The sequence below is a fragment of the Ornithorhynchus anatinus genome, chromosome 5 (assembly GCF_004115215.2).
Source record: "Ornithorhynchus anatinus isolate Pmale09 chromosome 5, mOrnAna1.pri.v4, whole genome shotgun sequence".
Taxonomy (NCBI): domain Eukaryota; kingdom Metazoa; phylum Chordata; class Mammalia; order Monotremata; family Ornithorhynchidae; genus Ornithorhynchus; species Ornithorhynchus anatinus.
This window is the reverse complement of record NC_041732.1, coordinates 9853960-9998138: the sequence shown is the minus strand read 5'-3', so window position 1 is coordinate 9998138 and position 144179 is coordinate 9853960. Positions and strand designations below refer to the sequence as shown.

General features: G+C 43.8%; 1 protein-coding gene and 2 non-coding genes across 5 annotated transcripts; 1 reads left to right on the top strand and 2 right to left on the bottom strand.

The window, feature by feature from the left end:
- Positions 1–22611: 22611 nt before the first annotated feature.
- LOC114812399 lies at positions 22612–22749 on the bottom strand. Its single transcript, XR_003760053.1, has one exon. It is a non-coding gene; the product is annotated as a small nucleolar RNA SNORA7 (small nucleolar RNA).
- Positions 22750–27045: 4296 nt separating this feature from the next.
- On the top strand, positions 27046–129717 carry UACA (uveal autoantigen with coiled-coil domains and ankyrin repeats). Of its 3 annotated transcripts, none has more exons than XM_029065129.2 (18): positions 27047–27227; positions 72127–72260; positions 83693–83781; positions 85528–85592; positions 87834–87891; positions 90075–90145; positions 90251–90357; positions 93970–94148; positions 95050–95087; positions 99310–99399; positions 100265–100372; positions 107307–107339; positions 107970–108068; positions 111332–114073; positions 117329–117481; positions 124408–124473; positions 127998–128085; positions 128459–129717. In XM_029065129.2, the coding sequence occupies exons 1-17, from the start codon at positions 27141–27143 to the stop codon at positions 128067–128069; spliced, it is 4191 nt and encodes a 1396-aa protein (XP_028920962.1). In that variant the 5' UTR covers positions 27047–27140; the 3' UTR covers positions 128070–128085; positions 128459–129717. The 3 variants fall into 3 exon arrangements, with proteins under 3 accessions (XP_039768201.1, XP_028920962.1, XP_028920963.1); XM_029065130.2 differs by lacking the exon at positions 27047–27227 and adding an exon at positions 69781–69938; XM_039912267.1 differs by lacking the exon at positions 128459–129717 and having other exon boundaries at positions 27046–27227; positions 127998–128421.
- Positions 34941–35076, bottom strand: LOC114812365. Its single transcript, XR_003760021.1, has one exon. It is a non-coding gene; the product is annotated as a small nucleolar RNA SNORA7 (small nucleolar RNA).
- Positions 129718–144179: the final 14462 nt, after the last annotated feature.

The following is a 144179-nucleotide window of genomic DNA, read 5'->3' as shown; positions in this document are numbered from 1 at the left end:
GCCCCTACTGTGAGCCCTGAGGGGGCTGCTTACTTCCTACCCTCTGAAGTAGGCCCTGGGGGAGTGGAAGAAAAAAAAACATGCTCATACCATATCTCTCCTTTGACTCTTCCGGTCAGATTCCACAAGGAGGGGGGAACAGCAGGGGGACTGAGTTCTGGGAACTATCTGACCGAGAAGCAGCGCGGTCTGGTGAAAACAGCACAGGGCTGGAAGTCAGGATACCTGGTTTCTAATCCTGGTAAATTTGGGTAAATCACTTAGGTTCTCTGTGCCTCAGTTTCCTCATCCATAAAATGGGGATTCAATACCTGTTCTCCCTCCAACTAGGCTGTGAGCCCCACGTGATGTGTCTGACCCGGTTTCATGCATCTACCCCAGCACTTAACACAGAATAAGCTTTTCACCAATACCACAGTCATTAATAATAAAACATTTCCCCTGTTTAATTTTAGGGAAAGATGAAGCCAGTGTTTGATTCCCCTTTGTACCCTTGCATAACTTCTCCTGCAGTAACTGTGGGTGAAGTCTTCTCAACCAACTCTCCCTTCCGCAGCTCCTTCCCAGGGACTTCCCAGGGAATATATTCAAGGAGAGTTTTTCTGTTTAGCTTGTAAATTAATAAAAATAGAGATAATAATGATGGTATTTGTTAAGTGCTATGTGCCAGGCACTGTACAAAGTGCTGGAGTGGATACAAGCAAATCGAGTTGGACACAGTCCCTGTCCTGTGTGGGGCTCACAATCTCAATCCCCATTTTTCAGATGAGGTACCTGAGGCCAGAGAAGTGAAGTAACTTCTCCAAGGTCACAGAGCAGACAACTGGCAGAGCCAGGATTAGAACCCATGACCTTCTGACTCCCAGGCCCGTGCTCTGACCAGTAGGCCCCCGTCCCTTTCAAATTGCAATAGGGAGATTGTGTCCAATTCAGGAGCATCGGAGAGAGCTGATCCTTCCACTGCCCTGGTGAAGCAATGGAGAACAGTCCAATTCAAATGATTCAGAGGAAGAATGAGAAGTCCAAGAGGCAAATTTGGGACACTTTACAACCTATTTAGATTTTAAACGGCCAAAATCGTTTGTTTGGAAAGTGCAGAGCAGTCCACCCATGTCGTCCCAAGGAGTTGATTTTCAATTTCCCTATCAGCACTTTGCTGCTCTGCACCATAGGAGGCTGATTGCCTAGATGACCCAGACAGAATATGAGAAACAGCATTGCCTAGTGGATAGAGCATTGGCCTGGGAGTTAGAAGGACCTAGATTCTCATCCTGGCACTATCATTTGTCTGCTCTGTGACATTCTGGTTCTGTTATTTGTCTGCTTTGTGACCTTGGGCAAATCACTTCACTTCTCTGGGCCTCATCTGTAAAATGGAGGTGGAGGCTTTGAGCTCTAAATAGGACAGGGACTGTGTCCAACCTCATTTGCTTATATCCACCCCAGCGCTTAGAACAGTACCTAGCATATAGCACTTAAATACCACAATTATTATTATTATTATTCAGTTTCTTCCAGCCCCAGGACTCTCTATGGCACTGACAGAGGATCCCAGTCACTGCACGTCTGCTGAACTTTCTCCCCTGTTAATGACAGGAGTTGTTGTTTGTGCTTTGAGGAGTGTAGCCTTTCAGCATGGCTTAGTGGATAGAGGAAGGGTTTGGAAGTCAGAAGGTCGTGGGTTCTAATCCCGGCTCTGCCACTTGTCTGCTGTCTGACCTAGGACAAGTCATTTCACTGCTCTGTGCCTCAGTTTCCTCATCTGTAAAATGGGGATGAAGACTGTGAGTCCCATGTGGGACAGTGACTCTGTCCAACCCGATTTGCTTGTATACATCCCAGTGCTTAGTCCGTGCCTGGTACATAGTAAGCATTTAACAAATACCGTTATTGTTGTTATCACAGTACACCAAAGCAGTAGCCAGTGGCACCCTGGGTATCTTCAACCAAAGTCTTGTAGTTCCTGTCCCTCTGTTGAATCAACCGCTACCTCCATTACGTCATGCCATCAAATGCATTACAAAGTTGTTTCCCAAATGATAGTATGTCCCTCAAAGTTTCCAACCAAACTGCAAAAACCTAAAGCAAACACTCATTCACCAAACTCCAGAAAAGGCTGAAGAGTTATTGAGGGAGGTGTTTACCAAAGGCTGAACAGGACTATGGCAGAAGTTATTCTGGGAGATGAATATACACAGTATTCCTTTTACTTGTGTTTGCTTAGTCCAAGGTTAAAGGTGGTAAAAACGAGGCAGAGGTGGCAATCTCTTTCAAGTGCCAGAAAGCAGCATGAATAAAGCACTGGCCTGGGAGTCAGAAGAACCTGGGTTCTAATCCCAGCTTCACTCCTTCTCTGTTGTGTGACTGTGGGCAAGTCATTTCACTTTTCTGTGCCTCTGTTCTTCTTCAAATGCTGTCAAGTCATTTTCGACCCATAGCAACTCCATGGACACACCCTCCTCGGAAGGTTCTATCTTCTGCCATAAGGTCATTCTGGTATGTATATCCATAGAGTTTTCTTGGTAAAGGAACAGAAGTGATTTACCTTTGGCTTTTCTGATGCAGTAAAAACTCAAGTCTCTGCCATTGTCTTCAGTCAACGTTTTGATCACTTGATCATTTGCCTTTCACTCTTTCCCATACCGCTGCTGCCCAGCACAGTTGAATCGATTTTATCTGACGATTTGGCTTAAAGCTGTCCATTACGAATAGCCCTTTATGGCATAGTTCTAAGCTTCATCAGCAGACACAAACCCTCCTGCTACGCTAAGGTGTCGATTCACAGGAGAGTTACCTTATCTGTAAATTGGGAATTAAGACTGTGAGCCCCATCTGGGACAGGGACTATGTCCAGCCTGAGTAACTTGTATCTACCCCAGTGATTAGAACAGTGCTTAAAACATAGTAAGCACTTAACAAATACCATCATCATTATTATTTCAGTCTTTCTGGGTTTCTGGCCCAAATCTGACAGTTACTTTAATTAGCATCTATTGTTTGTTTTCCTCAGTAAACATGTCAAAAAGAGGAGAAAAATAATTTCCAATCCCTCTGGTCGAAGTAGAGTATGATTTTCTCAAAGACCGGCCAACTCCTTAGTAAATGTGGAGTTCACAGTCTCTGAGGATTTCAATGTCTAGACCACACAAATCCCAGTTTAGATTTTCTCACCTGGGGTCGACATGAGGAATTTGGGTTAGAGTTCATTACTAATTCAATTCAAACTGTCCATCAATAGAATTGACAGAGCATCCACTGTGTGCAGAGCACTGTGCTAAGCACTTGAGAAGTGCACTACAGATTTGTGAGGGGGTCATGATCCCTGCCTTTTGGGAACTTAATTCTGGGACATAATCAAATTTTTTTAAATTTTATTTTTTATTTGCCCCTCTAGACTGTAAGCTTGTTATGGGCAAGGAATACATCTACGAACTCTGTTGTGTTGTAATCTCCCAAGCGCTTAATACCATTACTATTATTATTATTATTGTTATTAATTACAATACTCTGCACATAGTAAGTGTTCAGTAAATACCACTGATTAATTGACTTGCCCAAAGTCATACAGCAGACAAGTGGTAGAGCTGGGTTTAGAACCCAGATCCTTTTGGTGCCCAGGCCCTGGTGCTATCCACTAGGCTATGCTGCTTTTGATAGTGGTATCTGGTCTCCCATATTTGCAGGGAAGAAAGTCCTGATTTTGGGAGTCTGGAAAATGGGATTCGGCATAGAGGGAGGAGACTAGAAGGGGAACAAGAGAACAAAGATGGCATTTCAGTTTTTCATTTGCACCCTCCACAGTTCCCATAAACTTCCTACAAAAGCCTGCAGCATGTGGTCTGTACTCGGGTTACTTGCCTCTGGCTTTCGATTCACACTTCAAAACATTCCCTCATTTACCAGGAATGCCAGCCCAGCTGCAGCAAACTTATGAAGCAGAGGCATTTTTACAGGGAACACTTAGATAATTCCAGTTATGTTTCTCTGCTCTGAAAAATTCCCTTTCCATTTCCAGGATGGTTCAAACCATATTCTGAGACCGTGACTTTGTCAGAGGCCTAGTAAGTAGGGAATGAATTTTCTCGCCTGACTTACTGTCTTTGCTCTTTCCTCTCCCTGCCTCACAGCACTTATATACAATCTGTAATTTTATTTATTTATATTTATATCTGTTTATGTTGATGTCTCTTCTCCCCTTCTGCCCCCCAGACTGTGAGTTTGTTGTGGGCAGGGAATGTCTCTCTTTATTGCTGTATTGTACTTTCCCAAGGGTTTAGTACAGTGCTCTGCACCCAGTAAGCACTCAATAAATGCAACTGAATGATTGAATGACTAAGAAATTTTCTTTTTTTATGGTATTGGTTAAGCATTTACTATGTGGCAGGCACTGTCCTAAATGCTGGGGTAGATACAAGCTATTCAGGTTGGAGACGGTCCCTGTCAGTCAGTCGACTGTATCTGTTGAACACTTACTGTATGTAGAGCGCTGTACTAAGCACTTGGGAGAGTACAATATAACAATATAACAGACACATTCCTTGCCCACAGTGAGCTTACAGTCTAGAGGGGAGACAGACATTAATATAAATAAATAAATAAATAAATTGTGGATAAGGACATAAGTGCTGTGGGGCTGGGAGTGGAGGGTGAATAAAAGGAACAAGTCAGGCTGACACAGAAGGGAGTGGAAACAGACATAGTCTCTGTCTTACAAGGGGCTCACAATCTTAGTCCCCTTTTAACAGAGGAGACAAGCGAGGCCCAGAGGAGTGAAGTGACTTGCCCACGGTCACCCAGCAGACAAGTGGCAAAGCCCAGATTAGAACCCAGGTCCTTCTGACTCCAAGGCCTGTGCTCTATCCACTAGGCCGTCCTGCTTCCCATGTCTTGGGTGTTTCCCCTGCCCTAGGGCACAATGCCAGTTCAGCCAGATGACCTACATAGGCAGAGAAGGGATTTAGAGACTGGAAGAGCCTGTCTGCTCTATAATCATTGGCTCTCCTATTTCTGGACATTCTGGAGAGGGAGACACTCCCGATTTATAGACCACTAACTAAGGCTTATTTTGGGCTTATCTGAATCCATGGCAATCACAATACCTTTTCTTGTCTTATGCTGTCGAGTCATCTCCGACCCATAGCGACTCCAAGGACACATCTCTCTCAAAACACCCCAACTCCATCTGCAGTCGTTCTGCTAGTAGATCCATAAAATTTTCTTGGTAAAAATACAGAAGTGGTTTGCCACTGCCTTCTTGCGCACAGTAAACTTGAGTCTCTGCCCTTGACTCTCTCCCATGTTGCTGCTGCCCAGCACAGGTGAGTTTTGACTCATAGCAGAATGCCTTCCACTCGCTGGCCACTGCCGAAGCTAGGAATGGAATAGATATGCCCTGTTTGACTTTCCCTCCCGTAGCCAAGACTGGAGGGTACTGGAAACTCTCCAGGTGCCATCCTGAGAGGGGCTTAAATACCTTACCATCAAAATAAACAAACACGCAAACAAAATTTGGTCATTGTAGATGGGATCCTTCCTAGTGATCCCACCAGAGAATCCTTTTGACGTTGGATTAGATTTTAAGCTTCATAAAGGCAGGGGTCTTGCCTTCTAACTCTAGTAGTAATGGTGATGAATGAGCATCCAGTGGGTCTATGGACTGTTCTGAGGCCTCGTAAAGTGACATGGCCTAGTGGATAGAGCACAAGCCTGGGAATCAGAAGGATTTGGTTCTAATTCCAGCTCTGCCACTTGTCTGCTGTGTGACCTTGGGCAAGACACTTCATTTCTCTGTACCTCAGTTACCTCATCTGCGAAATGGAGATTGAGACTCTGAGCCCCATGTGGGCCGGGGACTGGGTCCAACCCGATTATCTTGTATCTACCCCAGTGCTTAGATCAGTGCCTGGAACATAGTAAGCACTTAACCAAAGCCACAGTTATTATTATTATCACTCCCTGAAGCACTTAGCACAGGGTGCTGTACAAAATGGGCACTCAATCGATCAGGGGTATTTATTGAGCACTCACTGTGTGCACAGCACTGTACTAAGCACTTGGGAGAGTACAGTATAACCAAGTAGATAAACCCATTCCTTGCCCACAATGTCATTACAGTCTTAACTCTTGGCAGAGGAAATTGCCATCAATACAGGTTTAGATGCCTCCATAGAGATACTCTCACAACCCTGTTCCAGAATTTAGAAAGTTCCCTGGAGAATTGTTCACAGCCTGACTCTACGGTCATACAGATTCCCTTCCCCCCATCCTGTGGGATGTTGAACACAGAAACTCCAGTATAGCTATAGAGCAGGCTTGCAAATAGCCACTAGTTCATTCTCCCCAAGTGAGAAATATCTTCTGTCTTATTCCAAGCACTTATCCTATCCTGCTTTGATAACTACATCAGTCTCTTTGCTGACCCCCCGCCTCCTGTCTCTCCTCACTCCAGTCCATACTTCACTCTGCTCCCCGGATCATTTTTCTGCAAAAATGTTCAGTCCGTATTTCCCCACTCCTCAAGAACCTCCATGGTTGTCCGTCCACCTTTGGCATCAAAGAGAAACTCCTCACCAAGCACTTTAAACCATTCGATCACCCTGCCCCCTCCTAAATTCACTATGCCACTGTCCTACAACAAACCAGCCCGTACACTTCACTCCTCTAATGCTAACCTTCTCAGTGTATCTAGATCTCATCTATTTTTGCTGCTGACACCTCGCCCACATCCTGCTTCTGGCCTGGAATGCCCTCCCTCTTCATATTTGACAGATGACCACTCTCCTCACCTTCAAAGCCTTATTGAAGGCACATCTCCTCCAAGAGGCCTTCCCTGACTATGCCCTCTTTTCCTCTTCTCCCACTCTCTTCTGCGTCGCCCTTGCCCTTGGATTTGTATCCTTTATTTACCCCTCCCTCAGCCCCATTGCACTTATGTACATATCTGAAATTTATTTATATTAATGTCTCTCCCCCCCAGATTGTAAGCTCACTGTGGGCGGGGAGTGTAACTACCAACTCTGTTATATTGTACTATCCCAAGTGCTTAATTCAGTGCTCTGCACACAGTAATTGCTCAATAAATATGATCGATTATGTGGAAGTAGCAAAACTGACTGGCAGACTGAACAGATTTCCCATCCCGTTCAAAATGGCCCACGGTAAAGGAGCCTCATCAAATGTTTTAGAAATGGTGTGCTACATTTTATGCCCCTTTTTAACAACTTGAACCACTTTGACAATTTGATGATCTGATCCCTAGCACTTATTTGTGTGGAGAGGGTAGTGTAGAAATGATGCTTTATAATGCAGTCAAGAAGCACTGTGGCCTTGTGGAAAGAGCATGGGCCTGGGAGCCAGAAGGAACTGGGTTCTAATCCTGTCTCAGACAGTCTTCTGCTGTGCGATGTTGGGGAAGTCACTTCACTTCTCTGTGCCTCAGTTACCTCATCTGTCAAATGAGGATTGAGATTGTGAGCCCCACGTGGGACAGGGACTGTGTCCCACCTGATTAGCTCATATCTACCCCAGCTCTTAGTACAGTGCCTGGAACATAGTAAGCACTTAACAAATACCATTAAAATACATTGACAATTGGGCAATGAAAAGCAAAATGGCATCTCTTTATCTTGGGCTACCCTGCATCTCTTAGGGGAAAAGTGGACTGGTAAGAGTTTTCTGAGGGCTGATAAGTTAGTGGAGCTTATTTACAAGGCTGAATTAGATAAGGAAGGAGATGAACATAGAGCGATCCATGGCATATTTCCAGTTCTGATATTATAAATATCATGTCTGTGACTTGTTTTAATTTTAGGATGCAGACATCTGAGCCAAGTTCCTAACATGGGTAGGCATTAGTACACATATCAAAATTGGCTCCTTTATTTACACTCCGGCAGCCACCTGCTTTACTCTGACGCTTCGCCTCTCTTTCTTATGGGAGCCTGCTTTAAGACGGAAGGAAGATCTTCCTAGCCCAGATCCAAGTGAAGTGTCAGCACAAATTTCCATTTGTGTTTGTTAGTTTGGAGGTCAGAATTCAAATTCCCTGAGAATACGTGTTATCTTGCTGTATGTTGATGACATGGTATTGTCCACAGTGTAAGTAAGCTCCTTCAGAAATGTCTTGTTTTATGCTGTCTCGTTGTCTCCGACCCATAGTGACGCCATGGACACATCTCTCCCAGAACGCCCCACCTCCATCTGCAATCGATCTGATAGTGTAGCCATAGATTTTTCTTGGTAAAAATATGGAAGTGGTTTACCATTGCTTCCTTCTGTGCAGTAAACTTGAGTCTCCACCCTCGACTCTCTCCCATGCCGCTGTTGCCCAGCACAGGTGAGTTTTGATTTGTAGCAGATTGCCTGCCACTCGCTAGCCATTGCCCAAACCAGGAATGGAATCGTTATGCCTCTGCTTGACTCTTCCTCCTGAGTAGAGTACCAGAAACCCTCCAGGTGTGACCCTGAGAGGGGATTTCAGAAATGATAGGAACAGTTTCAATCATAGCAGTGAAAATCAGCACATGCCCAAATCATGCTTTGCCAAGTACAAATGTACAGAAAAGATGCCATCATCATCATCCAAAGATCTCTGGACATAAACATGGTGTTCTTTCAACCTTAATCATAGTTGAAATTCCACTGGGCTTTATTTAAATGCAATAACATATCAAAATCTAAGGAATGGATTTGACTCTCTTAGTAGGTTTAACACACCTATGCAATTTATCTTCATACAATTGCTATTTCATTTTTAAAATGGTAGTATTAATAATTATGGTATTTATAGTGCTATGTGCCAAGCACTGTGTAATGCACTGAGCTATATACAAGATCAGACCCAATACCTGTTCCACTCAGAGCTCATACTCTAAGAGGAGAGCAAAAAATTTAACTATTAATCAACCAGTACTATTTATTGGGCATCTACTGGGTTGCAGAGCATTGTTCTAAGCACTTGGGGAGTACACTTGAGTTAGATAACACTATTTCCTATCTCCTCTGCATCATACTTGCACTTGAATTTGTTCTCTACTCACCCCACTCTAAAGCCCATAGCATTTAGGTATATATCTACAGTTTATTTGTATTCATGTCCACCTTCCCCTCTAGACTGTAAAGTCTTAGAGGGCAGAGACCATGTCTACCAACTCTGTTGCAGTTTGTACTCACCCAAGCGCTTAGTACAGTGCTTTGCACACAGTAACTGTTCAGTAAATACCATTGATTGATTAACAGTGAGAAGTAGCGTGGCCTAGTAGAAAGAGCACAAGCCTGGGAATCAGAGGACCTGGTTCTAATCCCGGCTCTGCCAATTGCTTGCTGTGTGACCTTGGGCAAGCCACAACTTCTCTGTGCCTCAGTTTCCACAACTGGAAAGTGGGGATTAAATACCTGTTCTTCCTCCTACTTGCACTGTGAGCCCCATGCGGGACAGGGCCTGTGTCCCAACCTAATTAACTTGTGCCTACCCCAGTGATTATAGCAGTTTGATACTCTAAGTGATTAACAAATGCCCCCTGAAAACAACCAAAAAACAGTGCAAAAAAATTCCCACGTGCTTTCTGATGCTGAGGCTTTAAGATCCTCCTAGCCATTCTTCCCAGTTTACTTGTTTCTCTTTTCGTTCGTATAATTAGGTCATTAGCCTTGTTAAAACCTGGAAGTCTGTCACCCGGGATTTCAGAAAATAATAACCGTGCCCAGGGAAATAAGGAAGGACTGCGTAAGGGAAATAACCACTGAAGAACCCTCCCTGGATGCTGTCTTTGTTCTTGATCCAGTTTCCCTTTCGGATACTGACCCGCCACACCGCAGAAAGGATATTGGGAATTGTGATGTCCCTTCGCTCCTCAATCCCTCCACCCAGAGACGCCTAGAAGCCTCTTGGATTCAACTGAGTCTCTTGCCACTCTGTATTGCTTCTCTTGCACTCTTGCCCTGAAAGGGCATTGCCCATTTTTAGGGAGCGGAGGGGAGCTGATGGACTAATTACACCAGCCTCCTGTGAGGCAGACACTGCCTCACCCTTCAGTTTCATCTGCTTCCAATTGGGAAATTAAAAAATACAGGAAGTCTCAGGAGTTCCCCCTCTTTGATTTAGTCAGCAGGACTCTTTTTTTTTGCGGGGGGGGGGGCGGTGGTATGGTATATGTTAAGTGCTTACTATGTGCTAGGCACTAAGTGCTGGGGTAGATACTAGGTAATCAGGTTGGACACAGTCCCTGTACCTTATGGGCCTCACAGTCTTAATTCCCATTGTACAGATGATGTATCTGAAACTCAGAGAAGTAAAGTGACTTACCCAGAATCACCCAGCAGACAAGTGGTGGAGGTGGGATTAGGGCCCAGATACTTCTGACTCCCAGGCCCGGGGTCTATCCATTAGTTCAAGCTGATTCTCAAAAGCTAAACTGGAGACGTCAGGGATCAAACAGGGTGCCTCATACATGCAAATCATGGGCTTTATCACTGAAGGTACCCACCAAAGTTCCCAATTCCATTCCCATCTTTGCATTAGAAAGAAGAACCTGAAATTCTATCTAGAGTTTTCTCTCTTTTTAAAGGTGCAGGTCCTGAAAATGATGTGTGACCCCTGACTTTGGTCAAATGTCACCGGTGACGTTTTCAGGTTTGAAGATGCCATCCCTGACAGGTTTTCAACAGGCATACAGACACGTGGGTCCCTGCCATGTGCACGTGAAGGTTGTCTCTTTACCATGAGGTAGGGCTTGGACCTGCAGTGCCTTGGCACCATTTTCCTGTCTTTCACCACATATTGCATTCTTCTTGAAGCTTCTGTTCACTCACCTTACTTCTAATTGCTTCGTGCCAAACTCACCTGTCAGCTATTACTCCAATCCAAAACTACCCCCAAAACCTCTACCCCCAAATCTGCCCAACTATAGCTCTCCAGGTCTTCAGAGCCCTCCTCAAAGCCCACTTGCTCTGGGAAGTTTTCCTCGATTAATTCCCAGCAACCCAAGTCTCATCAACGTAACAACCACCTTTAGCACTTCTGTATCTGTACCAATCCTCAGCACATTTTAAATATATATATATATTTTATTATATATATATACACACATATATATTAAATTATCCATTTAATTATTCATTCTGATATCTTCCCCTGACATAGGGTGGCCTAGTGTTTTGTTTGTTTTTATATTTATTAAGTCATCCTCCTCACACTATTTTTTGGAAATATGTGCCCCCGCTAAAGGTCAGGAATGTGATTTCTGTCATTAGGAGCTCTCCCACTTGCCCCTACGTGGTCAGTGCCAGGGGTGGAGGTTGGCAATAGCCTTGCATGTCTGGGCAGGAGAAGCAGCGTGGACAAGTGGAAAGAGTGCAGGCCTGTGGGTCAAGGGACTTGGGTTCTAATCCTGTCTGTTGTGTGACTTTGGGCAAGTCACTTAACTTCTCTGTGCCTCAGTTCCCTCATCTGCAAAATGGGGATTCATTACCTGTTCTCCCTCCTACTAAGGCTATGAGCCCCATATGATGACTGATTATTTTGAATCCACCCCAGTGCTTAGTACAGTGCTTGGGACACAGTAAGCACTTAATAAATTCCACAATTATTACTATATTTACACACCTAAATGTACTATATCCTTGCTTTTCCTCCTGCTTCCACTATTTGCAAATCATTTTTGTCTCTCTGCCTCCCCAATTAGATTGTAAATTCCTTGAAGGCAGAGAATGTGTGTTTTATTTTTGCTGTTCTCTCTCAAACAGTTCTACAGAGCTCTGCACTCAGGAGGTGTTCAAGAAATACTACTAACTGATTTTTAAAAATGGTATTTAAGTGCTTACTATAAGCTAGGCACTGTACTAAGCTCTGGGATAGATACAAGCTAATCAGGTTGGACACAGTCCCTCACCCATATGGGGCTCACAGTCTTAATCCCTATTTTATAGATTAGGTAATTGAGCACAGATAAGTTAAGTAACTTTCCCAGGGCCACACAGCAGACAAGTAGTGGAATCAGGATTAGAACCCAGGTCCTCTGACTCCTGGGCCTGGGTTCTTTCCATTAAACTACACTGTTTCTCAGGGTACTAGAAACTCTATCGACAAGGAAAATATGAGTGGTATAGTTTAAGAATTTGAATTTCACATGTTTGCTTCATCTTACAAACTGAAGGCTGACCTGCTCAAAATCTGTCTTACATTGTGAAAAAATATATTTTTTTTAACCATCCTGGGAAGAAAGGGTCTCAGCAGGCTAAGTTGATTTTCATGAAGTTGTTCTGTAAGCTCTTCCTTATTTCCTCCTCCTCCCTTCCTCAGTCTCTGAAAGATGATCAAAGACAATCATTTTCTCCTGTGGCTTTCCAGTGTGGGTCCACTCTAATTTTAATTAGCATGAACAAATAGTGCTCACTATGTGATAAGAACTGAACTAAGCTCTGGAGTAGATATGAGATGATTGGTTCAGACAAGTTTCCTGTCCCATACTGGTCACACAATGTGAGGAGGAGGGAGAACAGGTACTTAACCCATTTTACAAATGAGGTACCTGAAGCATAGTGAAATGAAGTGACTTCCCCAGTCACACACAGGCAAGTGGTGAAGCCAGGATTAGAACCCAAATCCTTTGACTTCCAAGCTTGTTCCCTTTCCACTAGGCCACACTGCTTCCCCTGCTCTGCAGCTACTGAACTTGATGAAGCATTAATCTGGCAGCAGAAGCTCACTTGGAAACATTCCCATCCTAACGGGCTTGTGGTGTCTTAGTGAAGCCAATGTTTTGTTGTGGTTTTTTGCTAGTGGCAGCAGAAAAGATCTTCCACAAATTCTTCAATTCCGCCCACATTCTTGGTATCTAGTAATCACTGAAGTGATGGTTTTGATTTTATAATGATAGCTTATCTCAAGTGGAGGTTTTTGGTAAGCTCACTGGAGGAAGCAGTCTTTAAAAATTCTTTCTATCCCCATGGGTTATAAGCCATCGTTTTCCACTAGAGTTTCACAAATACAAACAGTCCACCAAATATGACTCTCCCTTCTTCTTAGACTGTGAGCCTCATATGGTTTAGGGACTTTGGCCCATCTATTTATCTTGTATCTTTCCCAGCATTTAACACTGTACTTGACAGAGAGTCACTGCTAATAAATGCCACAGTAATAATAATAATAAATTCCATTCCAAGAATATATGCAGATTACCATTGCATCTGATGGCAAGTAAGTGACTCAAAAAGCCATATCGGATGAACTCATGCAAGCTTCCTGTTGACAATACTTGTGCACACACCACAAAAGTATGAATGTGTTCAGCGTGGTTGGTCCTGAATACACATATGTGACCTTTTCTTTTATGGCATTTGTTAAAAACTTACTCAGTGCCAGACACTGTTCTAAATGCTAGGGTAGGTGCAAGTTAATCAGGTTGGGCACAGTCCATATCTCACTTTAGGCTCACAGTCTTCAGCCCATTTTACAGATGAGGTAACTGAGTCACAGAGAAGTGAAGCGACTTGCTCAGAGTCACACGGCAGACAAGTGGCAGAGCTGGGATTAGAACCCAGATTCTTCGGACTCCCAGTCATGTGCTCTGTCCACTAGACCACAGTGCTCCTAGGAGCCTTTTTGTAGCCACTGCGTTGTACTTCCAACAGGACCTTGAACCTAGACATCATCCATTGGTATTGAACACTGACCACACTATCTTTCACGGTATTCTAGAATTTAATATTGTTATCTGCCTTCATTTCCCTCTCCCCACTTGTACTCTTAGACTGTGCTCTCCTTGACTGTAAGCTCACTGTGAGCAGGGAATGTGTCGGTTTACTGCCGGGTGCAGTGCTCTGCACACAGTAAATGCTCAATAAATATTATTGAATGACTAGGCGCTGGGGTGGATACAAACATATCAGGTTGGACACAGTCCCTGTCCCACTTGGGGCTCACAGTCTCAAACCCTATTTGAGAGATGAGGTAACTGAAGCCCAGAGAAGTGAAGTGACTTGCCAAGGTCATCTAGCAGATATGTGGAGTAGCCAGGATTAGAACCCATGGCCTTCTGACTCCCAGGCCTGGGCTTTATCCAGGAAGTGTTTAACAAATACCACAAAAAAACCCACCCAACTCTTGCCCTCGCCCCCCACCCCCAATATCATTTAATTGAAATTTGAAAGGACTCCCACCCGGCAAAGAAAATTAAATGAATTTTATAGATAATTAAGATCAAGTGGGCAAAGGACCTGCGGTTAAGCTTCATGAACAGGTTGATATTGAAGTCTTTGTTATAATCTTTGGCACTTAATTCTTTGTGAATAAAAATGTGGAGGTTGGTTGTGATTGTGGGAGAAGCAATGTTTTACATGGAGAATGATATTCAGAACTGATATTTTATCCCTCTTTTACAGAGGCAGAAACTAGGCACCGAGAAGTTAAGAGGGAGTCCCTTAGGACTCAGTTCCGGGTCTTCTTCTATTCTCCATCTATACCCACTCCCTTGGAGAGCTCATTCACTGCCTTGGCTTCAACTACCTCCTCTATGTGAATAATTCTCAAATCTCTATCTCCAGCGCTGATCTCTAACGCTCTCTGCAGTCTCTCATTTCCTCCTGCATTCAGGTCATCTCTACTTGGATGTCCCGCCTCCACCTCAAATTTAACCTGTCCAAAACAGAACTTATCTTCCCACCCAAATCCTGTCCTCCCCGTGACTTTCCCATCATTGTAGATGACACCACCATCCTTCCTGTTGCACAAGCCTGTAAATTTGGCTTTATCTTTGACTCCTCTCTCTCATTCAATCCACATGTTCAATCTGTCACTAAATCCTGTCGGTTCAACCTTCGCGACATCGCTAAAATCCACCCTTTGCTCTCCATCCTAACAGCTACCATGTTAGTCCAAGCACTTATCCTAACTCACCTTAATTATGGTATCAGCCTCCTTGCCAAGCAGTGTACTGAGTGATGGGGAGATACAAGATAGGTTGGAAACAGTCCCTGCTCCACATGGAGCTCATGGTCTTACGGTGGGATGGAGAACAGCTATTGAATCCCCATTTTACAAATGAACAAACTGAGGCACAAAGAAGTGAAATGACTTATCCAAAGTCACCCAAGCAGGCAAGTGCAGAGCCAGGACTAGAATCTGCCTCCCAGGCTTGTGATCTTTCTGCTAGGCCACACTGCTTCCCAAGCATGTGCTAAGTTCTGGGATAGTATGAAAGAAACAAGCAACACATTCCCTCCTCACAGGAAGCTTTGACATAAAAGTGTCTTTGACACTGTGGACCAATCTCTTCTCCTTGAGTCGCGGTCAAGCCTTGGGTTTACAGACCCACTACTATCCAGGCTCTCTTCTTAACTCTCTGATGGCTCCTTCTCAGTTTTGTTCTCTTTCTCCTCTCCCACCTCTCAACCCTTAACTGTAGGTGTCCCCCAGGGCTCTGTCCTGGGACCTTTACTCTTCTCACTCAACATGGCTTCAGCTACCATTTCTAAGTGGACAACTCCACTCCCTAGGGATGACTCCCTAGCCCTGTCCTCTAGACTGTAAGCTTGTTGTGGGCAGGGACTGTTTATTGTTGTATCGTACTCTCCCAAGCACTTAGTAAGTGCTCTGCACCCAGTAAGTACTCAATAAATACGATTGATTGACTGACCGTCCTCTCATCTCGCTTCTAATTAATGGTATTGATTGAGCATTTACTGTGGGCAGACCACTGTACTAAGCACTTGTGAGAGGACAGTTAGCAGACACATTCCCTGTCCACAAAGACCTCCAATCCCAAGTCTCCTCTTGCTTCCACTTGGATGTCCCACTAGGATCTCCAATGGATAGAGCACGGGCCTCGTGGTCAGAAGGAACTGGTTTCTAATCCTGGCTCTGCCATGTGTCTACTGTGTGGCCTTGGGCAAGTCACTTAACTTCTCTGTGCCTCACTTATCTCATCTGTAAAATGGGGGTTAAGACTGTGAACCCCATGTGGGCTATGGACTGTGTCCAATCTTGAATATACCCCGACACTTAATACAGTGACTGGCACATAGTAAGTGCTTAACCAATACCATTAAAAAAAAAAAACCAAACAAACTAACAGGGCCTTTTGTATGACAGTTAGGATGACCAAAGTACAGCACATCCAACACCTGCCCCTGTGTAAACATAAGCTTTGAGCTTCAACTAGTTTCTATTTCAGGATTTAATCCACGGCTCACAAGAATCATAACATGAAATTGAATGTAGATAAGGATGAGAGTGGACATAATAACTGACAGTGTCATTTTTGTCTGCAATGTGTTTTCTGAGCATTTCCACTCCTGAACCAGGCAGCAAGTTTTCATTGTCTCTTCATGTTAAAGTGATCTTCGATTGACTCTTGATGCACAACTTTTATCTGGACAGCATATTAAAAAAATGGCAGTAATTCATATTGGATTTTCCTATGACCCAAACGTGAACTATAAATATGGTTTGACTTTTCAAAAAGCGTTGCATATTCAGGAGGGTGTTGCTTTTTGTCAGTGGTATTTGTTAAGGAAGAAAAGGATGGTATTTGTTAAGCACTTACTATATGTCAACTACCATACTAAGTACTGGGATAGATAAAAGAAAATTAGGTTGGACACAGTCTGTGACCCACAGTGGACTCATAGTCTTAATTCCCATTTCACAGGTGAGGTAACAAGCACAGAGAAGTGAAGTAACTTGCCCAAGGTCATACAGCAAACAAGTGGTGGAGAACCTTGGTCCTCTGACTTCCAGGCCCGGGCTTTTTCCAATAGGCCTCACTGCAAATCTTGTAGATCACTGAACTCAAGTAACATTTAATATGCTTAGATTCAACTGAAACTTTCAGTGGTACTTAAAAACAAATCTTTGGAAGTTAAGAGACTTGAATTCTAGTCCCAGTTATCTCAGCTGCCATGTGGCCTTGGGCTTAACCTTCCTGTGCCTCAGTTTCCTCATCTGTAAAATGGTACTTAAAATAACTCTCTTCTCCCTTCTTTTTAAACTATGATCTCCAAGTGGGACAGGCTCTTATGTCTGATCTGATTATTTTGTGTCTATTCCAGTGCTTAGCACTCGGCTTGAGCTACAGTCAGTGAATAATAATCTTATATCAAAATGACTGCTTAGCACAGTCCTTGACACACTGTAAGCACTGAACAATGATGGTATTTTAATAAAGATATTTGTTATGAGTTACTATGAGCCAGGTGCTGTTCTAAATACTGGGGTAGCTACAAGGTAATCCATCTGGACACAGGTTTTGTAAATCCCACACAGGGCTCACAGTCTTAATCCCCATTTTACAGATGGGGGAACTGGGGCAAAGAGAATAATAATAATAATAATAATGTTGGTATTTGTTAAGTGCTTACTATGTGCCGAGCACTGTTCTAAGCGCTGGGGTAGACATAGGGGAATCAGGTTGTCCCACGTGGGGCTCACAGTCTTAATCCCCATTTTACAGATGAGGGAACTGAGGCACAGAGAAGGTAAGTGACTTGCCCACAGTCACACAGCCGACAAGTGGCAGAGCTGGGATTCAAGTGACTTGCCCAAGGTCACACAGCAGACAAGTGGCAGAACTGGGATTAGAACCCAGGTCCTTCTGACTCCCAGGCCCTTGCTTTAACCACTAGACTATGCTCCTTCTCCAACGTTATCATCATCCTTGTGGCATAGTCGTTCCCCTCGCAGGATTGCACCTGGAGAGTTTCCAGTCCTCTACCAGTCTCGGCTATGGGAGGAAGAGTCAAGTAGAGGCATATCCATGCCATTCCTAGCTTGGGCAGTGGCTATCAGGTGGAAGGTAATCTGCTACAAGTCAAAACTCACCCAGCAGCGGCATGGCAGAGAGTCGAAGGCGGAGATTCAAGTTTGCTGCACAGAAGAAGGCAAAGGTAAACCGCTTCTACATTTTAACCAAGAAAACTCTATGGACACACTATCAGAACGATTACAGATGGAGGTGGGGAGTTCTGGGAGAGATGTGTCCATGGAGTCGTTACGGGTCGGAGACGACTTGGCAGCATAAGACAAGCCACAGTAGTTAGGGCTAAATGCAGAGTTGGGAGAATCCTATTATTAAGCACCTTGTATTATTCAGAGTGCTTTGTAATAATTCTAAATTGGTTATTCCTCACCATAACCCTGTAGTTACTCATCTTTAGGGTTAGACGTATTTTTTCAAAATTTAATGAACTCTCAATCTCTACGATGTAACAGCACTGGATGGCTTATTTGCATACACTTACCCTAATCTCATTTCAGGGATGAAGATGCCTTGGGAGAGCTACTGAATATAACATGTTGGAAGGATGAGATTTCTAGCTGGCCGCTGCTCTTCTAGAATTCCATGTTTTGATGCTCTATGAAGCTGAGTAAATTCATAAACTATGCTATATTCAAGTTCAAAGAAAGTGCTTTTAATTGTTGTTTGGATCTAGGGATAGCTTTGAAGTTTATGGGGGAATAACACCTCCAGCTTTCATCTTGGTCTGACCGATTAAAAAAAATTCTCTGAAGTCCTCCACAAGTTCACATTATAAAAGTAGTTTGTAATGCTCTCTATATTTTTAGCTTGTGGTGCGACAAGGATTCTTAAAACAGCAATGGGAGTAAATTAACATTCGAAAGTTTGTGTCTCCCAGAATCTTTTCTGATCTTTTGAAACTGCAACAAGATATATTAATGCACTGATAAACGAGAAGTCAAACAAATGCAAATAGTGTAGAAGTGATTATTCCATAACACAGTATACAGAAAAAAAGAGGGCTGGGGTGGAAAAGTAGATTTGGGGATCATCCCCACAGAGATGGTAGTTAAAGCTGTGGGAGTGAATGAGTTAATTATAATAATGGTATTTAAGTGTTTACATTATGTGCCAAGCACTGTACTAAGTGCTGAGTTCTCCAAGAGAGTTGCTAGAGAGGGAAATGAATTGAACCTGAACCATTGTACTCTCCCAAGCACTTAGTACAGTGCTCTACACACAGTAAGTGCTCAATAAATATCATTGATTGATTTATCCATGAATTTGAAACCTACTCTGAATGGTAAAATAATAATAAGTATGGTATTTGTTACATGTTGACTATGTGCCAGGCACTGTACTAAGCGCTGGGGTGGACACAAGCAAATTGGGTTGGACAGAGTCTCTGTCCCATGTGGGACTTACAGTCTCAATCCCCATTTTACAGATGAGGGGACTGAGGCACAGAAAAGTGTTGTGACTTGTCCAAGGTCGCACAGCAGACTAGGGGCAGAGTAGGATTTTAAATGTTTTGACTGCTCACTCCCGAGCTAATGTAGTTGGATCCTTAGGTCACAGATGATGTTGTTGGCAGAGAGACTGTCATAAATAATAATAACTGTGGTATTTGTTAAGCACTTACTATGTTCCAAGCACTGTTCTAAAAGATACAAGGTAATCAGGTCAGACACAGTCCCTGTCCTACCTGGAGCTTACAGTTTTAATCCCCATTTTAAAGATGTGGTAAGTGAGGCATAGAGAAGTGAAGTGACTTGCCCAAGGTCACACAGCAGACAAGTGATGGGGCTGAGATTAGAACCCAGGTCCTTCCGATTCCCAAGCCCGGGCTCTATTCACTAAGCCACGCTGTACCCATGGGGGTGAGCATAAGAAACTTAGAAGAGTGACTGCTTAGACACCATTAGTTCAAAAGGGAAAAAGGTATAGCCAACCACCAAGAAGACACACGATTGAGGTCATCAGCAGCAGCAATGGTATTTATTGAGCGTTATCTGTGTGCAGAGCACTGTACTAAGCCACTGGGACATACAGTTGGTAAGGAGACATCATCCCTCCTCTCAAGACTTGGTTTATAATCTAGTTGGGAAATCACAAGGTAAAATAAATTACAGATAGGGGAAGCTACTGAATGCTACAACATGTACCTAAGTACTACTACTGTAAGAGTGGGGAGATGGGGTGAGTACCTAAGTGGTTTCGAGGTATGGACATAAGATCATGAGAGATAATGGTGTAGTGGATAGAGCCCGGGCCTGGCAGTCAGAAGGTCAAGAGTTCTAATTCCGCTCCGCCACTTAACTGCTGTGTGGCCTTGTGCAAGTCACTTCACTTCCTGGCCCTCGGTTCCCTCATCTGTAAAATGGGGATTGAGACTGTGAACCCCACGTGGGACAGGGACTGTGTCCAACCTGATTTTCTTGAATCCATCCAGCGCTCAGTACAGTGCCTGGTTCATAGCCCTTAACAAATGTCATTTTTATTATTATTATTATTATATCATTGATTGATGATGATGATGCAGTAGGGAGAGAAAATAGGGTGGATAGGAGAGTAGTCAAGAAAGATTTTTTGGAAGAAGATTTGGGTTGTTTAGACAGGATCGATTGATCAATCATTGGTTTTTATTGAGTGGTGATGGTCCCATCTCCCAACTGTCGCATCATCTTTGAACCACAGGACAACTCTTATTACCTTCCAGGAGGGGGATCGTGGCATGAACATAGTCATCCTCAGTTTATTATTATTACCTGCTTTAATTCTGTATTTTCAAGATTTTTTTGGGTGACAAAAGTCATTGGTACAGTTAATTGTTAATTTAAACCTAGATATGCAGGTGAGGGGATTTTTTCCAGAGGGTGTGGGGCCCGAATCGGGGTACAGAGAACGTCCCATAAAAAGTTCTATTATTAGTATTGTTGTTAGGAAATAAGAATAGGCAATCTTTTCGTTCATATTGCAGACAATTTCTAATTGACCACCCCCAAAACAACAACAATAAACACTCTGAAGCTTGCTTTCTACTATGCATGCTGAGTAATTGGCTTTTAATAAAGTTTTTATAATGACAGTAATCTTACAAACATACCACTTTATTGTTTGGTTGAACACAAAGGAGACACATTCTAATCCAAGTGCCTCTAATCTTGTTAACAGCTGTAAGGAGAGTATGGAAATTTGTTCACCATATGTCAGAGCAGGAAAAACCTGCAGTGTTTACTCTCCACGGGTACGGACATCTTATTGTAAAGTTCTGGCCGGGGGGAGGGTGGAGATCTTAGGGTGCACAAAGACATGGGGACAGGCAAGTGGCTTCAGAGAGCCAACAGGGGAAGCAGCCCAGCCTAGTGGAAAAAGCACAGGTCTAGGAGTCAGAGGACTTGGGTTCTAATTCCAGCTTTGCAAACTGCTTGCTGTGTGACCTTGGGGAAATCAGTCAATCATATTTACTGAGTGCTTCCTATGTGCAGAGCACTGTACCAAGTGTTTGGGAGAGTACAGTATAATAATACAACAGACACATTCCCTCCCTACAACAAGTTTACAGTCTCACTTAACTTCCCTCTGCCTCAGTTTCCTGAAATGCAAAATGGAGATTAAATACTTGTTCTCCCTCCTTGTTAGACTATAAAGTGGAACCGTGATTGTGTCCAACCTAATTGAACTGTACCTATGCCAGCGCTGTGAACAGTGTTTCACAGTAGTAAGTGATTAACAAATTCCATTAAAAAAAAAAAGGCTGGAAAGCCACCATTTTGGGTCTTTTCAACTCTGATTGGAAACTCACATATCTTACCAGACCTTATCCATCTTAGAGACTGATCGGTCAAACAATCGATTGATCGGTTGACCAGAGACCTGGGATGAGGATTGGTGGTTAAGCAGCTAAAAATGCCGTGCTGTCCACGAGGTGAGTGTCCATGCTCCTCTCTACATCAAGCACAAACCCCTGACCACTGGTTGCCAGGCACTCCACCATCTTTGTTCCTACTCTACCCCAACAAGTACTCTCCACTCTTTTCAAACCAAACTACTCACTGTGCTTCGTCCTCATCAATCTTATCTCTGACTCCTTCCTCCTCCTGGGAACTCCCTCCCCCTTCAAATCCATCACAGATCTATCACATCTCCTCCAAAAACCCTTCCTGACTAACCCTCAGCTCCATTTTTCCCCATTCCCTTCTGCGTCACTCTTGCCCTTGGCTTTGCACCCTTTATTCACCCCTCCTTTAGCCCCATGGCACTTATAGACATATCCATAATTTAGTTATTTTTATTAATGCCTGTCCCCTCTAGTCTGTAAGCTCACTGTGGGTAGAGAACCTATCTACCAGCTCTGTTACACTGTGCTCTCCCTGATGTTCTGTACAGTGCTCTGCATATTGTAAGGACTCAACAAATGCGATTGATTGATTGAATGAACATGTTGCTTCTTAGTTCTGAACCTTCCATGTACCTAGTCCAATGCACTGAACCACATGGGGACTTAATAAATAGTACTGATACTAATACTATAATTCCCTAGTGCATACAACAGTGGTCTGATCCAGTAGGTGCTCAATAAATACTATTAAATGATAGATTGATCTACTTAGGGACTTCATTTCCACCCAGGTTAGTGTTACAATAAATGCCTTGTCTTGTCTTAGGCTGAGTCGTTTCCGACCCATGGCGACACCATGGACACATCTCTCCCAGAACACCCCACTCTCCGTCTGTAATCCTTCTGGTAGTGGCTCCATAGAGTTTTCTTGGTCAAAATCCAGAAGTGGTTTACCATTGCCTCCTTCCACACCATCAACTTGAGTCTCCACCCTTGACTCTCTCCCCTGCTGCTGCTGCCCAGCATGGGTGAGTTTTGACTTGTAGCAGATGGCCTTCCACTCACTACCCACTGCCCAAGCTAGGAATGGAATGGGTAGGCCTCTGATTGACTCTCCCTCCTGTAGCTGAGACTGGTAGAGTACTGGAAACTCTCCAGGTGCGACCCTGAGAGGGGAATAAATGTCTAGGTGGATGGAATAGAATAATACTGATGATAAGAACTGTGGTATCTGTGAAGCATTTACTCTGTGCCAAGTACTGTACTAAGTGCAGAAGTATATATAAGGTAACCAGGTTCCACATGGGACTCACAATAATTAGGAGGGAGAACGAGTATTGAATCCCCATTTTGCAGATGAGGGAATTGAGGCAGAGAGAAGCCAAGTCACACATCAGGTGAGTAGCAGAACCGTGATTCCCAGGCCCTGCTCTTTCCACTAGACCATACTGCTTCCCTAAAAATAAATTTCATCGGGGCTACAAGCCAGGTAACTAAAAGACTGTTACTTCTGAGTGCAAAGAGAAACTGATGTTTTGTGAAGAACAACTTTCCTACTTGTATAAATATCATTGCTGGAAGCTGGATTATGTAGTGATGGAACTTCTGTTTTAGACTGTCAGCTGTATTTTTTGAGCACTTACTGTGTACAAAGCACTTGGGAGAGTACAATACAACAATAAACAGATATGTTCCCTGTCCACAACGAGTTTACAGTCTAGAGGGGGGAACTGCAAAGGGAAAATGATGGTCTAAAGGAGAATTTTCCTGCTGGACAACTTTCAAGTCACACTCTTAGACTGAGTGGGTATAGATAAGCAGGTTTCTAAATGACTCATTTCAGAGCCGAGTCATTTTTAGGGAAAACTTCTAGATTTCTTGCAGACTGAGCCTGCCACTAAAATAGAGCCTGCTCTAAGAGGTTGACTTACTCCGATCTATTTTAAGGTTGACTGATACCTTACTGATTTCAGCATTGAAAAGCAGTGTAGCCTAGTGGAAAAAGCAAGGGCCTCGGATTTGGAAGAACCTGGGTTCTAATCTTGGCTCTTCCTCTTGTCTTCTGCATGACCTTGGGCAAATCGCTTCACTTATCTGTGCCTTAGTTACCTCATTTGGTAAAATGGGGAATAAGACTGCAAGCCCTGTGTGGGACAGGGGCTGTTACCAATCTGATTATATTGTATCTACCCCAGTCCTTAGTATAGTACTCTCCCATAATAAGCATGCAATAAATATGATTGATTGATTGAAATAATGTGGTACTGTAAATGGAAGCTTTACTGCTGAATTGTACTTTCCAAGTGCTTAGTACAGTGCTCTGCACATAGTAAGCACTCAATAAATATGACTGAATGAATGAATCTAACTAACACCATTAAGAACCGTGATACAGAAAAATGGAACCCATTTTGCAAGAGCAGTATTAACCATTCAGCAGGTGAAAAAACTGAATACAGTAATTCACCCAAGCAACGGGCAACAATGAAAAATTGTTAAAATCAGGGAAAGCTAAATTAATTGGAAGATTTTAGAAGAAAGTTTACTAGAATTACTTACTAGAATAAGCAGAATATTTTTGATGGTAGTAGTTGCTCATCCACTTCAAGGCTTTTAAAAAAAATATTAACTGAATAAACTATTCAGTTCTTCACAAGCATTCCTAAAGAAAGTGACTGTCCTTTCAGATAAACAGGGGTCTTCTGTAGAAACATAGATTATTTGCTTTGGAAATGGAAGAATTGTTGAATAAAGTTCTTGCTCCAGTAAAAGAACCCCATGGAAGCCATTTGAGGATCTTACACTTAGATCAAATTATTGAAATCGATCAATTAATGGTATTTATTGAATGCTTACTTTATCCTTGATCAACTCTAATCTCTCCTTTAATTATAGAAATAGAAGCCAATACCTATGAGAAGCACTGTGGACCAGTGGAGAGGGCCTGGGTGCTAATTGGGAAGCAGCGTGGCTCAGTGGAAAAGAGCCTGGGCTTCGGAGTCAGAGGTCATGAGTTCGACTCCCGGCTCTGCCACTTTTCAGCTGTGTGACTGTGGGCAAGTCACTTAACTTCTTTGTGCCTCAGTTCCCTCATCTGTAAAATGGGGATTAACTGTGAGTCTTACGTGGGACAACCCGATTACCCTGTATCTACCCCAGCGCTTAGAACAGTGCTCTGCACATAGTAAGCGCTTAACAAATACCAGCATTATTAATTCAGTCATATTCTAATACGATTAGACCACCTAATTTCACATTTATGGATGGCACAACTTCTTTTTCTGCCCCTTTCCTTCCAAAATGGGGAAAACTTTTTTTTTCCTGGCCCAAAATGTTAGAAATCCTTGAAATTGGTGGATATGGCCAGATAGAAACAAACCCTGCCCTGTCTGATTCTCCACTAGGAAGGTTATTCAGATGGAGAATTGAAATAATTATTCACATTGTTGGGGCAAAAGTAGACATTCATTTACTTCAATTGCCCAGGTGATTATGGCAATTCTTAGCCACCTTGCCCATGTTTTGAGGATTTGTTAGTAGAGGCCACACCTTGAGGCTCATTTGCTTCAGTTCCTCTAGCCACAAACACACCCTTTTTCCTGTCACAGGCAGCTGCTTCTCAGACGTTTGTCCTTCTCCCTGTTCACCTCTGGCCTTTATCCACTCCACCCATCACACTGGTCTTGTGCAGGAGCAGTTCTGCCTCTGTGACTAGGTTGGGTGGGCTGTAGCCTTTGTTTGTAGGAGGGGCTGCTGCCCTCAATTTCAGGGGGTCCAGGGGGGAAAAATATCACAAAGAAATGTGTCACTCTCACTTCTCTCCTTTCTTTCTCTCACTTTTCTCTTTCTCCTAATTTTTCTCTCATTTCTTTCTTTCTCTCCCTCTCATTTCCTCTCATTTTCTCTCGTATTTATCCCTTTTCTCTCTCATTTCTCTCTCATTTCTCTTCATTTCTTTTTCATATTTCTCTGTCCTCGTTTTCTCTCACTTCTCTTCCTCTCCTTTCCCTTTCCCTCATTTCTCTCACTCTCATTTCTACCCTTCTCACTCATTTCTCTCTCTCCTCACTCTCATTTCTTTCTCTCACTCATTTCTCTCTCCTTTTTGATTTCATTTCTCTCCTCAATCTCATTTCTCTTTCTCCTTCTCTCTCTTGCTCCTCACTCATTTCTATATCTCCTTCTCACTCATTTTTCTCTCCTCGCTCTCATTTCTCTCACCTTCCCCCCTCATTTCTCGATCTGCTTTCCGCTCTCGTTTCTCTCTCTCCCCTCTCATTTATCTTTCCTTCTCTCATTTCTCTCCTTCTGTTTACTTCTCCCCCTCTCATTCCTCTCTTTCTTTCTTATTTCTCTCTCCTCTCAACTTCCATGTCATTTCTCTCTTTTTTTCTCTCATTTCTCTCCTTTATCTCATTTTCCTCTCTAGGCAGCTTCTCCCACTCCAGCAGCAGAGTCTGGGTCCAGTCTGCTGGGTAGCAATGCAAATTTCGTTAAGAAAACCTATGAGTAGCACCGGAGGTGAGGTGAAATAGGCCTGGCCCCCCGGGAGGCTGGACCCCAGGCACACGTGGAGGGAGGGGGGAGGGAGGGGTGTGTATGTGTATACACTAGCCTCCCATTGCCACACATGTGGGGGGAGGGGGTGGGTTTTTTTTTTTTTTTGTGGGTGTGTGTACACTAGCCTCCCCTTGCCACATGTGGAGAGGGGAGAAGGGTGGGAGAGGGTGAGGGGGTGGGGGTGTGTGTGTACACACTAGTCTCCCACTGCCACACATGGAGAGGGGAAAGGAGAGGGGTGTGTGTGTACACACACTATCCTCCCATTGCCACACATGGAGGGGGGAGAGCGGAGAGGGGTGTGTGTGTGCACACTAGCCTCGCACTGGCACACGGAGCGGGGAGAGGGGTGTGTGTATACACACTAGCCTCCCATTGCCAGATGTGGAGGGGGGAGAGGGGGGTGTGTGTGTACGTGTACACACTAGCCTCTCATTGGCACACGTGGAGAGGGGGGTGTGTGTGTGTACACACTAGCCTCCCATTGGAACACGTGGAGGGGGGAGAGGGGTGTATGTGTGTGTACTCACAGTAGCCTCCCACTGGCACACGTGGAAGAGGTGTGTGTGTACACACTAACCTCCTCCCATTGGCACACGTGGGGGGGGGGGGGAAAGAGGGGTGTGGGCGCACACACAGTAGCCTCCCCTCGCTCCCACCGGAACTTTCTTTTCTTTCTTTTCCTTCCTTTCCTTCTCCCCCTCCCAAGTCCCCAAACTTCATTTTTCCAAGGGAAGTCCCTCCCCCTTTCCCGCCTTCCTATTGGACAGGCCCGGGCCCCTCCCTCCCTCCCTCCCGGCGGCGGGCGCCCATTGGCCCCCCCGGCCCCCCTCGGCCCGTCCCGGACGCCCCCGGCCCGTCCCGTCCCGTCCCGTCCCGTCCCGTCCCGTCCCGTCCCGTCCCGTCCCGGTCCCGGTCCCCAGGTGTCAGGTGGGGGCGCCGCCAGTGGCGCTGCGCTCCTGCTCCGCTCTCCTCCTCCGCACCACGCTGCGCTCTTCCCGCCCGACATGAAGAGCCTCAAGTCCCGACTGAGAAGGCAGGACGGACCCGGGACCGGCTCCGGATCCGCACACCCCGAAGGAGCCGCCCCCGCCGTGAGTTCACGCTGCCGTTTGTTAAGCCCTTACTAGGTGCAAGAGCACTGTTCTCAGCGCTGGGGGAGGTCCAGGGGCATCGGGGAGTCCCACCTGAGGCTCCCAGTCTGAATCCCCCTTTTCCAGATGAGGGAACTGACGCCCAGAGAAGTGAGGTCGTAATAGTAGTGATAATGTTGGTATTTGTTAAGCGCTCACTCTGCAGAGCACCGTTCTCAGCGCTGGCGGGGGGCGGATCCAGGGACATCGGGGTGTCCCACCTGAGGCTCCCAGTCTGAATCCCCCTTTTCCAGATGAGGGAACTGAGGCCCAGAGAAGTGAAGTCATAATAGTAGTGATAATGTTGGTATTTGTTAAGCGCTCACTCTGTGCAGAGCACTGTTCTCACTGCTGGGGGAGATCCAGGGATATCGGGGTGTCCCACCTGAGGCTCCCAGTCTGAATCCCCCTTTTCCAGATGAGGGAACTGAGGCCCAGAGAAGTGAAGTAATAATAGTAATAATGTTGGTATTTGTTAAGCGCTCACTCTGTGCAGAGCACTGTTCTCATTGCTGGGGGAGATCCACGGTTATCGGGTTGTCCCACGTGAGGCTCCCATTCTGAATCCCCCTTTTCCAGATGAGGTGACTGAGGCACGGAGAAGTGAAGTCACTCGCCCACAGTCACAGCTGACAAGTGGCAGAGGCGGGATTCGAACCCATGACCTTTGACTCCCCAGCCCGGGCTCTTTCCTCTGAGCCACGCTGTGAGTCCCGCGGGCCTCCGCAAAGCGGCCCCCACCCCTAATAATAACGATCAGAATGCGGCAGTTGGTTAAAGCGCTCACTCTCTGCGGAGCACTGTTCTCAGCGCTGGGGAGGATACAAGGTGATAATAATGATGGCATTTGTTAAACGCTCACTCTGTGCAGAGCACTGTTCTCAGCGCTGGGGGAGATCCACAGTCATCAGGTTGTCCCACGTGAGGCTCCCAGTCTGAATCCCCCTTTTCCAGATGAGGTGACTGAGGCACAGAGAAGTGAAGTGACTCGCCCACAGTCACACAGCTGACAAGTGGCAGAGAGGGGATTCGAACCCATGACCTCTGACTCCCCTGCCCGGGCTCTTTCCACTGAGCTGAGCCACACGGGCCCCCGCACAGCGGCCACCGCCCCTAATAATAACGATCATATTGGGGCTGTTGGTTAAGCATTCACTCTGTGCAGAGCACTGTTCTCAGCGCTGAGGATACAAGGTGATAATGACGGCATTTATTAAGCACTTACTCTGTGCAGAGCACCGTTCTCAGCGCTGGGGAAGATACAAGGTGATAATAATGGCATTTGTTGAGCACTTACTCTGTGCAGAGCACTGTTCTCAGCGCTGGGGGAGATCCAGGGTTATCAGGTTGTCCCACGTGAGGCTCCCAGTCTGAATCCCCCTTTTACAGATGAGGGAACTGAGGCCCAGAGAAGTGAAGTAATAGTAATGATAATGTTGGTATTGGTCAAGCGCTCACTATGTGCAGAGCACTGTTCTCAGCGCTGGGGGAGATCCACGGTCATCAGGTTGTCCCACGTGAGGCTCCCAGTCAGAATCCCCCTTTTATAGATGAGGGAACTGAGGCCCAGAGAAGTGAAGTAATAATAGTAATGATAATGTTGGTATTTGTTAAGCGCTTACTCTGTGCAGAGCACTGTTCTAAGCGCTGAGGAGAATTCAAGGTGATAATAATGATGGCATTTGTTAAGCACTCACTAAATGCAGAGCACTGTTCTCAGCGCTGGGGGAGATCCAGGGTCATCAGGTTGTCCCAGGAGGCTCCCAGTCTGAATCCCCATTTTCCAGATGAGGAAACTGAGGCCCAGTGAAGTGAAGTAATAATAGTAATAGTTGGTATTTGTTAAGCACTCACTATGTGCAGAGCATTGTTCTAAGCGCTGGTGAGGATATAAGGTGATGATAATGATGGCATTTGTTAAGCGTTTACTATGTGCAGAGCACTGTTCTAAGCGCTGGGGGAGATACAGGGTCATCAGGTTGTCCCACATGAGGCTCCCAGTCTGAATCCCCCTTTTACAGATGAGGGAACTGAGGTCCAGAGAAGTGAAGTGACTTGTCCCAGGTCACAGCTGACAAGCGGAGGAGCGGGGATTAGAACCCATGACCTCTGATTCTCAAGCCCGGGCTCTTTCCCCTGAGCCATGCATTTTTTAAGCCCTTACCATGCGCAAAGCGCTGCTCTAAACCTAAACGTCGGGGAGCATGGCTCGGTGGAAGGAGCAGGGCCTGGGGAGTCAGGGGACCTGGGTTCTAATCCCCGCTCTGCCACTTATCTGCTGTGGGACCTTGAGCAAGCCACTTCAATAGTGCTCATTTGTATATATTTTTATGACCTTATTTATTTTGTTAATGAGGTGTGCATCCCCTTGATTCTATTTATCGTGATGATGTGTCTTGTTTTTGTCTGTCTCCCCGATTAGACTGTGAGCCCGTCACTGGGCAGGGATGGTCTCTCTCTGTTGCCGAATTGTCCATTCCAGGCGCTTAGTACGGTTCTGCACATAGTAAGCGCTCAATAAATACCATTGAATGAATGAATAATAATAATGTTGGTATTTGCTAAGTACTTACTATGTGCAGGACACAGTTATAAGCGCTGGGGTAGATACAGGGTAATCAGGTTGTCCCTCGTGAGGCTCACAGTCTTCAACCCCATTTGACAGATGAGGGAACTGAGGCACAGAGAAGTGAATGGGTATTTAAATTCCCATTTTACAGATGAGATGGGGGAAGCAGCATGGCCTAGTGGATAGAGCCCGGGCTTGGGAGTCAGAAGATCATGGGTTCTAATCCCGGCTCTGCCCCATGTATGCTGTGAGACCTTGGGCAAGTCACTTCATTCCTCTGGGCCTCAGTTACCTCATCTATAAAAAATGGGGATTAAGACTGGGAGCCCATGTGGGACAGGGCTTGGGTCCATCCTGATTAACTTGTATCTACCCCAGTTCTTAGAACAGAGCTTGGCACATAGTAAATGCTTAGCAAGTACCATAATTATCATTGTCATTATTATTATTATTATGAGGAAACTGAGGGCTAGAGATCACAGAGCCGGCAAAGGCGAAATCGGATTGAAAACCCAGGGCTCCCCAGCCCTATATATCAATCAGTCGTATTTATTGGTAGCTGACAGAGTTGGAAGACGCTTCCCTGCCCACAAGGAGCTTAAACACGCTAAGGAATCAATAATAATAGTAATGATGATGGTATTTGTTAAGCGCTTCCTCTGTGCCAAGCACTGTTCTAAGCCATGGGTAGATCTAAGGTCATCAGGTAGTCCCATTTGGGGCTCACAGTCTTCATCCCCATTTTACAGATGAGGTCACTGAGGCACAGAGAAGTGACATTGACTTGCGCAAGGTCACACAGCAGACAAATGGCGGAGCCTGGATTAGAACCCAGGCCCCCTGACACCCAAGCCTGTGCTCTTTCCACTAAACCACAGTGCTTCTCTATCAGTCAGTCCATCAATGGTATTGATTGAGCGCTTACTGTGTGCAGAGCGCTGTACTAAACGCTCGGGAGAGTAGACTGTGAGAGAGTTGGTGGACATGTCCCCTGCGCACAACAAGATTACAATCCTTTAGCCCCGGCAAAAAAAAAAAAAGGCCTGAAATGAAAAGTTGAGGCTCGCCAAGGAGAAAAGGTGGATTCATTCATTCAGTCGTATTTATTGAGCGCTTACTGTGTGCAGAACACTTGATCTCCAGTTGCAAGAGCTTGGTTCCATGCAAGAGAATTTTTCTACGGAAATTTTGCCCTCAACTCCATCCTCTTGAAATCCCCTCTGTGATCTCACTAAATCCAGAACTTGCCGATGGGCACCAGAAACCATTCTTATTTTTTATTTCCTCGAATTGCCCTCGAATGAGTGAGCCGGTAGTCGCCTCCCCTAGCTCCCTTTCTTTTAAACCTCGGGATTCCTCCCAACCGTTCTGCAAGAATAGCATTTTGCATTTTGATTGTTTCCAAACTTCTTTCCTGACTTCTTTCCCAGGCCCTCTATGCACAATAGCTTTAAGGTCTTTTGAGAAGAATAGTAAGGGTTTTTTTGTTTTGGTTTGGTTTTTTTCCAACACCGCTGTGCAGAGTTCTGTAACATTTTCTCTGCCTTATTGGGGAAAAATACTTTGCACCTAAGTCGAGAGGATTTTTTTTTTTTTACTCGAACTCAATCAAAACATTTCCGAGAAGTATTGTTAGAGAAAGTTCATTTAGTATCAGCAATTTGCTAGCTCTTGTAAGGAACAGATGCCGAAGGGATGTACTTGGCTCTGTGCCGATTTTGGGAGGTGGCTGTGAATGGGATAATTATTTTTAATAAGAAAAATCATAGCTATGAAGGCTCTTGGATATGTTGGGGAAACCTTTTAAAATGGTTATGAGCCCTATGTGGGACAGAGACTGAATCCAGCCTAATTATCTTGAATCTTCCCCAGCGCTTAGTACATTGCTGGCAGAAAGTGAGGGCTTAACAAGTACTATTTTAAAAAAGAAAACAGTAAAAACAAACGATAACATTGTTGTCTTGTTTCCTCACAGTTACTAGGGACAGTTTTTAGCAAGTGCTGTCGAGTCGTTTCTGATTCACAGCGACTCTATGGATCTATTTTCTCCAGCATATCAGAAATGGCAATCCAGTAAATACCTTAAAGTAACTTTGTGATGGTAAAACCTTGGTAAGTGAGTCAGAGAATTTCCAAATTCATGAAGGGCACATTATTTGATTTAGAAAGAAGAAAATATTCTTTCTTTCCAAGATTGGTTTACAAATGAAAAAGGAAAATTTGTGGAAAGACTAGAGTTTGTAAACTTTCTCCCCACCCTCCTATACCCACATCGGCCTCCCCTTCCTCCCACCCCTGTCACAAGATTTCAATGATATGAAAATGAATTTTGTGACTTGGATAGGTATGTGGCTAAACAGTATAATAGTAAGGCAGAACGTTTTCACAATTGATTCTTCTGTACACATTTTAGGGCCTCTGGAATGCACCACCTGTTTATTATTTTCCATACATTACATTACTTCTGTGGGGAGCTACTGTAGTTTGAGATTTGAAATGGCTATATTTTCTTGGAGGAGCCAGCTTGGTCCTAACTAAAATGTGAGTGTTTCGGAGAAATAACTGGTATTAAAAGCCACTTACATCTGCACTGTGAATGAAAATTAGTGTTACAGAAAATCTCTTCCCATTTGATTAGTCAGAATATCTGGAAATGATTAAGCTTATCAAGTGATTTTTGTGAAATTTTATAAAATAAAATCAAGCGTAGTTCTCTTTTGTAAACTGTGATTGTAAATCAGGAAGTTCTCTTATATGAATTTCAGTTATAAGGCTAAGTATTTGATTTCACTGTTAGAAGATTTCTATAATTACCAGTTTCATCATGGGACTGTGGAGATGGTGGGGGTGGGAGTGGGGGGGAAGACACCACAGCTGGAGAGGAGGCGAGGCTGGGCCAGCCAAGGAGAGGACTGGTGGCCTAGTGGAAAGAGCATGGGACTGGGAGTCAGGAGACCTGGGTTCTCACCCCAGCACTGCCACTAGCCTGCTGTGTGTCCTTGGGCACATCACTTAACTTCTCCTTGCCTCAGCTTCCTCATCTGTAAAATGGAAATGAAATACCTGTTCTTCTTCCCTCTTAGGCTGGGAGCCCCATGTGGGACAGCGACTGTCTTATATGATTGTTTTGTGTCTACCACAGTGCTTAGCAGAGGGCTTGGATATAGTAAGTGCTTTAGAGAAGCAGCGTGACTTAGTGGAAAAGGCTTGGAAGTCAGAGGTCGTGAGTTCTAGTTCCGGCCCCGCCACTTGTCTGCTGTGTGACCTTGGGCAAGTCACTTCACTTCTCTGGGCCTCAGTTAGCTCATCTCTAATATGGCAATTAAGACTGTGAGCCCCACGTGGGACAACCTGATTACCTTGTATCTATCCCAGTGCATAGAACAGTGCTTAGAACATGTTAAGTGCTTAACAAATACCACTATTATTATTATTATTACACTTATTAACTGGATTAACATGATTAACATAGTCACATTCCTGTGCTTACTATGTTCTGTGGGGTTGGTGCAGTTTAAGCAGATCAAATACGGTCTCTGTCGCACACAGGACTTACACTCTGAGGAAAGGAGAACAGGCGTTTTGTCCCCATTTTATAGCTGAGGTAACTGAGGCATAGAGAAATTAAGTGACTTGTGCAGGGTCACACAGGAGATAAGAAGCAGAGGCAGGATTAGAACCAGGTTCTCTGACTCCCAGGCCTGTGCTCTTTCCACTAGACCATGCTGCTTTTCTGTTATAGCAAAGAAAGTACAGTATTGAGTAAACCCCAAGTTTCTCCTGCTACACCCTCCGTCGTGCTTTTCATTCCTTCCAGGCTCACATCTTAACTGCCCCACACTCTTTTTTACCCCATCTCTGTCCTACTACTCATCCTTTTCCCCCTCCTTGGAGTGCTATCCCTCTTCATATGTCAGTCAGTGCTATTTATTAAGCTCTTACTGTGTGCAGAGCACTGTATTAAACGCTTCGGAGAGTACAATACAACGGAGTTGGTAGACTCATGCCCCTCTGACAAGGAGCTTGTATTCTTCATATTAGCCAAATTCCACCGCCCTTCTCATTCAAAGCCCTCTTAAAATCTCTCATTCCAGAAAGTATTCCTTGACTCATCTTCCTCACCTTCCCAATCTTGCCATCCTATCAGCCACCCAAACATGTGTGTATTTAATATTTATTATGTCTGCTACCTCATCCTAAACTATAGTATATATATGTGCACACTTTAACATTTTTAGTTTTTTGAGCATCAACTGGAAAACTGAGCATTGTACACAGTGCTTGGGAACAAACAAAAGAAGGAAAAACTATCACGGTGGCTGTGATTTGTAGTAAAAATTGCAGCCACTGCTCTTAAGGAGTTTATAATAGAATGGGGAATGAGCAGACATGTATATATACATATATATATATAGTATATATACACAAATGATAAAAACTAGCAATTACATTTTTTAAAAGGTTACACATATGTTTTAAGATGACTGATAGAATAACCTGATCGGTAAAGAGGGTGACTTAGCGAAGGTGGTGTCTCACAGGAGACTTTGAAAGAAAGGAGAGACCTGATTTGGAGAGATGTGTTTAGTTCATTTGCTCAAGGAGAGACTCCCATGCATGGACAATATCGAACAGGGAGAAAGTTGCAAGGAAGATCAAAGGTTAAATTGAAAGGATTGAAGAGGCAAACTGGGGTGTATTTGAAGAAGCAGGTGGGTAGGTAAGAAGGAGACATCTGAGAGAGCCTTGAAGCCAGTCTTCTTCTATGTTGTCTAGTCGTTTCCGACCCATAGCGACACCACGGACACATCTATCCCAGAACGCCCTGCTGTTTACCTGCAGTCCTTCTGGTAGTAGATCCATAGAGTTTTCTTGGTAAAAATCTGGAAGTGGCTTACCACTGCTGTCTTCTGCGCAGTAACCTGTTTTGTTGTCTGTCTCCCCTTCTAGACTATGAGCCCGTTGTTGGGTAGGGATTGTCTCTATCTGTTGCCAAATTGTACTTTTCAACTGCTTAGTACACTACTCTGCACACAGTAAGTGCTCGATAAATATAATTGAATGAATAAACTCGAGTCACTGCTGCCCAGCATGGATGAGTTTCGACCTGTAGCTGATCGCCTTCCATTCGCCAGCCACTGCCCGAGCTAGGAATGGAATGGGTAGGCCTGCTTGACTCTTCCTCCCATAGCCGAGACTGGTAGAGTACTGGAAACTCTCCAGGTGCGACCCTGAGAGGGCTTGGAAGCCAATAGTTGGACATTTTTGTTTTGTGCAAGAGGAACTGGGTAGCCATTAGTGTTTTTTGACTATCGAAGACTGATGTGTGCCAAACGGTATTATTAAAATGGTGAAAAATGCAGCTAAATACAGGGTAGAGGGAGTGGGGACAGATTTGAAACAAGGAGACCAATAAGAAGGCTAGTACAGCAAACCAGTCAAGAAGTGGGAAGGGCTTAAACCTGAGATTGGTGGTTTCAAGAATGGAGAAGGGATGGATCTGGCAAATATTAAAGAGGAGCCTAAGGGATTTAGAGCCGGATTGAGTGTGGAGGTGGAAGGAAGCTGGCAAAGAGGACATTGTCAATTTCTGAGACAGGGAGAACAGTGGTGTGTTCCAGTAGAGATGGGAAGGTTTGGAGGAGGGAAGATGAATTCAGTTTTCGACACAAGTTGAAGTACAGATGGATCATCTAGGTTGGGTTGTTCTGGGGATAAAAGGAGATGAGAAGCTGATCAAATGGTAGGTCTTCAGTCACCCCCATTAGATTGGCATCTTAGAGCAGGAAAATGACTTTTGCTTCCTACCTGTGTTCCTCAAGCACCCTGTACAGGGTTCTTGTGTCCAGTAGATACTCAATTAGTACTGTGGATACCACCCTTGATGATGATGTGTTAACCATCTTGTAACCATCTCTGTTCTTCATTCCTCATGTCTGAGAAGTACTAGAAAATGACCGTCAGTCTAGAAAATGACAGCTATGACAGTAGTAATTATAATAATGTTTATTAAGCACCCACCATGCACAACACATGGTACTAAATGTTGGGGGAAAATACATGGGAGAAAATTTCTGGGCCCCCAAAGGATTCACAAACTAAGGATAAAGGAGGGGTGAGAGTGCTGAGTGTGTACTTAGAACAATAAAAAACCCCACAACTCCCTTCCTTCCCCCAAGGAAAATGATCAACACAAAAAATAAAACCAGCAAGAACATCAGGATACCATGGCTAGCGGAGCAGAATTTGGGGTTCCTTGCAGCTTGGAATCCAGTGATCATGGCTACAGCCCCAGTGGCTGCCAGGCATCCCAGTGTTCTAAATTTGGTGTAAGCCTCACTCCCTGTCTGGCCGCTGCTTCTCTCCTTTCTGCTTCCTGGTGGCCCAGCTGGTCACTGGGAATGAAGCCCTTGGGGATAGCACCGTTGGAGGGTTGGGAGGGGTTCTTGGCAGTGTAGCTCAGCCCCTTGGTATTCATTCATTGTCGTATTTATTGAGCGCTTATGGAATCAAAATGCTTAATAAACAATCAGTGGTTTTATTGAGTACTTATTGTGTGCAGAGCACTGTACTAAACACCTGGGAAAGTACAATACGACAGAGTGGAAACGATCCTTTCCCACAAGGAGGTTACAGTTTGCGTGTGCATTTGGAAAGCTGTTGTATGAAATCATGCTGTTGCTTTGATCTGGAAAATTATACCATTTTATAGCCTGGGCAGACTTTTTGGTTGCTATTCAAGCTTCTGGATTGTCACAAGTGGTTTTCACTTCTGAAAACAATTCAGAGTAGTTTAAGTTAACGGAGGTATGAATCATTTGTTTCTTCGGGAGAAATGAATCTAGGTCTTCACATAGTTGGAAAACGTGAAAAATATTGTATTTGTCCAGTTTAGTACAGTGCTCTGCACACCACTGATAAAACCACTGATTGATCGACTGATTATTAAGCACTTTGATACCAAGGAGCTGAGCTATACCGCCAAGAACCCCTCCCGATGCTTTTAGGTGATTAGAAAAGTAAGGCTGTCAGTACTACTGGAAGAATGGCGGGGCTTGGTACTACGAGGCATTTTGAACTGTTGGAGAGATATTAAATGTGATAATAAATCAGATTTTGAATTTTAATGTCTGGCACAATTAAAACCCCAAATTGGTTTAATGGACATTTTAAACCCATGACTTAATGGGGCATTATTTACTTACCTAATTAAAAGTGCTTACCTTTAATTAAAGTTGAATTCAGTAGACTGTCCCAGGGATTTGCCTTCATGGAGTTCCTTTTGCTCCAGTGCCAAGGTTGTATAATGGAAGACTGTCTCTTTATTCTCAACAGATTAACTACTGCACTGAAATGATCAGCTGGCTGAATGAGTTGCATGGATGGAGGGCAACGTTTTTTTTTATTTTTTTATTAGGCTGATTTTAATAAAGCAGTGATGGAGGCTTCCTTCATTCAGTTTTATATTGTACCCATAGATAGAAGTGATGAGCACTTAAGGATCTTAATTACTCCTGGAACTAGACATAGTGTAGTTAACTGCGTTCCTTTCTTTGTATATCACTTTTTGCAGATGTTCTTTTTAAAATCTGAGTTTGCTATTCAGAGATTGGCCTGTGTGATTCCCTTTCAGGAGGAAAAGTTAAATCACTTCTGGGGTTTAGATGCTGTACCATTTAAACTTGGTAGAGGAGCTCGTTACCTGAGTAATTCGTCCTCCTTTCTGCTAAACACGTCTGCTAAAGATCATGCTGTAAGTTTTAGAGAGGAGAATTCTTCTGAAGGAGGTGGAAATAAAGTTCATTTTATAACACTGCTGAGAGGTTTGGGGACTTAGGAAGACTCTAGCCAGTAACCTTATGTAAGTCTGTTGGCATGGCAGCCTGGGGTTGCCTCGCTTTAGCCAAGGCGAGGGTCATTTGTAGCTAAGCAGAAGCTGAAGGGAGAGAAAGCAGATTTGAAAGCGCACATAGTCACCATAACCTTTGCACTTGACTTTTGCTCCATATGCTTTTACGTATACTACCCTCCTGGCCTTCCACAGGTTATGCAAGTCTTTTATTGTTATCCACATTCCCATTTGATCATCTTTATTGTTGTGTCTTTGAGACTTCCCTCCACAATAGCTTGGTCATATCAGAGGCAGTAAGTTGACCTTTGTCGTGGCACTGTGTAGAGTCAAATGCTATAACAAACTTCCTGAAATGGTGTTCACTATGGTAGTGTTGAAATAATTGTAAGGTGCCTCTCACCTGCTGACAGTCTCCCCTGTTTAGACTTTGAGTCAGTCATTGAGCAGGGATTGTCTCTTATCTGTTGCCGAATTGTACATTCCAATCGCTTAGTACAGTGCCCTGCACATAGTAAGCGCTCAATAAATACTATTGAATGAATGAATGCAATATTGCTGCATATAGGTCTCCCTTATATAGGTTGTAAGAGACTGCATTTTAGAAGGCAGAGAAAGTGACTTAAAATAAATTCAGCCCGTCAAGGTAAATATGGAGTGCTGCCTGTCTACAGAGCTCTCTACTGAGTGATAAGTGCTTGGGCAAGAACAATAAAATAGAGTCGGTAGTCATGATCCCTACCTGCAAAGAGCTTACAATCAATCTACAGATAGGGGAAATAGTAGGGTATAAAGATATGTATATAAGTGCTGTGGGGTTTGCATGAGTATCAAAGTGTGCATGGGGTATATAGGCAAATGTCCAGGTGAAGCAGAAGGGAGGGTAGGTAGGGGAATAAAAATAATGATGGTATTTTTTAAGTACTTCAGTGTGTGCCAGGCATTGTACCAAGCGCTGGGGTGGATACAAGCTAAAGGGGTCAGACACAGTCCCTGTCCTCTTCAAAGAGGTTGGTTGGTTTTCGATATTTTGGGATACGGCCTAGATGCTCCTACTGAGAATCTCTTTGGTGCAATCTCAAGATGTTTAATGTAAAGCAGGGAATAAGTTTAAATGAGCTGCTTAAAACATGGACAAATAGAGACTTTAAATCATGCAGTGGATGTTTCGTTAAGGTAATTATAGGGTGAAGGGTATATTTTGAGAGATTCAGTTGTGGTTGATGGTTAATAACCCAGAAGTTTTCCTGTCTGCCTGTTTTTTGAATGTTTTAGAAATTCCATATTCCATTTTAAAAATTCTCCTTGTCAGTAAAAGTACCCAGCAAAACAATACCGAGGTACCACCACCTATAGCCCTTTTGTACATTTATATCCTGTACTGTTTAAGGACTTATTTATCCACATATCCATCTTTACCTTCTCTTTTTCTCCTTTGAAAATTTGTAAATTCCTTTAGGGCAGAGATTATGTCTTCTAACTCCATTGTACTCTCCCAGGGGCTTCTTACAGTGTTCTGGTCACAGTAGGTGCTCAATGAATAGTAGCAATAATCATGGTATTTATTAAGCACACCTGGTACCAAGCACTCTACTAAGTTTGGAGTAGGTATAGAATAATCTTGTCAGAAACAGTCCCTGTCCCAAATGGGGAAATAGGACTGACTGATGTACTGCTAAATATATAAATATATACTTAAGTGAAATATGCATATGTATAAAAGTATTGAGAGTGGAATCAAAATAAACAAGTGTCAAGTGTGGGTACTGGTGTGACACAACTGAGTTGCTGTGAATTAACTGGACAAGGCCTCCTGGGAGAAGTGGAGGCCTCTTCAATCACATTTATTGAGTGCTTACTGTGTGCAAAGCACTGAACTAAGTGCCTGGGAGAGTGCAATATAACAACATAACAGACACTAGCCTACCCACAGTGAGCTAACAGTCTAAAGGGGGAGAAAGGCACTGATATAAATAAATAAATTATGGGTATGGACACATAAGTGCTGTGGGGCTGGGAGTGGGAGAAAAGGAAATGAGGGCTTAATCAGGGAAAGCCTCTTGGAGGAGATGTGCCTTCGATAAGGCCTTGAAGGTGGGGAGTGTCCTTATCTGTCAGATATGAAAAGGAAGGGTATTCCAGGCCAGAGGCAGGATGTAGGTGGAAAATCTCCTTAACATTAGCTTCCAGGTGCTTCACCAGCATTCTCCATTTTGCTTTTTGACTCTCCTGACCTGCTACTCCCCAGCTCTTGCTCATCCCTAAGCCACCTCCTAATTGTATCCCACTCTTGTCTTGCATGCCTTCAAACCTTGGCTCACACCATCTCCCTGGCCTGGAACTGCCTTCCCCTCTCTTCCCCCAGAACTTGGTCCTTCCCTTCTTCAAAATCCTCCATAAATCCAACTTTTTCCCTATTTCCCTTATCAATTACCGACACCTCAAGAATCAACTCTGTAGCCACCTCCAGCACTTATTTATGTATACCCAGCTACAGAATAATAGCAGTAACAATAATAATTGTGGTAATTGTTAATTGCTTACTATACTGCAGGCACTGTACTGAGCACTGGGGTTCATAGAAGATAATAATAATTATAATTATGGTATTTGTTACACTCTTACTTTGTGCTAAGCACTCTTCTAAGTGCTAGAGTAGATAGAAGGTAATCAGGTTGTCCCATGTGTGTTCATAGTCTTAATCCCCATTTTACAGATGAAGTAACTGAGGCCCAGACAAGTTAAGTGATTGCCCAAAGTCACACAGCTGATAAGTGGCAGAGCTAGGATTAGAACCTTATTTATTTTGTTTATTTTGTTTAATGAGACATACATCACCCTGATTCTATTTAGTCGCCATTGTTTTTATGAGATGTTCTTCCCCTTGACTCTATTTATTGCCATTGTTCTTGCTGCCTGTCTCCCCCGATTAGACTGTAAGCCCGTCAAACGGCAGGGACTGTATCTGTTGCCGACTTGTACATTCCAAGCGCTTAGTACAGTGCTGTACATACTATTGAATGAACGAATGAATGAACCCTCAACTTCTGACTCCCAAGCCCATGCTCTTTCCACTAAGCCACGCTGCTTCTCAGACACAGCCCCTACCCCACATAGGGCTCACAGTCTTAATCTCCATTGTACAGATGAGGCAACTACCATCGTGTACACGGAACAAGGAGGATTCTGAGGCACAGAGAAGTGAAGTGACTTGCCCAAGATCACACAGCAGACAAGTGGCAGAGCTGGAATTAGAACCCATGTCCTCTGACTCCAAAGCCACTGCTGTTTCCACTAGGCTATGCTGCTTCACGCACAAACTTGTATGTGTATAACTATTTGATGGAAAATTAATTTGTTCTGATTTCACTGCTTGTAAATATATCTATGTCCACTTTTTAAAAGGCAGTTTTGAATCTTGTGTTACTATTGAACTTTATCAAGTGCTTAGTATAGTACATCACACTCAGGCACTTAATGGATATTACAGCTACTGCTGCTTAGATCTTCAGGTAGGTTTTTCCTTCATAAAAGTTGAGGAAAACTTTATTTGAACCCAAGTTTTCACTTTTTCAGCAAAACAAGCGACTTGCTTGAAACACAATTTGTTCTTTACCTCTTCCTCTAGCTCCTTTTTATTTACTTTCTCCCAGGTTTAAATATTTTGAAAATTGAAATCTAAGCCATACTGTGAAAATATTTCTGAAATTTATTCTTGGGAAGAAATTGTACCCTGATCTTTGAGACAGACACATTTTATAGGGATATGGTAACAGGTAGTTTTGTAGGTGGTTTTTTTTTATACCCTTCTAAGGTCTGTACAGATATTATCTGCCCTTCCTCTATTTCAGCTACTTCAGTTCAGTGCTGTTTTCTTTTTCATTTTCTTTTCATCTAAAGAATATTTTCCCTCACTGATTTTGTCATTCTCTATCCCCTTTCATCTCTAACCCAAAGAAAGCGCTTTTGTAAATTTAAAAGCTATGACTCTTGTTAAGTTAGGATTTCCAGAGATTGTAATATTTGTCTATGTATAGGATGTGACGAATCCAGTAATAATAACTTTAGGGTTCTTCACACATACCTATGTGAACTTCTTTATTGTGGCTTGTTGAGGGGATGAAAGCATGTGGTCTTCATAATACCCTAAATTTTGAGCCCAGTTTGATCCATTTGTGGGAAGCAGTTGACTAGTAACTACTTCCTTGGAAATAAAATTTTAAGTACCTACTCAATGCTGGGTACTACAGAAAACACACAAAGCCTGCCCTTCCACTCTAGGAATTTGTATTTTAAGGTCTGAGACCACCAGTTAATTTAGCTCAACCATCAGACTGGAACAATTTTAGGTTTCAGTGATCAGAGGGTTTATATATAATCCAAGTACTTAGGGATGAAAGGCTCTAGATGCTATTACCAGTCTGAGTCAGGCAGGCCCCCCATCCTCCTCTCCCCCAAACCCCAGTCCCATCCTTTTCTTTCTAGTTGGGTTTATAACTTTTTCTTTGAAGTATTTAGTAATGCTAAAGCTGAAAGAAGCTTTGAAAAGAGTGTTTTCAAAGGCGGTTATCATGAAGCCCAAAAACATGTGCACTCAGTACCCACTGGATGTCTGAGAATTGATTTATTTCTAAAGTGCCTTTTATTCCCTAAATATTTCTCCAAAGTTAGGTAAGGGCAACTCTTCCAGAATTTCACAACTGTATTGTCTTTGAAATTGATTCTCTTTCCATTCAGCTTCTGCATAGCTAAACTAAATAATACTCCGTTTTTTATTTTACCACTTTGGTATTTAATCTCTATTTGCATATTAAATTTTCTCAATAATTATGAATCTGGTAATTCTGCTGTCATTTGACTACTCAGATAGTCTAAATGAAGCATTACTTGGATTAATGTTGAGATTGTTGATTTTATTTGCTTATTAAACCTGAGTGCCTTGTATGAAAACTGATCATTAGCTAAATATATTTTCTTTTGCAGTATAATTAACCTACTAATTTAATGTCTGAAATGGCTGGTTTTTCACTTGGATTCTTCCTATTCCATTATATTTGGGGGGAAATATATTTTATTGTACAAGGTGTTTCTATAAGAAGTATAAATTTAGCTTGTTCCTTAATTTGATTTGTCTGAAAGTAGAGACTACATCTTTAGCTAGCTATGCATGATATTTATTAGATGAGCTCACCGTGGGTAGGGAATATGTCTGCTTAGTGTTATATTGTGCTCTCCCAAGCGCTTAGTACAGTGCTTTGCACATAGTAAGCAGTCAATAAATATGATTGAATGAATAAACTTGGATCTGTGACCTTTGGGCATTTGATATTCACCTCTCGCCCAGCCCCGCAGCACTTATGTATTTAGCTTTAAATTATATATTATAAATTATATTAATGCCTGTATCCCCCTCTAGACTATAAGCCTGTTTTGGGCAGGAAACTTATCTGCCAGATCTGTTGTATTACAGTCTTCCAAGTGCTGAGTACAGTGGTCTGCACGTAGTAAGTACTCAGTAATTACCATTGCTGCTGATGATTAGGCACTTACTAAATGCCAAAGCCCTGGGCTAAGCACTGGGATAGACTCAAGAAACTAATCAGGCACAGCCTCTGACCTCCTGTCTAAGTGTGGGGGAATAGACACAGAGAAAGGAGGAAAATATTACAAACTAAGCCATACTTAAATTGAGAGCCCCAGGCAGGACAGGGACTGTGTCCAACCTAATTCACTTGTACCTACTTAAGTTTTTAGAACAGTGTTTGACACAAAGTGAGTGCTTAACAATTACCATAAAAACAACAAAGGGAGGATTTTAAAAAAACACCAAGAATCCAGAATTAAGGGTGAAGATAGGAAGATGAACAGGAGTTGAAGGGACAGCTTTGATGTTACCCTTTCCTTCAGGCTGCAGTCTTTGGTTACAAAGTGCCCTGGTCCCTTCACCAGGGTGCTGTTAGATCTAAAGGTAGGCTTTTGAATTCCCCTGAAATTCCCTCTGTGGGTCTTAGGGGAGGGAGTGTTCTTGTTCGCCCAGTGTCTGACAAAAGGGGAAGGCTGCCTCAGTCATATGTTGTTAGCGCTCTGCCATTCCTCTGCTGTTCATTCAGTTGCATTTTTGAGCGCTTACTCTGTGCAGGGCACTCTACTAAGTTCTTGAGAGAGTACCATACAACAATAAACGGACCCATTCCCTGCCACAGTGAGTTTACAATGTAGAGGGGGAGACAGACACTAATTTAAATAAATCAATTACAGATATGTTCATCAGTGCTGTGGGGCTGGGAGGGAGGATGAATGAAGGGAGCAAGTCAGGGCGATGCAGAAGGTAGTGGGAGAAAGGAAAAGGAGAGCTTAGTCAGGGAAGGCCTCCTGGAGGAGATGAGCCTTCCAAAAAGCTTTGAAAGGGGGGAGAGTAATTGTCTGTTGGATTTGAGGAGGGAGAGCATTCCAGGCCAGAGGCAGGATGTAGGCGAGGAGTCAGCTGCAAGAAAGATGAGATCGAGGCACAGTGAAAAGGTTAGCAATAGAGGAGTGAAGCGTGTGGGCTGGGTTGTAGTAGGAGAGTAGCTAGGTGAGGTAGGAGAAGGCAAAGTAATTGAGTGTTTTAAAGCCAATGGTGAAGAATTTTTGTTTGATGTGGAGGCGGATGGGCAACCACTGGAGTTTCCTGTTGAGTGGGGAAAGGTGTTCTGAATGTTTTTGTAGAAAAACGATCCAAGCAGGAGAATTACCCAGGCAGGAGAGTGATGTATAGCCCCCAGTGGGGAGAGACAGGAGACAATGAGGTCAGCAAGGAGATTGATACAGTAATCAAAGCAGGATAGGTTAAGTGACTGTATTAACATGGTAACAATTTGAATGGAGAGGAAAGGGCAGATTTAAGCGATGTTGTGAAGGTGGAACCCGTGTGACCTCGGGCAAGTCACCTCACTTCTCTGTGCCTCAATTAACTCATTTGTAAAATGGAGATCTGAGACTGTGATAGCCCCATGTGGGACACGATTGAGTCCAACCTGATTAGCTTGTATCTACCCCAGCACTTACTACAGTTCCTGGCACATAGTAAGCACTTAACAAATACCATAAAAAAGAAAACATATGTTCTCAAGTGCTAAGTACTGTTCTCTGCACTTCATAAAAGCTGTTGATAATGGGAATGTTGACTTTTTAGTTCCGTGAAGATTGGATTGGAATTTCCATTTTCATTCTAATTTATACCAAGCTACAATATAGAAAGTTACTACCCTTTCCCATTTTACATATTGCCCGATTAAATACAAAAATGATGAAGTTTTTTATAATCACAAGGGGGAAGTCTGGGATACTTCGTCTTTCTCCTGGTTTTTCATAAATAAAACCATCTCTTCATCGTAACTTGGTTTACAGCTTTAGGATTAGCACCTCTGTAGGGCCATTTGTAGGATTAGTTTAGTACATTCACATCTGCCGGTAACGTGCCTTTTCACTCCTGGTTTTGTCCAGAACCCCTTATGGAATCAGGGACAACTCATCCAACAATGTGAACTTCTGGAGGTGTAGTACACTGAGGTGCCCGAAGAAACCTTTTGTGCCTTAAACACAGAGTTTGCTAGAATGCAACTTCTGTATTGTTGAACCAGATGTACTTTCTTTCACAGAAGGCTCTAGGACTTGTAAATCAATCGACCAGTGGTTTATTGAGAACTTACTTTGCGCAAGCACTGTACTAAACACTTAGGGTACAATACAACAGAATTAACAGTCACGTTCCCAGCTAATAATGAGCTTACAATCTAGAGGAGTTCACCAAAAACACTTTTTCAAGGAGTTTATGTATTGGACACACAAGTGTCAGAATCGATATAACACTTAGAAGCTCCTGGTGGTCAGGGAAAGTGTCTTTCAACTCTGTTGTATTGAACTTTCTCTAAGTGCCTAGTACAGTGCTCTGCTCACAATAAGCATGCAATAAATGCCATTGATTGATTATATGTAGGTAGTTTAGGAGTAGTAATAGCATTAAGTGCCTACTGTGTGCAGAGTACTGAGAAATAGAGAAGTGAAGTGATTTGCCCAAGGTCACACAGCAGAGAAGGGATGGAGTTGGGATTAGAACCCAAGTCCTTCTGACTCCCAGGCCTGGGTCTATCCACTAGGCTATGTTGCTTCCTTGATAAATCCATCTCCCTCTAATTTAGAGTGTGAGCCCCCCGTAGGACAAAGACTGTTTCAAACATGATTAACTTGTGTCTACCCCAGGATTTGGTAGAGTGCTTGACACATAGTAAGAGTTTAACAAATATTAAAAAAAGGGTCAGGCTGTGGGTATGCTCGCACCAATCCTTCGCAATTCTGTACTGGAGCCAAAGACTCAGTCATTACGGTGGGTGTGTGGTAAAACTATGCTCCTTCCCAAAATAGGCATTGCATAAAACTCTGCGCCTTCTAGAGCTGCAGTGGGATTTTTTGAGATTTAGAGTAGTCCTACAGAATTCAGTGAACTACTTGATATTGTCAGACACATTTGTTTTATAATCGCTTAATAACTTGCTGTAAGACTCTGACATAATTACCCCCCCTTCACCTCAAGAAAGGCCAGTGCACTGGGTGTTAGATTTTCCCTTTGTAGCTGAGTCACTTATGAGTATGTAGTGAACCAGCTTTCTTTTTTATGTTTTAAAATAAAAATAGAAAATAAAGTCATTTATTTTAATTCATTGCATTATCTTGTGATTGTGTTAAAAAAATGGGCATAAACGTCAGGAATTTATGTGTTCATTTGGTTGATCAGAGGCTAGGGACTGGGTTTTCATATATATAACACAATTTGGGTGCCTGGTCAATATTAATAGATTGTGGTTTGAAATTTGCTGGGTGGAGAAACCAATTTAATCATTAGATTATCTTAAATAGTTACAGATGGACTTAAATGGCTTAAAGTGCTTGCCACTTCTTTTATAAAGTGTGAAAATGTCATTTTTAAAAATTTTCTATAATTGTCTCTTATGTTCTTTGCTGAAGTTTAGGAGCCAGGATAGGCAGGGCAGACAGGGGAGCTGTGGTAGCTCTGAGGGAGGAATACGCAGTTTTCCAAGGTTGTCTTTCAATAGAGAAGGTGGCTTGTGTGTGGCCATTTTTATTCTTTTTCTTTAAAGTAGATGTGAATGGAGTTTTTATATTTGCTACTTGGCTTCCAGCCATGCTAAATACTTCAGTCGTATGAAAGAGCTTAAGGCAGAGGGTCTTTCTGAGCCAAATCTGGTTAATCTGTCATTCTTTTTTCCACATTTTCAGGGTGTACAAATGGAAATTTCCCAGTGGACATGGGCGGTCTAGATCTGATTACATTTCTCAAATCAAGGCCTTTGATTTCATAGGGCCACAGAAGGAACTAATCATAGGAAAGAAACATTTCAAACAATTTTGGGTGAGGCAGTATGGTTGTGTTACTTTTTTTCTACTGTGCTAAGAGGTTGCTTATATGAGGTTCCCATTAAATGTGGTGTAGGATTTGATTTTCAGTTAGTTTCTTCATAGTTTAAGCCCAACAAAACTTTAAAGCCCACTTTGAACAATTTAAGATAAGAGTCAGTGATTGAAGAGAGAAATTATTAAAATGGAGAGATGATAATTCAACTAAAGCTGAATTAAGTTGAATTAAGTTGAATAACTATTCAACTAGGAGTGCTGTGCCTGTAGGAGTTGCCCTTTAAGCATGATTGATTTATTCTGTTGGTACGCAGTTGACTTTTCTTAACAAGTACATCATTATTATTATTATCATTATTGAAGGGCTTCTATGTTGTAGAGCCTTGCTTTCAGTGACTTCTAAAACAAGTTGTTACTTTAATTTGAATACTTGTACACTAGGCTGTCACCTTCACAGCTGCCACCAAATGGATTCCTTAATCAGTGTTGGCAGTACTGATTCCCTTTTTTGTGTCCTTAAAGGCAATTTCTGAATTATACATTAGCAAAAAAAAAATCCCATAAAACAAGACTGATTTAGAGGTAAGGTACTCAGTAATTTTAAAATATGTTCAAAAGTATTTTTCATCCTTGGCTTCTGTTTTTGTACGTCCAGCTATTGAGGGAATTTACCTTAGTTTCTGTTGGAAAAACAATAATATTAAAACTGCTTTAGTGCTTTCTGTTAAGTTTTTTCTTAAAAACACTAAAAATGAAAAAGAAGACATTGATCTAAGTGGTCACGTGGCTATTTCTTGAAAATTGATAAAGACTTGTTTTTAGAAATATCGATGTTTTGCCACCAAAAAGAAATTATAATTGCAAGAAACCAAGTTTATTCAGACTGTACAGATTTCAACTTCAGCAGGAGCCAAGATTCAGAAAGTGTTGTTCAAAAGTGAGTTTTGCTGATTTGAATATAAATTACCGTAGATCTTTTGCAGTGCAGTGTTTCAGAGGCAGAGGCAAATCAGAGGCATTCTAATATTATTTTCAAACAACATCAGCTTCAGGTGCAGGCAGTGCTCAACCTGAAGACCTTACAAGTCATGACAAATGGTACTTGGAAGAATTCTAAATTTACATCCTGTTTCCAGGCTTTACAATACATCGGTTTTGAATTTACAGCACTTATTCTGGGAGGGTGAGGGTCGGGGGTGGGGAAACCATTTTTCAAAATCCTGGCTGGGTGGTTTGGGTAGTGATTTTAGAGGAAGAACGGAAGTTACCTGATCAGAGTCAACATGCCCATTTTTCTTGGGATGGAGTCTGTACTCAGCTGTGGAACCTGGGTCACAATCAGAAGGACCTGGGTTCTAATCTGGTTCTGCCACTTGCCTGCTCTATGACCTTGGGCAAGACGCTTAATGTCTCTGTGCTTCAGGTACCTCGTCTGTAAAATGGGGATTAAGACCATGCGCCCCATGTGGGACGTGGACTGTGTCCATTCTCATTAGCTTGACTCTATCCCACTGCTTAGGACAGTGTTTGACACATAAGCACGTAACAAATGCCATTAAAAAAACCCAAACAAAACAAACTCTTTCTGACTCAGTATAAATGCACTGATTCAGCTATATTACTCATCTGTAATTGAGTACTGAATTCTGGGTAATTTGGATAAAATCCAGATATCCAACTTTGGTTCAGGAACCAGTCCCCCATTATCAATCACCAAATGCTTAGTGAGGAAAATTGGCTTCAATTTCCAACATTTCAATTTAAGATGCATTTTTCAGAATCCATTTGTAATTCTGAGGATTGCTTGCACTCTCAAGCAGTCTTGAACTTTACATGTTCCACCCACAGAAAAGATAACTTTATATGAATAACTAGAGGAGTAACTCAATCTTTGCTGGGTTGAAGTCTGTTTTCCTTGTTCACTTCCCCTGGCTTCTCTGGTTTATTAAAGTGCTACCCTTTCCTCCATCCCTGAAGCTTTTTCTGTTTTCCTCTTAGTGTTACCCCCCCCCCCCCGCTCCTCATTCTCTTCTGTTTCCCTTGCTTCTCTTCTCCCCACTCCAATTGCCCTTTTGTTCTTTCTCCACCACCTAAATCCGTTTTGCTGATTGCCTTGCAATTGATCCAGAGTCCTCAATCTAAAGCAACTTGCTGAATTGTAATGCATATTTTAAATCTATTCAGTTATGTACAAATGCTGAAGATGTTGGCCGTTTAGTGCAATCCTTCATAAATCATTTGTAACAAACTTTGAACAGCTTCTACTGCAGTTTCATGCCTTTGCTTTTGGTGATGATTAAACCAGATCTAATGATTGAATTTTAGAGCAAATTAAGTCAAAGTGGTCTTTGGAAGGCCAAGTAGCTTGTCTTAAATTAGAATACTTTGGACACATAATCAGGAGGACTAATTCTCTGGAGAAGACACTAATGTAGGAAAAGTCCAGGGAAAACGAAGAAGAGGCAGACCCGCAGCTAGATGGATAGAGACCCTAACAGTGACAACGAAAGAACCGTTAGAAAGGTTACGAATCACGGCAGAAGACAGGATGTTCTGGAGAAAGTATATCCATGGAATCACTATGAATTGGAAATGACTCGATAGCACGTAATAATAATAATAATGTGATTGAAGCTGAGCCTCTTTATAGTTTTTTGAGGCACAAACCCCAGTAGCTTCTTGAGTTACCACCAGAGGGAGGCAGAAAGATTGATATTGAAGTTACTTTGTGCTTTTCGGACTTTTTGACTGCCTGAACCAGAGGTTCCCAAATTTTGACTGGAGGCTCTCAAAATTCATCTTTTATTTCCCTTCTCTCAAACAGTGAGTTAGCCCAGAATTTTTTCAATGAGACTGATTCCTAATAAAATACAGTTATAGTTTGCAGTAAGCAAATGGTCTGTTTTGGATGATTGCCATTTTGCTTTGTAAAAACAAATTTTTAAGTTGAATAATAGATAATTATCTGGACCCTTTTCACGTGTCTGCCTTAGACTTGTGGAATTGATTATCCCAGCTGTGATTGTCCCCTCCCCACCACTCATTTCTCTTTACACTCTGTATTTTTCCTTCTAAAAGGGATGGATGGAAGAAATCAGTCAACCAATCCATTGTATTTATTGAGTGCTCACGATGTGAAGAATACTTTACTAACCTCTTGGGAGAGTACAACACAACAGAATTAACAGACATTTTCCCTGCCCATAATGGGCTTACAGTTTAGAGGATGAGAGCGGCATTGATATGAATAAATAATTTATAATATGTAATTTAAAGGCATGTATATAAATGCTGTGGGGTTTGGTGGGGTGAATAGCAAATGTCAAAAGAAAGCATAGAAGTTCTGACAGAGTCTGATGGAAGTGTCCTAAAGTCTGGGCCTACACTGCTAAGACAAATGAAAAAAAACTTCTATCCCAATATGGGCAGGGAACATGTCTGCTAATTTTGTTGTACTCTCCCAAGCGCTTAGCACAGTGCTGTGCACATAGTAAGCACTCAATAAATGTGATGGATTGATCCCTGACTCCAGATACAGTCAGTCCTGTTAAGATGTGTTTTTGAACTACCCGATTTGGTTAGAACAGCGGAGCAGAATCAGAGCATGTTCTGTCAGTGACGAGTAGACTCCTGGCTTGATAAGTGGTGATTCAGTATCTGAAAAAACAATAGCGCACATGCATAGAGCTTTAGACAGACTGCGTACAACTGTTGGGGTGTACTGCAATGACAGATTTTCAAGAAAACAATCCCTGCCTTTCCGGTGAACCGGGAGGACTTGAACCCTGCACCCATAAGGCACACCAGAGAAGCCCAGGATTCCATTTGTAAGCTCCTGGCCTGAATAGGAGCTCTGCTATCTGTGGGTCAAAAAGCAGAAGTCTCTCTGAGCAATTCTATTCAGAGCGCCTACTTTCACCAACTTCCATAAACGAAGTTCTTGGGTAACTGCATTTTGCTGGCATCCTGATCAAAGACACAACTTCTCAGGGCTTTTGAAGGCCGATTTTTTTCAGTGTAGAGAATTCAGACCTACCTTTCCAAATTCAGAATGGTATTAAGATTCTCAGAGGCAATTGCTGACTCTTCTCATCTGAACTGTTGGACTCTGTATGGTACCTTGGACTTCCTTAAAAGGATTTAACTCTATGAAGTGTTTTTGGGGTTTTTTTCTAGCTTTTGTTTCTTAACCACTTCTGAGTTAGGGAGAATGGGAATGTCCTGTTCTTTAATCAACGCATACTATAGTGCTCAACAATAGATGCTCAAATTCTACTGTTTAATTAACAGTGGGAATAGTGAAGTAGAGCAGCTAATTCACCAGGGATTATTCTGGTTGATGTACTTCTATGCCAGACATGTACTTTATTAATCACAAAAAGCAGCAGTCAGGTCTAAAGTGGCTATGCCAACTAAATATTCATTAAGCTGTTTTGATATTTGCCTTTGAAGTCTCCTTTTAAAGCTCAACAGCAACTCATTTGTTGTTTTTTTTTATTTTTCATTTTTTTCTTCAGTGCTCCAGAACTCAGATTCCACTGAAACACAAAATCATTTTCAGAGCTCAAAATAGAAGAAAAGAGAGAGGACAGCCATTCTGAAATGGGCTATATGAGCATATTTGATTGAAAATTTTAAAGTCATCACTGGGATATTTTTTAAAAGTTGAGAAAAATATATTTGAATTGAGTACTGAATTCAAATATACTACCCCCCCCCCCATCCATGTGCAAGCTTGCCCTGCGTTTTAGTTAAAAGTGTTTTATGTAACCCATTCTGTTGAGGGAAGCATTGCAGCCTGGTGGCAAGAGCACTGGCTTGGGAGTCAGAAGGACCTGGGTTCTAATCCTGGCTCTGCCACATGTCTGCTATGTAAACTTGGGCAAGTCATTTCACTTCTCTGGGCCTCAGTTCCCTCATCTGTAAAATGGGGATGAAAACTGAGCCCATGTGGGACAGGGACTGAATCCAACCTAATTAACTTGTATCTACTCCAGCACTTAGTTCAGTCCCTGGCAGATAGAAGCACTCATCAAATGCCACTGTTATTATTATTATAATTATTGACGGTGATAAAACGTGAGATTTCAGTTTTGACTTCAGTGAAGTCAGTAGGGTTGATGGAACACTTCTGCACATCAGTTTTAGAGAGCTTCAGAGTCTCTAAATGAGCGTGATGCCAGGGGAATTGTGGAGCTTCCAGGAATAAAAACCAACTCTCTTATGAAGATGCAGGCAGGTTACCACACCTATAAAGAAGCTTCATCTTTTTGGTATGAGCCATTTAGTGGATAAAGCTGATGTTTTGTCTGGGTTTTAGAAGACATCTTCAGAATCGTTGCTTGTTCACTGTAACCTGAATAGACATTGATCCTGAGGGTAATAATAATAATAATTATGGTATTTGTTAAGTACTTACTATGGGTCACATACTTCTAAGCTCGGGGTAGGTACAAATTAATTAGGTCCCTAACCAGTAGGGGGATCCCAGTCTAAGAAGCAGGGAGAACTGGTATCGAATCCTCATTTTCCACGTGAGGAAACCGAGGCTTAGAGAATCAACCATCAGTCGTATTTACTGCGTGCTTACTAAGTGAAGTGACTTACCCAAGGTCACACAGCAGGTGGCAGAGCCGGAATTAGAAGAACCCATGTCCCCCGACTCCCAGCCTGTGGTCTTTCTCTTAGCCCCCGCTGCTGTAATAGTTAAACGGGAACAACATATCAGCCAAACCAGCCTCAACAAGGAGCACCCAACAGGTGACATACTCCAAAAATATCTACTACTGGCTGTGAAAACCCCAACTAAAGTATATCAGGTATGTGTGTATGTTGGTAAGCTTCAAATTTAGATCTGGGATGTTAGCATCAGGTGTCTGCCAGTCTTTCCCCCCACTCCCCTCGGAAGGAGTAGAAGGGGGGCATAAACGTAAGTGATCTTTTTTTGTAGAAGCGTTCGAAGGGAATGGTCATCTTTTTTTTGGTTTTTTTTTCCCCTCCTTCGAGACCATTAGTCATCCGTCGTTGGCACTACCACAGAGTGGATCAGGTTCTTGCTTTAGGATCAGGATGTATTTTTTTTTTTTGTAGAGTCGGGGCATTCTGAAGGTGTGAGTGGCCTTGAACTCCTTTAGCATTGCAAGCAGAGTTCTGAAGACTGGGCCAGATTCGCTGAAAAAAATAGAGCTATTCTTTATTGAGCTTTTACAGTATGAACCCAAGTATAGTCCACGACTTGGATTTTTCCCATACCAAATTAGATTTATGAAGAAAAAGAAGGACACTTGTTAAATTTATCACCCGGCTTTTCAAGGTAGGTCTTACCTTTCGGTTTTGTAGGAGGATAAGTTAGGGAGAAATATAGTCATTGCAGAAGCAGTCAATCAGTGGTTTTCATTGAGTGCTTATTGTGTTCAGAGCACTGTACCGAGTGCTTGGCAGAGTACAGTGCAACAGCTGGAAGATGTGACCCCTGTCCATAAGGAGTTTTCAGTCTACAGGAGGCCAGCCACAGGGAAATAGATTAGGGATAGGGGAAAAAGAGTTTAAGAATATTTACATAAATATTTTGGGGCTAGGAGAATAATAATAATTATGGTATTTGTTTTGCACTTACTATGTGCCAGACACTGTACTGAGTGCTGGGATGGACACAAAAAATGGGATTGGACACAGTCCCTGTCCCGCATGGTCTCATTTCCCATTTTACAGATTAGGTAACTGAGGCCCAGAGAAGTGAAGTGACTTGCCCAAGGCCACACAGCAGACAAGTGGCGGAGCTGGGATATGAACCCATGACTTTCTGACTCCCAGGCCCATGCCAAGTTCACAGTCCACACAGAGGGGAGGGAAGGAAGGGGAAACAAAGGAAGGCCTCTTGGAGGAAATGTGTTTTTAAAAGGGTTTTGAAGGAAGAGTGGAGGACATTTGTAATTTATTTTAATGCCTATCTCCCCCTCAAGACTGTAAGCTCTCTGTGGACAGAGAGCGAGCCTATCAACTCTACTGTACTGTGCTCTCCCAAGAGCTTAGTACAGTGCTCCGCACATAGTAATTTAAGTGCCTACTACATGTCAGGCACTGTACTAAGCATTGGTGTGGATACAAGCAAATTGGGGTGGACACAATGGGGCTCACAATCTTAATCCCTATTTTACAGATGAGGTGACTGAGGCACAAAGAAGTTTAGTGATTTGCCCAAATAAGTGCTCAATAAATACGTCTGATTGTAACATATTGTTCTCCACACAATCATTTAGAAGATTCACAACACAATTTTCTTGTTAGTCCCTTTCCGTTTTCCTTCATTCAAAAAGTTTTTTAAAGGTTATATGTTGGGCTTGCCTTTCCAAACAATCAACAAAGTGAAACAAAGTTGACCTATTTTTAGAAGCAATTTACTTCCTTTGTTTTGGGAAGGTATTTGTTGTGCACTATTGGCCTTGATATATTCACCCCGGAGTACAGAAAAATGCTGGGCTATTTTGGAAGAGTTGCTCTAACCCGCTTAAATTTCTTAATCGAATAATGCAAAGGTAGATTTTTTTTTAACTGTAACAATTTCTACTCTCTGCCTTAAATGGTGAATACAGCTAACAATCTATTATACCAAGTTCCCTGAGGGCAAGGATGATGTACTCTCCCAAATACTTAGTACTGTGCTCTGCCAAAAGCAAGTACTCAGTAGATACCATTGATTGAGTAATTAATTTGAATGTAGCATGTAAAAAGGAGGAATTTAAATTTTTTAAAATGTTTTGTTTTTTTTAGAATTTCCAATTGGTTTCTTCATTCCTTTTAAATGTGAGTGATTGGGTCTACAACCATCATCCTTTTAGTTTACTATGCTATCAACGGTGATAGAGGGTGTCAAGTATAACTCCACTGTGACACTCTAGGATTGAAAATTCTTCCAATATTTTTTTGGGTGTACTGCAAACCCAGTTGAAACCTTAAAAAAGTTTCTCCTGTGTGAATATTGTTCAGAATATCCAGTTCTCTTCCAGTTTGGTGAGCTATTCATCCAGTCATATTTATTTAGCATTTACTGTGTGCAGAGCACTGTACTAAATGCTTGGGAAAGTACAATACAGCAATATAGAGTGACAATCCTTGCCCATAACAAACTCACAGTATAAGTGGCTTCTTTGGTGAAAGGTAAGGTGAGAAGTTGGGCTCATGGAAACAGCATGGGCCTGGAAGTCAGGACCTGAGTTCTAATCCTGGCTCTGCCATTTGTCTGCTATGTGACCTTGGGTAAATTACTTCCCTCCTATGTCCCTCAGTTTCCTCAATTGTAAAATGGGGATCCAATGCCTGTTCTCCCTCCTGTTTTGATTGTGAGCCCCACAGGGGGACAGGGATTGTGTCCAACCTGATTAACTTGTATCTATCCTGACCCTTAGAACAGTGCTTGACACTTAGTAAGTGTGTAACAGATATCATCAAAATAATAATAATAATTCCATCAAACAAAGCTGGCAGTCATTTGTGGCAGGTAGACCAGGACAGCACACTGTAAGCAGCTCTTTTTTGAGCAGAAGTTGGTAAGGATCTTAGTCTGGGAGGCCAAAGACAAACCTGTCAACATATCAAAGGATGGTATTTGTAAGTAAACAATATAGCTGGGATTGTGGATCCCGTCTCCTTGAGCTTTTCACAAACATAAACTTCACCACCATTAGTGTTGATTTCAGGACTGGGTGATAGAAATATATATATATCTCCCTTTTCATTCCCTTTCACTGTTTTTAACTAGGCAAATCTTTCATTAATGGTCTTATTTTTCTTCTGGATATTTTCTCTGGGTTCTTTGGTTTGCAGAGTTTAAGTTAATTTTAGGTTCTTACTTGATATTACTTTCCCAAGCCAAGTACAACACGGGGAAGCCAAATTAACGAATAGTTCTTTTTCTTTTTCATTTTGGTGTAACCCCATTAAGATCGCTTGTGTAAGCACATAGTGGTTTTAGGTATCTTTAAAGGATAAGCATAATACCCTTGCATAATACTATCTTGTTTAGAAAAATATTTCAGATGACAAGAGGTATTTCAGCTAATGCATGAATAGAATTATTGAAAGTTATCCAGCAAATTTTAAAAAAAACAACTCCCCCTTAAACTTGATCTTTCCACCTTCAGTGAAAAGTTACCTTGGTGCCAACTGGTTGAATATAAAAGTTATTTCTCAGAGTAATGCATTTACTCTGAAAAGTGATCTCGCATTTAACGTTAAGTGGCCTGGAATAGGCAACATTTTTGTTTACAAACTTACTTTAACTGAAAGTTCCAGTCCAGTAACAGTTCCAGTCCAGGCCAGTCCAGTTCCAGTCCCCTTAGTAACTGTAAATATTCTGTTGGTCTAGAGTTCATTTTTCTGACTGCCCTTTCTTCTCTCTCTGAGAGCTCAACAATGCAGGTTTGGGACTTGCAAAAACAGTCTCCTTCTGCCTATTTCCATATTCTTTTACCAAAAGCAGGCTCAATAATTACTTTCTGGGCACCAGCGAGTTGTACTGGTCAACCCCAGCAGATCACTCAGCACATCTCTCTGGTTTTAGGGACAGAGGAGAGAGAGTAATTGCATTCTTGGCAGATTCTCACCCTTGGTGGAAGGGGATGGGCTCGGTCAAAGCAATATCCTACAGTTCTATGTTCTAGAAGAGGAGGCAGAAAGGATAATCTGTGGAGGGATAATAATGCCAAATATCCAAACTGTCCCTCAGTCTCATCCCTCTCACCTCCAATTCATTCATTCACTCATTCGTATTTATTGAGTGCTTACTGCATGCAGAGCATTGTACTAAATGCGTGGAAAGTACAGTTCAGCGACAAATAGAGAAAATACCTGCCCACAGTGGGCTCACAGACTAGAAGGGGGGAGACAGGCAGCAATAGCCTCAATATAAATAAATAGAATTATAGATATATACACATCATTAATGTAGAATTATAATCTATTATTCACATCTCTTACCAGACTGAGACTACCCTCCCAGCCTCAGTTTTGGCCAAATCAAGTCCCTCCCCTTCTTCAACTCCCCACCACTGGTTGCCCATTTCCCTCCACATCAAGTGAAGACTCTTGACCATTGGCTTTGAGGCCCTCAATCAGTTGTCTTCTCCTTTCTTGTTCTCACTCCTCTCCCACTGTATTCCAGCTTGCAGATTTGCTCCCCTCAAGCCAACCTACTCAACGTGCCTTGTTCTTGCCACTGATCTCTTGGTCTCACCCTCCCTCTTGTTTGGAACTGCATCCTCCTTCATATCTGGCAAACCACTGTTCTCGCCATCTTCAGAGCCCTCCTAAACTGTAATCTTGTTGTGGGCAGGGAATGTGTCACTTGTTATATCGTACTCTCCCAAACACGTAGTATGGCGCTCTGAGCACAGTAAGTGCCCAGTAAATAAGATTGGCTGACTAAAATTCACATCTCCTCCAGTGGACCTTTTCTGATTAATCTTGCATATCAACCCCCACCCTCCTCTCACCTCATTCAATCGAATTTATTGAGCACTTACTGTGTGCAGAGCACTGTACTAAGTGCCTGGGAGAGTGAAATGTAACAAACGGGCACATTCCCTGCCCACAATGAGCTTACAGTCTTGAGGACTCATCTCCCGCTTCACCGCTTCCGTGTCACCTAAGGATTTGGGAACTCATCCTCTCCATCCCCTCATCTCTGGGAAAATTTATGTACCTCATCTTTTAAACTCTGTCGCTTCTCCTTACTGGTAATGGATTTTAGTTTCCATTTCCCCGAGTAGACTGGAGAGCAGGGACCATGTGCTTTCAGGAAATAAATGTGAAGATATCTAGGGGTGGTGGCAAAAGAAAATGTAAGATTGCAGAGGAAGGGAGAATTCGGGTTTAGGGAGAGATATGAGAGGACTGGAAAATGAAAGGGTTGGCTGCTTAGTTGGGCTACATTTAAATTAGGGTAAGAGAAAACAAAATGACAGCAAGAACTGGGGGAGGGAAGGACAGTCAGAGAAGCTAGATTTACTCCTTGTGTCTTTTACATTCCTTTCCCTTACCACAGTCCAACCTTCAGTCACTTGGTATGCCAGGAAGGAATGAATGTCACTGGGTTGCTTAACTTTGGGTGGGGGTAAAAGCAGGAAGGGAACTGTGATTCTTGCTATCATCAAACCAGTTAACTGTAAACTTCTTGGTTGGAGAAACAACCTTCAGAGAATGTTTTTGCTTCATGAGCTGCTGTGATATCTTCTGGGTTTTGGAGTTGGGTTGGAAACTATAAATTGGCTTGGGTTCAGCAATGGGAATGGTTGAATTTCTAGGGCACTATTAAAGCTTTTAGGTTTGGGTTTTAATTAGCTTTTTTTGCTTCCTCTCCCAACTGCATGGGAGGGGGTGGGTTTCTTGAGTAGTTTTCAGAGGGCATCTGTAGTTGGAAATATTACTTTGTGTGTTTATCATAAAGGGAGAGAAAACGTAATCAGTTTGTTAAAGAAGAAACGTCATCGGCGAGAAAAGAGTTGTTTTGACAGTGTTTAGTTTCTTCCACTTGGGGCTGGTTGTGGATGTGGTTGTGGATGATTCCTCCTGGGACTTGAATTAGATTTACCCATATTTTGCCATAACGTTTACGATTAGACTGGAAGCCCGTCAAACGGCAGGGACTGTCTCTATCTGTTGCTGACTTGTTCATTCCAAGCGCTTAGTACAGTGCTCTGCACATAGTAAGCGCTCAATAAATACTATTGAATGAATGAATGAATGAAAGAGTGTGGTCATGATGCAAGTGAACTATTTACTATCTAGGAAGGAATTTGGGGTGAGGACAATCTCTAATGATGTTTATCGCAGCAGATGAATGTTAATGTTTCCTGTATAATTTTATAAAGAATCTTAGGGGATCGGTGTGTCACTGTTGTTCAACTTCAATTTTGTTCAGGAACGGTGACAATAGTAATGTTTATTGAGTGCCATCTAGGTGTATTGCACTGTACTAAGTGCTTGGGAAGAACTAAACCAAACAGAAATTGCATGAGAGACAGAGGTAGCTTGAATGAATGGCCTGCATCTCCCCTTTCCTTTTGCCATGCACAAAAGGAGTATGAAACCCTAGAGACACACAAGCAGTGAACCCAAGGTAAAAAAAAAAAAACCTAAAACAAACCCTGAGCAAAATATTACAGAACAAGAATCCCATCTTTGCAGTACATTGTTCACTTCTGAAAAAAGATTCCCTGGTTAAGGGAAGAATTTACGATGCATCTGGAAACATTCTTTGGTTCTCAAGGTTATCCGGCAAAGGATTTCCTTGGGTTTCTGACTAAATTTTATGGAAGTCTAAGTTCCTCTCCCTCAATCCTTCCATTCTATTCCGTGGTGGTGTTTTGGTATGTTTGTTTTCCTTTTGATCTTTCACACTATCTGCAAGAACCTCTCAGATTACCATAATGATTAATTCCCTCCCTAATCCTCTCTCTTCCCATTTGAATATTTCTGACCCAAGTCTAGAGAGAGGGCATGGGCATAGGAGCCAGAAGGACCAGGGTTCTAATTCTGCTCCGCCACTTGTCTGCTGTGTGACAGTAGGCACGTCACTACACTTTGCTGTGCCTCAGCTACCTCATCTGTAAAACAGGGATTAAAAGTGTGAGCCCCATGTGGGACATGGGCTGTGTCCAACCTGATTAGCTTGTTTCAACCCCAGTGCTTAAGAACAGTGCTTGGCACGTAGGAAGCACTTGACAAATATCATAAAAAATTAAAATAAAGTTTATCTGAATCTTCCAAACCTGCTGCTGAATGTGTCACACAACTAAACTGAAGTTGTGGATTTTAGAGAAGCCGCATTGGCAAATACCAGGGACTATGTGTGTCCTAAGATTTCAGTGAATTCCTTCATGATTCTTGGCTTTAAGGATGCCAGTTTTACAGCCACTTAGCAAAGCAGCTGCTGTGTGTTAAGTAAGTTTTGGCCTGAATTCTTCTCCAAAGAGACAACTTAAATGTATTTGGCAATTAACTTAGCTTTAACTTCATGCTGGAAGACTACCTCTCTTTCAGAGAAACCCGGGGATAGTTTCAAAGCCTATTTGTATGGAGGAAAGATGTCAAAGTCCAATTAATGATCACATAAAAATGGACTTTCATGGAAATCCTTCCAAATGACTTTAATTGTGTAACTGCATGTAACTCCACTTTATCAAGATACCTTTATAATCTGCTAGGTGCTCTGTATGGAAAATTTGTGAAATAATGATTTTGTGGCTGGAAAACTCTCTTATCCCATTCATGACTGAGTGATCTACAATAGATGGGTTCCATGGGCATTTTGCAGGGGGTTAAAATACCCATTTCCTCCTACCCACCCTTCCATATCTTTCTCCTTTCCACATTCCCAAACCCCTTGATAATAATAATAATGGTATTTGTTATACGCTATGTGCCAGGCACTGTACTAAGCGCTGGGATGGATAAAAGCACGTCAGGTTGGACAGAGTCCCTGCCCCGCATGGGATTTGCAGTCTCAATCCCCATTTTACAGATGAGGTAACTGAGGCACAGAGAAGTGAAGTGACTTACCCAAGGTCACACAGCAGACAAGTGGTAGAGCTGGGATTAGAACCCATGACCTTCTTACTTCCAGGCCCGTGCTCTATCCACTATGCCATGCAGCTTCTCTCAAAACCCTGGGGAGAAAGCTACTTTTCCAGTAACCTTTACAAAAATAACATGACGTGCCTTTGGGCCTTGCTTATGGTCTCTCTCTCTAACGAGGTTCCTTTTTCCCTTTGGACCAGCTGCCTGGAGAGCTTATTTATAAACATCAGTTGACAGTATCTGAGCATCCTCTGCGTGCAGAGCACAATGTGAAGTGTTTAGGGAAGTACATCAGAAGTGAACTACATGTTCTCTGCCCCCAAGAAGCATACAATTTAATCGGGGAAGACAGTCAGACATAAATTATTTACGAATAGTGGGAACAGGAGGATATAGTCCATTTTTTATTATGGTATTTGCTTAAGTGCTTACTATGTGCCAGACAGTGACTAAACACTGGGCCAGATACAAGTTAGGTCGAACACAGTGCCTGTCCCACTTGGGGCTCACAGTCTTCATCCCCATTTTACAGATGAGGTAACTGAAGACCAGTGAAGTGCCTTGCCCAAGGTCACACAGCAGACCAGTGCTGGAGCTGGGATTAGAACCCAGGTCCTTCTGACTCCCAGGCCCATGTTCCATCCACTAGGCCACGCTTCTTTTCATTGTATCTGAGTGCCTACAGTTGTCCAAGATCTCTACTAAGCACTTGGGCGAGTACAACAGCGTGAGTAGAAATAATCCTTGTCCTCAAACAGTTGACAATCTAGTGGGGGAAACAGTCACTAAAATAATTTACAGATAAGAGGAAGAAGTTGATATGTCTTGGCATTAGTGCTATGGTACAAACAGAAGTGCTTTGGGTGGTTATGAGTCTACATGGACATGTTCGTGGCAGAAGTGCTCAGGTTTTGGTTGGGGAAACTATAACATGGTGGGGAATAGGGAAGAAACGAGTCGAGGAAGGCTTCCTGGAGGAAATGTTATTTCAGAAGGGTTTTGAAGATGGCAAGAGTTGGAGTCAGTCAGATTTAAAGGGAGAGACAGTTCCAGGCCAGAGGAATGATGTTAGCAGAAGATCAGAGGCAGGATGGAAGTAGAAGCAGCGTGGCCTAGTGAAGAAAGAGCATGGGTCTGAGAATCAGAGGACCTTGGGGTCTAAGCCCGGCTCCGCCACTTGTCTGATGAATGGCCTTGAGAAAATTAGGTGGAGGAGAAGATTTGAGAGGAAAGTTGAGTCCAGTTTTGGAAACATTGTGTTTAAGGTGTTTATGAGACATCCATGTGACCGTGTCCTGGAGGCAGGAGGACATCTAAGATTGCAGAGGAAGTAGGAAGTCAGGGCTAGGCTGGTAGATTTGGGAGTCAACCGTGTAGAGGTGATGTGACAGATAGTGACTGTTTTTTAATTTATATATATATATATATAAATAATATATATATATATATACTCGAAATATGCACACAGGTCTATACTTTTTACCTATGTATATATTCGTCTAGAGAAGCAGCATGGCCTAGAGGAAAGAATCCAGGCCTGGAAGTCATAGGACCTGGATAATCCCCACTCTACCACTTGTCTGCTGTGATTTGACCTTGGGCAAATCACTTAAATTTCTCTATGCCTCAGTTTCCACAACTGTGAAATGGGTATTAAATCCTACTTCCTCCTCCTTAGACTGTGAGCCCCGAAAGGGGCAGGGACTGTGTTCAACACGATTAACTTATACCTACCCCAGTGTTTAGTACAGGGCCTGGCACATTGTAAGTGGTTAACAAATACAGTAATAGCGTGTATACACTGACATGTTCTTGCAAAGCACCATGTTAAGGAAAACTCACGTTGTAGTATTTCCTGTGTCTGATGCTTCCCTTAACGTGCAGAGACTGTTTCTTCTGTCACCCCAGTGCGTTATATTAGTCTTCCACTATCAGACAAATGTTTCCTAATTCCCTAGCAGCTTTCTAGCCAAAATTTACAGTGAAAACCTGCATTAGGGCAAAACTGAATGTGCAGTTATAAATACATGCATACATAGGCTAGTATGGAGGATGGGAGCTCAGGTGGCCATGAAAGCTCTCAATAAATACGCTTGATTGATGGATTGAAAGGTTAATAATGTTGGTATTTGTTAAGCGCTTACTATGTGCCGAGCACTGTTCTAAGCGCTGGGGTAGACATAGGGGAATCAGGTTGTCCCACGTGGGGCTCACAGTCTTAATCCCCATTTTACAGATGAGGGATCTGAGGCACAGAGAAGTTAAGTGACTTGCCCACAGTCACACAGCCGACGAGTGGCAGAGCTGGGATTCGAACTCATGAGCCCTGACTCCAAAGCCCATGCTCTTTCCACTGAGCCACACTGCTTCTCACTGAGCCACGCTGCTTCTCAAGGTTCTGGGAGCCCTTCTCCATCCTAGCCCAGATTTGTATTTCTGCTCCTTCTGGGCTTCACTTTTCTCCGGGCATCACCCCTAAGTAGGGTGGGGAGACAGCGATAAATCAATCATTCAGTGGTATGTATTGAGTGCTCACTGTGCAGAGCACCGTACTGAATGCTTGGGAGAGTACAGTACAAGAGAGTCGGTTTGTACATCCCCTGCCCACCACAAGCTTACAGTCTAGGAAGAGAGACAGACATTAATATAAATGAATAAATTGCAAGACATTGACAAGGACAGAACTTCCTAGGACTCGGAGAAGAGGGAGGATGAGAGAACTGGTTGGGGAGGCTGGGCTGGCTCAGTTTCCTCTACTGCAAGAAACATCGTGTTGAAGAAGGTCCTTTTCTTGAAAGGGGGCTAGCTACTCATTTAGGTAACTGCCATTGCCTTAGATTTTATATCATTTAAGAAGCAGGCAGAAGCATGATCTAGTGGATAGAGCACGGGCCTGGTCGTCAGAAGGACCTGGATTCTAATCCCGGCTCCAGCACTTGTCTGCTGTGGGACCCTGGGCAAGTCACCTCACTTCTCTGTGCCTCAGTGACCTCATCTGTACAATGGGGATTAAGACTGTGAGCCCCACATGGAACAGGGACTGTCATTCATTCAATTGTATTTATTGAGCGCTTACTGTGTGCAGAGCACTGTACTAACTGCTTGGAAAGTACAATTTGACAATAGACAGTCCCTACCCAACAACGGGCTCCAGTCTGATTCTCTTTGCCTCAGTCACCTTATCTATAAAATGGGGATTAAGACTGTGAGCTCAATGTGGAGCAGGAACTATATCCAGCCTGATTAGCTTTTACCTACCCCAGTGCTTAGAACAGCGCTTGATACATAGTAAGCGCTTAACAAACACCGTCATTATTACTTAGGAGTCTGTATAGTGAGAGCGTTTGGGAGGGCCCTGGAGGACCTATTATTGTTATATTGTACTCTCCCAAGTGCCTAGTACAGTGCTTTTCACACTGTAAGCTCTCAATAAATATGATCGAATGAATGAGTGAATGAAAGGACAGACTTAAATTAGAGGTGGAATCCTCCCCTGGCCTCGCCTTCCTTTCTGGTCAGGGTTAGGCGGCGCACGCAGTGTGAAGAAAACTTGCTTGTCCTTGTAGCTTGTTTGGCCATCCGGGAACCTGCTCATGCATGGAATTCTTTTGCCGAGATGTAGCCCGTGCCTGGAGCCGCTGCCCTCCCTTGACTGGAGGCAGGGCGGGCGCTGGGATGGGTGGATCGGCCGGTCTGGGAGTCCCTGCTGGTTTCTAATCCCGGCTCCACCACTTGTCCGCTGTGGGACCTTGGGCAAGTCATTTCACTTCTCTGGGCCTCAGTTTCCTCATCTATAAAATGAGAATTGCAATGAGCCCCACGTGGGACGGGGACTGTGTCTAACCCGATTTGCTTATATCCACCCCAGTGCTTAATATAGTGCCTGGCACATAACAAATACTGCCATTTTTATTATTACTTCTCTTCACTGTCTGGGAGCAGGCCTGGAAAAGCCAGTCGAAGGCCTTACCGGTGCCTTTTTAGCCTCTAGACTGTAGCTCATTTGGGGCGGGAAACTGCCTACCAACTCTGTCTTGTTGTTAGTTTATACCCTCCCAAGCGCTTAGTTCAGTGCTCTGCACGCAGTAAGGGCTCAATAAATACCACTGATTGATTGATAGCTGACTGGGACTTGGTTTTCTTTCACGACCAAAGTTTTGGGGTCCCCAAAGGAGCTGTAGAGGTTTGGCGCAGAGGGCTGAAAACCCAGCTCCTTGCTTCTGAGCTCCCCTGACTTAGTCTAATAGTAATAGTCATAGTGGTATTTTTTAGGCCCTTACTCTGTTTCAAGCTCTGCGCTAAGTGCTGGGCTTGAAACAGTGCAGTCAGATCAGACAGTTTCTCCCTTGTACCCAGGGATCAAATTGTATCCTTTCCAGGGAATTATTTAGAACACTCATGGAATAAAGGGGAAAGAATCGTCTGCTGGCAAATGGAAATCTCAGATTGCATGTATTGATGACACAAAACTAAGGAAGACAGGGTAACTCAGGCATTTTGGTAGTGGTGGTGTTTAATAAGTGTGGTACTGAAGGTTGTAATGTCCCTTTAGATACTGCAAACCAGTCCATTAGAAGATGATTTCCTTCAAACTGATTTCTATGGAGGGGATTAATAGTAGTCTGTGAATTGACTCTAGTAGTGTACTCTCCCAAGCACTTCGTGCAGTGCTTTGCACATAGTAAGTACTCAATAAGTACCATTAATTGGCTAAGTGGAGAATGAGGAGCAGTAGTAACTGTACTAAGTGCTTACTGTGCACAGAACTCAATGGCCCTGGACATCAGGAAAGTGGTTATTTAAAAGCAGGTCCACTTAGCATTCTGAAACTTTTGTTTCCACTGCCATTGAGTCTGGGGTGTTTTTGTACAGATGCCATCTCAGATACTTGGGATGACTGAATACCTAATGTCCCAAAAGACCTACTTCCCGATGCAGTCCATCAACAGTATTGAGGCTTATTGTGTATAGGGCACTATGATAAGCAGTTGGGAAAGTGCAGTGCAATGGATTTGGTAGACGGGATTGCCACCCTCAAGTATTTTACAGTCTTGTAATCCCGGTGGCCATGTAAAAACCCACTTTTTTCCCCTTCATTTTCTGGATTTTGATCCCCGCTGCATGTCAGCAGAGACCCACTCTTGTATTTCTGGAAGGCATGTGTAGCTAGAGGAGAGCTATCTCCAACTTTCTTCCCAGCAGATTTCCTCAACAAGGCAGCGAAACAAGCTCTGTGTGGGGGAGCCTATCGGGCCAGCCAAAATGAATCCATTTTGACTCCGCATGTGCTTTTCTAATCATCCTTTCAAAATAAAAGAACTGTTTGTATAGCACTCATTTTATTATTGTAGCGTTCCTCAGTCAGGATATGTTTTTGATCTTAAGGACCATTTTTAGAATAAGCTGTAGGAGTCTGACTTCTTGCCTCTTGGTCATTAGATAGATGATTGCTTGCTGACATCATGACCTGTAATATATGAATCGACCCTGCCTCCCCCAGACAAACATTTATACTGGAATGTCGCCGCATTCTTATGAAACTTAAAAACTTTCCTGGAGCTTGTGCTCTAAGAGGAAATGGGAGTCGCCGTAAGGCTATTGTGACCACAATGTGAGTGCGGTGAATTCGTCAGAAGAAAAACATGAAGTTTGGGGGTTTCTTTATTGCCTTTGAGATAAACTGAAAGAATTGAATTCTTGTTCAGAATTCGATTCTTACCACCCAGATGGAAGGAGATTAAGGAATGTCCCTGAATTTACAGAAACCTCTTCAAAAAATGTAATATTACCTGTACCCTAGCTGATTAAATATCACATTTTTAATGATGTATTTAAATTATATACTATGCTTTATATTAATGTTGGTCTCCCCCATTCACTGTAATTCCGTTGGATGGTATTCTCCCAAGCACTTAGTACAGGGCTCTGTGCATAATATTCTTGCCAAATCCGATGGCTCCTACTCCATTCTAATCCTCCTTGACCTCTCTGCTGCCTTTGACACTGTCGACCATCCCCTCCTCCTCCATACCTTATCTCACCTTGGCTTCACGGACTCCGTCCTCTCCCGGTTCTCCTCTTACCTCTCTGGCCGGTCCTTCTCGGTCTCCTTCGCTGGCGCCTCCACCCCCTCCCATCCTTTAACTGTTGGAGTTCCTCAAGGGTCAGTTCTTGGCCCTCTTCTGTTCTCCATTTACGCTCACTCCCTCGGTGAACTCATTCGCTCTCACGGCTTCGACTACCATCTCTACGCGGATGACACGCAGATCTACATCTCCGCCCCTGTCCTCTCCCCCTCCCTTCGGGCTCGCATCTCCTCCCGCCTCCGGGACGTCTCCACCTGGATGTCGGCCCGCCACCTAAAACTCGACATGAGCGAGACTGAGCTCCTCATCTTCCCTCCCGAACCCGGTCCTCTCCCAGACTTCCCTATCACCGTGGATGGCACGACCGTCCTTCCCGTCTCTCGGGCCCGCGATCTCGGTGTCATCCTCGACTCGTCTCTCTCGTTCACCCCACGCGTCCTATCCGTTACCGAGACCTGCCGGTTTCACCTCTACAATATCGCCAAGATCCGCCCTCTCCTCTCCACCCAGACGGCTACCTTACCGTTACGGGCTCTCTTTATATCCCGGCTAGACTACTGTGTCGGCCTTCTCTCTGACCTCCCTTCCTCCTCTCTCGCCCCACTCCGGTCTATTCTTCACTCCACTGCCCGGCTCATCTTCCCGCAGAAACGATCTGGGCCTGTCACTCCCCTTCTTAAACAACTCCAGTGGTTGCCTATCGACCTCCGCTCCAAACAAAAACTCCTCACTCTAGGCTTCGAGGCTCTCCGTCACCTTGCCCCTTCCTACCTCTCCTCCCTTCTCTCTTTCTACCGCCCACCCCGCACGCTCCGCTCCTCTGCCGCCCACCTCCTCGCCGTCCCCCGGTCTCGCCCGTCCCGCCGTCGACCCCCGGGCCACGTCCTCCCACGGGCCCGGAACGCCCTCCCTCCTCACCTCCGCCAAACTGATTCTCTTCCCCTCTTCAAAACCCTACTTAAAACTCACCTCCTCCAAGAGGCCTTCCCAGACCGAGCTCCTCTTCTCCCTCTACTCCCTCTACCACCCCCCCTTCACCTCTCCGCAGCTTAACCCTCTTTTTCCCCTTTTCCCTCTGCTCCTCCCCCTCTCCCTTCCCCTCCCCTCAGCACTGTCCTCGTCGGCTCGACTGTATATATTTTCATTACCCTATTTATTTTGTTAACGAAATGTACATCGCCTCGATTCTTTTCAGTCGCCATTGTTTTTACGAGACGTTCTTCCCCTCGACTCTATCGCCATCGTTCTCGTCTGTCCGTCTCCCCCGATCAGACCGTAAGCCCGTCAAACGGCAGGGACCGTCTCCATCTGTTGCCGACTTGTTCATTCCAAGCGCTTAGTACAGTGCTCTGCACATAGTAAGCGCTCAATAAATACTATTGAATGAATGAATGAATAATAAGCTCTCAATAAATAGCGTTGATCGGTATTGGGTATTTAATTCTGTTTATGTTAGGTATTTCATCCTGTCGATTTTGCCTTTTCCCCACCTGCTGTAGAGGATCAGGCTCGAACAGACAAAGCACTTGATGGCCATAATTTCAAACTAGTATCCTAAAATTGAATTTCAATTGTAAATGTTCACAAAAGACGACCAACCCATTCCATATCATTAACCATTATGTTGCCTAGTTCATGTTTTGAGAGAGACTATAGCTCCTATTTAGTATGTTGGGAGACAGAGTGGCAGCATCAGGAAACTGACACCTGGTCTGGACTTGTATGGGAGAAAATCAGAAAGTGAAGGCACGTGTTTCTTCTAAATTTAAAGCTGGACACATTTTTGTTAAAATAGAAGCCCGGACTCCGTTGGAAGGAGGGCCCATCATTCATGTCTCCTGTCACTAGGTCAGTCACATTTTAGGATCAAACCTGGAAAAATAAAATCCATGTCTAGCCACGTGTGCAGTCATCCCGCTTCTTAATGTCACCCCGAATCAGGTTGCTCTGATGTATCACGCATGTTCCCCTGAGGGTCAAGTCAGCCAGAGTGGGCCCAAAACTTGACAAGTCTCCCCTGAACCCCTCCCCCCGCCCCCCGAGATAAATTTCAACAGAGATACTCCCAAGGGGAGCATGCAGAGCACATATTATTAGCAGCGTCTTTCTCACACTCAGCTGTCAAGGGCTCCGGAAACCAAAAATAGACCGGGACCTTGAAGATAAGGGTCCGAACTGTCTGTTGACCCGATTCGGATCTGTCCTAACCACCCCACCGAGCCAGATAGGAGGGACGAGGGAGAAGGAGGGGCAGGGGAAGAAGGACAGAAACAGGGAGGAAGGAAGGGAAGGAAAGAGACATGGTGGAAGGGAGGGAAAGAGACAGGGAGGAGTGGGGAGAGAGACATTCATTCAAACGTATTTATTGAGCGCTTACTGTCTGCAGACCACTGTACTAAGCACTTGGGAAGTTCAGTTCAGCAACAAAAAGTGAATCCCTGCCCAACCACGGGCTCACAGTCTAGAAGGTGGGAGGGGGGGAGACAGACATCAAAAGAAGCAAACAGGCATCAGTAGCATCAGTATAGATAAATAGAATTATAGATATATACACATCAGAACAAGTAAACAGGTATTAGACAGGGAGGAAGGGAGGGAGAGAGGGAGCAAGGGAGGGAGACAGCGAGGGAGCAAGAGAAGGAGAGAGACAGGGAGCAAAGGAGGGAGAGAGAGCAAGGGAGGGAGGGAGGGAGCAAGGGAAGGAGAAATGGAGCAAGGGAGAGAGACAGGGAGGAAGGGAGGGAGAGAGGGAGTAAGTGAGAGAGGGAGCGAGAGAAGGAGAGAGAAAGGGAACAAGGGAGGGGGAGAGAGAGAGAGAGAGAGAGAGAGAACAGGCAGACGTATAGGTTTGCTAGCCAAACTGGTGTCCAGAATGAAGAGGAGGAGCCAGGAGCCGGCAGCCCTCCTGGCTACCTGGTTTGGGGCCAGAGGGAGCGAGGCGGGGAGGAGGGGCCGCCAGGGTCCCCGCCCCCCGGGCCCGTGGGCGAGGGCCAGACAACTCTACAGGGCCGGGAGAAATGCTGGGGTCGGGGTCGGGGCCGGGCCGAGCCCAGCGCCACGGGCCCCAGGGTCGCTCGGGCCCGGACGACCCCTAAGGCGCCGGTCGGAGCGGGAGCCCCGGGAAGGAGGGGAGGGGGCTCTCCGACATGAGCTGCTGGCTTTCCTGCACCGCCCACCAAGCAGTAGGTAGCTCGCGTTGGGGGGTGGGGGGCGAGGGGCAAACGGGGGCGTCCACTCCACTGGACCCCCGGGCACCCCCTCCCTCCCAACCACCCCTCTACGCTCCAGCAACCGGCCTGCTGGGGGGGGGGGGTCCGTTCAGTCCTATTTATTGAGCGGTTAGGGGGTGCACGGCACTCTACTAAGCGCTTGATGCCTCCGATCTAGCGGCCTCTCCCAAGCGCTTAGCACAGCGCTCTGCCCCCGAAGGACCGGCTTCCTATCGGGTCCTCGCCGGGTGGGAGGAGAGTTAGCCGCTTGGGTTGTGTTTTGGGGCGGTTTTTTTTTGCGGGGCGGGGGGGTCCCATTTAGCAGCTTTCTGGGTTTACGAAATGCTCCGTCTTATTTGGAAAGTCGACTGAAAAAAATGAGATAGAACACATGGATGTAGTCGAAAAATCATTTCCTAGCTCAGGGCCGGATGGGCAGACAGCAGATCCTGGAACAGAAGTTGAACTTGCTGGGTGTTGGTTTCTTGCTGTGGTTTTTTCTTAAAAAGGGATTTGGGGGTTTTCAACCTTCTGGGGTTCGGGAAGGTTCCCCCGTCCCTCTTTAACCCGGGGCGGTTTGGTGACTGTTGCCAAGAATAAAGCAATCGTCACCAATGGGTACTTTAGTACCCATTTATAAGCAAAGCAGTACTTAAATCCTGCCTTAAAGCCTTTGATATCCCAATGGAGAGTTGTTATTGTGATAAACCTATATCGTTTACCTTTTGTAAGTTCAAGTTAAAAAACTCGGTTATACTGTGCGAGCTGAGCCTTTAAAGGTTTTGTGTTGCGCCCACAGCAAAACATTTGGTTCTCTTCTTTCAAGGCAAATCGCATCTGAAGTTGGCTCTTTGAAGATAAGATCTCAGCCAGAAAAAATGTTGCAAAACTTAAAGGCAGGGAAAAAAAAATGAGGATGGTAGTACTTTTTGTTGCTTCTCTTTAGAGAGCGTGGAAAGCTGTATTGTGTTTTAGAATAATAGTCTGATGCGTTTGGTAGTAAGATAGTGTATGTATTAAATATTTTAAAAGGACAAGCCCAGGTGGTTCGGCCCTCACCTGTATTCTCCTAACATCTGCACTTCCCCACAACACTTATGTACATATCTTTAAATTATATAATTTACTTATTTATTCATGGTACTACCTGTCTCCCCTTCTTTATATCAGGCAAGGTGTCTGCTGATTCTGTTGTAGTGTGCTCTCTCAGTGCTCTGCGTAGTGAGGGCTCAATAGATACAACTGATTGATCTACGGGCAATTCAAGTTCCAGCTGGGGGTGGGAGGAGAGGTTAAAGGTTTAAATAGCCATCTGGGGGTGCTTTCTTCTATCACAAACAGCACCTCCCTCTTAAAGTTTCTTTCAAGAAAATCAAAGAGAATTCACCTTCTGTGTCTTCTTTTTTTCTACCTGGCCTGTTTGTCTCTTATCCATATTACATTTGCACAGGGGATTGCTATTTTCACCAGTTTGAGTAGAGAAAATGAAATAAAATCACCTATATGAATGACAGATACTCGAACGGTGCTAATTTGAATCGACATTCTTTTAGAGATTAGACGGAATTTAATAGCACATTCCATTTCATGCACCTGATCAAAATTTTGGAATTAATTTTCTTATATCCCTGAATCCGGTTCTCCAGTTCAGCGAGTATTATAGATTCTCAGCCTTCAGATGAACTTCAGTCCTATGCAAACAATGGTTTTGTGCAATTCTCGTTGAATGTGTTGTTTGAAAATTGTAGAAGAGAGGCTCCTCTCCCGGTTAAACCGATAAGAGATCTTTGCTACAGGGTAACTTGTTTCACTGGAATTTGATTGTCGTTTAGTTTCCTTAGTCAAGCTCTCTGTCTCCCTGTAGGAAACTAAAGCTCACTGAATAAGTACATTTATTTATTTCTATTAATGTTCATCTCCCCTTCTAGACTGTAAGTTAGATCGAGGGAACATGTCTATCAACTCTGTTATATTGTACTTTCCCAAGCAGTTAGTCCAGTGCTCTGCACAGAGTAAGTACTCAGTAAATACCATTGATAGAACAGGGAAAAGGTGCACGCCAGATCCTGTTTGTGTCCTTTCTAATTCAAATAAATGATGCCGCATTCCTCGCTCAGATTGCCATGCTCACTATGTATGTGTGCTTTTTTTTTTTTTATAGCACGCGTCAGAGTGGAATAAGTATGATGACCGATTGATGAAAGCAGCCGAGCGAGGAGAGGTGGAGAAAGTTTCATCGATCCTCGCTAAAAAGGGAGTCAATCCTAGTAAACTGGATGTGGAAGGCAGATCTGCGTAAGTCACTGTAAAGATGCAAGTCCCACTGGGGTGGATGGGGCTGAACCTATGACCGAGAGTTCCTTGGTGCGAACTTGGTGTCTTTCCCAAAGTCAGAAGTCTGATTTCGGTTTCATGATGGAAACCGCCGAGATAACGTCATGGACTCGAAAGATCTTATCTCAGTGGAAATCGTCGCCCCGATCCATCATTAAGCTATTAAAAAACCCTGTCCAGAAAGCCTTTCCAGACTAATGGAGTAGGTGGAGAATCAGATTCTCATTAGCTTCTAACTGGAGTTTACTCAAAAAATGGAAAAATCAGCAAGATGCAAGCCTGATGCTGGATTCAGTCCTCCCCTATTTTGAAACCCATTTCCATTGATCGCTCAACTCCCTCTTCATATCTGACAGACAGTCATGCCTCCCCTCCCCCCGCCCTCGAAGCCCTACTAAAATCACATCTCCTAAACCTCTTCTTAATTTACATCTCCTCCAAGAGAATTTCCCTTAAGCCATCATTTTCCTTGTTCACCCTTCTATCTGTGTCAACTATACATTTGGATCTGTACTCCTTAGGCACTTAATATTCACCCCACCCCTAGAGCACTTATGCACATAACCTTATACTCTCCAATTTCTCCTATCTGTAATTTATTTTAATGCCTGTCTCCTTCTCTAGACTTTAAGCTCCCTGTAGGCAGGAATCGTGACTACCAACTCTACTCTGTCATTTTCTTCCAGGCACTTTGTACAGCGCTCTGCCCACTCGCAAGCACTCGTTAAATACCATTGATTGTTCGTTAGGGTTATTTAGGGAAGAGATGTTGTAAGCAAACACAAATCATTGTTTTGTCACTTATGACAACTTTATCCCCACAAACTTTTGGAAAATAGGTGCACTATTTTCTGTGGAATATGAGTTGTGTGCTATCAAGCACTAGTACAGTGCTCTGCACAAAGTAAGTGCTCAATAAAAGCAATGGAATGAGTGAATGAATTCCACATTAATTTGGAAACTGGAGAGGTGACAGCCTGCTCATAATTCCTTCTCGCTCTTTTGAAAGAGAAAATGTTGCATTGTCATCAATCAGTCAACAAGATGTACCGAGTGCTTATTGATTGCAGAACCCTGTACCAAGCACTTGGAAGAGTTCACTAGACACGTAAAGATTAAGAGAAGCAGCATGGCCTTGTGGTTAGAGTAGGGGCCTGGGATTCAGAAGGACCTGGATTCTAATCCCAGTTCCACCCCTTCTCTGCTCTGTGACCTTGGGCAAGTCACTTCACTTCATTTCTCAGTCACCTCTTCCGTAAAATGGGGATTAAGACTGTGAACCCTGTGTGGGACAAGGACTCTGCCCAACCTGATTAGCTTGTATCTATCCCAGTGCTTAGTGCGGTGCCTGGCACATAGTAAGGGCTTAACAGATACTGTTAAATAAAATAAAAATTCCCAGCATTTTTTTAAAGGTCTTTGTTAAGCGCTCGCTTCGTGCCAGGCACTGAACTACTGTGGATAAGGCTAATCAGGTTGGACACAGTCCATGTCCCTCTTGGGACTCACAGTCTTAATCTCCATTTTACAGATGAGGTAACTGAGGCTCAGAGAAGTTAAGAAGTGACATGCCCAAGGTCACACAACAGGCAAGTAGCAGAGCCGGGATGAGAACCCATTTCCTCTGACTCCTCAGCCCGTCCTCTTTCCACATGGCCACACTGCTTCTCAATCCACTAGCATTTCACCTCGGTTCTGGGCTTTTAAATGACCTCCTGCTTGGAGTGGGCTCAGAGTGGCCTCTGGGAGCTTGTTCTCAACTGCAGCTGTGAGCCCAGGGGGTCCTGGATCCTGGTGACTTTTGGATGTGAAAAATTGTTCTCAACCTACTTAGGAGGTCTTCAATCTGGGGACCTACCTCTCTCCCTGTAGCCTGAATTTGTCCCCCTACGCCCCCCAGATAATGCCTAAGGCTAGTGGAGCAACCCCAAGGTCACTCCAGATCCCCGGTGGCCCAGGGCTTGGGGTTCTGGCATTGGCATGCTTGAACAATGCTCCCCCTGGAACCAGGCACTGCTAGGGACCCCGAGAAAGTGCCAACTTGGCAGCCCTTCTTAAAAAAGCTTAGTTTCAAAACCAAGAATTTGGCATGGTGCAAGGGCAAAACTCCCTTAGGAGGGTCAGGAGGTACTTGGCTGGGACTCCTCTAGGGGAAAATCAGATTTATTCAAACCTGAAGTCAAAACTCAAAGAACAATGCCCTCCAAAGACTTTGGAAAAATGGAATCTGAAAACAAACCATTGTTTCCTTCAGTTATAGGTTTGGGATCCTAATTCTAGGTATTTAGTTAGGGGGATGTTCCCTAACATGAGATGGAAACGCAGTTGGGTTAGGTAGGTTTTTTTCACTGAGCTCCACAATCACTTCTGTAATGGTGATATTTATTCGGTTTTCCTTTTGGATGCCATCATTTAATATGGCCTTTTGCATTCCAGATAAAAGGTCTCGAGCTGTGTTCCAAGCCCAGTGTGCTAGGAGACTACAAAGCAGGGAACTGGACAGGAGGAAGGTCATCAATTGTTGTGTAGTTTTTCCCCCCCTCTCATTTTTCCTGCGTTTCAGGCTGTAGAACAATAGAACTCGTAATGGAAAAGGTGACACAATCTAAGCGGTTGATGTACTACCTATGGCTAGTCTATATGTGGACACTTGCAGTCCTGTTTGCTCAACTCGACGAAGTTGTGAAGTGATAACGATGTGGCGTGGAGAGAAGTGTATTAAAACTGAGAGGAACTGTGTTTATGATTCGAATGTGTAGAGGAAACCCTACTCTGATTTCATCGTTTCCATAGCACTGCTGCTTTGGTCGAAGATTACATGGGAGTAATTCCTTGTCAAAATTGTTTGCCCTTTTCGTGGATCAGTTCTGAAACACGGTCAGAAACTTATTCGTGAGAAGCTGCATGGCCTAGGGGAAAGAGCACAGGCCTGGGAGTCAGGAGCCCTGGGTTCTAATACCAGTTCGGCCACTTGGCTGCTGTGTGAACATGGGCGAGTCACTCCACTTCTCTTTGCCTTGGTTTCCTCATCTGTATAATGAGGATTAAATACCTGCTCGATCTCTGCCGTAGATTGTGATCCTCTCTTGAGACAGGGACTGTGTCCAATCTGATTATCTTGTACCTACCCCAGCACTTAATGCATCGATTGGCACATAGTATGCACTTAACAAATGTAACTTTTTCTTATTTCTGATTAGTCCGAATGGTTACAATAGTCAATTGTCGACATCACATTGAGACACATTTTCCAGTAGTCCTTGAAAGTCCTGGGGTATAATAATAATTGCTATATTTGTTAAGCACCAGCAGTGGGCCAAACACCGTACTGAATGCTGGGATAGATTCAAGAAGATAGGTCAAGAGCACAGTCTAGTGTGATAAATATTTATGGGCACAGAAGGGAGTGGGAAGAGGAAGGGAGGTGACAGTTTCTAAGGGGAGCTCTTCCCTCTCAATGCACCCCCCGCAAAAAAAAATCAGATTTTCTATTGCTAATATCAGGTATAGACGGTTGTAGAATGTGAGGGTAATGTTTTTGCCATACCCCACATTAAGGAAAATTCAAGTATGATTACATATGCCATCTTTGCTGCAGCACACATGAGCACAACTGTTTTTCTGAAACGGTGTTGTGTGTCAAAAGACACTAGTAGAATGTCTCCATTTAGTAGTGTCCGAGGGCTTACTTTGTGCAGAGCATTGTACTGAGCAATTGGGAAAGTATGGTACAATAGAATTGGTGGACATGATCCCTATCCACAAGGAGCCTAGAGTCTATAGGAGTTTAACATCGTATTCCCTCTAAAGCGCGTAGTGAAAACCTGCAATGTAGTTTGTAGGGCACAAATTAGTACTAGGCTTTCGGGGTAGAGGCAAGTTAATTAGATTGGTCACAGTCCCTGTCCCCTCTGGCTCCCACTGTAAGTAGAAGGGAGAACATGCATTTAATCCCCATTTTCCATTTGAGGAAACTGAGCCCAGAGAAGTCAAGTGACTTGCCCAAGGTCGCACAACAAGCTATTGGCAAAGCCCAGGATTAGCACTCAAGTCCTCTGACTCCCTGTGCTGTTTTCACTAGGGCATGGTGCTTCTCTACACTTACCAAAACTACCTAAGCAGCATTTAACACAGTGTGTAGGGCACAGAGGAGTGAGTTTCCTTCTATGACCATGTCAGGCTGGATGTGAGCTTGCCTATGGGGCAGCAACAAAGTTGGCACGTCTGGGAAACATGGGGAAATAGATCCACCCTTGGTGATTTGCCAGCTCTCAGCACAGGAGGTACCGATCCATCGCTGTGCTCTTGGCACACAACATTCCGATGTTCGAGAGGTGGCATCTTTCCTCCACCCCTTTCTCCCACCCCCACGCCTGCCTCGTTCTTGTTCTTTAATTAAATCATTCTATAGTCGGGTCAAGTTTAGGGCACGTTCAAAGCGTTTTTCTGACTCGGTTGCCATTACGTGAATGCGATCTTGTTTCAAAACCAGCGTGAGTTTGTAGTGCCAGTTTAGTGTGGAGCAGAGAAGTTAGGTTGGGTCTGAAAAAAAAAATCTCTTACTGAAAGACAAGGAGGAATATTTAAGGAAATGGCAAGGGTGTGGGTCAGCATTCTCGCTCATCAATTAATTGTGTTTATCGAGTGCTTGCTGAGGGGAGAGTACTGTACTAAGCAAGCGGGAGAGTACCTGACGGTGGTTGGTAGTCACGTTCCCTGCCCGCAGGGAACTTATAGTCTTCAGTCTATAGTGTTCACCAATTAGCCCTAGTTCACGAAGAAGAGAGCTTCATCGGGTCCCATCCAGCGTACAGTCCAGCGTACAGCGTACACTCGACAGGGGTTCAGAAAATAGTAGTACTACTCCTATCAGTCAATCGTATTTATTGAGCACGTACTCTGTGCAGAGCACTGTACTAAGTGCTTGGAAGAGCACAATACAATAGAATTAGCAGACATGTTCCCTGCCCACAGCGGGCTTACATTCTAAGAGGGAATGTGTCTGTTATATTGGTGTATTGTACTCTCCCAAGCACTTAGTATAGTGCTCTGCACAGTGTAAGCTCTCAGTAAATACGGTCGACTGACATTACTGTTACTCAGCTGTAGCGTGGACCACTTGGTTTGAAGTCTTTCCTGTCATGATCATAGTTGATGGATTATCGTAATAATGATGTGCACCGTGCCCCTCTCACTCTCGCCCCTTCCATTCATACCTCCAAACAGTCATTTATTGAGTGCTTATTGTGAGAGTACAGTATAACAGAGATGGTGGACATCTTCCCTGCCCACAATGAACTTGCAGTCTGGGGGGGAGACAGGCATTAATATAAATAAATTACAGGTATGTACAGCTGTGGGGCTGAAGGAGGGATGAATGAAGGGTTCAAAGGCAACAGAGAAGGGAGTGGGAGAAGAGTAAAGGAGGGCTCAGAAGGGGAAGACCTCTTGGAGAAGATGTACTTTTAGTAAGGCTTTGAAGGTAGGGAGAGTGATCGTCTGTTAGATATGAAGAGAGAGGTCATTCCAGGCCAGAGGCAGGACGTGGGCGAGGGGTCGGCGGTGAGATAGATGAGCTCGAAGCACAGTGAGTAAGTAGGTTGGCATTAGTGGAGTGATGTGTGTGGGCTGGGTTGTAGTCGGAGAGTGGTGAGGAAAGGTAGGAGGGGGCAAGGTGATGGAGTGCTTTAAAGCCTACGGTATGGAGTTTTGGTTTGATGCAGAGGTGGATGGGCAACCCCTGGAGGTTCTTGAGGAGTGGGGTAATGTGGACGGAGCGTTTTTGTAGAAAAATGATCCGGGCAGCAGAGTGAAGTATGAACTGGAGTGGGGAGAGACAGGAGGCAGGGAGGTCAGCAAGAAAGCTGATGCAGTAATCAAGGCAGGATAGGATAAATGCTGGGATTAACGTGGTAGTAATATGAATGGAGAGGAAAGGGTGGATTTTAGCGAGGTTGTGAAGGTTGAATTGACAGGATTTAGTGACAGATTGAATGTGTGGGTTGAAAGAGCGAGATGAGTCAAAGATAATGCCAAGTTTATGAGCATGTGAGACAGGAAGGATTTGAGGTGTCGTCTACAGTGATGGGCAAGTCAGAGGGAGTGCAGGGTTGGGGTGGGATGATAAATTCTGTTTTGGACCTGTTAATTTTGAATTGGGACCTTCGAGTAGAAATGTTCTGAAGGCAGGAGGAAATGTGAGACTGCAGAGAAGGAGAGAGATAGAGGCTGGTGATAGAGATCTGGGAATCACCTGCATAGACAGCGTAGCTGAAACCATGGGAGTGAATGAGTTCTCCAAGGGAGTGGGTGTAGATGGAGAATAGAAGGGGACCCAGAACTGAAGCTTTAGTGACTCCCACAGTAGCGGGTGGGAAGCAGAGGAGGAGCCTGTGAAGGGGACTGAGAATGAGCAGCCAAAGAAAGATAGGAGAACCAGGAGAAGACAGTGTCAGTGAAGCTGAGGTTGGATAATGTTTCCAGGAGAAGGTGGTGGTCCACAGCTTGAAGGCAGCTGAGAGGTCGAGGAGAATTAGGTTGAGGGTAGAGGCCGTTGGATTCAGCAAGAAGGAGATCATTATTGACCTTTGTGAAGGGGTTTTCCATGGAGTGAAGGGGGAAGAAGCCAGATTGGAGAGGATCAAGGAGAGAATCAGAGGAGAGGAATTTGAGATAGCTAGTGTAGACAACTCGCTCAAGGAGTTTGGAGAGGAATGGTAGGAGGGAGATGAAGGGAGCCTTGAGGTCAAGGGTGCTCCCGTGGGGGCACGGGATATGAGTGGGTTTTTTTTTGTTTTTTTACCAGTGGACTGTTTTTATGGCTGAATTGACAGCAGCACTGGGGAGATGCCGTGCCCTTGCCACACTTGCCTTAGTAGCTGCTGTGGCCTTTGCTGCCCTTGCTAACCAGCTGGTTTTCAGGATACCTGCTGGGCCTGCCCATCTTGTGTAATGCCCTGGATCAAAATCCCTCACCACTAATGGCAAAGCCCCAGCTGGGAGTAGAATCCTGGGAAGCGATGTGGTCTAGTGGATAGAGCACGGCCCTGGGAGTCAGAAGGACCTGGGTTCTAATCCCTTCTGCTGGGTGACCTTGGGCAAGTCTTTTCCCGGCTTTGTGCCTGTTTCCTCACCTGTAAAATAGGGATTATGACTGTTAGCCTCTTGTGGGACATGGACTGTGTCCTAGCTGATTTGGTCGTATACACCCCAGCGCTTAGTACAGTGCCTGGCACTTAGTAAGTGCTTATCAAATGTCATTTAAAAAAATGACATTCTTTCTCACCAGTTATCCGTTTTTTATCTCCTATGCTTTGGAAGTATTAAATAGGCTAAACAAATTTCATGCGAAGTGCCAATCTACTGCCAACCTAGAGAAGCAGCATGGCCTAGTGGCAAGAGCATGGGCTTAGGAATCAGAGGACATGGGTTCCAGTCCCGGCCCCATCGCTTGCCTGCTGTGTGACCTTGGGCAAGTCACTTCACTTCTGTGCCTCAGTTACCTCATCTGTAAAATGGGGATTAAGACTGTGAGCCCCATTTGGGATAACCTGATTACCTTGTATTTATCCCAGTGTTTAGAACAGTGCTTGGCACATGGTAAGCGCTCAACGAATACCATAATCATTATTACATATTCTGGGGTATAAATCAATCAGCCAATCAGTGAGTACCAGCCATTTGTAAAAAGCCCCTACTTCTAGCAGTCTTTTGGTTCTTGTCATAAATGAGAGAATTAATAAATTATAAAGGGGCAGCAAATGTTATTTTTAACCACTCTAAGATGAATAGCATTAGAAATTAATAATGTTTAAAGGAAACCTTTTTTTTTCTTCTTTATTCTGAGAAGTGATTGGGTGCAGAGCACTGTTGGAAAAGCCCAGAACAACAGAGTTGGGGAGGCAGTATGGTGTAGTGGATAGAGCAAAGGCCTGGGAGTCAGAAGGACCTGGCTTCTAATCCCAGCTTCACCGTTATGTCTGCTGTGAGACCTTGGCAAGTCACTTCACTTCTCTGTGCCTCAGTTACCTCATTTGTAAAATGGGGATTAAGACTTGTGAGCCCCATGGGGGATGTGGACTGTGTCCAACCTGATTACCTTGTATCCACCCCGGTGCTTAGAACGGTGCCTGGAACATAGTAAGTGCTTGATAGATACCATAAAAAGCAAACAAGCAAAAAAGAAAAATCAGAGTTGGTAGTCAACATCCCTCTTTTCAAGGAACTTAGAGTCTCCAGGGGGAGACAGACATGAACATAGATTAGGGCTCAGGGAAATAGTAAAGCAAAACTTTTCCTTAGGAGAGACTTATCGTTACCCAAAGCTTGGATTCCTTTTGTTCTAAGAGTGAATTTAGGACTTAAAAAGATCATTTAAGGTACCCTGACAGTAGATCGGATGTGATAGAGCAAGTATGTTCAAGATTTTACCATCAAAAGGATTGCTATGACTTGTGAAAGAGAAATATATGCTTCAACCTAGTAAGATTATTAAAGGTGTAAAAATGATATAATACAGTTTAAAGCTATCCTTAAAAACTGGATTTTTGGCAATTTAGAGGTTCCAGAATTTAAATTAGTTTGTAATACAGAATAAAAGTGTGAAAGGTTCTGCTTAGAACAGTGCTTTGCACATAGTAAGCGCTTAACAAATACCACCATTTATTTTTATTTATATTTTGAATTTAAACCAGCCTTTCATTGCTCAAATTTTTTTTCCCATGGTATCTGCTAGGCACTTTCTATATGTCAACTACTGTTCTAAGCACTAGGGTGCAAACAAGTTAATTAGGTCAGACACAGTCCCTGTCCTGCATGGGGCTCACAGTCTTAGTTAAATTAATACCATTTAATACCAGTCTGTTATATTGTTTCATTCTAATTTGTTATATTTCGCTCTCCCCCAGCACTTTACACTGTGCTGTGAGACAGAGTAAGTGCTTGATAAACACCATAATTAACCAACAGCTCTGATATGGGTTGATATGGGTCTGACATCGTCCATCAACTAGTAATATTTATTCAATGCCTAAATTCTTGAGAGAGAATAATTGAATTAGAAAACACAATTCCTGCCTTCCAGGATTTTATATTCAAGCTGGGCCTTAGTTCTCTTATCTGCAAAATGAGGATTAAGACTGTGAGCCCCATGTGGGATTGGGATCTGGTCCAACCTGATTAGCTTGAATCGACCCCAGGACTTGTATAGTGCCTAGTACATAGTTAAGTGCTTAAAAAATACTATGTATATATATATATATAAACAAAGCAAACTCACACAATCATTTACTGTGACACTGGATCACATTGTATCCCAACAGGCTTACATTGCTGGAAGAACAACCCCTAAATTTCTAACAGCAGCCTAGCCAAAAGGCATAGTGAAAGCACCCATTAGAAAGAATTAAGGGTATACTTGCTTTCCTCTTTGCTTTTTTTCATACATGTGTTCTTAGTTGAACTTACTTTCACTCTGTATTAAAGCTGTATGCCTGCCTGTCTCCCCGCAGTAGATTTTAAGCTCAAAGGCAGATTTTGAACCTCCTTATATGAAGGAGTTTAAAAGGAAGTGGGCTGAAGTGGGGTGGGGAAAGAAGACTGAGATGACACCATACCAATAAAGGAACTGAATTGACTTGATGGCAGCAATAGGCATAACAGTAACTGCTGCTCTCAGCAGGGGCTTACTAAAAGGACTATCCCCTGAGGGTGAAAGAGGACACCTTCCAGAACCTTTTGATGCTGAAAGGACCCACAAGAAAGGACAGGAAATCCTTTGTGTTAAGCAACAGGTAGGGAAGGTGAGCAAGAAAAATCCTGGTGGCTATAAAAGCCTAGAATTTCCTGGAAAACTAGGTGGATTTTTTTTTAAACTATTAGGTTCCCAGAGGAATTGCTTGGTCTGTTTCCCACCAGTGAGTCTCACCAACACCATTAGGCAGCCTCACCCTAGATAATTTTGCTCACCCTCGATTAGAAACTGGATTCTTATTTTGTGCTAAATATTCCTAAAACTATATATGCACTATATATAGGCAGAGAGGAACATCTTTACTGAAAGGGTTGAGGAAAAAAGGAGAATAAAGACAATTTTTTATAATCCCGTTAATCTCAAAGACCATTTTCTTATAGTACTTGTTAGGCGCATAAAATGTGCCAAGCACTGAACTAAGCCCTGGAGTGCATACAAGCTAAATCAGGTTGGACACAGTCCCCGTCCCTCATAGGGCTCACAGTGTCAGTCCCAAATTTACAGATGAGGACACTGAGGCATAGAGAAGTGAAGTGACTTGCCTTGTACCTGAAATGAGGTACAGTTAAGTGGTTAGCTTGGTAGGGGCAAGAGGTGTGAGTTGGGGGTGAACCTGAGAAGGAAACAGAGTGAGGAGGAAAGCCATGAATCCAATGGTCAGAAGTTGGTTTCTTGTGGAGAGAAATGAGTGACCACTGGAAATTTTTCTGAGGAGAAAATGCTGGTTTTCCCTGTACAAGGGCTAACGAACGGATTAGTATTTACAATAGTATACCCAACCCTCCTAGACTGTAAGCTCATTGAGGGCAGGGAGTGTATCTTTATTATTATATTGTACCCTCCCAAGCTCTTAGTACAGTGCTTTGCACACAGTAAGTGCTCAATAAATACCATTGAATGAATGATTGAATGAATGAGTTGTGTTCTCCATGATCCCTGCTTGAATGAAAATTTAGTCTAGAGAGAGTGCCTTGTCCAACTGTTTGCCTGCTGTCCATCATTTCTTCAAGCACTGCATCATGGATTATCCAGGTGGAGACCTGTGTTGTTAGAAGCACAAAATTCCTAATTCCCTACTAGTGTTATAATAAAAACCATGTTTTATGGGAGAACTAAGCACTTTGACACTCACTTTACCCCCACAGCACCACTACATACATCCTTATATTGTTCTTACCCTATACCTGTACCTTATTGTAGTGTTTCTCTCCCCTACTAGACTGTAAACTGATTGAGAGCAGGGATCATGTTTACTAACTCCATTGTACTCTCCCAGTTGCTTAATAAGTGCTGTATACACAGTAAGTGCTAAATAGATACTGTTGATTGAGTGTAAGGCATTTGAGAATGATGAGTAAATTACAAAGAATAAATCTTGCCATCTCATTGTTATTGTACTCATACATTTTTCCAGTATAATATTTGGTGGTAATTAAAGCTTATTTTCACAATGAGGAAAATGAGGACTCTTCTTACTTTTTAAATATCTAGAATTTATGTAACCCTTGAAGGTATTTTTCTCTTTTCCCTTGTACGCAGTTCATTAAAAACTAATCTTGAGAAACTTATTAGTGGATGAAAATCCTGGAGTTATATGACGCAGTGTGGAATATACCTGTAAATTTATTTTCATTGTATTTAGATTCCATGTTGTGGCATCAAAGGGAAACCTGGATTGTCTGAATGCTATACTTGTAAATGGAGTTGACATCGCAGCCAAGGATGCTTCAGGTATGTTTTCCTCCAAATATGACAGTACTAATAGTTCTAATAGGCTACTAATAGGTTGTATAAAATCTCATTTTAAGAGGAAAAAAAAATCCAAGCCAACTTAAAAGAGTGGAGAAAAGCATTGTTGTTGATCACTGAGTTGTAAATTAGGTTTGTTAATTTAGGGGAAAATACCTGATCTTCCCCCTATGCCTGTTAGCCTTTTTTTTTCAGTTTACGTTTCTTAGTTTCATCATATTTTTCTGTCCTTATTCTGTCTCCTCTCTCTGGATCCCCGGGACAGTTTGTTGTAGTGAGCAGAGCTCCCAGAGACCCCTGGGGTGGGAGTGTGGGTGGGACGGTAGCCACCCCCAGGGTTTGGTCCAGCCCTGTGTACTTCTTGGATCTCTGAAAAAGGAGAGCTGAAGGGCCTGTTCTGTGCTTCTTGACTGTTACCATCAGCTGCTCCTGGGACAGGGGCCTCTCCCTGAGCATTGGGTGGGAGGGAGCAGATGCTGCTATCCCTCTCTCCTTTGCTTACTTCATCCCTCCTGTGTGGGAATGGATGAAACCAAAACCCCACTTCCCTCTCCTATTTCTCTCTTCCTACACTTGGCTCTGTCTTCTCGCATGTTTCTCAGCTCACTTGCAGCAATCTCTCCCTTCTAGTCTGTTAAGACCCTGCTCACGCCTTTAAAGACTGTTTGAAATCCCACCTTGTACCAAAGGCTTTGGTGCTCTCTCTCTCTCCTTTCCCATTTCTAAATATGGCTGCTTACCTTACATCCCAGCATGGCACCCCTAATACATTCAGTTCTGTCAGAATATGTGTTTTCACAACGAATCTTGGCTAGAATCTGATGGCAGAATCAGGGAACGTTCTTCCAAAAGCACAAGTCTGCCTGAATTCAATTATAATTATTGTTAATAATAACGGTATTTTCCAAGTGCTTCCTAGGTGCCAGGTACTCAACTAAGCACTGAGGTAGATACAAGCTAATCAGGTTGGACACAGTCCATGTCCCACGTGGAGCTCTCAGTCTTAATCCCCATTTTACAGATGAGGAAACCGAAGTACAGAGAAGTTAAGTGCCTTGCCCAAGGTCACATAGCAGATTAGTGGCGGAGCCGGAATTAAACCCTGACCTTTCTGACTCTCAGGCATGTGCTCTGTCCACACAGGAGAAACTGTGAGCCCTCTTTCTCTTTTAATGCAGAGAATACATTCTGCCAAAACACACACCCAGGAAAAAAAAAATCATGCTAGAGTAATCAGTCAATCGTATTGTGCGCTCACTGTGTGCAGAGCACTGTACTAAGCGCTTGCTAATACAGTGGAATTAGCAGACACATTCAGTACTTGTCCTCTCCTGCCCCATATGCATGAGCACAAGTCGTTCCTCTCATCTCCCCTGGTGCATTATCTCAAAACAGGCTCAGATTATCAGACAAATATCCCCTAAGTCCCTTGCAGCATTCTAGCCAAAATGCTTGCTGAAAACAGTAAGTATGGTGGCAGAAGGACCACTTAGGTTATCAAATATGCATTGATTATATTTAAGATGTGATATTCCCATTTCTCCATTTTATACTTTGGTTATATGTGACTCGTTTTTTTGAATCAAATCGAACAGATGCATTCAAATTTTGCTTTACATTTTGGATCCGGGAATTCTTTACCATTTTACCATATAGAGAAATGAATAGATTGAAGACGTAACAGTCAGCAAATATATTGAATTTTAATTGCTGTGTTTTAACTTCTAGGGAGGAATGCCTTGCACTTAGCTGCAAAATATGGACATGCCTTATGCGTACAAAAGCTTTTACAGGTACTGAAGGTTGAATCCATAATTTGTATGCATGTATAATAAAAGTTAAAGGGAGGCTTTTGGTATTTTTTTTATGGGTAGCATTCTGGAGAAAAGAAACTAACATGTTGATTTTGACTTTTTTTCAAGTTTTGTTGGAAAATGTAAACAACAAAAGGGACGAAACACTGGGGAAATGAATCTCTCAGTCACAATAATAATGTTGGTATTTGTTAAGCGCTTACTATGTGCAGAGCACTGTTCTAAGCGCTGGGGTAGACACAGGGGAATCAGGTTGTCCCACGTGGGGCTCACAGTCTTAATCCCCATTTTACAGATGAGGGAACTGAGGCACAGAGAAGTTAAGTGACTTGCCCACAGTCACACAGCTGACCAGTGGCAGAGCTGGGATTCGAACTCATGAGCCCTGACTCCAAAGCCCGTGCTCTTTCCACTGCGCCACGCTAGTCACACTTATTGAGTGCTTACTATTTGCAAAGCACTGTACTCATGGCAAACCGTAGTGAATACATAGTAAACTATCCAGAAACTGCCACCCAATTGACCATAGCTGAGATGAGAATCTTTTTATGCCTCAGTTTATAAAGACTGTTAATATGTGGTACAAGGTAGGTCATGGTAAAACCCACATTTTTCCTAAACCGATGTGTACCAAAATGCCAGTTAAGAGCTTTTTCTAACAGCCTTCAGTTCTAATTCCTACTCCACCACTTGTCTGCTGTGTGACCTTGGGCAAGTCACTTAACTTCTCGGGGTCTCGGTTCCCTCATCTCTAAATTGAGGATTAAGACTGTGAGCCCCATGTGACACAGAGACTGTGCCCAGTCTGATCGACTTGTATCTACCCCAGCGCTTAGTCCAGAACCTGACACGTAGTAAGTGCTCAACAGATGCCATTAAAAAAAAGAAACAACAACAAAAAAACCTTTTAACAAGTTAATTGAAAATGGCTGTTTTCCCTCTTTGAAGAGTACCATTTTAAAATGAAGGGAGGTTAACTTTGGTATATTCCAAGTTATATAATGTAAATGTAATGACCTGCTGTAAGTCACTGAGGCATGTCCCTCATCATGGTTTACTCAAGATGATAGAGAAAGAATCTTACCCCCAACTTCCTCCACTAGCCGCAAGTTGTCAAGTACTACTCAGCATAGTTCATGGCCCCCACCAGAGATTTAAAAATAATAATAATAGTAGTACTACTACTAATAATAATTGTGGTATTTGTTAAGCGCTTCCCGTGTGCCAGGCACTGTACTAAGCAACAGGGTGGTTACAAGCAAATCAGTTTGGACACAGTCCCTGTCCCACATGGGGCTCATAGTCTTAACCTCCCATCTTATAGATGAGGTAACCAAGGTGCAGGGAAGCAAAGTGACCTGCCCAAGGTTGCAAAGCAAGCAAGTGGCAGAGCCAGGATTAGAATCCAGGTCCTTCTGCCTTCCAGGCTTGGGCTCTTTCCACTAGGCCACCCTGCTTCTCATGTGTGTTATTTTGGAATGGAGCTGGTGGCCGTTGGGGTATTCATTCATTCATTCAATCAGTCATTTATTGAGCCTTTACTGTGTGCAAAGTACTTAGGAAAGTACAATATAACAACAAGCAGGGCTAGAGGATGCAATAGTTGCTGGTTTCTAGGGATTTGGGGAGCACAGTGGCAGCTGGTCTGGCCAGTCAGTCATATTTATTGAATGCTTACTGTGTGCAGAGCACTGTACTAAGTGCTTGGGAGAGTACGTTATAACAATAAAAAGACAATTCCCTGCTCGCAAAGAGCTTAGAGTGTAGAGGGGGAAACACATTAACACATTAAATAAATAAATTATGGATATAGACATAAGTGCGTCTGGTGTGTCTCTTTATGGGTCCCTTTGAGACAAATACCAGAGCTGAGTTGCCATAGAGGCTGCGGAAGCCACTGGGTCCAGGGCAATGATTTTGCATTCAAACCAGCCATCAGCTTGGTATAAATGGAGAATTCCAGAGGGTAACATGTTGTGGTCTCCCCCCACCTCATCCCCCTTTCCCCTTCACACACCTTCCACTAGCTGCAAGTTGGGAGGAATGAAGTTCAGTAGATGGCGGGGAGGCGGAAATAAGATAATTACGATTTGATGGTCTGTTCATAAAAATATCAAATAAGGGAATTTAAAAAATGAAATATTTTAGGATTGAAAGTCAAATATGCGTTCTAGAAACATCCATAATTTTTAATAGAATTGTACCAACTCTCTTTAATAGTATAACTGTCCTACTGAACATGGGGACCATCAGAATAGAACAGCCCTTCATGATGCGGGTAAGCAGCGACCTCGTGGCTTCGGGTTGTGACCTGGATTGTAACGTGATGCAGTCTCAGTTACTCATCAAACCTTCTAAATCATTGCAATCTGTGTTGAAAGTGTGCTCTAATGCAGTCGGCTGTTTTTGAAGTTTAGTGAGTAGTCTCTCATTTCAGCAAACGGTAATGGTAGGGTTGCATCTTGTTGCGATTTGCCTCTCTAATAATAATAATATTCATTGAGTGCTTACTATGTGTCAAGCACTGTAGTAAGTGCTGGGGTAGAGACATGGTAATCAGGTCAGACGCAGTGTCTGTCCCACAAGGGGCTCATAGTCTGCGGAGCGAGAACAGGTATTGAGACTCCTTGTTGATGGAACCGTGGCCCATAGAAGTTGTGACTAGCCCATAGTCACACAACAGACAAGACTCAGCATGGCCTAATGGAAAGAGCCCCGGCTTGGGAGTCAGAGGACCTGGGTTCTAATCCCGGCTCTGCCACTTATCTATTGTGTAACCTTGAGCAAGTCACTTCATTTCTCCCAACCTCCATTGCCTCATCTGTAAAATGGAGATTAACACCGTGAGCCCTGTGTGGGACAGGAACTGTGTCCAATCTGATTATTTTGTATCTACCCCAGCGCTTACAGAGCCTGGCACAAAGTAAGTGCTTAACAGATACAATTTAAAGAAAAAAAAAGGGGGTGGAGCCAGGATCGGAACACAGGTGCTCTGACTCCGACCTTTGCTCTTCCCACGAGGACACCTGGTTTCCATGTTTTCTGTAGAATCATGTACTAATTTTATAGATTAGGCAAAATGGACCACCCCTGTAGGTGTGTGATGCTGTTATCAATACCCAAAGCATTTTCTTGAAGTTTTGGAGATGAGAAAAGTAATATTTAATGAAAACTTCAAACAACAAATCGAACTACAAATAACTCTCTTACATTTTTGTGGAATTGGTGTCTTCAGAAAGACAAGCATCTGTTCCTTTGGTTAATTGTGGACCATTCTCTCTCAAGGTTTTTTATTGTAATGAAAGGGATATTTTTTTCAGTAAGTGTCTTTTTAACATATAATGGACAGAGACAATTTGCTGGTTTCTGGATAACTGAGTCCTGGAATACATTTCAAGTTCACAAAGACATTGCAACCTTGACCAGTCTAAACTTGCCAAGAATTGCCTCTTGCAATATCAGCTAAATAGGTAGTTATTCAGTTGCATATTCAGGTTAGATTTCATTTGTTTTATGTATTTTATACTCTGGAATGATTCCTGCTCTGGCACCCTGATGGTGGATTTTTTTTGGAGTCATCTCACAATTTTTTTTCCCCTTTTGACATAGTTGGTGTTTTAGTAAGTACCCACCCTCAGCATTAAGGTCAGCTGGTCACCAAAAGATGAAAGAGAGTTTCAGTTATTTGGTAGTCAGTCAATCATATATTGAGCATTTACTGTATGCAGAGCACTATACTAAACACTGGGGAGAATACAATAGAAGCAGCATGACCTATTGGCAAGAGCATGAGTTTGGGAGTCTGGAGGTTTTGCATTTTAATCCCGGCTCCACTACGTGTCAGCTGTGTGACCTTGGGCAAATCTCTTCAATTCTATGTGCCTCAGTTCCCTCATCTGTAAAATGGGGATTAAGACTGTGAGCCCTATGTGGGATAGTCATTGTATCCAGTCTGATTGACTTGTATTTATTGAGCGTTTATCTACCCCAAGTGCTTAGAATGGTGCTTGGCACATAATAAGTGCTAACAAATACCGTAATTATTATTATTACAATATAGCAATATAACAGACACATTCCCTGCCCACAACGAGCTTAGTTGGAGACCAAAGCGGCCTGTGGAAGTAGAGCCAAGCTAGTTATTCTCATTGTAGAAAAATGAAGGGAAAATCAAATTCCAGTCATCTCTTCAGCCTACTTCTAGTTAGTTAGCAGACTGGTTGCAATGATGGGGGACTTCTTACTTCACCCCATAGTAACTGGAATTAATTTGAAGAGGGTATTGCTGGGTTTTTGTTTGTTTTTTAGTCAGCTTGCATAACATTACTTCACCTATGGTGGACAGAGAAGGCGGTGGTTTTGGAAGTGGAGGCACTCTTAGGCTTTGAATGGAATCTGGGAAACTTCTGAAAAGTGAATACACACTGGTAAAACCATTCTGTTTGTCTCGGTTCTCCCAAGCTATGACTGACTGTACCTCTAGCATTCAGCTGCTGTGTGACCATGGAGCCTCAGTGAATGCCAAAGACGCGGTGAGAATCCCTTATTCATTCACTGGACGAATTCAAGAGAGTTGAGTTTCTCACCATTCCCAAGGTTTACGCTTTTCTCCCGCTTGAATTTTCCCTGCTGCTCAGGATGGGCGGACACCTCTGGTGCTGGCCACTCAAATGTGTAGGCCAAACATATGCCAACTTCTGATCGACCGAGGAGCAGATATTAATGCGAGAGACAAGCAAAACAGGTAATGGCCTTTATCGGTGAGAAAATCATGCATATAATTCTGTGTGTTTGTGTGATATATAATATATAGAAGGCCAGAAAACTGGAACATTCATTTTGGCCAGAATGCATGTTTTCAGTGAAAGTTTTGGATAGAACATGAGGGCAGAAGAATTGACGAACATCTGCCTAGATGTTTAATGTTGCGGTGTTGAAAGAAATAGAGAAGCATCACGGCCTAACGGATAGAGCACGGGCCTAGGTTCTAATCCTGGTTTGGCCAGTTATCTGCTCTGTGACCTTGGGCAAGTCACTTCACTTCTCTGGGCCTCGGTTACCTCATCTGTAAAATGGGGATTAAGATTGAGAACCCCATGTAGGACAGGGCCTGTGTCCAATCTGATTAGCTTATATCTACTCCAGTGCTTAGTACAGTGCCTAGAAATAGAAAACACTTAACAAATACCATAAAAACAAACAAACAGTTATGCTCATTGTCAGACATGGGATAGGCATTACTCTTAGACTTTCACCCCTATGTGTAACAGGGACTGTGTCCCATCACATTCATCCTGTGTCTACCCAGTATTTAATACCGTGTTTGCCACATAGTAAACGTTTACTAAATACCACCTCTGTGGGAAAAGTAATTATACCCACATTAACAATTTAAGCATTGAAGTGAAAATTTAATTCTTTTCAAAGTATTTCAGTAAAAGCAAACTCCACAAGATATAGAAGAAATCAAATAGAGCTGAAACTTTTATTTGAGGTGTTTATTTATGAAGGTGATCAAGATATTTTTTAGCTCAATTCAATCAACCTGCTTAATGACTTAGAAAAATTCACAGACTGGATTATAATGTAAATTCTGCTTCTGTTTGTCCCGGACTTTCCTGAGGCAGGGGATTGGAACACATATATGAAAATCCATTTAAAAAAGGGAAGTCTTGCTCCAGTTGCATTTGACATACCTAAAGGGAGTGTTGTTCGGGAAGGAAGAATAAGAAATTCTACTCCTAATTTCAGACATTTTCCAAAGTGCAAGTCACCTAAAACATTGATTTTAATTTTTTTTTTGTTTTGGTACCAGCATTGTTTTCTAGTGGTGTTTTAAGTATGTCGTGACTTTAAAGGTGTCCATTTTTATTCCAAAAATATCAAAGAATAGCAAAATTCCTATAACATGGGGCTTGTATTCCTGAAGAATTTCATCAATCTATCTACTAGGCCATGCTGCTTCCATATTTATTGAGCATTTACTGTGTGCAGAGCACGGTTCTAAGTGCTTGGGAGAGTACACTATATCAGGCACATTCCCTGCCCACAACAAATTTACAGTCTAGAGGACCAATAGCATACCCAAAAGTTTTTCCCAACACAGCACTATATCGTGTCCATGTAGATACATGTTATGAGAAAAAAATTCCCTTATTATTTAGTAACATAGTATCCAAAACGCAAAATGAAAAACATGCAATACAGAAGAACTCATCACACTCATTCCAGAAGAAAGTTGCCAAGCTGGTCAAGAAATCATTAGGATCCAGGGTAGTCTTGGAAAACCGGCTTTTTGGGAGTGTTGTTAAAGACTCAAGTTAGTGGATTTTTACATGGAGTCGAAAGAGGTTGAGTCCAACTTCCACTCAGTGCCCCTGTTGCTGTATTATTATTTATGACATTTTTGTATGGTATTTGTTGAAGCACTTACTATGTGCCAGGCACTGTTCTAAGCACTGAGGTACATACAAGCTATTAAGTTTGGACCCAATCTATGTTCCACATCGGCCCTCAGTCTTGATCCCCATTTTACATATGAGGTATGTAAATCCCCATTTTGCAAATGAGGTAACTGAGTGAGAAGTGAAGTGACTTGCCTAAGGTCACGTAGCACACAAGTGGCAGAGTGGGGATTAGAACTCAGGTCCTTCTGACTCCCAGGCCCCTGCTCTAGCCACCAAACCACACTGCTCTCCTTCAGGACTTTTGGCAAAATGCTGGGCACAGATGCCAGGATAATTCACAGGGTCACTGGCCCGTAGTCTAAAGAGATGGTTTTAGGTGACCTGGCACACAAGGAAAGAACAACATGACGCACCCAGCATAAACAAACAGTTTAGACAGTGACGTTAAGAGCTGCGGTATTTGTAGTTGAAGGAAGTGGGCACAGTTTTTCTCTGCTCCTAGAGGACCGTCCCTGGTTCAACAGTGTAGGCCTCTCTGACATTTTAAATGTTGGGAATGTAAGCTGCCAATGCACCTTCTGTCCATCCCAAGCCAATGGGCCATAATAATAGTGATTACTAACTGTGGTGCTTGTTAAGTACTTACTGTGAGCCAGGTACTGGGGTCGATACAAGTTAATCAGGTTGGACACAGTCTCTGTCCCACGTGGGGCTCACAGTCTAAGTCAGAGGGAGTAGGATTTAAATCCCCAGTGGGGTAACTGAGGCCCGGAGAAGTGAAGTGACTTGCCCGAGGTGACACAGAAGACATGTGGCAGGTCAGGTTTAGAATCCAGGGCCTCTGGCCCTGAAGCCCATGCTCTTTTCCCTAGGCCTCGCTGCTTGTCATGGTTGAACCTCTGCACTGGGGCCGGGGCCTCTTGGGGCCATGGGGTTGGTGCTGCCTCAGGAGTCCTGCGGACCCAGTTGGAACCTCCAGATGTTTGCACTGGCCTGGCTGGAGGCCCAAGCCTGTCAACTGGGCTACCAAGGGACAGCACTGGGACCTTCCACCTAAGTGCAGGGGTTTTAGGGGTGGGCTTACAGGACAGGTGGCCAATGCAGTCCCTTGGATTGTGAGCCCCTTCCTCCCCGGCCTCCGCCCCTGAGGGACCACCTGGCTGTTCTCTCTCAGCATGTAGTACAGTGCTCTGCAGTCAGTCAGTTATTTATTGAGCACTTACTGTCTGTAGAGTACTCAACTAAGCACTTGGGAGAGGACAATAATACAGATACATTCCCTGCTCAAAATGAGCTTACAGTCTAGAGGAGCACACAATAGGCGTTTAAATACTATTGATTTATTCAGTCATATTTATTGAGCACTTACTGTGTGCAGAGCACCGTACTAAGCGCTTGGGAGAGGACAGTGCAACAGAGTTGGTAGACACGTTCCCTCCCCACAAGGAGATTACAGTCCTTTTCTGATAGACGTTCCACAGTGAAATAACATTGTGAGATGGGAAGTCTTATGGCTTATTCAGTTTTAAGCTTAGCTGGTTGACATGGATTCTTTCAGACCTAATAAAAATAATGGTATCTGTTAAGCCCTTACTATGTGTCAGGCACTATTCTAAGTGCTGGGGTAGATTCAAGCTAATCAGGTTGGACACAGTCCCTGTCCCACATGGGGCACACAGTCTGAATCCCCATTTTCCAGATGAGCTAACTGAGGCCCAGAGAAGTGAAGCGACTGACCCGAGGTCACACAGCAGACTCTTGGCGGAGCCGGAAATAGAACCCAGGTCCTTCTGACTCCCAGGCCCGTGCTCTAGCCGCTAAGCCCTGCTGCTTCCCCTAGACAGACCTGATCTGGCAGAGTAGGGTAACCTTTTCCCTGGGCTTTGTTTAACGTTTCCCAGGATCTACTGATTAGTGAGGTCTCCCTCTCTCCCACTTTATTTCCTCAGGACGGCGCTCATGCTAGGCTGCGAACATGGCTGTGCGGAGGCAGTGGATGTTTTGATTAAAAATGGTGCCGACATCAACTTGCTAGACTCCCGGGGTCATGACAGCTCTTACTATGCCAGAATGGGGGACAATCTAGACACTCTGACCTTAGTGAAGACTGCCGTTACCAACTTCAAAGGTACCCAAACTCTCCATCAACCTGTTTCAAGACTTCTAGAATTTGACTTATTTGAAAGGATTGAAAGACTTTTTCATGAATAAGAATCTTCTGTTTTGTTGGGAGTTTAGAGTTTATCCGTTTCCTAGTGCCACACCCTGCTTCTGTTTATTGCTGATTGACGTGGAGGAAACCAGTCTGTCTCCATTTAATCTGTACTTCTTGAGGAAACACTTTTGTATCTGTTGAGGTGCACATGTTTCTAGCTCCAGTGGAGTCCAAAACAAATCTCAAATCCCCATCCCAGTTTATGGAAAAGACATTTCTTGTCATAGGTAGAGATGCCCTGTCCGTTTCAGTGATCATAAAAATAATAATAATAGTACTGATTAAGCACTTAACTACATGTCAAACACTGTTTTTAAGCACAGGGGTGGATACAAGTTAATCAGGTTAGACACAGTCCCCGTCCCACATAGGACACAAAGTCTCAATCCCCATTTATAGATAAAGTAACTGAGACACATGGGACGACCTGATTATCTTGTATCTATCCCATTCATTCAGTCATATTTATTGAGCGCTTACTATGTGCAGAGCACTGTACTAAGTGCTTGGAATGTACAATTCGGCAGAGTTTAGAACAGTGCTTGGCACATAGTAAGCGCTTAACAGATGCCATCATCTTATTATTATCTCCTTACAGTCTATAGGGGCCTAATAGTCTACAGGGAATGATTTTGGTATAACATCTGTGAATCTTCCAAGAAGAATATATCTAAGACCCTTGTATTTTCTTTCAGATGAAAATGAAGATAATGGGGAAGAATTAACTCTTTTTTAAAAGTAATTGAATCAAAACAATATCTGATGGAATCCCTTTTTGCTTCCCACCTAATTTTTTTTTCTTTTTGCTCTTTAGGAAGACTGTCATTGAAGAAAGGACTGGGTACACAGCAGGTAAGTCCTTTTCTAGCCTGAAATAATTCTAATTTCTGAGTTTGGAGGGAATTGTAAATGAACACTTAACATGACTAAGATTGTTCAGTGCTGCATGTGGAAGGATGTCACTTCCCTTCACCTTTCCACCCTATCAATCATTCACTTATATTGAGCACTTACTGTGCGCAGAGCACTGTATTAAGTGCTTGGGAGAGTGCAGTACAACAGAGTTAGTAGACTCATTCCCTGCCCACGAGCTCACAGTCTTGAGGGGGAAACAGACACTAATATAAATAAATAAATGACGGCTGTTTCTCTTCCACCCTGGTGGAAGAGTCAGCCTTTTGTGGACAAAGTTCCCTTAATCAGTGAAGCGAGAGTTCACGAACACTGTACCTGATAATTTCATAATAAGAGCCGAGGTTTTGGAGAATCCTTATGTCATCACTTTTCTTTTGCCTTAGGTGACCAGCAGATTCTTCTTACTGTCTGTATTTACATGTCTTCCTCTGCGCTCATTAAGTTTACACCTTACTGACCTACCATAATGTTCTTCTCATCATCATTATCATAATAATTATGGTATCTGTTAAGCACTTACTATGGGCCAAGCACTGTTCTGAGCTTTGGGGTAGATACAAGCAAATCCGGTTGGATACAGACCCTTCCCCACATGGAGCTTATTAACTTAATCCCCATTTTGCAGGTGAGGTAACTGAGGCACTGAGAAGTGAAGTGACTTGCCCAGGGTCCCACAATAGATAAGTGGCAGAGCTGGGATTAGAACCCATGACCTTCTGACTCCCAGGCTTGGGCTGTATCCACTGCACCATGCTGCTTCTCATTATATTTTTCGAAAGCTCCCAGAAATATGAAGACTAGCTATGATAAATGCTATACTTACACTCTATTTTGCTCTACGTCCAGAGAGAGGCAGATATGTTTTCCAAACCAATCAGTGTTATTTGGAGCACTTATTGCATGCAGAGCACTGTACTAATCACTTGGGAGACTACAGTACAACAGAGTGGGTAGACTTGTTTCCTCCCCACACAGAGCTTATAGTTTAGAAGGGGAAGTAGACATAAAAATAAATTACAGATAGGTCTGCCAGTGCTGTGGGGCTGAGGGTGGGGTGAATATTAAGTGCTTAAAGAGAACAGATCCAAGTGCGAGGGTGATGTAGAAGGAAAAGGGAGTAGGGGAAATGAGGGCTTAGTCGGGGAAGGCCTCTTGGAGGAGATGTAATTTCAGTAAGGCTTTGAGGTTGGGGAGAGAGGTGGTCTGATGGATATGAAGGGGAGGAAGTTCTGGGGCCAGAAGGAGGACACGAGTAAGAAGGCAGCAGTGAGACAGATGAGATTGAAGTATAGTAATCAGGTTGGCATTATAGGAGCAAAGTGGTCTACTTGGTTGTAGTAGGAAATCAATGAGGGGGCAAGGTCATTGAGTGCTTTAAAGCCACTGATAAGGAAGAGGAATTAACTGGAGAAGGATTTCTAGGGGAGATGTGATCTCAGAAGGGTTTTGAAAGTGAGGAGAGTGTTAGCCTGGGGGGGTGTGAAGTGGGAAGGGGTTCCAAGTAGGGGGAATGGCATGAGCGAGAGGTTGGAGGCGGGAGGGGGGAAGGAGACAGGGAGTAGGTGAGTTCCACAAGAATAGAAAGGACCAGCTGGAGAATAGCGGAAAAGAGTGGATAAATAGGAGGGAGAGAGCTGATAGAGTGCTTTAAAGCTGATGGTCAGCAGTCTCTGCTGCGGAGTGGAATAATAATACTAAAAGGAATTGTGATATTAAAAATTTACTATGTGCCAGGCATTGTACTAAGTGCTGGAGAAGATTCAAGAGAATCAGGTTGGACACAATCCCTGTCCTACATGGGTCTCACAGTCTAAAGCCCTGTTTTACAGATGAGGAAACTGAAATACAAAGAAGTTGTGACTTGCCCTAGGTCACCCAGCAGACAAGTGGCAGAGTGGGATTAGAACCCAGGTCCTCGGACTCCCAGGCCCACACTCCTTCCACTAGACCAAGCTGCTTCTCAGGAATAGAATGGGCAACCCCTGGTGGTCTTTTAAAGAGTGGAGAGATGTGGGCAGAATGCCATGTTAGAAAAAGGATCGGAGCAGCAGAGTGAAGTAAGGAATGGAGAAGGGAGAGAGTGAAAGCAGGGAGGTCTGTGAGGAGGCTGTTGCATTAGGTGAGATATGATAAGTGCCTGTACCATTGTGGTATTCATTTAGATGGAGCAGAGTGGCTTAGTGGATAGATCATGGTCCTGGGAGTCAAAAGGTCCTGGGTTCTAATCCCAGCTCTGCCACATGTACTTGGGCAAGTCACTTCACTTCTGGGTCTCAGCTAGCTCATCTGTAAAATGGGGATGAAGGAGCGTGAGCCCTGTGTGGGACAGGGATCGTGTCCAACCTAACTTGTATCTACCCCAGCACTTAGAACAGTGCTTGGCACATAGTAAGCGCTTAACAAATAATAATATTATTATTACGGAGAGGAAGGGGTGAATCACAGGAATGTTATGGAGGAAAAATCAGGTTTTTGAAGCACACTGAATAGGAGGGTAGAAAGAGGAGTAGAGGATAATGCTGAGGCTTAATACTGTTACTTTATATTAAATACTGTTCCGTCAATTAATCTGCTTCCCTTAATTTTTGAAACATCGAAAGGGGATTTATTTTAGTGCTTTTTTCTATAAACTGTTTAATCATCTCTGAAGATTCCAAATCCTTAAATAATAGAGCTGGGTTTCTTTCTGAGTCATATAAGCAGCTTCCCCAAATGCACAAAGCATTTCTATTTCCTCCATATCCTGTTTCTTTGCCTTTGAAATCTTTCAGTTTTACTTGAGTAGCATTCCATTTTAAGCTCTTGCGTGTTTACCAGTGCCCTGATTAGTCTCTCAACATGTCCATTAATTTCATCCCTTTGATGACAAAAATTAGGTTTTAGAAAGAGTAGGGAGGGCTCATTTGCAAGTTTCAGGAGCAATAATCTGATTCAAATTCTCTCAGGTATAGTGGTAGAGTTGCTCATAGTTAGAATTGAATAAGTGAGCACAGTGAAATCATGGCTGCACAGATCTTATATGCGACTCCTACAGATTTATTTACGCATGTGCCTCTCAGGTGAACTATGGGTGTGGGTAGGGGGAAGGGAGGTGGTGGGGTCTGTTTGTGTGGTAGCTTCCTGATAGGGGCCAGGTGAGGTTTCTACCAACATTACCTTTCCCCACCCACCTGCCCCCGCATTTCCATCCTCCAGCCCTCTTCCAGTCCCATATACATTTTGAGAAGCCAGGGAACCTCTCCCCTCATCTTCCTCTTTCTTTTCTTTCTGCCATCTCCTCCTCATCCCCCTTCTCCTCCTCCTTTTTCCCCTCCTCCTCCTTTCTTCTCCCCTCTCTCCCACCTACCCCTCCTACTCCTAAACACTCAATAAATATGATTTGCTTGACTTCTCCTCCTCCATCCTCCTCCTCTTCCTCCTTCTCTACCCTATCCACCCCCAACAGATAATCTGGAATTCCTGGTGTCTTATCATGGAGTCATGCTGCTTATCTTTAAATGCTCCTGGTGAAACTCCAGTTTATAAACATTGTCATTTGAGCATTGTATGTTGTTGTTATAACCAGTGACGAATGAACAAAAACAGATGAGTCAGATTTTAGTTTTATGGACTGGCTGATAAAGACTCTCCCCACCCCTCCTATCAGGCACCGTGGTTCAATTTTTTCCTGACATCTCTTGAAAACACCTAATTCACTCCCTGGATTGTTAGTAATTGAGACCAAAAGTGTATTGATATTAGTCTTAAATGTATAAACAACTGCATAGTGACGTGACGTGATTACTGGGCTTGGTAGAATGAATTCTGGATTGACTTGACAGCATCAACTTCAAATTTATGGTATTGGGTTGAAATCTAAAATAGAACATTTTAATGTAATTTAAGACTCTAAATGAATCTAATGTTTGGTCATTAATTCAATCATGGAACCTTCAAGTAACAGATTCAATAATTTGTTGAACGCGATACTTTTCCGTAGGGAAAAATCCATCTGTGGATGGTTTAGCAAATAGAAACACTGCCATCTTGTGGAACTTTTAATGTCATTTGGGGTTTGATGACAAAATCCAGTGCGGGAGTCCATTTTTACCAATTGGAAATGCCTTTGCAGAACTCATTTGCTTTTTATGTCTTTATGTTCAAATTTTCCGCAATCTAGGCGTCATATATGTCACCAAAGCGAAATCTAGTACATATGCCAGATGATGCGAATATGAAGTCAAATCAGAGAGAGCAACAAAATGTCCAGGTAAATAAACCAGGACGCGGACAAGAAAGATGGGAGGAGGGCGTGTATGTGTGTAACCTTTGAGAAAAGTCATCATTTAAAATGCTATACTATTGTTTCCCAAAATGCATCTAAACATCATTGTAATGATGCTGTTAAATTTGTATAAACGTAAAGCTTGTAAGTTCTGGTTTTACTTATCTAGGAGAAGTTCCAGTCTTAAAACTTTTTGGTAGATCCTTTCCAAACGTATGGATTTGCGTCATATTTTTTTAGAGCTATTAACCTTCGTTTTGCTTCTGGGTATGTTAATAATACATTTTATCTAAATGATTGAAGGATATAGTTTGCACAGCATCCGTTCAATTAATGACATTTAATGAGGTAAACCACACTGATCAAATATAAAAGCCACCACTTTTTGCCTGTCTGACAAAGAGCTCTTGATTTTATTAGTAGTGGTTTTCATCAACAGGTGACAAGATTGCTATGTTAGAGGCCCTAGGTTTTGGTAAATTAAAAATACTTTAGACTGGTTTCAATTCACAGGATCCAGGATGCTTGGAATTAGTGAAGTATCTATTCACCTATGTATTAATGCAACTTGACCCTTCATCTCTCCTATTGAATTCACTGGCTAAGTTCAAAGCATAGCCAGTATCTTGAAAATCTCAGATTATTCCTGTCAGAGATTGTCTACCTTCTGCAGTCTCACTTTGTGGAATCATTTTAGTCAAGTCAGTAATATTGGTATTTGGATGTAATTTCACCATATTCTTTAGCATTTGAGACAGACAGGTGCATTAATAGCATTATCAGCAAGGATATTATTTTGTAATGTCCCAAGTACCCTGACCAATTAATGATTTCTCAATGTCTTTCTAAGGATCTGGAAGCTGAAAATGGAGATTTGAAGGAGAAACTGAGACAGATTCAGCATGAACAAATGATATTGTTAGATAAAGTGAATGAATTACAGCTACAGCTGAATGAGGTAAACACTTCAAAGACTGGTGATTTAGCTGCTAATAATGAATTCTTTTGAGCTGGAATAGTGTATGAAAGTCACAGTTTAGAAACACATTTTGTTGAAATGCAGGAAAAAGAGAGAGGGCAAAAATAATTAATTGCCGTTGAACCACAGATTTATCCTGAAATATCAAATCGGTGTCCACTGAGTTTTCAAATTGTGCTACATGTAAGCAACAGTAATACTTGTTTTTTTTACGATTCCTCTGTGAAAGGTCACAAATGATCTTGTGACCCTATTCCTCTCAGTTTTCTAGTCCTTTCCACTTGAATTCTGGTTGGTTGCTGTTTTACCACACACTTAACCCAACTCTAGTCCTATGTGTTCATTGGGTGGAGTTTTTTGTCGGATTTGGGACCGGGGCCATCTATTTGTTACAGTGTCCATTTTGTGACCCACTGCACTCATATTCGAGCCATTGTGGCCTAGTGGAAAGAGCAAAGAGCTGGGAGTCAGGAGACCTGGATCCTAATGCCAGTTCTGCCACATACCTGCTGGGTGACTTCGTGCAGGTTGTTTAACTTCTTTGTACCTCAGTTGCTTCTTCTGTACAATGGGATTAAAATATCTATTCTCCCTTCCTTTAGACTCTAAGACCCATGTGGGCCAGGGACTGTGTTCCATCTGATTAGCATATATTTCCCTCAGTGTTTAGCACAGTGTGCTTGAAACACAGTATGCACATAATAAGTGCCATTATTAGAAACAGAATTATTTAACGTAACAGAAGAAATCCCCTCTTCCTCCAATCAGTCTCTTTAAACTATAATAGCATTTGTGATGCACCTAATAAATGCCATTATTAGAAGCAGAATTATTTAACCTAACAGAAGAAATCCCCTCTTTCTCCAATCAGTCTCTTTAAACAGTAATAGCATTTGTGATATTTGTTTTCATCTTACTATTTTCTAAGCATCACAGTAGATACAATGCAGTCACATCCTCGTCCCATGTGGAGCTCGCAGTACGAGGGGAGGGAAAGCAAGTATTTAATATCCATTTTAAAGATGAGAGAACTGTAAAACACAGTATGCAAGTGCTTCTATGCTAGTGTTAGCTAGAAGGTTGAAGGGTAAAATGGGAAAATTGAAATGGCTGCCAACAAGTGAGAGGTCCTGACCTTTGTGAGGGAAGAGGAAGAAACAAATGCAGCCCGATATCAATTGAAAGAGAGAGAGCTTGGTGGGCATGGAGGGTATAGCACTGTTTGAGAGATTACGTGAATAATGATGTGGCTGGACCTGCCCTGGTACAATCAATCAGTCAGCCATATTTGTTGGGCGCTTACTATGTGCAGAGCACTGTATTAAGTGCTTTATTTTGAATAGTATCTGTTAAGCACTTAGTTCTAATCCCAGCTCTGCCACTTGTCTGCTGTGTGACCTTGGGCAAGTCACTTCATTTTTCTATGCCTCAGTTCGCTCATCTGTAAAATGGAGATTGAGACCGTGAGCCCCAAGTGGGACAGGGACGGTGTCCAACCCGATTTGCCTGTAAGCAGTTAGTACAGTGCTCTGCGCCCAGGAAGTGCTCAGTAAATACAATTGAATGAATCCACCCCAGTGCTTAGTACGGTGCCTGGCACATAGTAAGCGCTTAACAAATTCCACAGTTATTATTATTATTATTACATACCAAGCACTGTTTCTAAGGGCTGGGGTGGATCCAAGCTAATCAGATTGGACACAGTCCCTGCCCCATATGGGGCTCAAAGTCTTAATCCCCATTTTACAGAGGAGGTACCTGAGGCACCGAGAAGTGAAGCAACCTGCCCCAGGCCACACAGCAGACAAGTTGGAGAGCAGGCAAGTCACAACAGCATTACCCAACACGTTCCCTGCCCATAACAAGCTCACAGTCTAGGGGGGAAGCAGGTATTGGTTTGAATAAATAAGTAATTTATCATATATAATTTCAAGATATGTACACAAGTGCTGTGGGATTGGAGCAGATATCACAATGCACACTTTCAATTTGGTTTTGGTTAGAGCGTGACTAGGGAATTAGGGAATATGCTTCCGAAAACATGAGTTAGTTTGGGCTCCGCGTGTCACATTGGTAAAGAAACTGCTTACATGAAGTGCTGGAACAGATTCTACATTACAACATGTGAGACTTCACAAAAATGCAACCCAATCAATCAAACACATTTATTGAGGGTCCAGTAAGGGCAGAGCACTGTTACTAAACACTTGGAAGAGTACCAAAGACTCAGACATGATCTCTGCTTTCCCAAGTCTTATGGCATAGAATTGAATGCCATAGATGATATTTCTGGACCAGTTTTGGGGCTCACAAGGAACATAATAGCCTGAACTTAATCAAAAGGACTGGGTGGAGGAGTATTATGTGGGAGAGCAATTCTGCAATAGTTATCACAACACAATTAAATTTAATATTCTTGCTGGGGCGGAAAGAGCAAGAAAAACCAGCCCGAGGATATTAAAGTTTAGAAAAGGGATGTACAATAAAATGTGAACCTCAGGCAAAGTTGAAAGGCGCCTTAAAAAAACAAAGAGCCTATAAGAAGGCTGGAGATTGTACTAGAGGCCCAGGAAATGGGTTTGACAAATCCAAACCAAAAGAAATTTAAAAATGATCAAATAGAAACCTCCCCTGGCTCGAAGAGGTCAGTGTAGTTGGAAAAAACAATCACTAGAGTGAGGAGAATTGAAAATCATGTGAACAGTGATAGGTCAGGTGCCAACAGGATACAGGGCAAGCTAAAAAGATTTTGTGTGTGGTTTTTTTTAAATAGTATTTGTTAAGCGTTTACTCTGTGTCAAGCACTGCTCTAAGCACAGAGGAGGTACAAGTGAAGTAGGTTGGTCACGGTCCCTGTCCCACAGCTGGCTCACAATCTAAGTAGGAGGGAGAACAGGAGAACTGAGGCAAGGAGAAGTTAAGTGTCTTGCCCAAGGTCACACAGTGAGCATTTGGTACAGCTGAGTTTGGAACCCAGGTCCTCCGACTCCCAGGTCCATGCTCTTTCCATTAGGCCATGGCGCTTCAAGCACTTACTACTTGTCAAGCACTCTACTAATGGGTTAAATACGAACTAATTGTGTTGGACATGGTCCCTATCCTACACGGGACTTTGAGTATAAGCAAAAAGGAATGCCTATTTTATCCCCGTTTTACAGATGAGGAAACTGAAGTACAGAGAAGTGAAGTGACTTGCCTAAGGTCACATAGCAGATGAGTGGCAGAGGTGGGGTTTGAAACTAGAGCTTCTGACTCCCATGCCTGTGCTCTTCATGCTACTTCACCGAGTTTTTCAGGATCTGAGTCTTGCTTCATGTGGACACTCCCAAAATGTTTAGTACAGTGCATAACACTCAAAGGCTCAACAAATTACCGTGATTGATTGCACTGCACCAATTTTGAATTTAATCTTGGAATTTAATTAAGAGCTTACTGTGTGCTAAGGGCTGGGATAGATATCATGTTATATGATTAGACACAATCCCAGTGCCACATGGGCCCACAATCTCAAACTCTCTGGGCCTTACTTTCCTCAGATGTAAACAGGGATAAGTGATTTGCCCAAGGTCAAATACTTGGCCAGACCTGGGCCTTTTTTTTAAAATGATATTTGTTAAGTGTTTACTATGTGTCAAGTGTTGGCGTAGATAGAAGTTTTCATTGGGTTAGACACAGTCTCTGTCCCAAAAGGGGGTTACATAATCTAAGTTGGAGAGGAGATTTGACACCATTTAGCAGAGGAGGTAACTAAGGTACAGAGAAATTGAGTGACTTGCCCAAGGTCACACAGCAAGCAATTGGTACAGCTAGATTTAGAATCTCTGACTCTTAGGCCTGTGCTCTTTCCAATAGACCACCCTGCTTCTCTTAAAGCTGGGTCTCCTTCCAGTCTGGTGCTGTTTGCCAGACCTGTGTGCGCAAGTGGTTTCCTCATTAGGCAACTCATCACCAAGGGCTTGCTGGACTGGGGTTGCTGAAAGAAAGTTCCTCATCCCTCTTAGGGTTGTCTTAGCCAAAATGCATATTGAAAACATGTGTTATTCCAAACTGAGTATAAAGGACACCAAAATTAATAATAAGAGGTCAAAAAACAGGAAGCATCTTAGGAAATCACTAGAGCTGTGAAATAAACTTGGTGGAAGAGGTGAATTCTGGAATGACAGTGGAACATTTCACTCATACAGACTAAGGTGGGTGATCAAGCTGTGGTAAAAACCCAGGAAGTTTTAAGCCAAATTAATAAACTAATGTTAACAAACGGCGGAGACCAGTCATCAGCCAAGAGTTCCAAAGGAGCTCAACAACAACAGTAATAATAATAATTTTGATATTTGTAGCGTGGCTTAGTGGAAAGAGCACGGGCTTGGGAGTCACAGGTCGTGAGTTCTGATCCCAGCTTCTCCACTTAGCTGTGTGAATTTGGGCAAGTCACTTAACTTCTCTATGCCTCAGTTATCTCATCTGTAAAATGGAGATTAAGACAGTGAGCCCCATGTGGGACAATCTGATTACCTTGAATCTACGGCAGTGCTTAGAACAGTGCTTGGCACATAGTAAGCACTTAACAAATACCATTATTATTATTATTATTATTATTATTATTATTATGATGTGCCAGGCACACTACTAAGTGCTGTGGTGGCTAAAAGCAAATAGGATTGGACACAGTCCCTGTCCCATATGGGACTCCTGATCTTAATCCCTATCGTATACATGAGGTAACTGAGGCCCTGGATACATAATCAGGAGGACTCATTCTCTGGAGAAGTCACTAATGCTAGGAAAAGTCCAGGGAAAACATGGAAGAGGCAGATCAGCAGCTAGATGGATAGAAACCATATCGATAACAAAAGCCGATTTATTAATTCCAAGTGCTTAGTACAGTTCTCTGCACATAGTAAGCGCTCAATAAATGCTATTGAAAGAATTGTTAGAAAGGTTGCAGATTATGGCAGAGGAGAGGGCATTCTGGAGAAAGAATAGCTCTGGAGTCACTATGAATTGGAAATGACTCGACGGCACTTAATAATAGTGATAAAACTGAGGCTCAGATAATAATAATGACAATAATAATGTTGGTATTTGTTAAGCACTTACTATGTGCAAAGTACTGTTCTAAGCGCTGGGGGGATACAAGGTGATCAGGTTGTCCCTCATGGGGCTCACAGGCTTCATCCCATTTTACAGATGAGGTAACCGAGGCCCAGAGAAGTGAAGTGACTTGCCCAAAGTCACACAGCTGGCAAGCGGCGGAGCCGGGATTAGAGCTCATGACCTCTGACTCCCAAGCCCGGGCTCTTTTCACTGAGCCATGCTGTTTCTCTAAGTGAAATGACTCACCCAAGATCACACAGACAAGTGGTAGAATCAGGATTAGAACTCAGATCTTTCTGACTCCCAGGCCCGGGCTCTATCTACTAGGCCCCACTACTTCAGAGAGGTGTTGCAGACTGTAGGACACAATGTGTATCTTATCAATTCAAACTAAATGGAGACTGGCCCAGAGAATTAGGACATTACCCCCGAAACTCCTGCTTATAAAATGGGCTTCAGCAGTGACCCTCAAAATTTTATGTATTGGCGAACACCAAACGATGATTCACCAAATTCCTCAGCCTCAGCGCCAAGGGCTGCTCGAATTATCCAAGTTTCAAGTTGGAAGCTTGAGACAAAAAGCAAGCTTCCCACGGGTGGAAATTACTGTAGGGAGATCAGGTGGGCAGAGCGGGCAGGTAGAAAGTGTCAGTAAGCTTGAGAAAGTTTTGAATAGATATTCTGTAAATGATGGGTTATTAGAGTTGGGGGAAGAACCTAGAAATTTAGGGCAGGTAGGTCACTGAAATGTTATCTCCTCTGTGAAATGGGAACAAAGGCTGTGAGCCCCAAGTGGAACCCTATTATTATGCATCTTCACCAACTCTTAGAACAGTGCTTTGTACGTAGTAAGCGCTTAACAAATACCACCACCATCATCGTCATCAAAATGTGGTGGAATGTTCAGCTCACTGCGGACAGGGAATATGTCTGTTTATTGTTCTGTCGGACTCTCCCGAGTTCTTAGTACGAGGCTCTGCACACAGGAAGCGCTCGGTAAATATGATTGAATGAATGAATGAAAGGAAAAATGGTATCGCACTATTGCTCCAAATCCTGGGCCGGTCACAACTCTGGTCTGCCCTTCTGATGAGATGTAAGCATGTACTGAAGAGTTATGGCCTAATTACGGTGGGGGAAAAGTGATCTTTTGATCTCTGAATTTCTTCTTCAGCCCACCTCTCTCTCAGCCCGGAGGGGTGTCGGTCATGACACTTCCTGGGCTTGGAGGAGAAATACCCCACCTCCTCACCCATTGCAGGGCCTCTCCTTGATCCAGACAACCTTTTCGGCTGCCGGAAGCGCAGTGTCCTCATGCCTCTAGAAATTCCATAGTCTGGACCCGGAGGGGCCGGCAGTTTTTATCAACAGCGGAATTGTTTGGCTAATGCTGCTGCTATTTCACCTCGTTCCAGGGCAAGGTGCCAGGGCTGTGGCCTGGGCCAGGAACTCTTACAAAAGGAAACAATTCCCTCCTGCCTTCTAATACCCACTCTGACTTGAACGGTCCTGATTTATGGAAGTCTGATGAAATATTTAATCTATTCCAAGATCTCTTTCTTAATGGTTATTTTTATGGCCCTATGTAGTCATTAGCTAATTGCAAAAAAAAAAGAAAAAGCCCTATTTGAGCAAGTCAGGAAAGCAGTAGACTGTCTCTAATAATTACATTTAGCTCTCCATCTTCCCTGCACCCCTCTTCCGGACCCCACATCAAACATTTTGAAAGGTAGTGGAGCTGTTCCTTGTACGAAAGGGTTTTAAGATCATGTCCTGAAAAACACTGTATGCAAATAGATTGTTTTTATTTGCTTTTCAGGAATTCATGGTTGCCGACGACCTTGAGCGTGAGGTAAGGGAGGGGGGAAAGCACTCTTTTTTTGGTTTTGCTTCCTTCCTTGGAGCAATTATCTTTTGCAGTGCTAATACAGTAGTTGCTCCGCAGTTGTTAGCATATACATTTTTCATTTGGCATTTAGCTAATATTTTGAATTGTTAATAAGAAAATTATAAAACAGTGAGGACTTTATTATCGCAGGCTTTCTGTGTATTGTGATGCAAGTTGTTTTTACCGTTTGTTTTTAATTCCTAAACGTACTGCTTTGGCTAACTGAAAGCACAGTGTGCAAAAATATAAGCCTCAAGAAGAAAATGTGCCTGCCATTATACATGTGGCCTGAGGGTGTAGTGTGATTAAAATGGAGCAAGAATTCCTTTAATCTTGACAGGCCTTACTTTGGAGTACTTGGTGGCAGTTGTGTTCATATTTTATTCATAAATAGGCAGATGTACTTTAATGACCGAGTCCTAGGGAGCCAGTACATGGACTTTGCCAGTGTTAATTGTGAGCCCGCCAGTATTTTGGAATTCTCTAGAAAACACTTGAAATGCCTCCTTGATTGCCGAGAAAGTTGTGGTTTGGCTTGTGGCTTTATAAATAGTTTTAAACGCTTTGACATGCAATGCACTGTTTTCGTTTCAGAAAGAAAAGCTGAAATCGCTCTTGACAGCCAAGGAAAAGCAGCTCGAAGAATCCTTGAAAAACACTGAAGCTCTAAAAAACTTGCTTAAATATTATGAGGTATTACTTTTTTTTTTTTTTAAAAAAAAAAACAACAAACAACAACTCAGGAGTAGCTAATTTACGGTTTCCCTTTCGAAAAGCTGAAATCTCTCTTGACAGCCAAGGAAAAGCAGCTCGAAGAATCCTTGAAAAACACTGAAGCTCTAAAAAAAACTTGCTTAAATATTATGAGATATTACTTTTTTTAAAAAATCAACAACTCGGAGGTAGCTAATTTATGATTTCCCTTTCTTTGAAACTATTTTTCGCTCCACCCACTCTTGGGTGGAGCACCTTATGGAATTATTCTATAGATTACTTATAGAGGCCTTTGTGATCAACGGAAGGCAAACCTGTTAACGTACATACTACATGCAGTCATTATGAACAGAATGCATTGGAAATCTACTCTGAATCAGTCAATCCATGGTATTTATTGAGCACTACTGTGTGCAGAACAGTGTACTAAGTGCTTGGGAGAGTAGACACTGAGTCGTATTTATTGGAGGATTACTGTGTGCAGAGCACTGTACTAAGCACTTGGGGGGATACAATCTAACAGACCCATTCCCTGCCCATACCAAGCTTACAGGCTAGAGGGGGAGACAGACATTAATAGAAATAAATTAATTACAATATAACAGAGTTGGTAGACATGTTTCTAGCCCATAATAGAGGTTACAATCTTGGATGAAATGTACCAAACAAGGTATAGAAAGGGATTTTATTGCGGAAATGTACTTTCCAAGCACTTAGTACAGTGCTCTGCACACAGTAAGCACTCAATAAATACAATTGAATTCATCAGTTAAAGGAGAAGGACACATTTTCTGCCTTCAAGGTTCTCACAGTGTAGTGGAAGGAGTCAAATGTCAAGCCTACGCAGTACAGACAGTTATATTCACAAGTTGACAGATCTGGTCATTAAGTCCTGGAGTGGAATAATCAAGAAAATAGGATATTAGGAAGAGCTTCGGGCAAGAGATAGGTTTTGAGAAGGTCTGTGTGGAATATATTAAGTTAGTATTGCTCTGTAGCCTCAGGGAGATAGACTTGGTTTCTGCATTGGCCAAAAAAAAAAGGTGGAGAAATTGGTGTTTCCTCTACTAGCATTGTGTGCCAAAATGCAACCTAAAGACCATCGTACAAGGGAGTAATTCCCTTCATGATGTTTTTTTTTGTATGGATCTGATATGCTAGAAAAGCAGAAGTCCATAAAAAGGTCCAGTGTGAAAGACTGCATTATTCTCTTAACAGGCTTTGCACTCCAGGCTGAAATCACCTTTATCATCCCACATGGAAATAACACAAAATAAGACATCCCCACAAAAGCGCAATCTTTCCCCACCATATGACTCCTCTTCGACCCAAGCGTGCTCACGGCCTTTCCCTATGCCCTGTGCTCTAGGCCCTTCCGGGATGTTACAATCCCGTGGCTTTGGATTCAGCTTTGGGCTTGAAGTCCTGCCTGGTCCTGGCCTGCTGGAAAAACTGGGCTGCGGAAAAGGGGAGGATAAGTGGGCTGAGTTTCTTTTTCTTTTTTTTTAATAAGGAATTATAATGTCGAATTCCCCTTACTTCAGGCTAGGAGCCCTGCACCCTCTTTCCACCAGCAGGGATTCAGGAGGAGGCACCGACAGACGGCTAGCACTTGGAATTGGCTTGCTTGGTCGGGGGCCGTCTGACTGTGGAAGAATGTACAAACAGCCCAGAGACCCTGGCAGTGTGACCACATCTAAATGAGTTTGGTGCAGCCATTTCATGCTGATTTGTAATGGAGAACCAGACCCGCTCCACCCCTCACACCCATCAACATGAACATTTGGTTTGGGCCATTAAGAACCCTCTGGATTTTGTACACCTCCGTCCCCTCCCTTGAAGCGTTGTTTGCTTGACTTTGGGTACATTCACCATCACGTGCTTATTAATGAAAAACAGTTAACAGCAAATGAAGGCAGGAAATCAGATACCTGGATCAAGAAGTGGAAAAGGATTTTGAAAAAGCTTCCCTGCCCTCTTCAGGGTTCCCATCTCTGATCTCCAGGTTTCATTGAGTCAGTCATATTTATTGAGTGCTTGCTGTATGCAGAGCACTGTACTAAGTCCTTGGGAGAGTATAGCAGAACAATAAATAGATACATTCCTGGCTCACAACATGAGGAGTTTTAGCACTTTGCCCTCAGTTTCTAGTCTCAGCCAGGCTTGGCCCCTCTAGTTGATAGTCTGGTCCTTTTTTTTTTGTTTTTCCTCCTCAAAGCACTAGTTTTCATTCGAGTCATTCTGAACTTTATCCTGTTTCGAGGGAAACAAAAAACAATCTTCTCTGAATTAATCCAGAGAATGAAAATTCTTAGAGCAATAGGCATTCCATGTTTAATGGGCCTGTTGTCACGTCAAGGCAACTCAGGCTTTCATGGTCATGTCTACCTCCCTCAGTAGACTGTAAGCTTCTTGTGGGCAGGGAACATTTCTACCAACTCTGTTGTGCTGTACTCTCCCAAGCACTCAGTATTGTACTGTGTTGTTTAGTTTGTTGTTGTGTTTTGTTTATGGTATTTGTTAAAAGTTTACCATGTGCCAAGCACTGTTCTAAGCCCTCGGGTAGTTGCAAGTTAATCAAGTTGGATGTAGTCCCTGACCCACATGGGGCTCACAGTCTTAATCCCCATTTTACACATGAGGTAACTGTGGCACAGAGAAGTGAAATGACTTGCCCAAAATCATACAGCAGACAAGCAGAGCTGGGATTAGAACCCAGGTCCTCTGACTCCCAAGCCCATGCTCCTTCCAGAAAACCAAGCTGCTTCATTGATGGTTTTCTTTATTACTTCCTTGTTATCAATCAATGGTATTTATTGATTGCTTATTTATTGAGCATTTACTTGCCGAACAGCTGTACTTGAGAGAGATTGATACAACAGAATTAGCAGTCACATTCCCTTCCCATAATGAGCTTACAGGTCATCAGTGATATTTTTGTAAGTGTGCCTACTGAGAGTAAAACATGGGTAACCATTGGGCAGAGTACGAGGGGACCAAAATGCCCAATCACGACTCTCCAAAGGGTTTCAGTCGATGGCGTGCCCCAACAGACAAAAGTGATTCACAGCAGAAAGAAGGAAAAAGATAAATGTAGCAAGAAGGCAGGGCTCCAGTCCTTGGATTAATAAATTGAAAAGAACCTTTGAAAGCTTTTTTCATACCTTAATAGACATTCAATAAACAGTGCATTTTCATCTGAAAGCTTGGATCTTGATGGTGTTTTCTCATTTTCTTTGCAGTGTACCTCTGCAGGTGTTTCGCTCTCGGTTCATCAACAGAGCAGGTCTATGCTAAGACCACTGGAACTATCCTCATCTGGTCAGTCCTCTCCTGGGGAAACCGAACTTTTAAAGAAAGAGCTGGAGACTCTGAAAGCCTCTTACGATGCCATTAAGCAGGAGAAAACCAAGGTCGGCAATGAATTGGCACATAAAGTGGCTGAGTGCAAAGCTTTGGCTCTGGAGTGTGAAAGAGTCAGGGAGGATTCTGACGAACAGATAAAACAGTTGGAAGATGCTTTAAAAGATGTGCAGAAGAGAATGTTTGACTCGGAAGGTAAAGTGAAGCAAATGCAGACACATTTTCTGGCCTTAAAGGAGCACCTGGCCCATGAAACATCTGTGGGAACCAGCAGGTTAACAGATGATCTCAAGGAGCAGCTGAAAGATATGAAAGCAAAATACGAAGGCGCCTCTCTGGAAGTCGGAAAGCTGAGGAATCAGATCAGACAAAACGAGATGTTAGTAGAGGAATTTAAGAGAGACGAAGGGAGACTGGTGGAAGAAAATAAAAGATTGCAGAGGGAGTTGAGCGCGTCTGAGATCGATCGAGAGAGGAGCGGGAGAAAGGTCGTGGAAATGGAAGGCCAGCTGAAAGCGGTGGCCGCCAAACTGTCCCTCTCGGTCCCCGCCGAAAAATTTGAAAACATGAAGAGCTTGTTGTCTGGTGAAGCGAATGAGAAAGCAAAGAAGTATGCAGAGGTGGAGAGAGAATATGAAAAGGCCCAGGTTAAAGTTAGGCAGCTAGAGAGAGAACTTGAAAACTCCAAAGCCAAGCTTGCTCAGCATGTAGCGCCAGAGGACCATGAACTCTTGAAGAACCGGTTGGAGCAGAAATCGGGAGAATTAGAGAAAAAGGTGACAGAGTTAAACCTGAAGATTCAGGCATTGCACGAGGAAGGCGGAAAGGCTCGTGAAGAGAACAGGCTACTCAGCCATCAGGTGCAGAGTTTGAAGGGTGAGATTAAAAGTCATTATGTTCCTATAAAATTGAATGAGGAAATGAGAAAATCACAGGACCTGACGATCGCAGAGTTGAACAGGAAGCTTCTCGACGTCACCCGGAAGTACGAGGAAAAGCAAGTTGAAACGGAGACTCTTCGACTGGAAAAGAGCAGCCTAACGAAGAATGTCAGCCATCTCGAAGCCGCCTATATCCCTCCAGAGAAACACCAAGAGGAGGTGACAGCCCTGAAATCCACCATCGCTGAACTTCGAGGGCAAATTTCTGAAGTTACTCAGAAGCGCGATGCCGAACAAGCACAAGTCCTCGCTCTCCGCTCTGAAAATACCCGCCTGAACAGCATAATGAATGACCAGTACGTGCCCCTCGCTAAGCATGAAGGGGTCAAGGCAGAATTAAGCCACACTTTAGATAAAACTAACAGGGAATTGTCAGGTGTGAAGAAAAATCTTGAAGGGATGAAACAGGACTTTTTCCTAGTGAAAGATGAGAATGGAGTATTAAAAACAGCCCTGGAAAATTCACGGAATCAAATGCAGACTGAGTTTATCCCAATCAAGGAGCACCAGGATAAGATGGCTCTTGTCAGTAAAAGCATGAAAGAAGTCCAGGAAAATAATACTGAACTGCAGGCTAAGTTTATAAGGGGTCAAGAGGAAATTGTTACATTGCATGGTGAAATTGAAGCTCAGAGAAAGGAACTTGACACAATACAGGAGTGTATTAAGCTGAAATATGCTCCAATTGTCAGTTTTGAAGAGAGAGAACAAAGCTTCAAAGTCACCGTGAAGGAACTGAAGGATCAGCTGCTAGAGCAGACACAGAAGTGTAGCACCAGGGAAGAGGAAGCGAGGAAATGTCAGGAGGAGAACGAAAAGTTAAAGCACGAGGTGCTCGCCATTCAGAATGATTTGAAGGATAAGCATATTCTCGTTGAAAAATCCATCGACATGGAAAAGGCATTTTCTCGAAAAACCGAAGAACTGAACCGACAACTGAAAGATCTTTCAGAGAAGTACACAGAGGTAAAACTCGAGAAAGAGAGGCTCTTAGAAGAAAATGCCAAACAGGCTTCGGAGGTTCTTGCAGTACAGACAGGGCGGTATGTACCCCGGGAGCAGGTGGAAGCTTTGAAAAAGTCTCTCGGTGCCTCAATTGAAGACCTAAAAGGAGAACTGGAGAGGAAGAGAATGAGTCATGAGCAAGAAAAAAAGGCAGTAGGGGAATTACAGCGGGAGTTGGAGAATCAAAAGAAGTCTTCAGTGTCCTTGGCGGAGCATCTTCAGATGAAGGAAACGTGGGAGAGAGAAGTTGGAATCCTCAAGGCGAGTGTGAAGGAAAAGGAAGATGAAAATCGAGTAACAAATGAGGAAGTATCGAAACTCAAGGTGGAGATTGCGAACTCTAAACAAGTATTGAAGGAACTGAAGACGAGAGAGGTGGTCGACCTGTCAGAATATAAAGCAATGAAGAGTTCTTTGGAGACCCAGGTAAGCAGCGTAACAGAGAATCTGACCAACTTGAGTAAAAAGTATAAGGAGATGTGCGAAGAGTCATCACACGCCCAAAAGGACGACCTGTCCGCCAGAGATGAAAAAGAAGCGCAGTCGAGGAGTTTCAATATTGAACAAAAGATCCAGGACCAGAAAGAGCGGTGCGATAAGTCGTTGACGACGATGACCGATTTGCAGAGGAGGATACAGGCGTCGGCCAAACAGATCGAAGCCAAAGACAGTAAGGTAGGCGCTAGAGGGTGGGATGGTTCCAGTGTATCCGAAGCAGGCTCTGCTGAGATAGATTAAGAGTCGGGATTACTGTGTCTCGATGAGGTGATACCCTACATCAGCTTTGTAAATTATTATCGTTTTTATGTTGAGCATAATAGCGACTGTGGTATTTAAGGGCTTACTTTGTGCCAGATGCTGGGGAAGGTAAGATCATCGGGTCGGGCACATTCCCTGTCCCACGCAGGGCTCACAGTCTAAGAGGGAGGGAGAACGGGTATTGACTGCCCATTTTACCCCTGAGGAAACGAGGCCCATTGAGGTTGACTGATTTGCCCAGTGATTCACAGCAGGCAAATGAGAAGCAGCATAACCTAGTGGATAGAGCCCGGGCCTCGGAGACAGAAGGTCATGGGTTCTAATCCCAGCTCCGCCACTTGTCAGCTGTGTGACATTGGGCAAGTCACTTCACTTCTCTGGGTCTCAGTTACCTCATCTGTAAAATGGGAATTGAAACTGAGCTCCATATGGGACTGGGAGGATGTCCAACGTGATTTGCTTGTATGCACCCCAGCACTTAGTACAGTGCCTGGCACAAAGTAAGCGGCTAACAAATACCATTATTATGATTAAGTGGCAGACTTGGGATTAGAACCCAGGACTCCTGACTCCCAGGCCCAGGCTCCTTCCACCTGGCCACCCCGTGGCCAAAATTAAGAAGCCACCACAAAAACTCTGAGCCGCCTGCCTGGCCAGGTCCCCCGCAATTCATTGGAAACTTAAGTTTCCTTTCCAAGCCCAGTGTTCCATCCCCTCCCGCTCTGCTCCAGGCACCTTGGTCACTCTTACTTCTCTAGGCATTGAAACCGATTAGCCAGTCTCTAGGGAAGTCCCTGTGACCTGTGGAAAAAGCACGGCCTGATGGTCAAGGAATCTGGGTTCTAAGTCCTGCTCTGCTACTGGTTTTCTGTATGACCTTGGGCAAGTCTTTTAATCCATCAGTTTTCTGGGTCTCAGTGTTTTCATCTGTAAAATGGGGATGAAATACCTATTGTCCATCCCCATTAGAGTGTGAGTCCCATGTGGGACAGGGACTACTTTCAACTTAATTATCTTATATCTCCCCCAGCACTTGAACAGTACTTGGCACATAGAAGGTCTTAAAAAGTACCACAATTATTATTATTTTTATCACCATCATCAATATTAATAGTAATAATAATAATATTGGTATTTAAACACTTACTACGTTCCAGGCACTGTACTGGGCAATAGAGTGGTTACAAGCAAATCAGGTTGGACACAGTCCCTATCCCGCCTGGGGCTCACAGTCTTAACCCCCATTTTTTTACAGATGAGGGAAGTGAGGCACAGAGAAGTGAAGTGACTTGCCCAAGGCCACATTGAAGACAAGTGGAAGGGCTAGGATTAGAATCCATGACCTTCTGACTCCCAGACCCTAGTTGCTTTATTATTAGCACTAAGCTGTATTTGCATTATTAATAGCATTAACATTACTAAGAGAAGCAGCATGACCTAGTGGCAAGAGCATGGGTTTGGGAGTCAGAGGTTGTGGGTTCTGATCCCTGCTCCGCCACTTGTCTGCTGTGTGACCTTGGGCAAGTCACTTAACTTCTCTGATCTCAGGTACCTCATCTGTAAAATGGGGATTGAGACTGTGAGCCCTATGTGGGACAGGGACTATGTCCAACTTGATTACCTTGTATCTACCCCAGCGCTTAGAACAGTGCTTGACACATAGTAAGGGCATAACAAATACCATAATTATTATTATTAGGTAGCCTCTGGCTTCTTTCCACACATGAAACTTCCCCTCCTCTGTGCCCAGCTTTTTGGCGCTTGACCTTGTGAAGGAGTTCCTCTGCATTCTTTTCCCCCAGCCCCCTTCAGTGATAGCCACAGGCTGGAAGGATGGAGAACACTTGGATTCTTCTTTCTGTCCTCCCTTCATCCTCCCCCTCCTTTTCCTCCACCGAGACAGCAACTCTTGGGACTCTGCCCAGTGGTCCCGAGCTTCCTGCTTGTATCAGGCACGGTCAAACAATCGATGGCATTTATTGAACTTTCAGTGTATGCGGAGCGCTCTACTAAGCTCTTGAATCAACAGAATTAGCAACCTCATTCCCCACCTGTAATGAGCTTACTGTTGAGCACTTAACTCTGTTCAGAGCACTGTGCTGAATTCCTCAGAGCACTGTGCTAAATTCCTGGGAGAAGACAGGAGAGCAGAGCTGGTAGACACAGGTCCCTGCCCACAATGACTTTACCATCTCTGGTCTTCAGCCATTCATTTTCAAAGTGCTGCAGGGAGGGGTCCAGCCGAGAGAGGGGGTGACTCAAACACACCCGAGGGATTGATTTCCCCTCAGGGACAATTTGAGACACTTAGGTGGGGTTTTTCAAGAGCAAAATGTTTTTGATTCTTTCAGTGGGATTTTGCTTCCCATATACCAAGCAGTGTACTAAGCGCTGAGGTAGGTACAAGGTAATCAGATTGGACGTGGTCCCCGTCCCATTTGGGGCTCACAATATAAGTAGGAGGGAGTAAGATTTAACCCCCATTTTTTTTCCAGATGAGGTAACTGAGGCACAGAGAAGTTAAGTGATTTGCCCAAGGCCACCCAGCCGGCAAGAGGTAGAGCCAGGTTTAGAACCCAGCTCTTCTATGTCCCAGGCCCGGGCTCTTTCCATTAGACCACACTGCTTTTTATCTTTAGCTCTGTTTGTGTTTTGGGGTTAGCACCTGGGAAGTTTCTGAACTCATCTGTTAGAAGACAAGGGTCTATTATGTGATCTCGGTAATGGCTTTTGCAAGGACCTTAATGAAATTGAACACATTCAGTGTGACACAATCATTATGCCATTCTAATTTTCCTCAATGAATCTAACTTTTGGAAAACGGTGAAAAAAAAAGCAGCATGGCCTAGTGGATAGAGTACGGGTCTGGGAGGCAGAACACCTGGGTTCTAATGGAGATTATGACTGTGAGACCCACTTGGGGCAGGGACTATTTCCAAGCTGTTGAGCTGGTATCTACCAGAACGCTTAGTACAGAGCCTGGCACATAGTAAGTACTTCACAAATACTGTAAAAAAAAAAAAAAGGAAATTGTTTATTTAGAAAAAGGCACAGAACATGTGAAAGAAAAAGGAAGACCTGCAGTGATTTAAGTTTTACCCTTTTAACAAGTGAATGTTAGTTTATAAGGGAATGTAAGATGATAATTATTTCCACCACTTTTCTTCAAAGATAACTGAACTACTCAAAGACATAGAACGCCTGAAACAAACGGTCAATGGTCTCTCACAGCCTACCAACGCTGGGGAAAATCCAACGAAGAAACAAAACCAGCAGATTGAAGCACTCCAGCACCAGGTGAAATCCCTGAAGCAACAGCTGGCTGTAAGTAAAGCTCAGGTGACGTTTTGCCGACAATTACAGCATTCCCACTTCTACTGTCTGCCGGGAGCTGGGATAACAAGCTTCCTTTCAGGAATTGTGTTTTGGATTTTCTGAAGTTTGTTTTGAAGGGGAGGTGGAGCTGTCTGTTCACCTCCGTATCAAACAAAAATTCTTCACCATTGGCTCTAAAGCTCTACATTACCTTGCCTCCTGCTACCTCTCCTCGCTTCTCTCCTCCTACAACCCATCCCTCAAGCTTTGCTCCACTAGTACTAACCTTCTCACTGTGCCTCCATCTCGCCAATCTCACCGCCGACTCCTGGCCTATGTCCTACCTCTGGCCTGCAACCCCCTCCCTCCTCAAATCAACCAATTACTCTCCCTCCTTCAAAGCCTTATTAAAGGCACATCTCCTCCAAGAGGCTTTCCCAGACTAAGCCTCACTTTTCCTTATCTCCCAATCCCTTCTATGTCTCCCTAACTTGTTCCCTTTGCTCTTCCCTGGTTTCCTCCCAGCCCCACAGCACTTATGTATATATCTATCATTTTATTTATTTGTATTGACGTCTGTCTCCGCCCGCTGTAGCTGGTGAGCTCAATGTGGGCAGGGATTGTCACTGTTTATTGTGTTATTGTTCTTTTCCAAGTTCAGTAAGCACTTAATAAATACGACTGAATGAGTGAATCAGTGACTGAATTTAGATCTTGGAAGAAACAGTGAAGTCCATTCCCGCCTTTTGACTCCAGAGGAAGCATTAGGCAGTCACTCAGTCGCGTTTATTGAGCGCTTACTGTGGGCATAACTCTGTACTAAGCGTTTGGGAGAGTTCAGTATAAAATTCCCTGCCCACAACCAGCTTACAATCGACAGTAAAACTAATTGTGGTATTCAGTGCTTACTCTGTGCCAAACTCTGTACCAAGCTTTGGGTAGATCCAGGCTAGTCAGGTTGGGCACAGTCACTGTCCCACATGGGGCTCACAGTCTAAGTGTGAGGGAGAACAGGTATTGAATCCTCATTTGCTAGATTAAGAAACCAGAGCACAGATGAGTTAAGTGACATACCCAAGGTCACACAGCAGACAAGAGTAGCCGGGATTACAATCCAGATCTATTGACTCCCAGGTCTGTGCCCCTTCCACTGGGCCCCGATGCCTCTTATCTGGAGCAGAGCAGGTAGAACCGACTTTCTTTCCATCCCTCCCAGATTTTCTGCCTAGATTGGGCACATGACTGGCAGGGAATCACTTGCTTGGGAGCTAATGGCCTTTTTGGCCCCTGGCAATCCCACTTCCGGGCAGGAGTCAGTGATGGGTGTAGTAGATCCGCCCAAGCCACGTCCTGGGGTCGGGCCCAGCTCAGAGGTAACACATATCCTGGCCTCCAATCCCAGAAGGATCCAAGCGGGCACGCACGGGGAATGCCCGGTGACCATCTGACCTGAAGGGTCTTCTGCAGGGAAATGAAGGACAGCCCTCCCTCCTTCTCCCCGGCTCTCCCCCACTTCAAGGACTTATTGAAGACACATCTCCTCCAGAAAGCCTTCCCTGACTGAGCTCTCCTCTTCTCCCACTCCCTTCTGCACCACTCATACTTGCTCCTTCAGTCATCCTCTATCCCTTCTCCACGGCACATAGAGGTAGATCTGTTATTTATTCTATTTATATTAATGTCTGTCCCCCTCTAGACTGTGAGTGCATTGTGGGCAAGGAATGTGTTTGTTATACTGTATTCTTTCAAACACTTAGTATAGTGCTTTGCACACAGTGAGCACTCAAATACAATTATTAAAAATAATAATACAGGGGCTGGGCCCCGGGGGTAATTTATATTAATATCTGTCTCCCACTCTGTAGACTGTAAACTTATTGTGTGCAGGGAATGTGTCTGTTTTTTGTTATACTGTACTGTCCCGAGAGTTTAGTACAGTGCTTTAGTAAGTGCTCATTAAATACATTGGAATGAATGAATGAAAATGCCAGCTCCAGGGGAGTCCCAGGGGGCTGGAGGAGGAGTGGAAGAGGGAGGAGGAGTGGAAGAGGGATGCGGGAGTTTGAGCAGCTGGGAGGCTGCGCGGGGAAGAGGCTTCCGATGTGGTGCTTCCTGTGATCAGAGCACTGGACTCATTCTGCAGAAGCGGAGCAGTCTGGCTCTAGGCCTGGCACCAGTAGGTTTGAACATAGATCACATGTATGAGAGGAAGTGCCTGGGGAGGAGAATGGGGCTCAGAGGCCCCATTCATTGTTGTATTAATTGAGCGCTTACCACGTGCAAAGCACTGTACTAAACGCTCGGGAGAGTACACTAGAGCAGTCAACAGACACATTCCCTGCCCATAGCGAGCTCACAGTCCCTCCTGGGATATCAGATTCCCCATCCGGGCCAGGCCAAAATACCCACAGTCTCTGAACAAGGGAGTGATCAGTGCAAAGTGAAGTGAAAGGTTTATTTTCCGGGTCTTTATTTTTGTCAGTCATATTTATTGAATGCTTACAACTACTACTACTACTACTACTAATAATAATGGTATTTGTTAAGTGCTTACTAAGTGCCAAGCCCTGTTTTAAGCACTGGGATAAATACAAGATAATCAGGTTGTCCCACATGGGGCTCTCAGTCTTACTCCCCATTTTACAGATGAGGTAACTGCACAGAGAAGTTAAATGACTTGCCCAAGGTCACACAGCAGATGAGCAGATGGGAGACCAAGAAGCAATGTGGCTCAGTGGAAAGAGCCCGAGCGTGGGAGTCAGAGGTTGTGGGTTCAAATCCTGGCTCCACCACCTGTCTGCTGTGTGACCTTGGGCAAGTCACTTCACTTCTCTGGGCCTCAGTTACCTTATCTGTAAAAATGGGGATTAAAAACTGTGAGCCCCACGTGGGACAATCTGATTACCCTGTATCTACCCCAGCACTTAGAACAGTGCTCTGCACATAGTAAGCGCTTAACAAATACCAACATTATTATTATTATTATTATGAGTGGCAGAGCTGGGATTAGAACCCACGTCCTCTGACTCCCAAGCCCGCGTTCTTTCCATTAAGCCACACTGCTGTGTGCGGAGCTCTGTTTTAAATGCTTGGGAGAGTACTATAAAAATATCTAACAATATAAATAGCAATAACTTAGATATCTATATTTCTTGTCATCCTTCCTCAGTCTGGGAGCCCTGTGTCCAGTGTGATTGGATTGTATCTACCCCAGCATTTAGCACATTGCCTAGCACCTAGTATAAGCAGTGTGGCCTAATGGATAGAGCACCAGCCTAGAAGTCAGAAGGAATGATCTGGGTTCTAATTCCAGCTCTGTCACTTGTCTGCTCATTGACCTTGGGCAAGTCACTTCACTTTTTTGTGCCTTTCTTACTTCAACTTTAAGTCTTTGAATCCCATGTAGGACTTGAGACTGTGTCCAACTTGATTAGCCTGTATCTGCCCCAGCATTTGGTACAGTACCTAGCACAAAGTAAGCGCTTGAAAAATGCCCAATAAAAACCCAAGTGCCACAATGATGATGACTATTATCTTCCTCCTGTTAATATGTCAAATTGATGTTTTAAATTGCGGCTTATCCATAATTAGCTTAGGGTTCCTTTAACCCTGTGTTTTTTGGGGTTTTTTTGGCTAGGTTTCGTCAGCTTGCCTTTCCCTAGGGCGCCTTTCCCTATTGCTTGATTGTTCTGCAGTAGTTTGTGTTTGAGCCCTGGGGGACCAAGTAGCATCTCTACGTGGTTTCCTGTCCATGTCCACATCAAACAAAAACTCGTCACCATTGGCTTTAAAGCAGTCAATCACCTTGCCCTCTCCTATCTCACCTTGCTACTCTCCTGCTACAACCCAGCCCTCACACTTGGCTCCTCTAATGCTAACCACCTCACTGTGCCTCGATCTCATCAACCTCGCCACCGACCCCCTTGCCCAAGTCCTGCCTCTGGCCTGGAACGTCCTCCCTCTTGAAATTTGACAGATAATTATTATCCCCCCTTCAAAGCCTTATTAAAGGCACATCTCCTCCAAGAGGCCTTCCCTGACTAAGCCCCTCATTCTTCTTCTACCACTCCCTTCTGGGTCGCCCTGACTTGCTCCCTTTGTTCTTCTCCCCAGCCCCACAGCACTTAGGTACATATCTGTCATTTATTTATTTGTATTAATGTCTGTCTCCTCTCATCTAGACTGCAAGCTCGCTATGGGTAGGGAATGTGTCCGTTTATTGTTGTACTTGCCCAAGCGCTTAGTACAGTGCTCTGTACACAGTAAGCGCTCAATAAATACGATTAAATGAATGAATACACAGCACAAGGCAGCCAGAATTGCTCTTTTCCTCCTCCTCCTCCTCCTCCTTTCTTTCCTCCTCCTCTTCCTTCTCCTTCTCTGCTCCTCCACATCCGTCTACAGAGCGATTACAATTATATCCCTTTGCGTGTTCTCCCACTCTGCAGGAGGCAGAATTGGACTGTCTAGCCAATATATTTACATTAGGATTCAGCGGAAGAACACCACCCACTTGAAGCTCTTCAGGAGCACATTGAAAGAGGGAGAGAATCTCAGACACTCTGTGAAAAAGAGATCTGTCTTCCAAATGGTGATGATAGGATAATGAATCCAGTGGAGATGATGTCACGGGATCTCTCTCTGCGGGTGATCAGGCAGTATCTTGTCTGACAATATCTTGAGAAGCAGCACGGCCTCGTGGATAGAGCTGGAAGGACCTGAGTTCATGTCCTGGCTCCACGACTTGTCTGCCGTGGGACCTTGGGCAAGTCACTTCACTGGGCCTGAGTTCCCTCATCTGTGAAATGAGGATTAAGACTGTGACCCCTTTGTGGGACAGGGATTATCTTGTTTCTACCTCAGCACTTAAATCGGTGCCTGGCACACAGTAAGTGCCACAAATGTCACAGTTGCTGTTATTATTTCTTAAATCTGAAAAATCACAGGCATTTAAGGGCAGCTTTCTAGGGGTGTGGAAAAAGGGGAAGTGTGCCTCATTCTTTCTCACTCTAAATCTGATCATCTCCTATCCTTTCCCCCCCCCCCGCCCCCGTGGGAAAAATTACAAAGTGGCATGTGATGTGTTTCAAAGAAAAAATGTGGGTCCAGAGATATAGAGGGAGCTGACCGGGTCCCCAGTAGTCCAAAAAATCCAGGCCCCTTACTCGTTTTTATAGAATGTCATTTTGGTGTTGAATTCATTGGGGCTTACTATATAAAAATGACTCCATTAGAGAAAGTCAGCTGCAGAGGTTCACACTGGAAGCGATCAAGAATCGGGGTGGAAATCCTCTTTCTGTTGTCAAAGCCTCAGTTACTGTTCAGTGTCGAAGGGTAAAGGTGTGTCTGTGCAGGCTTGGGTGTGTGTGGTGGTAACTGGCTATTATGGAGGTGACCTGTGAAGAATTAGAATTTGAAACCTCAAATCTTCTTTCTCATTAAAAAAGTATCTTATGTTTTGTTCTTGGGCCCAATACAATACCAGATCATCTCTGCAGAATCCATGAGCATCACAAGGCCCGAGGCCTTGTTTCCTTGGAATTTTCTATCTCTGCTAAACAAAACTTCCTGAGATAGTGTGGTATCCTAATTAGATCTCTAAAAAAATCCTATTTAAATGAACATTTCTTGAGTGGATTTAATTTTGCTATCTCGTATTGCCGGATAAGACTTCCTACACTAATTGATTCTGAAGAGAAGAAGTTATTTCCCTAGAAGGTCTATACTGGGTTGCTGTGTTGACGAACCAATTCACAGTGCCGTTCTCTTTCTTTGTAGATATAAGGTTTAATCATTCTTCACCAAGAGGGGAATCCAGGTCAACGAGCTTGTGCGATACTTTAAACAGCATGGTCTAGTGGAAAGAGCATGGGCCTCGGAGTCAGAAGACCTGAGTTCTAATTCTGTCTCTGCCAAATGCTTGCTATGTGGCCTTGGAAACGTCATTTAGCTCCTCTGGGCTTCAGCTTCCTCATCTGTAAAACGGGGATTAAATGCCTGTCCTACCTCCTACTTAATCTGTAAGCCTTATGCCGCACAGGGACTCTGTCAGACCTAATTAATTGGTTCTTACCCCAGCGCTTAGAACAGTGTGTAACACATACTAAGCACTTACCAAACTTGAGGCAGGGTAATACTAATACCTTCAATCTACAGAGTGCTTTCATTTTCCAATCATAGTACTTCTCTCTACTTGTGAGATTCAGAGAGGAAGGTATCGTCATCTCCGTTTTACAGATGGGGAAACTGAGGCTCCGGGAGGTTGTGACTGGCCCAAGATTACATAGGCAGACATGGGACCTGAACCCAGACCCCTCTAACTCCGGATCCACGAGTTTTACACTAAAACAGAGATGGGGAACTGTCTAATCCCCACCCATGGATTCTTCCCTAGCACTTAATAAGAATAATAATAATGGTGTTTGTTAAGCGCTTACTCTGCGACAGGCACTGTTTTAAGCGCTAGGGGAGATACAAGCTAATCAGGTTGGATTCAGTCCCTATCCTACGTGGGGCTCACCGTCTTAATCCCCATTTTACAGATGAAGTAACTGAGGCCTAGAGAAGTTTGATATGCATGGCACCCATTAAGCCCCCACAGTGTGCTCCCTTCCTCCCTCTTGTGTGGATTCAAAGCACCAAACCTGAGCCGCCAATCAGTCAACAGTATTTATTAAGCACTTGGGAGAGTACAGTATAATAGAATTGGTACACATGTTTTCTGCCCATAAGGAATTTACAGTCTAGAAAGGAATGGGAGAGGAATCCAGTGATCCTTTGATCTTGCTTTACCAATGTGTTATAAAGTTCGAAACCCATTGCCTGAGAACAAATTCCATTTATAAATGAAGTTACACAGTTACTCAACTGTGTTGGAAATTTAAGTGTAATAAAAGTGATGTTTTTTTGTGCCCTTTTTCCTCCTCTGCTTATAGGACACCGATAGGCAGCACCAAGAAGTGATTGCAACTTATCGAACTCACCTCCTGAGCGCTGCCCAGGTAAATCCACTGAAGAAAAGTTTTTTGGGTTTTTTTATTTTCTTTCTCCATTCTGAAGCAAAACTTAAAATGAATGTGGTTGATGTTTTGAGTAGCAACATCCCATATGCTTATTTAAAAATAATTATATTTCTTTGAGCAGGGCCTGTGTATCTCCAGGAAGAAATTTAAGAAGCTAAATGGCAACACAGCATATTAAATTTAGTGCCGTCTCCATCTGCTTGTCGCTCAGTTTATAGACAGTTTGGCAACATGCATTGGTGACACAATTAATGGTGTCGCTATCCGGAGATAAATCGGAGCCATCAACACGTCTCCGTCTGCTGAAAAAGTACAGTAGCGAGGCCTTAGTGTATGTCATGGCAGCTTAGGAATATTCTTTGCATTTTCAGAGAGAGACTTGTGACCCTACCCAAAAAAGTACAAAGAACACATGTAGAGACGAAAATAACTTTGTCAGTTGGTCATGTTGTGAGATTTCTCGAGAAATGATACGAGTATTGAAAGTATCCTCAGGGCAGCGAAAGAGAGAGAGAGAGAGAGAGAAGCTTTCTGAGCCCTAGATGCTTACTGTCTAAATAAGGCCCACTGAGTAATTGAGATTTGAAACGTACCAGCTGAAAGAATGAGTAATTATGAGTGATGCTCATTTTAATTGGACAAAAGTTTTCCAAGGGGAACTCTTCCCAGGCTTCCTGTCAGAACTGACTTTCAAGGTGGCGATTCCGCAGAGGAATCCAGGCTGAGAACGCACCTCCTCTCCCCACCACAGATCTGGCAGAGTCAATCAGTTATATTTATCGAGCGATTACTATGTGCAGAACACTGCACTAGGGGCTTGGGCGAGGACAATACAACAGAATTAGCAGACACGTTCCCTGTCCGTAATGAGCTTACAGTCTAGAGGGGGAGACAGACGTTAATATGAAGAAATAAGTTATTTAGAGTATATAATTTAAAGATGTGTACATAAGTACATAAGATGGGGTGAATATCGAGGGTTCTAAATTCACAGATTGCAGTGCCTAATATAAAGCCCAGCTTTCTTTGGGCCTCAGTTTTCTTATCTGAAAAACAGAATAAGATAGATTGTGAGCCCAGGGTGGGACAGGGACTGTATCCAATCTGAAGACCTGGTATTAATTCCAGGGTTCCATACAGTATGCGCATAGAAAATGTCATCATTAATATTAATAATTTAAGGATGAGACTGGCCATGGGAAATAATAATTATCAAGGTGATTGTTTTCCCATGGTCAAAGCCATCCTAAAACTCCACCTCCAATAAACCTTCACCAACTGAAGTATTTATTTTGACCCTTCCTCAAGACATAGTATTTATGTATGTTTGTATTTTCAATTGTACAGACAGTATTTATTCTGATTATTTGTAAATTCATCTTGTCTATCTCTGATATTAGAGTGCACGCTTCCCGTGAACAGGGGACTAGTCTCATGGCTTCCTCTGGCCTTTCCCGAGGACCTAGTACAGAGCATCGCTCCCACTAGGTTCTCAATAATTGCCATCCCCAGGTGATTAGAGGGAGGGCTTGTTCTGAGAGATGGCACTGGAGAGATAATTATTTATTACTTATTTATTTAGTTGTATTGATGTCTGTCTCCCCCAGTCTTGACTGTGAGCTTGTTGTGGACAGGAAATGCCACTGTTGACTGTTGTACTGTCCTCTCCCAAGCACTTAGTACAGTGCTCTGCACACAGTAGGCGCTCAGTTAATACGATTGAATGAATCAGATCGCCAGGAAGTTGGGGGAGAGATTCCATTTTCGGCGATGGGGGTGGCAGAGAGCAGTTCACTGAAAAGCGGAATGCCAAGAGAAAACAGGGCAGCTGGCCAGGAGCTCTGAAGGGGAGGAAGCTTGAATTTGATGTAGATGAGCGAAAGGAACTAGGGAAAAGAACAAATGGCCTGAGAGAGAGGAAGATACTCGGACAATCCGGGTGTGGAGAATTGCTGGGGGAGATCAGAGGCGGTGGAGGTTGTGGGACCAGAGGAGAGCAACAGTGGGACAGAAGGCTGAATAATAATAATAATAATAATGTTGGTATTTGTTAAGCGCTTACTGTGTGCAGAGCACTGTTCTAAGCCCTGGGGGAGATACAGGGTAATCAGGTTGTCCCACGTGAGGCTCACAGTTAATCCCCATTTTACAGATGAAGTCACTGAGGCACAGAGAGGTTAAGTGACTTGCCCATAGTCACACAGCTGACAAGTGGCAGAGCCGGGACCCATGACCTCTGACTCCCAAGCCCGGGCTCTTTCCACTGAGCCATGCTACTTGGCCTTGCCTTGTGGATGTTGACCAAATGCGGGACTGTAAACCTTTCTGGGAACTGTCAGCTGCTTGTGGCCAGATATCATATGTACCAACTCTCTGCCATAGCGTGCTTTCCCAAGAGCATTGCCTAGGGAAAAGAGCACGGTCTTGGGAGTCAGAAAGACTCAGGTTCTAATCCCAGCTCTGCCCAATGTTTGCTCTGTGACCTCGAGCCCTTCTCCGGGGCTCAGTTCTCCCTCCTACATAGACTGTGATATGGGACATGGATTGTGTCCAGCTTAATTCACTCGTATCTACTGCGGCACTTAAAAACAGTTTCTGACATAAATGTTTAACAAACACCATTTTTAAAAAAGCGCTGAGTACAGTGCTCTGCACTGAGTAAGTGCTCATTTTAAATGCCATCGACAGATTGCTTGATCGACACATCCAAAGTGGTATTGGTTGAAGGGAGGTCAAGGAGAGTGAGCTTGGGTCCCTCGATCACTTGTTGATAAATCAGAAGAAACTGTCTTCCAGTTGAGCGGACGCTAGCGTCTTCTTCAGACCCTCTGAAACCGAATCGTAACTTGGAAAGTACGCCGCTGAGTTTTGAAATTTCTTTTCTGCTACCAACTCCTAATGCAACACAAAACAAAAGGAATTGGCATCTGAAAAATCTTGCCTTCTGGCACCATAAAGTTAACTAAGAAATTCAGTTTAGTCAACTATGGCTAATGTTTGAAATTTAAACATCCTGCTGTTCCAGAAACAGATTTTGGAAGAAAAGCCTTTTATATTAATAGGAAGTGTTGTGTTGAAATCCATTTAAATTCCGTTTTGAAGCAGGAAAAGGGATGTGGGCCATATTGGCTTGCTGCAGTTGATCAACCTCCACAATCTCTTTAAATTTAATATTATTCCTCCTCAATTTCTATACCCACTTGTAATTTCATGCTGCTCTTGTTGGCTGGAACACGTAACCAAAAAAAAAAAATGTTGATTCCCACGCTTTCGGAAAAAAAAGTTATGTAACCATCCACTCTCGAAAAGGCGTTCCAAGTGATTATCCCTGGCAGATTCTGTATTTCTTCTCCTTTGTATTGCCCCATTCCTCTAGTTGCTAGGGGTTTCTCAGTTTTCATGGTAAGATTATGCCTTTGGTGAACCACACCCCCGTTTGCTAACTTTGCCATAAACTGCTGTTGTAAACGAGAATTTCAAAATTCATTTTTTTTCATTGGCAGGGTCACATGGATGAAGATGTTCAAGCTGCCTTGATGCAAATCATTCGAATGAGGCAGGAGCTTATTTGCTAGCAGGCTTAACCTGGCTGTGAGTGTCTGCTACATCCTATAGAAGGAGTTTTGTGATTGTGTTTTGTCTTAGGGTCCCTGATCTTTTTCTATCAGGGCGACCAGAAACCAAATGCGCTTCTCTCCAGGGGGAGAAATTAATCTTCTAAAGCAGAGCGCTCCCTTCCTGAATCTAGTAGTGTTAGTTCCAATCTTGCACTCCAAACAGATTGAGGAAACGGGGAAAAAAAGGATATTGCTAGCCATCAAAATGGGGGACAGGGTTGGTAATGTCTAGTGATGTCAGATAGACCACAATTAGTATTATTTTAAACTTTTGAACACTAATGAAATAAATCCATTTCAAGTGACTATTTTTTTTTGTTTGTTTTGTTTTTGTTTTTTCCCCTCAGAAATTTACTTGCTGACTGGTCAAGCGGATCAAAGGTTTTCAGTGCAAGATTTAATGTGTCATGGAATCTATTGCAACTTGGCTGGCCAAGCTGCATTTTTATTTAACTAATTTAATAACTAATTGCCTTTGCTTTTACTGGAGGTACAAACTATTTTTCCCCTTCTTATACTGAAAAAGCGTGTGCTTTTTTTTTTGTACAGAGATATTTTTTCATGAATCCTTTGAAACGAGTTACATTTTAGATTTAAGAACAGCAGGACTGGAATAGAGTAGTCTCCCAATATTTCTTGCTATGATATTTAAAGGAAATTTGGACTTTTCAAAGCACCGAACCTTCAGCCATTCCCCAGAGTCTTTAAGTCACACTGTTCTTCTAACCAAAGCACCCCTAGGTGAAAGTTCAACTGGTGTTCGGTGCTTATTAATAGGAAAATTAGGGGAAAAATATCTAGTTTTCATACAAAATTGGCATGAGCTTTGCAACCGAAGGGCTAATTTAAAGCTTTGAATTGAAGTGCAATAATTAAAAAGCAAAGCCCGCAATAATCTTAGATATCCAGAAGAAGAAAGTCAAGTTGGGAGTCCTTAGGAGAAAAAAACATTTTAATGCACCATATCTGATTAGCGAAATATGTAGCTCTCTCAAGTTATCCTTTTTTTTAAACTCTATTCCTATCCAAACAGAAAAAACACCATCTTGAGTGTTGATAGCAAATAAGGCTGAGAGAATAATCATTGCAGCCAAGCTCTTGTAGATTAAAGCAGAAGGTGCCTATCCATGAGGAAACCATGAGGAAGCCTTGGTTTTCCAAAGCCGGTCTCACCGTTCCATCACCCGGGATCGAAGAGCCATCGATGTGATGGGAATTCTTTGGGAACCGGTGAGGTGCCAGCGGCTGCCCAAAATGGTTTTGAACCCGATCTTGTAAATGTATCGTATATCATAGATGATATCATATCTATATTCCTTTCGTTTGGAATACTTATTTAGATCTCTTCTGGAATCATAACCAAGTTCTGCCCCTTTCCTTTAAACTTCTCAAGGGAAATCTAGAATCCGGTGGGAACCTCGGTCCCAAGAACCCTTTCAGCTTCTCTTTTGCGTTGAAGCAAGCTTTGATCCTCCCACTGAAGCTCCGTGTGCAGAGAAGCAGACAAAGGAATACTGATCTTTTGACATTATGGTTTTCCTTATTTAGATGAGTTATGTCTATTTAATTTCTCCCACAGCCATAAATAAATTGATGTTCTTGGTGGTCTGTTGTAATGTCTTTGGGGTTGCACTGTTGGAAGCGGCCTGATCTCTGGGTCCCTTGGGAGGCTGGGGCGGAACAAGGGGAGGTGTAGCCGACACACTGGAGTGATATCTTTCGACCGAGTAGGGGCACCGAGAAGCAGCGTGGCCTAGCGGATAGAGCGTGGGACTGGGAGACAAAAGGACATGGGTTCTAATCCCGGCTCTGCCAGTTGTCTGCTGTGTGAGTTTGGGCAAGTCACTTCACTTCTCTGTGCCTCAGTTCCCTCATCTGTGAAATAGATTAAGACTGTGAGTCCAATGTGGGACAGGCACTGTGCCCAACCTGATTATCTTGCATCTATCCCAGCTCTTAGAACAGGGCCTGACACATAGTAAGCGCTTAACAAATGCCATAAAAAAAAATTGAGAGTCCAGTAGACCGGGTATAATCATTTTTCTCGTGCCACTTTTAAGGCTAATGGTGGTTGATGCTTTTCCAACACTGCAAAATAAAACTCTCCTGAGGACAAGTGGAATAATAATAATGATGATAATAGTATTTATTAAGTGCTTACTATGTGCCAGGCACTGTATTAAGTGCTGGGGTGGATACAAGCAAATCAGGTTGTATACAGTCCCTGTCCCACATGGGACTCACAGTCTTAATCTCCATTTCACAGATGAGGGAACTGAGGTCCAGAGAAGTGAAGTGACCTGCCCAAGGCCACACAGCAGACAAGTGGCGGAGCCAGGATTAGAACCCATGACCTTCGGACTCACAGGCTCTATCCGCTACACCATGCTACTTCCCACATGTTGGTAGGGTCAGTGCAAGCCCTTCTTTCTGCCTTTGGTCAGAGTTGGTCATTGTTCTCTGGGTTGGACTGGGAATGAAGCTTGCAAAGTTCTCTCTGCCTCGGGTTCCCAATGAAAGTTGCAGGCTGTTATGCAAACACTTCATAACGTAGCGACAGAAAAGCAGAGACTCTAATTCCTATCCATCGGGAATCAGGAAATCTAATTCCCCATCATGATTCCAGGCCAATGGTATAAAAAGGAGGTTTGCAACAATAAAGGAATCGATACCTATGCCAGAAAGCATCAATTTAGCTTTCATGACTTCCAGGCCTCACCAAGACCACAAAGTGGGTTCCGTTTGAGGTGGAGCCAGAAGCTTGAGCTGTTTTTGGTTTTTTTTTTCATTCGTCCAAACTGGTCAAACCACTCTCGCCAGCCTGACAAAGTTTCTTGCTTCTTGAGGACACCTACTTTTCCAAGTGGATTTGCTTATTGTCATTGCTCAAATCCTCTAGTTTGGCAGTTTGAACAGAATTTTTTTTTTTTTTGGGTGTACACCAGCTGTTCTTTTCTGCAGATTTAAAAAACACTTAGCATTCGTGGCCCATATGTTACGTGCCTATTAAGGAACCCGTGTCCTTTGGTTTTGCTCGACTTCGACAGCTAAGTAGGCAGTTAGCTGCTTGATGGTGAGGTGTTCTGTGAGCCTTGTGGTGGTGTAACCAAGGATATTCCTTGGTTCTGGTTCTCTGCTAGAGATGACTTACTATTAGTTGTTTTTTCCAAGGTAGGTGACTACTTGCTCTTCTTCCCCTGCCCCTCTTCTGCGGTAAACGTATTCTGCAACCTCTACTTGACTCTCTCCTAGGATTCCTCCCTACCAGCTATTGTAGTCATGTTTGAACTGGGATCCTGAGAAATTGAGGCACAGAGCTATCCTCTGAAGAATGTATGGTATGTGTGCGGCAGTTGCAAGAACAGTAAGCCTGTTCATCTCACATGGATGGTGCTAGCGGCTTTTGGAGTGCGTACCCTTCTGGCTGAGGTTATCCATCTTCTCCCCCAGTCCCCCAACCCCAAAAGGGAAGAACTTAAGTTTGGAAATGCTCTTGTGTTCTCCCGTCTCCCACAACAGCACAACCTGAAAATGATAATTTGGCATCTATGCCAGACCTTTGAGTCAGTAGGGAGTGAGATTGTGCTGGATTGTGGAGCGAGTTCATTGGGGGGAATGGGGGAGAAACCGCAAACTACAAGCTGTCAAAAAAGAAGCATCTCTTTACCAGCTTCTTTGAATACATATCACCGGAGTTGGCTAGACATTTGATTCCTGTGTCTCCAGAGCCCGGGCTCAAGGGAAGCGGCGGCATTGCCTGGTGATTAGAGCCCGAGACCTGGGAGTCACAAGCACCTGGGGTCTAATCCCAGCTCTGGCCACTTACCTGCTGTGTGACCTGGGGCAAGTCACTTCACTTCTCTGTGCCTGTTATCTATAAAGTGGGGATAAAACCTATGAGCCCCAAGTGGGACATGGACTTTGCCCAACTTGATTAACTTGTATCTACCCCGGCACTTAAACAGTGTTGGACAATTAGTAAGCACTTAACATGCCATAAATAAATAAAAAAGGGGAATCATGAATATGAAGAGGGAGAAGCAGGCAGACCATTGTATCCCTGAAGTGATCTCGTTCATGATTATAATCAGGCATGTGGCTTCACCTATACATTACAGGACATTTTTCATTACTTATGCCTTCGTGGATAAACACTGATGATGAACGAATGCAAGCAAACATGGAAGGTCACCAGAATGTCATATGTAAATTAATTTCATCCTATCCTGGTGCAGGTGGCTTCCCCAAGTCTTCTAAAGCAGAGATCCCTTTTAGTACCACAGTGGAAGACACATCAATAAAAATAATTCCCCCCATAATTGATAGTTGGCACCAAATTGTGCCTAATGGCCCCAATTTTGATTTTATATTTTTAAGGGGGTGTGCAATTTTTTTTTTTTAAAGATGGCAGCCTTGGGAATATCATTCCGAATTCCGGAAAGAGTTTGTGGAGGTTATTGCCTTCTCAATAATTTAAAGCTTCTATTGCTCTGCCAAGTCAGAAAATTAACATTTAATAGAAAAAAAATTATATATCTATAATTCAGTCACAGATATTAGATCAGATGGATTTTGCATTAAGTGAAAAAGATGTTGAGCATTTAAGGACCATTAAACTAGAGGACTCTCTCTTATTGGATTTTGAGACCTACAAGCCAGGACACTGCTGTGAGGAGTATTTATTCTTACATCTTCTGAACACATTAGATGAAGGGAAAATGGAGGGGGCTCATTTTCAAAGAAAATAGGGCATGAAAAAGTGTGATTTTCCACATTGTGAGCAACTTGCACCCAGATTCAGTTTTATTTCATAATAATCAGTTTTATGCATCATTAAGTAGCAGTTTCCTTCCCTAGGTTGGAGAATACAATGGAGACCGCTTTAGAAGGGGGTACCTGCAGGAAATCATGGAGTTTGCTCTACAATCTAATGTTGATGTTTAACTGCGGGAAATTATGCTTCTAATAGCTTCCCAGATAGTCTGGGTCACTGTATCTGAAAGGATTTAAGTTCGAGGAACCTGCTGCTTTATACTTTCCACGAGAAGCCCCAACTGTGCAAAGACAGGAACTGTGAAAAAGAGTGTTGATTTAGAAGGGTGGGAGGAGAAAAGGAGCAATCTGTTTAGCCGGTTGTCTCTTTTTTTTTTTTTTTTCCAAACGAAAATCTTTTCAATCAGACATTTGGGGAAATTGTCTCATCTTGGGACCCATGAAAGTCATTAGTTAGGGTAGCACGCCATGGCCTGACTCGGTTTCATTCCTCCACTGAGCGGGGAATTTTTGGTTCATACTCAGCCTCTCTTTGCTGAAATTTATGCTCTTCCAAAATAAAGGCTCGACAGGTACCTTTTGAACTGCTCTCCCCTATTGCCGCCTTATAAACGTCATCTTGCTCCTTACGGGAGCAGCGGCATCTCATTTATGCACAATTAAAAATAACTGTCTTCCCCGGACAAGGAGTGGGAGGTGGGGAATACCCCATCGCTACCAAATTGACTAGCGGGGATTAAAGCAGATTCACACCACTCGAGTGGCTGAGTCTGAAGCCGCCCCCTGAGGCCCGGAGACGTTTCTAACTGAATGTTTCAGTTGTTTGCTTTGAATCCCCAAGCGATCCAGGCCCCTTTCAAACCGTCTCCATCCACTGCCTTCAGTTCACATTTGAAAAATCCCCCCCAGCTGCTGTATTCATGTTGGGTCTGAAACCATCTGCTCCAGACATGTAGTTAAGAGGATTACCTGTGGTTACCCAACACACTACTTATTCAAAGTCAACATTTTTTCATTTGATACATCCAACCTCGTCATTAGAGAACGAGGACCAGAAATGGCAACAGACTCCACATAATAACGTTGGAGACGCTCGGGTAACTCTAGGGAAGGATCCTCTTTCTCCGGCTGGGACTGTTCACTTTGGTGTAGTGCGTGTGAAGGATTGCTAGCTGTGGAAAGAATTTCTTAGTGCCTGCTCTAATCTCCCACTTTTTCCTGTTTTTTTTTTTTTTGCTGTTGTTGAGAGAGGGGTTCTGTTTCATGGACTGGGTCCAACCTGATTAACTTGTATCTACACCAGTGCGTAGTTTAGTGCCTCGCACATAGGAAATGCTTGAACAAATGCCATAAAAAATTAATTTGATGGTATTTATTGAGTGCTTACTACATGCATAGAGCACCATACTAAGCGCTTGGGAGAGTATAAAACAACAGAGTTGGCAGACATGTTCCCTGGCCACAATGAGTTTAGAGTCCTTCTGGTGTAGTCAATCAACCAATGGTGTTTATTGAGCACTTACTATGTGCAGAGCACTGTACTAAGTGTTTGGGAGCATACAAACAATGCAGAGGACTAAGTGCTTAGAGCCTCACAGTAGGAGTGAAGCACAAAGACCCTGCCCTAAAAATAATAAGAGTTGTGGTATTTGTTAAGCACTTACTGTGTGCCAGGGACTGTACTGAGCTAATTGGGTTGGACAGTCCCTGTCCCACATGGGACTCAGAGTCTTAATCCCCATTTTACAGATGAGGGAAATGAGGCCCAGAGAAGTGAAGTGACTTGCCCAAGGTGACACAGCAGACAAGTGGAGGAGCTGGGATTAGAACCCAGGTCTTTCTGCCTCCCAGGTCCATGCTCCGTCCAATAGCTCATGATCTCTCACCCCCATAGAATATGAGCCCCTTGTGACACAGGGTCTGTGTCTGATCCAATAAGCTCAATTCTAAACTCCAGGACTTAGCACAGTGTTGGGTGCATAGTAAGCATTCAGTAAACACCCCAATTTATTGTAATTGGGATTATAAACCAAAATGAAGAAGCATGACTTCAAAGGTGAAGGGCAGCATGTTGTAGTGAAGCAGCATGGCTCAGTGGAAAGAGCACGGGCTTTGGAGTCAGAGGTCATGGGTTCAAATCCCGGCTCCACCACTTGTCAGCTGTGTGACTGTGGGCAAGTCACTTAACTTCTCTGTGCCTCAGTTACCTCATCTGTAAAATGGGGACGAAGACTGTGAGCCCCACGTGGGACAACCTGATTCCCCTGTGTCTACCCCAGCGCTTAGAACAGTGCTCTGCACATAGTAAGCGCTTAACAAATACCAACATTATTATTAGTGGATAGAGCACGGGCATGGGAGTCAGGAGGTCAAGAGTTCTGATCCCAGAACCGCCACTTGTTTGCCGTGTAACTTTGGACAAGTCACTTCACTTCTTTGGGCTCTCAGTTCCCCCATCTGTAAAATGGAGATTGACACTGTGAGCCCCATGTGAGACAGGGACTGTATCCAATCCAATTTGTTCGTACCACCCCAGCGCTTAGAACAGTGCCTGTCACATAATAATTATGAGAAGCAGCCTGGCTCAGTGGAAAGAGCACGGGCTTGGGAGTCAGAGGTCATGGGTTCTAATCCTGGCTCTGCCACTTTTCAGCTGTGTGACTTTGGGCAAGTCACTTAACTTCACTATGCCTCAGTTCCCTCATCTGTAAAATGGGGATTAAGACTGTGAGGCCTATGTGGGACAATCTGATTACCTTGTATCCCCCAAGCTCTTAGAACAGCACTTGGCCCATAGAAAGCACTTAACAAATTCCATTATTATTATTATTATGAGAGTGGAAAGAGCATGGGCCTGGGAGTCAGAGGACCTGGTATCTAATTCTGGCTCTATCACAGATCTGCTGTGGGACTTCAGGCAAGTCATTTCACTTCTCTGTGCCTCAGTGATCTCATCTGTAAAATGGGGATTAAGACTGCGAGCCCCACGTGGGACAATCTGATTACCTTATATCTACTCCAGCGCTTAGAACAGTGCTTGGCACAGAGTGAGCACTTAACAAATACCATCATTATTATTTCACTTTTCCCGGCCTCAGGTACCTCAGCTGTAAAGTGGGGATCAAGACTGTGAGCCCTATGTGGGACAGGGACTGGGTCCAACCTGATTAGCTTAGTGCTTAGTACAGCACCTGACACATAGTAAGCACTGAACAAATACCATTAAAAAAGAAAAAAGAAAAAATGTCCTTCCAAAAATTCAGCCACAGTGTCCATTTGCTCTTAATGTATTTATCACTGCCCTTATCTTTTATGTTTTTGTCATTCCATCTTTTTGTGTCTGTTGCCAGTCCCTTGATCTTCCCCCATTCTTAACTTGTAAGCCCTCTGGGGAATCAGGGACTGTGTCTGATTTTCACCTCTTCCCCAATGCAGCCAACATAGACTGGTTTGCTCACAGTCGGAACTCAATAGGTACCCCCCAAGTGAATGAATGATTCGCCGGGCCCAGAGATGGCAAAGCCCCACGAAGCGCTGAGCGTGGTTGAGGTGAAAGGCGGAATCTTCCATCGCTCGAGATGCTGGCCCTGTTCCACCACTGTTTCCGATCTCTCTGCAGAGAATGATTAATTCATCGGCGTTGTTTCCATCAGAGGGTATTAATTCCTGGAACTTGGCTACTTCCAGATACAGGGAGGGGCAGGGCCCATCTTTGACCATGTTAGCGAAAGAACACTGCAACCCTATGGACACTGCAGTTTACAACCCCACAGTGTACAATGTAGTGTTATACTGTACTCTCCCGAGCACTTAGCATATTGCTCTGTCCACAGAAAGCACTCAATAAATGCGATTCACTGACTGACCAGTCAATCAATGGTGTTTACTGAGCACTTACTGGGTGCAGAGCACTCTACTAAGCACGCTACAATGGAGTTGATAGACACATTCCCTACCCACAGTGATCTTATAGTCTAGGCGGAGGAAAGGCAGACACTACTATAAAAAAGTTTATGGTTATGTGCATAAGGGCTGTGGGGCTGAGGGTGAAGTGAATACCAAGTGCCCAAAAGTCACAGATCAAAGTGCATAGATGATACAGAAGAGAGAGGGAGCGGGGCAAAAGGGCTTAATCAGGGAAGGCCTCTTGGTGGAGATGTGATCTTAACCCCGTGGAGATTTCAGCCGCCACCCAAAGGAGACTGCAGCCTGCCACCCTTTGGAGACAGAAGCCTGAAACCTTCCAGAGGCCGCAGCCTGCAACCTTTGAGAGACCTCAGTCTGGAGGACTAAGCATCAACTCTTCAGAGAAGACAAAGCCTTTCACAGGGAGAGGAAAGCTGGAACAGAGTGCACCGATCCTGCCAGGTGAGTTTTACTTTGGGCAGGGGAAGTTTCCTTAAAGGAATTAGGCCCCTCCCTCCCATCACCCTGGGGGCTCCTTTGTGTCGGGGACCTGGGCAACCCCGACTTTTTGGTCAAGTTCTCCAGATGCTATATTTCCTTCTGATGTGGCAGTAAAGAGATTCAGGGACACAACTTCTCCAAACTGCACCTGCAGATGTGAAGTTATTCAAACCTCTATCTTTTATGCATACTCTAATATTCTCGCTTCCAGGTTCGAAATGCCACGCTCCAGTCCACACTTCACTCTGCTGCCTGGATCATTTCTTTTTTACAAAATGTTCAGTCCATGTTTCCCCAGTCCTCAAGAACCGGCAGTGGTTGCCCATCCACCTCCACATCAAACTCCTCACTATTGGTTTTGAAACACTCAATCACTTTGCCTACCTCACCTTTCTGCTCTCCTACACAATCCAGCCCGCACACTTTGCACCTCTAATGTTAACCTTCTCACTGTACCTCTATCTCATCTATCTCTCCTCTGACCTCTCTCGCCCACATCCTGCCTCTGGCCTGGAACACCCTCCCACCTCATATCTGACAGTCAACCACTCTCCCCTCCTTCATAGCCGTATTGAAGGCACACCTCTTCCAAGAGGACTTTCCTGACTAAGCCCTCATTTCCTTTTCTCCCACTCTTTTCTGAGTTTCCCTGATTTGCTCCCTTTGTTCACCCCTACCTCCTTAAGCCCTAGAGCACTTAATGTACATATCCATAATTGATTTATATTAATGTCTATCTCCCACTCTTGACTATTAACTCATTATGGGCAGGGAATGTGTCTGTTATATTGTTAGATTGTCCCAAGCGCTTAGTATAGTGGTCTACACATAGTAAGCGCTCAATAAATGCAATTGATTGCTTGACACCAACGTCCTGCTGGGCGGCCGATTCTCTCTCTTCCCTTCCCCCTCGGACCGCCCCCCGTCCCCCCCAGCCCCAGGTCCTCACCTCCTCAGGAATGAGTGGGGGGACATGGGGCAGCTGCAGGGGTTGGGGGGAAGGAGATGGTATGGCCACCTGTCTTTGCTGGAGGGGCTGCAAGACCTGGAGTCAAGCTGGTGTCAAGATGATGAGGTTATGAATATTCAAAGTGACTGGGAATAGAGACAGAGTGAAAGTTCATAGCATAAAAAGCAGCCCCCGAAAGAAAATGTCAGTAGCGTTGGGGGTATCTGTGCCTTTGGAGAGAATGTGGGCCTCCCCAAACTTCAGGGAGCGGGCAGGAGAGAGGAAAAGTCCAACTTGATCTGGGTAAAGACCTGGGTTTTTTTGGCTTTTTCCTTCAGATCTCAGTAAATAAGAGTGAGGGGGCCAATCAATCCATGGTATTTAGTGAGCGCTCACTATCTGCTGAGAATATACTAAGCGCTTGGGAGTGGACAGTACAAGAGGACATGATCCCTGCCTACAAGGAGCTTCCACAAAATTACAAAGTTGCTGAGTAGAGTTCTGGCCGGCTGGGACTTCAGCTCCAATGCAGTCAATGGGTTCTGGGTTTTCCAAAGCAAGTGGCTCCTCTGCTTTGTTGAATAAGGGCTGTTGGGTGCTTTTGCCTGCACAAATGTACTAGTGATTCCTTGACTTCCCAGCAATGTAATTGCCAAATATTAAAGGAGACTCCATCCTGGGAAATCCAATCTTCTGCTCGAAATTAAAGACCCATTAAATGAGTCGCTCTGAGAGGGTGGAGCGTCGAGAAGCAGCGTGGCCTCACGGATGGACCCCTGGCCTGGGAGTCAGTAAGACCTAGGTTCCAATCCCGGCTCTGCCACTTGCCTGCTCTGTGACCTTGGGCAAGTCACTTCACTTCTGTGTGCCTCAGTTACCTTATCTGTAAAATGGGGATGAAAACTGAGCCCTTTGTGGGACAGAGTCTGTGTCCAGCCCGATTACCTTGTTTCTACCCCTGTGCTCAGTACAGTACCTGACACCCAGTAAGCGCTTAACAAATACCAGAATTATTGCTGTTATTAAATGCTCATCTTGGGGGAGCTGAAGGCACTCTGGATTTTGCTTTCTGACCGTTGGCCTCATCTTTGGATCTTTAGCTCAGCCTGTTGTCCCCAAGAAGCCCAAACGAGTAGTCAGTCAAATAACACTTTTCAGGAGACCCATCCGCTCTGAAGTGATATGTGCTCATGAACGACCCTCCTTCGGGAACTGCTTATTTTTCCAGTTGGGCAATTAATCAATCAGTGGCATTTATTGAGTGCTTATGAAGCACAGAGCACTGGTCTAAGTGCTTGTCAGAGTACAACAGAATTAGAAGACGCGTTCCCTGCCCTTAATAAGCTTTTAGTCTAGGCTACCCTGCCTCCTGTCTCTCCCCGCTCCAGGCCACACTTCACTTTTTTGCCAGGATCATTTTTCTACCAAAACATTCTGCTCATTTTCCTCACTCGTCAAGAACCTCCAGTGGTTGCCCATCCACCTGCGCATCAAACAGAAACCCCTTACCATCAGCTTTAAAGTGCTCCATCTCCTTGCTCCCTTCTACCTCACCTCACTTGTTTCCTGTTACAGCCCAGCCTGCACACTTTGCTCCTCTAATGCTAACTTTCTCACTGTACCTTGATCTCATCTATCTTACCGCCGACCTCTCTCCCACCTCCTGCCTCTGGCCTGGAACACCCTCCCTCTTCATATCTGACAGACAATTACTCTCCCCACTTCAAAGCTTTCTTGAAGACACATCTCCAAGAGGGCTTCATGAAGAAGCTCTTATTTCCTTTTCTCCCACTCTCATTTGCGTTGCCCTGACTTGTTCCCTTTATTCATCCCCCCTCCCAGCCCCACAGCACTTACGTACATATGGATGATTTATTTATTTATACTAATATCTGTCTCCCCCTCTTGCCTGCAAGCTCGTTGTGAGCAGGGAATGTGTCCACTATATTGTTATATTGTGCTCTACCAAGTGCTTAGTACAGTGCTGTGCACACAGTAAGCGCTCAGTAAATACAATTGGCTGACTGACTGACTGACAGGTCCTCTGAAAAGAGCCCAGATCTAGAGATCAGGAGAACTGGGTATTAATCCGAGTTCTGCTTGCTGCGGCCGGGTCATCAGCGGTAAAAGTTGTCTGACCAGAGAACCACCTAAAGCCATTGTATGAGGTGGAGGGCCCAGCGGGACCCCTGAACTATAGCTGGCCAATGTGGAGGTTGAAGACCACAGCAGATACCAAGCCCCCCAACACCCCCCCCCAAGCTGGTTCCTCATGCTATGGTCCAGCATCGGTGCTCCGCTGAAGTCCATGGACTGTAGATGGACCCTGTTGGTGAAAACAAAAACTTCTTTGTGGAAACTTCCCAGTGGGAGACCCCTGCCTACCTCCTTTCCCTTTCCATTGCATGCCCCGGTGGGGATATGGTGGGCAGGAAAGAAAGGGCACGAGGGGCCCCGAGCAGTCCAGACGAGCTACTGTCCGTCCCTTCGGGCAAGGTCTCGTTCTGGAAGCGTCAGGCTTGACGGTCAGGCAATGTTTCTAGTTTCCATCATCATCAGCTCCCGATTCTCTGGGCAGGCAATCAGGCGGTCGACAGGCAGGTGGTTTGGTAGGCAGGCTGTGCTACGAGCAGAGGGGCTGAGAAAAGCTGTCCCCATCGCAAGTGAGGCTCACAGTCTTAATCCCCATTTTACAGATGAGGGATTGAGGCCCAGAGAAGTGATTTGCCCAAGGTCACATAACAGACAAGTGGCTGAGTCGGGATTAGAACCCAAGTCCTACTGAGTCCCAGCCTCGTGCTCTCTTCACTTGGTCATGCTCCTCCCCAATTTAGAAGGGAGGCAGATATTAAAATAAGTAAATGACAGATATAATACATTACCGATATAATAAACAAATTACAGCTTTAAACATTAAATTACTGCACTAGTACGGGCCTGGAAATCAGGGGTCCTGGGGTCTCATCCCGGCTCCGCCATTTGCCTGCTGTGTGATCTTGGGCAAGTCACTTCGCTTCTCTAGGACCTCAGATTCTCATCTGTAAAATGGGATTTTGATACCTGTTCTCCTTCCCTCTTTGACTGTGAGCCTCATGTAGGACAGAGACCGTATCTGCTCCCAGGATCCTGTATCTACCCCAGTGCTAAGTACAGTAATAATGTTGGTATTTGTTAAGCGCTTACTATGTGCTGAACACTGTTCTAAGCACTGGGATAGATACAGGGTAATCAGGTTGTTGGCACATGTAGTATGTGCTTAACAAATACCACAATTTTAAAATTAGGATTATTTAATCCCCCCTTACTTCCCCTCCCCTTGGCCCTGAAGGGGATCTAGCCCTAGGAGTGTCCAGACTGCCTCTCTGCCCCATCCACCACCTTGAATCAGAGCCAAGAGGCAAGGTTCTCATTTTGGGGCCCTGTTTTCCCCTCAACTCTTAACATACCAAGAAAATTTTCTGCTTCAACCCAGCCCCTTGCCTCGGAGGAATCTTCATCCTCCGAAGGCTTTGAGTCCGCCCTTTGGGCCACTGGGCCACTTGGTAAATAATAGTTGGTCCATTTAGAAGAGGTGAGGCTGACCTCTCCAGCCTCTCCTCTCCTTGCCTGTAAAACCCTCCAGAGCCCTGAAAATGGATTTCCTTACTTTTCCCTTTGAAGGGAGAATTGATTTCTGCTTCGGGGAAAACTTAACTCCAGAGAATAAGTGAGAAGAGAGGGAGATGGGTGACCACATGGTGACCGTTGGGGAGTTACTGCTTTAACGTGGCGGTCTGGCAGGCTGGAGCCACATCCCCCTCCAGTGTTCCACCTGGCCTGGTCCGGGGGAAGGAAGGCGTAGTGCACGGGCTTGAAAGTCAGAAGGTCATGGGTTCTAATCCCATTTCTGCTACTTGTCTGCTGTACGACCTTAGGCAAGTCACTTTACTTCTCGCGGCCTCAATGATCTCATCTGTAAAAAGGGAATCCAGACTGTGAGCCTCACGAGGGACAGGGACGGTGTCCAGCCTGATTTGCTTATATCTACCCCAGCACTTAGTACAGCGCCTGGCACATAGTAAGTGCTTACCAAGTACCACAGTGGTTATTATCATTATTTATAGCGTTGAAGAGACATGGGGCCGAGTTTATATTCCAGCGATGGCCGGAAACCACCTCTCGCTCAGCGGCAGCTCAGCTGACCAGAGTCTTGGCCCGGTGATTAGCACAGAGTCTCTGGGCTTACTGCCGGCCTGGGGACTCTGGGTCAGAGAGAGCGGTCTGCCAGCTGACCCGTCAGCCTCCAGGGAGGGATATGGAAACCTGTGGCTGAGCAAGGCCCAGGCAACGTGGAACGGTGGGGATAGGAGAGAGGGAGGCAGGGGACAGCAAGGAGATGACTGGGAGGTGACCTCCCTCCGTCCCTTCCTGTAACATCTCCCACAAAGCCCAGCATCTTTAACGTGGTTCTGGGAGAAACCGAATTTCAGATCAGCAGGCCCAAGGGAGGGGGGTTTACTCCAACATCGTTCTCGGGATCTTTATCGCGCATCGAGCTCGGAAAAAACATTTCCCGTAAACACGCCAAGGGAGGACATTTCTGTGGGATTTTAAGCCTATTTCCAATTAATTACAGATTCCCACATCCAGCCCACCCCCTCCTCACCACTCTCCACCCACCACCGCCCGTTTGCTGAATTATTTTTCTGTTGATCCAGATAAATGGTGAGATTGTCTGCCAGAAATTCTAAAAGGAAGGAGCAGCCGGGAGGAAGAGTTTCCTAAAAGAAGCAGACATCTGCCTAAGGTATGCACTGGGGAGCGGGGGTATGGGAAACTGTAGGTGTGGGGGAATGGTGGGGCATGGTGGTTGGGGGGAGTCTGTACCAGGTCTGTGCGTCTCTTTGATTAGACTCATGATTCAGTCTGGCTTTATGGTCCAACAGAGCATTCTCCTTCTCGACTTCTGGCCCTGCGTAGCCCACCGGCCAACCCATGGGTTCTAATCCTGGCTCTGCCACTTGTCTGCTATGTGACCTTGTGCCTCAGTTACTGCATCTGTAAAATGGGGATTAAGACTGTGAGCATTTTCCCGATTTGCTTGTATCTACCCCTGCACTTAGTACAGTGCCCGGTCACATAGTACGCGCTTAACAAATTCCACAAATATTATTAATACTAGCCTGGTCCGAGACAGTTTCTAAGTTGTGTGCTTAGGTGCCTGGGGGAGGGGATGATATCTACGCCATCAGCAACTCATTGAGGAGCTGAGTATGTGGGAGCTGATTACCTTTTATCTACCCCAGCGCGCAGTTCAGTGCTTGACAGATAATAAGCACTTAACAAAGACCACAATTATCGTTATTATGATTCTCAGGGGCCTCAGCATCCTAATTTGTAAAAAGGGGAATCAATACCTGTCATCTTTCCCCGTAGACTGTGTTCCCCATGTAGGGCAGAGATATTAAGGATAGTTTCTGATCTGATTCTTTTTTTTAATGGTATTTGTCAAGCACTCACTATGTACCAGGCACTGTTCTAAACACTGGGGTAGATACAAGCTAATCAGGTCGAACAGAGTCCCTGTCCCACATGGGTCTCCCGGTCTTAATCCCCATTTTACAGATGAGGGAACTGAGGCCTGGAGAAGTGCGATGACTTGCTCAGGGTCACACAGCAGACAAGTGGCAGAGCCAAGATTAGAACCAGGTCCTTCTGAATCCCAGACCTGTGCTACATTAGGCCAATTGAATAATCTTATTGTATTATATGTACCTTACTCCTTGGCACATATTAATCACTTAACATGGACCACCCCGATTATTATTATTGTGAGAGTAGGGTCACCTTGAGGGGGGACGGGAGTGAAATGCTAGTCTGGGCAGTGCTCGAAAACACAGGACGTGCTCAATAGATACCATTGATCGACTGATATTAATCCCCCCTCCCAGCCCTCACAG

Excerpts from the sequence above, each read along its gene's own strand:
- UACA (XM_029065129.2), top strand. The coding sequence starts at position 27,141 with ATGAAGAGCCTCAAGTCCCGACTGAGAAGGCAGGACGGACCCGGGACC. Across the intron at positions 99,400-100,264 it reads GAGAGCAACAAAATGTCCAG|GATCTGGAAGCTGAAAATGG; the intron begins GTAAATAAACCA and ends TGTCTTTCTAAG. Across the intron at positions 114,074-117,328 it reads TCGAAGCCAAAGACAGTAAG|ATAACTGAACTACTCAAAGA; the intron begins GTAGGCGCTAGA and ends TTTTCTTCAAAG.